This window comes from Lygodium microphyllum, chromosome 10 (assembly GCF_053477565.2).
Source record: "Lygodium microphyllum isolate KBCC chromosome 10, Lygodium_microphyllum_v1.1.10, whole genome shotgun sequence".
Lineage (NCBI taxonomy): Eukaryota > Viridiplantae > Streptophyta > Polypodiopsida > Schizaeales > Lygodiaceae > Lygodium > Lygodium microphyllum.
In genome coordinates this window covers 125384138-125528316 of record NC_141144.1, presented here as the reverse complement: position 1 = coordinate 125528316, position 144179 = coordinate 125384138, and the positions used below count along the sequence as shown (strand labels likewise).

The 144179-nt window shown below is 42.5% G+C and overlaps 1 protein-coding gene across 1 annotated transcript; it reads left to right on the top strand.

Annotated features, from left to right (window-relative positions):
* The first annotated feature begins 33419 nt into the window (after positions 1–33419).
* On the top strand, positions 33420–97211 carry LOC148030538 (uncharacterized). Its single transcript, XM_087686893.1, has 6 exons — positions 33420–33934; positions 81772–81958; positions 89408–89527; positions 90166–90276; positions 96484–96612; positions 96711–97211. The coding sequence occupies exons 1-6, from the start codon at positions 33651–33653 to the stop codon at positions 96891–96893; spliced, it is 1014 nt and encodes a 337-aa protein (XP_087543019.1). The 5' UTR covers positions 33420–33650; the 3' UTR covers positions 96894–97211.
* The last annotated feature ends 46968 nt before the right edge of the window (positions 97212–144179 follow it).

Here is a 144179-nt window from a genome sequence, read left to right as displayed (position 1 = left end):
TCAAAAATGCATTTCTAAATGGAGATTTTGCAATTTGTGATGAGAGAGGTATTAAGCGTCAATTGACCGCTTCATATACCCCTCCCTAGAATGGTGTTGCCTAATGCATGAACAAGACGATTTAGAAGAGGTATTAAGCGCCAATTTGTGATGAGAGAGGTATTAAGCGTCAATTGACCGCTCCTTATACCCCTCCCTAGAATGGTGTTGCCTAATGCATGAACAAGACGATTTAGAAGAGAGGTCGTAATATACTAACTAGGCAGGTTTACCATAGCACTTTTAGGGTGGGTAGTTACTACTGCCATACATTTGATTAATGTGTTCCCTTGTATTATATTGATTGTCAATTTTGTAGAGGAGGTATGGACTAGGAAACCTCCATCATATGCTCATTTGTGTATCTTTGCTTGTGAGACCTTCTACCATGTTGCTAAGTATAAGTGTAATAAGATGAATCCTAAGTTCGTGAAATGCAGCTTTCTTGGTTATGGGAATGTAGGTAAGATGGGCTATCACCTATGGGATCTACATGCTCACAAGATTATCTATAACCATGATATCATTTTTCATGAAAAAAAGATGCATAAGCAGGCAGAGTAGGTAGTTGAGGTATGTCAGGTGATCTTTCAAGAGGAGCCTCCTGCTCCCGTACAACTAGCTAGACCACCTGCAATGGTCGATGCTCTCCCATGGCCCAAGATCCACATGTTGTGCAAGATCAACCTGTATTGAGATGCTCTAGTAGAGCTCGACATTAGATCTGAGCACTTTATGCCCTCCATGTACTATGTTATGGTGACTAATGCAAGTGAGCCTCTATCTTATGATTTGGCCATGCACCGAGATGACAGTCACTCATGGGACAGGGCAAACTTTAACTCCTTATAGACAAACCATATGTGGGATTTTTTCCCTTTGCCTAGTGGCAAGAAGGCATTGCCATGCAAGTGGGTATACGAGTTGAAAAGTATTCCTAGATGCCCGAAGCCAACTTATAAGGCTAGATTGGTAGCTAATGGTTTTAAGTAAGAACATGGTGTTGACTTCGATGAATTCTTTTCTCCTATGGTCAAAATGATGATCCTATGATTAGCACTAGCATTGGTTACTCAGCTAGATTTGGGACTTTATCAAATGGATGTAAAGACAGATTTTCTTCATGGGGACTTACATGATGAGATTTATATGGAGCAGCCTAAGGGCTTTAAGGAAAAAGGCAGGGAACACCTAGTGTGCAAGTTGAGAAAGAATCTTTATGGCCTTAAGCAAGTACCTAGGGAATGATACCACAAGTTTGATGCTTTTATGCATTCATAGGGATAGAGTTGTAGTGCTATGGATCCATGTTTATACACGAAGAAGGCTCCTATTATGGCAGCCTTATGATTTTGGTGCTCTATGTGGATTATATTATTATTGCTAGGAGAGCTCATGTGATGAGCTGGATATTTTAAAAGCTTAGCTCAAGAAGAGCTTTGAGATGAAGGACATGGAATAATATTTGTATATTATGGGATGTGCAAAACACACAATCACTCTAAGGGGCTCCTTTACCTTTCACAAAAGGAGTATATTCAAAAATTCCTTGAGCAGTTTCATATCCAACATGGTAAGCCTACCACTATAGCTCTTGCTTTTGCTCATGTGCTTCCACTCTGAACTTATTCCCTTCACTTTTTCTTGCATGCTTCCACTTGGGCTCTACCTTTCAATAATGAAGAAACCCCTTATTTTTGTAATTGTGCCACTCCATGAAGTCCATGATTAAAAACCTAATATATCTAATCTATTTTTTCAATAATAAATACTACATTAATTTTCTATTACAAAGTGTGTAAGAGAGAAAAATTTTTAAACCCTTAAGAAATTGAATCCTAATATTTGACTTGTGTGTCAATTAGAACTATGAAGTAATGTGGGTTGATGCTTGCCAAGTAATACATATTGATGACACTTACACAAAACTATAAGAGAAGAAATTCCTTCTAAAGTAAGGACCACTACCTAAGCTTAATGAAGAAGGATCTGATGTGGACCAAGACATCCTAGATTGAAGCTATGGATGCTTACTTTCTAGCTATTAAAACTACCGTTACTAATCAATCCATGACTATTCTCTTTGTCTTACCAACACATCTAAACTTTTTTGAAAACAATGGTGTCGAGATAAGGGAGTGACTAAGGGTTCAGAAATTTGGGAGCAAGTTAAAGAAGAAGTGAAAGGGTGATATCTACCCCCATCTTTCGAATCCATCAAGATTAATTAATTCTATAGGCTTGGTTAACTTAACTTGAACTTAGAAGGATATTACTCAAAGTTTGTGAGTCTTTGTAAGTATGCATCACTATTGATGACAACTCAACAACTTGCTATAAGGGATGGAAAATAGTATAGGAAATAGTAAAAGATAAGGGGGATAATACTTCTCACATGGGAAGGTATAAAAGGTATCAAGACTTGTTATTTTACACCATGGAATTTATTTACAAGCCACTTTCCTCCTTCATCTCTCTCCTCCAACTTTCATGGCTGCTCCTCCTTTCTTTTCCTATCTTTTTATCTCTTCTCCTAATGTTCTCTCTTCTTATAGTCTTTCTCTCTCCTTCTACAGTATTTCTCTCTCTTTTACAATCTTCTCTCTCCACTTTTTCTCTCCTCTCATGCCCCTTCATTACAAGTGTTATCAGAGCATTGGTCTTTGAACCATTTCCTCCCCTTTTTTCTACATATCTAGCTTCAATTTTCATCATAAAATCGTATCTCAAAAAAGTACTACATGTATAGGATATGGATTTTGATGTGCAATCAGTGGCAGGTCTGCTACAATTAGAAGACACCATAGCTCGAGGCATTATAGGAGCTTGTGGTAAAATGATGGTCTCTAAGTTATTTTAGCAGGTTGCTCAATTTTTCAAGTAAATTTGATGGTGGCTTGACAAAATAGGGTTACAAACCTTAGAGGAGGTTAAAGCTACTAATTTTTTAGAAAATAGCTTTCCCTTATTTTTTTGGTCTCTTATCTACTTCCATGGATGATGTTGAGCTCAAATTTCTCTCTTGTGGCCATATCCTTCTCCAAACCCTTGAGAGTCTAACTTAAAAGGAGCACAAAGAATACCATATCAGTTGCCACGATCCACGCTACTTGTGCCATGGCTAGATTCAAGTCCTGAATAGTCTCAAAATGGTCAACTCTATTTTTGTAGTCAAGGACATGTCTTGAAGACTCAAGGCCAAAATAAGCATCTGCATTGAGCACATAGAACTTGGCGATAGGCTCTGACATCCAATGTTGGTCGAGAAGCTAGTTAAGAATAGAGCTCCCATCCATGGTGTCCATGCCATTCAAGAAGCATTCTTTGTTACCACCACAAGCTTGAACAACAAGAAGTTACATGAAAGGGTCGTTTGCAAAAGGGAGTAGAGCATCATCACAATCACTACTTGCCTAAGCATCCAATTGGAACATACTCATTGGATCAAAGGACGAGCATGTTGCGCTAGCACATATGTTGATGCATCTTCTTAGTTTTCAAAGAAGCAGTTGATGTCTAGTAACTGGACATCTTCTTTGATACAACTCTTTGCCTCTTCATCTTGCAAATGTGTAGTGTAAAGATGTCATGTATTATTGGCAAGAGCCAAATGTAGCAGAGCATTCAAACTCTTATTCAACCATGGCAATGCTACTACTTGTATGTGAGCATTCAACTTCTTATGCCACCGAAGCAACATGCCTTTTAGAGCAAAAAGATTCATTCTTTGAAGAAGTAGTCAAGGCATACTCCCCTCATTTGTGAGACCATTCAGCATCTTTTGAGTTCTTATGTGGAGCATAGCTTCACTATGCTGAATGTTGAGCATACCTTCAATGTGGTGAAGAAAGTTATTGATCCTTAATTTTGAAGGGAGCAACAACATAGTTTTATGATTTGAAAATGTTCAATTTTAGCACATCATCTTAAACATGTGATTGCAACTAAAGCACAAATATCTCCCTTGCAAATACCACCATTTGAGCAAGGTGCTATTGGAATTTGGGGGAATAATAATGCCAGCAATTTTTCATTGTCCATTATCCTTGGAGTTGGTTTCTGATTTCCTTGAGCAAGGTGCTATTGGAATTTGCTATGGGAATACCAATGCCAGCAATTTTTTAAAAAACATTATCCTTGGAGTTGGTGTCTGATTTCCTTGAGCAAGGTACTATTGGAATTTGGGGGAATACCAATGCCAGCAATTTTTTGTTGTCCATCATCCTTGGAGTTGGTGTCTGATTTCCTACATCCTTCAACCATACAAAGATTTAGAAGCACCATGATACTCTCTTTCATCTATTGGGATAGGCAAAGTCTTCAAGATTATCCAATGACAACATAAGAAATGTTATATAGACCTTTGTTTGTAGGCCAAACTTGTATCATTGTTGAAAAGATATGAATGGATGTTGAAAATCGTGTAGTGATTTAAGGGAACAAAATAGAGATGGATCAATAACCTTTTGTAGTTGTTTGGATACCATTCATGTTGTACGCATGATCGGAGTCATGCATTGATTACATCAAGTGGAAAGAAGAGAGCAGGATTGTCAATATGGAGTCAATACCAAGTTGCTTGGTTGCCATGGACACCTTGCTGATGGCAAAGTGGGTGCTACATCCAAAAGCATCTCCAAGCCCTCTATATTGCCTCTAGGCCTCCTTTTTCCATAGATCATCAAACACAAGGCCACAAACATAGATCTTAAAATAGGATGGTGTGTTGTACAAAGAAAGGCTAAATGCTTGAGTTGATTGTTGTTGTCGTCCAATTCTAATCACCTCTTGCATTAGCAGGCAAATCTAAAGTAGAAGTCATTGCTACTAGATTTGAGAGAGACAATGAAAAAACTTCAAACTCTCTTGCATCAAAAATATTGTAGATATAATCTCCAAGTATGGGATCCATTATTACAGTCATAAACTACTTTATGATCAGCTCTTGGCCTTTTGACTTATCTGCAAACATCTCCATCAATTCCAAGTATTTTTGTTCACATACCTTAAAAGTTTTGCAAAAGATGTCCATGAAGCATACTGCCTCTGTTGCAATGCTACTAGATATGAGTTCATTGTATACCATAGATCCATTAGACTTATGATTCACCTTATACATCCATTTGCAATTAATAGCTTTCATACCTTCACCTAAAGGCAGTAAATCCCATGTGTCATTTGCCTTAAGTGCTACAATCATTCATAGAATGATTCTAATACTCATTGCCCATACATACTCAAAAGCTAGTGGACTCCACATCCTATATAACCTCAGCAATGTATGCATAATGGTGAGCTACATAGATATCATACATCAATCATTGCATTAGCTTTCTTACTCTAATTGACTTAAGTGGACATAGATCACTACAAACAAGTGCCTTAGTATCCTCTTGTGCCTTCTTCACACCAGATGTCTTAATAGTTGGAATCCCAAACTCATCATCTAAGTTATGCTCATAACCATGTGATACCACATCAATATGAGAGAAACCTGGTGACACATCAATCATAATGGGTGAGTCCCTAGCCTTCTCTTTGCTCTTTCTTAACATTTGTGATGTACTTGGTGAAGTGAATTGTGACTTTAATTTTTAAATCTAAGTTCTATTAATAGACCTATGACTAGGAGACTCTTGTGGCCCACTCAATATTTGTGATTGCTAACTTGTTTTTTGCATAGCTATACTTTTATGCACATCAATCCCAATCTATGCTCTGCATGTTACTATACTAGCCACTCATTTCATCAAAGATAATATCTCTACTAACTCTTAACTCTATAAAAAATCAAAAAACTCACTAGCAAAGTATGTCTCGCCCACCATTTGACTAAGGGAAGGAGCAAAAAAGTATGAAGATCTACATGAACAATATGAAGTGGAGAGATGGAATTGAGTGTGTCTAGAGACCAAATTTGCAATTGCCAACAAGGAGAAGGTCAAATTGGAAGTAGAGCTAAATATAATGACACAACTACAAGATTAATTAAGGAACTCTTGGAAGCAAGGAAAACAAAGGATGAGGTAGAACATGGAAATAAAAAAGTGGTGGAGTTGGCCAATGACGTTGCAAGTGTATCACACAATTAAGAGCAACTCCAAAAGCAATTAGCTTATGAATTGAGGCAAAGGACATGGTTGGAAGGAGCAACACTCCACACTAGAAATCCTAGCAACTTGGTAGAACAAAGGACTAGAGTAGGCTAAGTAGAAAATGGACTAGTGGGAAGAGAAGAATGTAGCCCCTATGCTTGACTTGGCCGTGAAGCTCGCACAATGAGTGTGAGAGGAATTGGGTAAAAGAAAGGGTAAGGGTGATGGAAAAAATGTAGGTAAAACAACAAAGATTTGCCAATATCTTGCTAGAAATTACAGAACGAGGTGAAGGGGACATGGTTGAGAACCTCATGGAAAAAATGATGTAGGTAAAACATCAAAGCTTTGCCAATATCCTTATGGAAATTACAGAACAAGGTGAAGGGGACACAATTGAGAACATGAGAAGGAAGCTACAACTTACAAGGAGCATGCTCAAGCAAAGTATGGCAGTAACCTTAGCCCAACCAAAGTATAGGATAACAAAGGAGGATTATGTGATGTGTCTAAGGGAAATTGGACTCGCCACAAAAAAGTAACTGGTGTACTTGCAATCGATGGACCATTCCTAGTCATAGAAGAACAACCAACTTCCCCTCCAATGTTTGAGGTAGAAGAATGGGACCCAATGGAGCTTAGGGGGTTGATGTCACAAGAGCTTGAATGCATGGAAGCACCCATCTTCTTGAAAGTGATGACATAAGCCAAGCAAAGAAGAAATAAAAGAGTGGAGAAAATAAAAAATAAGTTCTTTTCATCACCCCAACAAATGCCAAATATACATTTTCCAAAAAGATGAGACCCTGTTCCTACTAGTTGGAATAGAGAATTTTCTGTGCTAGAACAATGGGGGTCCTAAGAGTCTCCCATGTAATTTACTTTCTATCTTCTAAAGGGACTCTAGAAAATACTTCCTATTGGGATAGTATAGAAAATCATTAACATGGGGGCACAATTAAAGACTATTCAACCAAATAAAAATGATAGAGAAAAGAAAAAAAATGATATAACAAAAAAGAGAATGGAGCTAATGTAGCACCCATGTACATAGTCACATCACCTAGGGGCCCTCAAGTTGGACATGCCTTATAGCATTGGCCAGTAGGCTCTATTCCTAAACCCCTATCCTATTCCCCACCACACACAATCTCAAGGTCCATCAAGGGTAGAACAACCATGGTCATTGGCAGTCACACTACCTAAGGGCCCTCAAGTTGGACATGCCTTGTAGCCTCATCAATAGGCTCTATTCCTAAACCCCTACCTTGTTCACCACAACACACAATCTCACGGTCCATCATGGGTAGGATAACCCATGCTCACTTGGCAGACCTATCACCGTGAGCAATGTTCAAGATTCAGAGGGAGAGAGAGACAAAGACATGGAGCTATAACATAGAGTTGTGAACTCTCGTTGTTCTCTTCTTCTCATTATTCCATAATGCTTATGAAAGTCTAATCACACATCATTGAAAACACACTAGGTCATTAACTGACTGTACCACTAAGCGTGGTGTTGAGTCTGACCGACTCAGTTATTACAACACACATGTAGAGTGACAACTAAGATGATAGCTGTCTAGATAAGGTCGGTCATGTTGGTGATACTGATCATGAGCTTGATTCTCAACACTCCCCCTCAAGCTCAATATTGATCATGTTGGTGATATTGATCATGAGCTTGATTCTCAACACTCCCCCTCAAGCTCAAGCTAATTGTTGTACTCCAAGTAGCTCCCCAAAATGCACAAACTTCTCTTTACCAAGTGATTTAATAAAGATATCTGCTACCTGGTCTTCTGTCTTCACATGCAATAGATCAATCTTTCCAACAAAGTACCATCTCCCTGATAAAATGGTAATGAACTTTTATGTGTTTGGATCTAGCATGATAGATGAGGTTACTAGCTAGCATCACACTACTGAGATTGTCACAATGCAATGTGACTTTGTTGTCCAACTGTATACCCAAGTCATGTAGCAGTTTCACAAGCCAATCTGCTTCACATGCCGCTAAGGCTGCACCCCCTGTATTCTGCCTCTATATTAGATAAAGCAATGATTGGCTACTTCTTACTACTCCAGCTGATCATACTACTATCTAGGCTGAAGGCATAACCACTAGTTGACCTCCTGTCATAGACATAACTAACCCAATCAGCATCTGTATAACCTATCAAGTCAAATGATTTTCCATGCTCATAAAAGAGCCCATAATCAACAATATCCTTCACATATCGCATAATCCTCCCAACTGCATCTAAGTGTGGCTTATGGGCTTTTTGCATAAACTAGCTAATCAGTCCCATTGCATAACTCAAGTATAACTCAAGTCAAGAGTAAGGTAAATCAGGCTACCCACCATCTATTTGTACATAGTAACATTCTCGATCTCGGTGCCAACATCAACTGTAAGTTTGACATTCTGATCCAATGGTGTTTCCATGGCTTTACACTCCATCATGCCATATTTCAACAACATATCATGAGCATATTGTCTTTGCAACATCCATATACTTTGAGGTGTAGACACAATCTCAATCTCAAGAAAGTACTTTAGCTCACCAAGATCCTTGACTTTGAATTCAGTCTATAACATTGCTTTAATTTCAACAATGCCATGATCATCATCTCTTGTAATAATCAAATCATCGACTCAAACCACCAAAAAAACATAACCATGCTCTGTCTTCTTTGTAAACAGGCTGTGATCTGCATGACCTATCTAAAAACCAAGCTGTTGCAAATAAGTGCTTATGCAAGGATTCCATGCTCTCGGCGCCTATTTCAGCCCATACAATGCCTTTTTCAACTTACACACATATGTAGTCAGGGTGTACATATCCCTCAGGGCTACTCCATATACACCTCTTCAAGCAAGTCACCATTCAAGAATGCATTTTTGACATCCATCTACCATAATTTCTAGCCCTTAGAAGCCGCTAATGCAATGATTGTTCTCACCGTTGCCATCTTGGCAATCAGGCTGAAAGTCTCCTCATAATCTAGGCCGTACTATTGTGCATATCCCTTTGCAACTAGCCGAGTTTTATACTTTTCCAACGAACCATCTAACTTGCATTTCACTTTATAAACCATTTGCAGTCAATGAGTACTTTGCCTTCAACCAATTTCCATGTCTCATTTTCAGCCAATGTTGTGTATTCCTCATCCATGGCAGCACACCAATTCTCATCTGTAAACTGCCTCACTGAACTTCGTAGGCTCTTTGTAGCCTAACACTTTATTCATATATGTATAATGTCTAGTTGAATACCCATTGTATGTTAGCATATCAATTGGTTTTCTGACCCTTTCAGACCTCCTCAACTGCGGTGCACTCTGGGCTTGTCTCTCATGAGGTAGCACATACCTACTTTGCCTTGCACCAGGCATCATAATTGATGGTATGCCCAATTCATTGTCAAGACTATCACTACCAAGTGACTCATATCCAGATGTAAGCCGGCTAGTCACATTGTCAAACATCTTTTCTTTATCTTTATCCAATCTCCCCCTCGCTAGCATAGTCGTGTCAGTGGATGCAGTAGCATGACTGCAGAGTCATCCTGTCCAAGGACTAACAGTAGATGAACTATCACATGTCGGTCCACTAATAGATGTGCTAGCTGAAGGATACTTTTCAACATAAGTAGGGCTAGCTAGTCCATCAGAGACCACTACATTCAAATTACCATACCATGAGGCCAACTCATCAAAAACTACATCCCTGCTGATCAAGGTTTCCCAATGGACAGAGCATAGCATTTGTATGCCTTTATCTCTTGTGCATAGCCAAGAAAAACACTTTTGATAGCTTTCGGGTCTACTCACTTCTTCCTCTTTTCATCAAGAACATGTACGTAGGCAATGCAACCAAATACTTTTAGGTGCCTAATGTGTGCCCATACAGTTTCTCATGCAGAGTTAAATCATAAACCCCAACTGTAGGTGTTCAATGCAGCACATAAACTGCAGTAGCCATTGCTTCAATCCAATAAGCATTTGGCAAATTATTTTCATTAAGCATTGCCCTGGCAGCTTCCATAAGCACTCGATTTTTTCCCTCTACCACACCATTCTGCTAAGGTATGTAATTGCATGTGAGCTATCTTTTTATGCCATATTTAGCAAGGTACTTGTCAAACTCTCTAGATACATATTCTCCACCTCCATAGATCTCAAACATGAGATATAATAGCCAAGTTCATTTTCAGCATGCTTCTTAAAGTCCTTAAAGACATCGAGCACCTCATCCTTGTGCTTCAAAATGTACAGCCATGTATATTAGCTGAAATCACCGATGAAGGATACGTAGTTCCTGGCACTAGCAAAAGACGCATTATGGGCAGGACCCCATACATCCGAATGTATCAACTACAAAGGCCAAGAATTGTTTCTAACATGTCTCATGAACGGGAATCTCACTTGCTTCCCAAACCAAAAAAGCAGAGCATACATGTCCAAGATTAGTATACTTGAACTTCGACAAGCAAAGTACAACCTCTTTCTGTTGCATATTTTTCACCTTCTGTACATCAACATAATCGATGCATTTGTGCCAAATTTCTACATCCTGAACTACTCCATTATCATAGGCAAACATGGCTGCCTTCAATTCTAGGTTAGATGCATCCAAGATAAACATTATGTCATCTCTCTTAACTTTGGTAATCGATTTACAACCATTGCCATATTCTTTAATAAAACAACCATCCCTGTTGAATCTAACTTGTAGATTATGTTCTGTTTGCCATCTGTCCAACCAACAGTAAATTCTTGGTAATAGAAGGTACATGTAGTACATCATGTATGCTCTTCTTTTTGCCATTAGGCATGAGCAACGGAACCACAGCTGTATGCTAAATATCATACTGTGTATCATCACCACTACATACAAATCCAAGAGACCCTGCTACTAACTCATCAAACCATTCACCATGAGGAGTCATATGATTAGATGCTCTTGAGTCTATGTACCATTTCTCATCTTTGCCTTGCTTAGGCATATTCTTTGATACATGCTGCACAGTAAGCAATCTATCTCCCTGGTCATCCTAAGTATCACTAGAAGATGCATAATGTCCATGTTGCTTGCATTTTACCTTTATATCAACTTGCTTTTTATGGCAATCCTTTGAGATATGCCCATATCTTCTGCAATAATGACAGTCTTTATCCCTGTTAGACTACTCATGCGACTACCAAGAGCCACCTTTGTCCCTAGGTGATCTTCCCCTGCCTCTAAAGGCTCCAGATCATCATTTTCATTGCATATTTGAGTTGTGCCAAGCATTTTGCTGCTGTTGTCTATGTGTGTTTTGAGTGTCTCCTAGACCTTGAAAAGCTCCATAAGCTCTACCACCTCTAGCTCGCTGACTAGAGTAAAAGACAATGTCTTTATCCTAAGATGTGCTTGAACTTGTATTTAGGCCAAGCTTTACTTCTTCTTGTCATAGCAGTGCAAGTAACTCATCCCAATCGAGGGGTTCTGCTCTCATAGAAATGGACGTATCAAATGCCTTGTACTCCTTGCCTAACTCATTCAATGTCACTGCAATCATATCATCCTCTAAAACACGAGATGCAATAGAAGCCAGCTAGTCAGCTATAGTCTTTATTTCCATCGCATATGCTTGAATGCTCCTGTTAGTCCTAGACATGTTGTTGAATTGCTGCTTCAGCTGTATCTTCCTTGCATGCATGACATTACCATAATTCTTCATGAGTTATCCCAAGCATCCTTCGAGGAACGGCAACTGGTAATCTGCATAGCCATCGCATTAGAAATGCACAAAGAAAACCAATGCGGTACTATACTAGCTCTTTCCAACCACTGTTGTTGAGCTCTCCATTGTTCCTATGTCATCGGATTCCGTTCAAACAATTCGCATTCAGCGTCAACCCCCGTACACAAATACCAAGAGCCTCTACCAATCAAGAAAAATTGCATCCTAAACTTCCATAGAGCAAAGTTTTTGTTATCAAGCTTCTCACCAACAATTTGAGTGATGTTATAAATGCCTTGAGCATTTGCCATATTTGCAACTAAGGCATTTAATGCTACATGCAATCTGTAAGTGCTTGACTCCGTACAGTTCAGGAATAGACTTTTTGTAGTTCAGGAAACAGTTTTCTTGCAATTCAGGAATAGACTTTTTGCAGTTTAGAAACAGTCTTTCTACAGTTCATGAAGAGTTTCCTGCAATTCAGCAACAGTTTCCTAGAGTTCAAGATCAATTTCCTATAGTTCTTTAGGTACAGCTTCCTGACAACCTACTTGTTGTAAATTGTATTCTAGAAATGAAAAAAACATAGTCAACTGAGCATAAACCGAGCTCAAATTAATTCAAAACATTCTATGGTAGTGGAAAAACATCCTAGCAACAAACTATGTCTATACAAGCATCAATAGATGCATAGAACTGATGCTGACATTTACTAGACTTTCCCTTTGTTTATGATAGGCAAGCAGCCTGTTATGACCAGTAGCATAAACTCTACAATAATCAAGTTATCCTCAATTCAAAAATATCCTCAAACCACCATAAATATGTCCTAGTACATTGGGGATTCAATATGTGACCCAAACAAGAATCAATGTTTGTATTGTATGCAAGTAGCAGTGCCAAATACTATTCCCACATGTTGTTTATAGCCTATCTGTAGCTATAACCAGCAATATTTCTGCCCATATTTAAGCATTTAATGCTCATTTACATCCACAAAAAATATTATATTCATGGACCAACATGCAAGCATTTACAGGTATCAAATAGATGTCAAGATACTCTAGAACTTCATGTGTAAGCTATCATATATTTTGGACAGCAACCAGTTCACTATTTCTAGCCTACAAACAAGCTCCAAAACTAAGCATTTAACACTCCAATATCATGCCCATGTATACATAAGTGCAGATACAACAGTTGCCAAGCATCCATGATGATTTTCTGCATCATTCTCAAGCCTTTCTTGATCAAATAATGCCGTGTTTTAGTGCTAAAATTTCCAAGGCAGATTTCAGCCTGCTATTACCATTTAAATCTAAGTGTTGAACACTTCAAACCCATGCCAAAATGCATGAGAGTAAAGACATATACATTTCCAAGCATCAATAGACATCAGTAGAGGTCCATATAGTTCCCAATGAGCTAAAACCAAGTAGATGTATGTTGTCCTATATGATTAACAATAGACATGCTCTATTTTCCAATCAATGGTTGATATAAATATCCCACAAACAAGTTGAGAACCAAGATACCAATGCTATAAAGCTTTCTTCAATCCTTGACAAGTTGTTTATGGCTGTCAATGCCTGAGTTGGAGTAGGAGAAAATGACTAGCAAACTAGCACAATCTATGCAGGTCACGTTGTTTACCTTGTTGCTATTTTTTCCTCAATGCTCATGCAATAGAGCTCATTCAAGTGGCAGAGAACCCCTCTAGGAAGCCTCAATAGGTTGTGAATTGATAAACCACAAGAAACATACCTTCCAACTAATCCAATGGCTGCCAACACATGAACTTCTGTAGGTCATAGTGTAGCTCCTAATTTCAGGCTCCAGCTCTTGCAAAGTCGATGCCAATCCAAGCCTTCAAGCTTCAAGCTCTAATACCATGTTCAAGATTCAGAGGGAGAGAGAGACAAAGACATGGAGTTGTTATAGAGAGTTGTGAACTCGTATTGTTCTCTTCTTCTCATTGCTCCATAATGCTTACTAAAGTCCAATCACACATAACTGAAAACACACTAGGTCACTAATTGACCGTACCACTAAACAAGCATAGGAGAGCCATTGGCTTGTGGTTTCTTCTCTTCCACCCTATCTTTACCTGGATAGTCCTTTGCAAAGTGGCGGAGGTCTTTGTAGATGAAGTATGTATATGGAAATGAGATATTGACCACCAATTCTAGCCCATTGGGGTCATACACTTTCAAAATGTCAAAGATTTGCCTATCCCACAAAATGTAAGCACACTTTTCAACCTTGATAGCTCCATTCTTAGAGGCCATTGATGGGACATATAACATCCTACCAAGAGTACTCACCAAAACAGTGATTTTACCATCAAGCAAGGCTAGAAGGCCTAGAAAGCTAGCCCACACCAGGCATTCGATGTGGACGACCTCCTCAGGCTTAAAGTTTGCATTCCAAGTCATTGAGTACACAAGGTTTCCTTTAAAGCCAAATGCAAAGCCTAGAATAAAGTCCCTCTCAGCCTTGGCTAGAACAATGCCAAGGAAGAACCCATGACCAAAGGAATCTATATTGTATGAGTGTGTTAACCTCAACACAAGAAGAAAGCAAAAAAAGTGAAAAAATGCAAGTTGGGTCACCTAAAAGAATAGCGGCCTCTAAAAATCAACTCAAAGGCAAAAGCACATTTTTAAACGCAATGCATCCCTAAAATTGTTGTAAAAGAGCGCCAGGCTCCTTCATGTGCAAATTGTAAAAGGTAGGTGGGCTTTAGTAAGAAAGAAGGCAAATAGAAGGCACATAGAGGAAAAGGGAAAAAGAACCTTACCACAATGGCTAGTCATGTAAAAAAGGGGATAAGGGAATAACAAGCCAAAAGGAATTTAGGGTTTTGTATATAAAGTTGAAAAGTGAAGGAAGAGCTCATTCTTTGGTGTGTGGCAAAGTGAACTCTTCTTCTTCTCTCCCTCTCTTCTCTTGCTTGCTTGCTTGTGAGTGCTTGAGGGAGGGAGTGTGAGTGAGTGAGAGAGTAAGTGCGTGAGGGTGAGGGATCTTGGAGATGAAGCCCTCCACCATCTCCTCTCTTCTTCTCTTCTTTTCTCTTCTCTTCTCTAGTCTCGCACGTGGCTATGGAGGATGGAGCTTGGAGGAAGAGACTTGAGGATGCTTGAGCTTGCATCACAAATTGTGGAGCTATCAAAGTGCTTGAGAGAGGAAGCAACTCAATCGGGCATCAAGGAAAGCTCACTACACTCGTAGAGAGGGATAGCGCATCGACTATGTGAGAGGTAGCCATTAGTGCTTGCTTGAAATTCTTGAAGGAATAAGTGGTCCATGGGTCTTAGTAGTTGAGCGAGAGCTCCCTTTACATTTTGGTTCCATTGCTCCAACAAACGGATTCAAGCTTGAGCGCTTGCATGCTTCAAATCGAGCATCGAAGTAAGGGTTTCATCCCCAAACCGGAGCTTGAGATAGATAGGAGGTTTTGGGTTTTTAATCTGTGCTACAAGTAAGTATTTTTGGTTTTTGATGATTGGTTGAGTAGGAGAAATCATTTCAGTACTTTGCTTTTGATTTTTGTTGCATTTAGAGTAGATTAGGATCAAGAAATCAAAGCAAAAAGCTTAGGGTTTGATGTTGTAAAGCAAACCCAAACAAGGCATAAACAGGGAAAAAATGAGTGATAAGATGTGTCAGAATAGCAAGGGGAGTGATCAATGAGATTAAAGTTGTGTCCAGCAAGGATTTAAGACCCTGAGAGGCAAGGGAAAGCCTAATTTATGACCTAACATTGAGAGAGAGAGAGAGAGAGAGACCTCGTGAGGTAAGGGAAAGCCTCATTTGTGACCTGACATTGAGAGAGAGAGAGAGAGAGAGAGAGCTTGGAGGTCCCTACTTGGCAACATATCGATCGAATTGTTGGATCAGAGGTTTTTGTGACATCCAGGTATATGAGACCCTTCCTCCACTTCCCTAGTTGTGTTCTGGAAAGTCTAGAGGATTAGCATTGTTCGTACCAGTGGTGTTTGATCGAATCATGCTTAAGTTGTCGTTTCGGCCTGCATCGGAATTAGACAGCCATAACAGTTTCTAATTTCTAAAATCGAATGATCAAACCACCTTGTCCAATTTTCAAAATCAAACACTTAAGATCGGACTTGCCACATCACCACTCAGACAACCCACCCCTGTCCGATTTTGAGAATTAGACAATAGAAAATTAGACACACCTTGTCCAATCACACAACAATCGGACCTTACAATCGGACCCAGTGACCTATCCGATCAGACACCTATCCGAATCGAAACGAGTGCCCTTATCTGATTCCTACAATTGGACATATTAAAATCGAACCATCCCATGCTGTCCGATCGAACACACCCTGTCCGATCATGACAATCGAACCTAACCCTGTCCAGTTCCTAGAATCGAACACACCCTAAATCGAACACTAGTAAATCGAACATCCAATTCTCAGAATCAAACTCTGTTAAATCAGACATAGCCTGAGAAACAAAATCTAGAATTTTGACAAACCACCCCAACTAACGAAGAGTATGGCCTGCATTGGGAGAACTCACCGAACACTTACAGGTAGTTACAGACCTAGAAATCGTAGCCGAACGACCAAGAATCGAGCAACATCACATTTTGACAAACTTGACGTGCTTGGTGCCATAGGCTGATTGTAAGACCCTAAATTGATCTTGAACAAGCTGGAACGACACAACGAAGACCCTAACAAGTGGGAAGGAAGGCCATGAACCGAGCTTAGTGCCCCATCAGGCCACGAGCACAAGCGAGAGTGCGGAAGCTAAATAGTTGTCTTCTCTTTGCACTTGTACTATTTTCAGCACTTGAAGTCCACTTGGTAAGAGCTGAAAGCTTGACTATACATAGTGCATAGAAAAGAGTACACCCACTCACTGAGTGACTGTAAGTTGAGAAGTGCTTGAAAATAACAAGGAACTCACCCATACATAACCCAAGAATGAACTCACCAGTAGGAGGGATATGGAGGCATAATTGGGTGATCGAAACCCCAAGCATAGGACTGAGCAGAAGACATAGCAAGGAATCTAGGAGGAACGGTCACCATTGGAGGAGTGGACCTATCCGATCTAATCAACCGCATCGACAACTTGGTGAAGAGAGCGACCGCCGGCATGGTAGAGACAAGCACTAACCATGGATGAGATGAGGAGCTCGATCAGGTGACTAAAATCCAATAGCTGGTCTCGCTAATTACGACCTACATGCCTAGACAGACCACCACGGCAGGACGTCCGAGCTTGTCCATGGAAGTGCATGAAATTCAACGGGTGCTACCGCTAGGAAGCAAAAATAGGATGGATCCGGATGTCGAGAGGGAAAGAGTGCTAGAGGGAGATCTTATGTTGAGTAAGCTTCTCATGAAGCGATTGTTAGACAATGCTTCCGCTGAGCGAAGTGCCATTGCAATGGCAACCTCGTTGCTTGCAGGATTGGGAGTTACTCAGAGCTCTAAGAGCCAATCTAAAATCTCGATAGTTGCGAAGCAACTAGACAAGTACTAGCCTAACGATGACCCATATAGCTTCATAGAGCAGTTTAAGAAAGTCTGCGAGGCCAATAGCCTCATCATCTTACTTTGCGCTCACAAGTTTTTGGTCTGTGCTTAGGAGATAAGGGTAGGACTTTGTACACGAGTCTAGACACTACAAAGCAAACAGAATTTAACAACCTCAAGAGTCTGGTGGCCTACTAGTGTGGCTGATGAATGTCAAGCAGAGGAATAAAGAGGATATCCAGGATTATGTGACCTATGTGAGGAGTCTCTTCAAGAGAATCCCCATTGGCCGAGAGAGTAGTGTCCATAGTATTCATCAATGGAATACGAAGCGAAGAGCTCTACAAGACCCTGTCCGGTACCTCGAGTTTGCAGTGAGACACACTGGCGAGGGTCTTTGAAGAGGCCATTAGAGTGGATGACCAACTCAAGGAGAGAAATTCCAGTAGCTTGAATCAAGAGGAGACTACCTCCAGGAACTCTGAGAGAGCTTTGTGACAACAAGCGAAAGAGCAGGCCCAAGTGCTTAGGATAAAGGCAAGAGCACTGACTCAAGCCAAGAGCTAGCTAAGATGAAGATGGAGATAGCTAGGTTATAAGAAGTAATGAGATGACCGACATGCCCTCACGTCCAATGCATGTATTGCAGCAGAAACCACTTGTTGCCAACTGAGTGTCAGGACCCTAGGTCCCGACCATGAGCAAATTGTGGTAGGTTCGGGCATGATGCCATGCTTTGTAGACTGCCGAGGAGACTTCCATACTCACAACCGTACAATCAGCCTTACCTAGTGAATAGACCACCAAACTTCTTCAGAAGAAGAGCCCCATTGGCTCTCCCAGCACCTAATGACGCCAAGCCAACCATTCCTAGGACAAAGATAAACCCTACAGACATATCTAGACCACCTGGACCCTACATGGCTCATGCACCAAGTGATGCTTCAATCCACTATGTGGAAGAGCCGAATGACAAAAAGCCTTACGTACACCCTTACATCTTGTATGATGAAGAGGGCAATGCAGTCCTTATGGACTACCGACACCAGTACCAGTGATGGCATTAGGTAGAGGGAGAAGTAGAGGCTTAGGAGAGCAAACCCAAGAACCAATCACATGCTTCACCCAGGACATATCTCTTCGTGCTACCCTAAATGGGAGCAAGCAAATCGAGACAAGGCCGATCAGAGATGCACTAAATGCGGATCACACACCTCTTTTTTGATTGCCTAGATGAAATCCCTCCTCTAACTCAGCAAACAAGCCATCATCCCCATTAGGGTTGTTTGGTGTCGAGACACTTGATGTGGAGACCATGCCTATCCCGTTGCATGTCATGACCTGCGCACAAACAAACAAACTGGCATATCATTGTGAGGGCCTAGTAACTTAGATGCAACCTCGATCGAAAAAAAGAGCCATAGGAGAAGGAGGAAGAAATTAGACGCAAAGGTCACATTGAAAACAGAGAGTGCCACAATCCTGCCCATGAGAAAGAAAGTGATGGACACAGAAGCAGAAATGTCAACCCCAAGGACGACTGAGAAAGGAAGTGCGAGGGTCAGGGAGTACCCCAACCCAAAGTGCCAACTCGAAGACATCGAAAAGGTGAAGGAGTGGGTGAAAGAAGCCCACGAATACCTAAGAGACACGAGCCCATATTGGAGGATGAGATCAATGATCTCTCAAGCATAAGCATGTTGGTGTCACCTCCACAACCAAAATTGAGAGATATGGCGGCACCACAAATCGCGTGTGCATAAACAAAGCCTAAACACTACGGGCCAGCGAATCAACCAAGGCCATTGGCCAGGAAGCGCAGAGACAGGAGTGCCGCAAGCACCTAGCAATCTCCTCACCTCATTGGTAACCACCCTTGTGATGCTAAGCCTAGGAGATCTACTTAGATAGCATCGACTACTGTGGCAAAAGCCAAAGAAGTGGGTTGAAGGACCAATGGGATGAGGTGCCACTAGCTTGAATGAACACAATGCAGAAACACAGATACCGAGTCTAATGCTGCACTCAATGCCAAAATCCTTACACATAAATGCTTTGTGGGAGGGCATTGAAATACATGCTCTCTTACCGGCCTTAGCTCTAGGTGACACCACAAGGAAAGGAATCATAGACACACAGGAGTGGGAGTCAGTGTGTTGAGCCATGCAATGCTCTAGACCTGGGGTAACCCACTAGTCAAGACAATCAGGTTTCTGGCTAATGGAACGAAAGTGAAGCCATTTGGTGTGTTAAATAATTGGCTAGTAAAAATCGCAGGAGTCCAATTCTCGATTGATTTTATAGTCATGAAGGAAGTGGACTATGATATCTTGCTAAGTCGATCCTAGATGCACAATGCAAGAGTCATAGAAGACTGGGGCAATGGGCTAATCTTCCTAGGCAATCAAACGGAAGCCATAAGAGTAGAGATGGACACTTGGAAGACCACACCAGTCAACCTAGATGCCATCTCCACTATGCTGAAAGGTGACGGCCAAAATAGAAAATCTTATGGGCCACTAACTAAGTATATCCCTTGCCCTTAGGATGAGCGAGACTGGATGCATGTCCTTGCTATAATCGACCTACCGTTATCGAACAACAAGGAATACAAGCAAGCTATTAAAGTAGTTGGCAAGACCCGAGAAGAGACTTTAGTGAGGCAATCCACATGTTGGTTAGCAGCGCATAGAGAGGAACCACCCCAATCTCATTCCAAGTACCAAACAACAGATGAGAGCTCCATGAGATCCTGGAACACTTGACCAACAAGTTGGTTGGAAACCCGTCAGCAAACCTTAAACCACTCGAAGATTTCTTAAATGGACCTTAGTGGCGATGGACCAAAGTACACAACTTAACCTGATGTACAATTGGGCCTTAGTCACGAATGAGATGGACAAAGATGTGTTGAGACCTAGGAGATAACAAGCAGTCAGACAAAGATAGTTCTAATGACGAATATGAGGATTGTTGTTCCTTCAATGGACAAGAGTGGAGGGGAGATTGACATGATAGAATACGACACTGAAGGATGGGTGATAGAGCAAATACGAGCAGACTCCAAACCACGTAGGGAAAATGCCTTTAGAGTCAAAAAAGGAGTCATGTGCATGGATTGCGATCGCACTTAGTTAGAGCATGTAGGTGCAATCAACTAGGAGCAAGCAGGACTAGTCTAGCCAAGTGTTGCACCCATATATAGGACAGATTCACCTTTCGAGCTACTACCACCAGGGAAACCTCCCTCTTCTAGCAAAGACAGAGAGTTCGATTCCGAGTCGGAAGTGAGTTCAGATAGTAATCACAAGATTCCTCAATGTGCTAAGACTAGACACACCAAAGTAGACCTACCCATTCACCTGAGGTGCGGAAGGTTAAAGGAGGAAAGGAGGAAACAGTCTAGGGACATGCAAGCAAAAGAGCAAAGAAAACCACAAGACCTACCAAAGAGGTTCACTGAGTACCAAAAAGGTGATAGGGTAGTGGTATTGCTAGGAGACAAACGCCAGGGGCAAGCAAGCGAACCAATAGAAGGACCCACCAAGGTCAAGGAAGTCAATTTAGCCAGGGAAGGGGGGACACCTTGACCTATCTTTATAGCCGATGGCCTGACCAAGGAAGAAGAAGCAAGTCTCATTGCTCTCTTACAAGAGTACGTAGGCATCTTTGCTTGGTCCCTAGAAGAACTCAAAGGGGTAGATCCGAGTATAGTAACTCACAATATTCCCATGACACCTGATGCAATGCCAATCAAGCAGCGACAATATCGCATGAATCCAAAACATGCCCACACTATCAAGGAAGAATTTGATAAGCTAATGAGAGCAAGATTCGTCTACGAGATTGAGCACACGCACTGGGTTTCATCCATAAGTATCATACTAAAAAAGAATAGAAAAATCAAAGTATGCATCAACTACAAAAAAGGTAAACGTTGCCACGAAGAGAGACAATTATCCACTGTCATATACCGAACACATGCTTGAAAGAGTAGCTGGTAGAGAGACCTACAACTTCTTGGATGGCTTCTCGGGGTACAACCAAGTGCAAGTACACCTTGACAATAGGCACAAGACTGCCTTTGCCACTGAGTGGGGAATCTTTGCCTACATAGTTATGCCCTTCGGGTTGACTAACGCACCAGTACCTTCTAGAGGCTCATGTGTGCTATATTCAAAGACATGCTTGGGAAGGAGTTGGAGGTTTTCGTTGACAATCTCTGTGTTCACTCCACTTGGAAGGAGCACATAGACAAGCTTCGAGCTGTCTTTGAATGATGTCAATTATATCGTCTCTTGTTGAGCCCCGTAAAAAGTGCCAGTTCTGGGTGAAGCACTGATAGATCCTAGGGCATGTGGTATCAAAGAACGGCATCGCCACTGACTTCTTGAAAGTCAAGGTCATTGTCGATCTCCCACCACCAACTAATTATAGGGGAGTTCAATGCTTCCTAGGCCATACAGGGTATTATCGGTGGTTTGTGTTGAACTATGCACTGATCACTAGACCTCTATACAAGCTATTAATCGTATTCGAATGGACTGAGGAATGCCAGTGCACGTACAAGCAACTAAAAAAGGCTCTCACCACTACACCCATCCTATGCGCCCTAGATTGGACAATCACCTTTCATGTTCACATTGATGCTTCTAAATTCGCTATAGGATTGGTGTTCTGCCAACCTGGTGAACACAGCTTAGACTATCTAGTGAGTTTTGCTAGCAAACACCTCACAGATACAGAAATGAATTATTCGACAATAGAGAGAGAGGGGCTAGCCATGGTATTTGCTGTAAAGAAATTTCGACGCTATCTTTTGGCTTTGCCCTTTACCTTCTTTGTTGACCATCAAGCCTTGCTATATCTCATTAACAAACCTTGTGTTATAGGATGCATCGCTTGATGGCTACTTCTGCTTTTGGAGTTTGACTTCTCCGTGGTTGTACACAAGGGGAAACATCATTACATGGCTAACCATATGTTTCGCATTCCCACAGGAGAAGCCGCTAGACAAGGCATTACGGACGAACTACCTGATGCCTATCTCTTTAACCTATCTAGCGAAAGAGATCTATGTAAAGTTGATTTGATGCCATATTGGGTAGATGACATAGTCCAAGTACTTGAGCATGGACTCCCTGAAGGACCAATAGAAAAGGCGTGACTTAGGCAGCTCACCTTGAAAATCCAAACCTATCAACTAATAGTATGACAACTTTACCGGCTAGGGCGAGACAAATTGTTGTGTAGATGTGTGTGTGAGCATGAAATGCACACGCACTTGCAATGGTGGCCTACTCTTTTCCGAGAGGTAGCACGATTCTTAAAGCACTATGATGAGTGCCAAAGGACCAAGGTGCTAGTTCACAAGAACAAAATGGAGTAAGTTCGATCATTGCAAGGCAACCATTCAAGAAATGGGAAATCGACTTCATTGGGCCAATCAGTTCTGCAACACAATAATCACAAGCAAAATACATCATCGTTGCCATAGACTATCTCACAGTGGACGGAAGCACGAGCTACAAGAAAAAATGATGCTAGGACCACTGCCAAGTTCCTTTGGGAACATGTGTTCTCATGACTCAGCTAGACCAAAAAACTCATTAGTGACCAAGGCACACCCTTCATCAATGAAGTGATCGCTCATCTCCTATCCACCTTTCTAATCATCCATCCAAAATGCTCACCGTACTACCCTCACACCAATGGCCTGAGTCTATGAATAAAATTCTAGTAAACATCCTGACCAAGGTAGTCTCTACTTTGCACATCGACTAGGATAACAAGCTTATGGCCGCTTTATGGGCTACTGCACAACTTATAAAATGGTTGTGGGATAGGTTTCCTTCAGGTTGTGACCTACAGAATTGAAGCAATTCTACCTATAGAGTTCTTTATTCCTATCTTGAGAATTGCTCATCAAGAGAGATGGGATGGAAAGGAGGCATGGACAGAGTGCCTAGTTGAGTTAGAACACTTATCAAAAACTTGACTTCTAGCCACCCATGCAATAATATGCGAGAAGGCAAGACACAAAAGCTGGTTTGACAAGCACGTCAAATAGCGAGATTTTGAACAGGGGGACTTGGTACTCTTGTATTTTGTCAAGGGTCATAAACGGAAGATGAAGTTTAGAGGGCTAGGGCCTTTCAGGGTCCACACTAATTTACAGAATCAATAATGTGGAACTTGAAACCCTCGAAGGAGAGGACATAGGCTTCTTTAATGGCACTCTTATCAAGAAGTATTACCCTCCCACGCCCCCATTATATGAGCCTCCAATGCTGGAGCCCCCTATCAACGTAGAAGTTGCCACAATTACGGAGATTGAAGATGAGGACGAGGAAATGATAGAACCAACTTACCTAAGCATGGCGGTCACTACCAAGCAAACGACCACCCTCAATGCACTGATCGATGAGGGGGTTGACTTTAATATCCTATCTCACAGGCATTGGACCCAAATTGGCAAACCACAATTACAACCCACTAACGCCAAACTCACCCCATTTGGGGGCCAATCATATTCCCTCTTGGGAAAGTACAGAATTGCAATCTCTATTGAGTCTAAGAGCATACCAATGATCTTTTATGTGCTGCCAAACACTAAAGATGCATACATGGACTCATTGTTAGGACTCCCGTTTAAAAAGCAAGCTCATTGCAATGTTGACTATGAGTCCCAGTGCATTCACCTCACCACAGGCAACGTGTGTATAGTCACCGCTTTTAATAAGGGTTGCGCGACTCCTTCAATGTCTGCCAAGCCACCGGTAGAGAAACCCACTATCAAGTCTAGGGAGAGGGGTCATGACTTGTTACAATCTGCCAAGTCTCAATGCCAACAACCCGCTAAGCCTAAAGCTGAAGCCCATGAACCCCTGTTCAAATGGGTACCTACAAACATCAAGGACCATCGCCTAGGAGCAAACATCCATGCCCTCATAAGGCTAAGGATCCACACTTGAAACCTAGGAGGCATAGAAGAAGTCACCGATATCAACGAACGGTCAAGCCGCGACGGGTCCCAAAGACCTTATTGCAAGTGTAAGGTACTATGAGGGTAACACCTGTATCTAGGTACCTAAAGCCACGACGACCAAAGACACTCCTCAAAAGCCACCCTCACACTTGACCACACAAAACATCCAAACGAGTCAGGCACTAATGCCATAAGAGAATCCGACTACTACATCCACAAAACCTCCAAAGCCTAGACCGGCAAGGCCTAAACCAATCTATCGCCCAAAATTGTAGCCTGCTACTAACAAACTGCCCAAATCTAGTCCCGTTATGCCTCTCAGACCTGAAAAGCACCTAGTGGCACGACACCCATAGCTCCAACCACACCCACCAACATGAGGCCAAGCCACAACCTCAGAAGCAAACTAAGAAGCAACCATCAGCTCTGTTGAACTCTCTAGTTCCGTCAAACCTCAACCACCTCTTCCGGTCTTAGACCCTCTTATGAGTGGTGATCAATTCTAACCTTGGCCGCAGACTTAGTTGAAAATACAGGGGATGACTTAGTTGCTTGCCTTAGACGCTTGGACGCTACTTTCATGATACTAACTAAAAGCTACAATCAACTAGACTTAGGTTTGTTGGAAGAGCCTATAGCAACAGAAATGCGTACACTCTCTTGCTCTTGGAAGGAGTCGGAATTTGTATTCGTTAAGGCTTTTGGAGCAACAGAGGAGTTAATTGCCACTGAGATATCCAAAGAACATGCAATCAAACATCGTCTCACTACGTCGTATAACAAGAACACAATCATGGCCACAAACCAATAAATCACGGAGTTGAAACAACTTGTTGACAATGACTCCTCTTTCTTACGAAAATGGTACGCTCTTCAATTGCAATGGGAGCTAGTGGGATGCCAAATAATGACCAACGCTGAGCCGCGACGTGCAATCAAGGCATTGAAATACGACCCAACCTATGTAGCTCCCACTTCCTATAGGGTGTTAACTACCATCCGTAATCGACCCCTAGAAGAACTTTCTTCTGCTTGTAATTATTTTGAAAAATACTAATGGTAAATGTGGCTTCATGACAAGCACCCATCATGGCAGGCCAAGAAAAGGTAGACAAATTTCCTTTTTCAAAAGAAGAGCACACGCAAAATACGGCCTTTCGGTGGAAACATGGGCCTTTAACTAGTTTAAGTTCTGACATGTCTTCAACCTAGAAGACGTGGCCCCATTGAAGAATGGGCTGTGAGGTAGATCATTGAGCAATGAAGCCTATAGAAATACATGGAGGTAGTGGGCCAGGCCAAGGGGTAGACTACATCCAATGTGCAAAGTTCTTATGAACTTTTCACAGGGACTGTGGCACCGTTACCATGTGAGAGGGAGAAGAGACTCGCCAAGCACAGATTGTGCTAACCTCAAACCTAGTAGAAAGGGCCCTAGGATTGGGCAATAAGGTGGAACAGAGGCCAAAGAGAGATGTGTACGCCATGCTAGGAGTGGACAAGGTGAAGATCCATACCAACGATGGCATCAACTTGGTAGATATCCCCGACCCTGAGTTTCAACTCCAAGCAAAAATGGTGCACGTGTTGTTCTCTAGTCAAAGGTACAACACCATCATGAGCCACATTAATGTCCCTTTGCTAGAGAGCATCGCAGCACGATCACTGGATGAGGTGAATCTCAATGGGTTTGTGAGAAATACCATCAAGACCTTGGCTAAGGCCCTGGCAACAGGAGGAGGGCTAACAGGATGAGAGTCCCCAACTACCAAGGCCAAAAGGAAAGCGTCATCTTCTAATGCCTCAACCATCGGATTTGGTGGGTTCCTTACGGCCATCATTAGAGAAGCCTTGGGGCAAGGGTAGAGAGAAGGAGAAGAAGAAGGAGTTGGAGAGACACCACTAAGATCACCTCCTCAATAAGAGCATCAGATGTAAACAAGTGAAGAGACAGAGACTGATGATGATGAAGGGGAAGGAGAGCTGCAGACTAGCCGACAGAGGCGCAAGGAGCAAAGGAGGAAGGCTTCACAGGAAATGATGGAAGAAAAAAGGAGGAAAAAAGAAAAAGCGGATTTGCAGAGGGCTTGCAAGGAGTCCAAAAAGATCGAAGAAGAGAGAAAAAAGAAAGCAGAAAAAGAGGTAGAAATTCTGAGAGAAGAATCGAGAAGGTCCAAGGAGGAGAGAAAAAGGAACGCAGTTGAAGAAGAGGCAGAGATGAAAAGAAAGGAGGATGAAGATATGGCTCTAGCTATGCGCTGATCAATAGAGCAGTAGAGTAGGAGAGATGAGCTAAACACCATGAGCCCACCAAGAGAGGAAGGGCCAAGCTCGAGCACACCCATGTGTCGGAAATCACACCGCCTCCTCCAAAAGAAGGCAAGGGAAAGGAACCAATCATGCCCATTCCTACCCCCTAGTGCCAACCACACCCACTGTCACAACCACCTAGGGTTCCACACTAAAGCTAGACCCCAGCAATGTCTTGGCCTGGGTGCAGTATCTTGTAAATAAGGAGATAACCCAAGGGACCGGAGAGGGTACCCCAGACAGGGACCAAGAGACTGGCTGCAGAGTTGATGCCGAGTCCAGGCAAGATCCGAAGAGGCAGAAGGGAAAAGCCTCTACCACTTCCGTACCCATGACAAATTTATGAGCTAAGGAATACAATGAATACGTAAAACAGCTACTGTTGTAGTTGGAAAAAGCCAAGGAAGGAAAAAAAATGGCAATAGCAAAGCTCAAAGCCAAAAAGGAGGCCATGGCTGCATTCCAGTTGGAGAAAACACACCAAATAGCCATGGCCCAAAGGGAAATTAATGAGTTGAAGGAGCAGCTACAGGCTAAAGACGAGACGAAAGCTGAATGGCAAGCAAGACTAGATGAAGAAACCGAGGCCACATGGCTCCTGCGAAGACACAACGAAGAGATAATCGGGCTTTATGAAGATCTACAAGCTGAAATGGGGAAGATCACTAAAGCCACAGAAGAACTGGAAGCGCTAAGGGAGCAAAAAGCGTGTAGATACTAAAAAGAGGTGGAAATTTTGACACAAGAGGCAGTCTCAACATAGGAAGAGCAGTAGAAATAGAGAGGAGAAATGGAAGATCAAGAACGAAGGATGACAGTGCTCACTCAGAGGCAAAGGGAAAGCCTTGAGGACATGAAGAGGAGAGTAGAAGAATGGGCCAATCAAAATCAAAGAAGAGTTAAAACCTTGGCGCACCGTCTAGCTCAAGTGGTGAAAGACAAAATATTGGTTGAAAGCAGAGAAGTGGCTATCCACATGAGTTTTGAGGCCCAGCAATGCGCCTTCCTTAATACGCTACTTGACGTCACTTAGTCAGAGGAAAGGGAGGCCATTGAGACAATTAAGAAGAAGCTTGGAATTGCACACAGGGCCCTGAAGGTAGGCCTACAAGATGCCAGTGCAACCAATGGGAGTCTGCCTAAGCTCCAAAGAACAAAGAAAGTATCTGTTGCAAGCAAGCCTGACCCCACAAGTGGTGGACGCATTAGGGTTCAACGAGGGGGTGCAACAAGAAGTCTGACAAGAGAAAGAAGCTAGACTGAACTTCGAGATGGGACCTCATGAAGAGAAACTACTCCCACCACCTTCTTCTACATCCCTAGAAGACTAGCAACCAATGGACACCTCCGCTAAGAGGAGAGCAGTGCTAAAAAAAAAGAGGAAACAAATGGTGGAGGAAGACCAGGACTGCACCCGTTCCACCAACCTCAAATGAACTCCCAGCCAGTTTTCACACAGATCTCATCGTCTAGGAGCAACAGGAAAGTGCACGACAGCCTTTTGATCTTAACTTCCACTTCCCCACCAACTTGTGCCGAGTCCTCCCCATTAAGGTGGTGGAAGAGGTGATTGCCATTGGAAGCAAGCTAGGAGACATATGGCCGAAGAAGAGAGGGAAAAACCCTACCCTTTGGGGCACGAAGGGTGTAGAATTTTGGCAAGACAAGGTTTTTGAGGTCCCGAGATCAGTGCCGGGCTACGAGTGCCAACCTACATGGAGAAGGCATCTTTGTGACATAAACATAAACATGGACACTTGGGTGGCATTCTGCAACACCCTCCCATTCAAACACAACAACCTGATATTCATGCCATACCCCCGAAGAATGGGAGTGGATTTTGACCCCAATGTCCACCATTGGTACACTTCCCCATAATCTACAACGCAAATTGTACCACGCTAGAGGAAGCCCTTATCTTTACCCTAGAAAATCTGGGTGACTCTATTATCCATTTTGTGGATGAATTCTCCTTGTGCCCCAAGCCTGCATTCATTACTACCTGCGATTACCTTAGGCTACTTAGGATACTACTTAGGCAAAACCCCAACCCACAATAACGCAACCTTCCACCCCTTTTCTTTGATCCCAATGCCATAGACAGCTGCGCCATGGCCTGACTAATAATGCACACCGCTTTTCTCCCCTCGTTTTGTTTATCCCTTCTAGAGGATATGAATGATAGTCATTTTATGTGTTGCAATCATCAATTTCTCTCTACCACCACTCTGCAAGTCCGCCTAAACCTCAAAGGGTACTTGTAGAGTTGGCAATTCCAAAATAAGTCTCTTAGGCCCCCTTCTCCACCCCACTCGAACAATGAAGCTTAGCTCTTGTCCTACATATGTAATTTATTTATTTTTTTAAAGAAGAAAATGAAGAAGAAAATAAAAGAAAATGAACAAGAAAGAGAAGGAAAGAAGGAACGAAAGACGAAGAAGAAAAGACAAGAAATCACAAAACAAACCACGGCTTATCCCACATAAGCCACACTCACTGCACCTAGGGGTTCTCAAGTTGGGTGCATCTGGTGGCTTTGGTTGGCTAACCCCCTAGCCTCATTTGATTCCCCACTTCACACTTAGGGCACATCAAGGGCATGACATACCTAGGGAGGTAACACTCGCCTATGGTTAGACCCGTCACTGTAAGCTACACGCACCGCACCTCCCTTATGCACAAACTGGGCCCTCAAGTGAGGGACAACACCCATGCTTTTTGCCTGTAGTTAACCCAACTCCCAGTCCCATTAGCATGAGCACAATGCACCACACGACAAACCAAGCACACCCCTAGGTAGTGCACATTCTTTTCTTTTCAGGTACAAACAAATGCTCCAACCCCCAGCCTTGGAGGCCCCATCATCCATGCAATGCAAACCTTCATTAGCTCAAAACCACAAGTGTCCTGTAACTAGCACCCGCCTAACAGAGGGGTCGTTTTATGCAACAAAGTCACCATGCAGGCGAAACAAGGCAGAGGCAGATCGAGGCAGTCCTAGTTAAAAAGTGAATGAAGAAGCTCGTTTGGAACAATGCAAGAGAAGGCAACCACGGAGAGCCAAAAGACGGATCCGTCTAACACCATCGTCAATTTCAAAGATGGATCTGCCCATTAGTCTCTCTCCAAGCAAGGATCCATCCAACACGATATTCAATTTCAAATGACAAATTCCCTCAAGGCCAGCAACAAAGAGGGACCTACCCCAACTACATCTTCAATTTCAAGGGCTGGTCCACCCAACACCAACCCCCACAAGGGCTTGTATACCAACTTAAAAAAGCCATCGGGCTACACCCATCCCTCCTTCCAACCCCTCCACATCAATGCCATGGGACTAGCACTAAACTAGGAGGGGGTTAATGTTAACCTTAGCATAAGAAGAAAGTAGAAAAAGTCGAAAAGCGCAAGTTGGGTCACCTAAAAGAAGGGCGGTCTCTAAAAATCAAGCCAAAGGCAAAAGCACATTTTTAAATGCAAGGTGCCCCTAAAATTGTTGTAAAAGAGCACTAGGCTCCCTCTTGTGCAAATTGTAAAAGATAGGTAGGCATTAGTAAGAAAGAAGGCACATAGAGAAAAAGGGAAAAATGACCTTGCCACAATGGCCAGTCATGTAAAAAAGGGGATATGGCGATAACCGCCCAAAAGGAATTTAGGGTTTTGTATATAAAGTTGAAAAGTGAAGGTAGAGCTCATTCTTTGGTGTGTGGCAAAGTGGACTCTTTTTCTTCTCTCCTTCTCTTCTCTTGCTTGCTTGCTTGTGAGTGCTTGAGGGAGGGAGTGTGAGTGAGTGAGGGAGTGAGTGTGTGTGTGAGGGTGAGGGATCTTGGAGGTGAAGCCCTCCACCATCTCCTCTCTTCTTATTCTCTTCTCTTCTCTCATCTCGTGTGTGGCTATGGAGGATGGAGCTTGGAGGAAGAGGCTTGAGGATGCTTGAGCTTGCATCACGAATCGTGGAGCTATCAGAGTGCTTGAGAGAGGAAGCAACTCAATCGAGCATCAATGAAAGCTCATTACACTCGTAGAGAGGGATGGCACGTCGGCTATGTGAGAGATAGCCATTAGTGCTCGCTTGAAATGCTTGAAGGAATAAGCGGTCTGTGGGTCTTGGCAATTGAGCGAGAGCTCTCTTTATAGAGTGCCTCACTTTCACACAAAGCACATATACACCATTAACCATATTGTGTGTGTGTGTGTGTGTGTGTGTGTGTGTGTGTGTTAATGTATTTTATAATTGTTGCATACATACATACATTCATTATATGCATAAATATTATCAACAAATGCGTATGTGTGCGTGTGCGCGTGCGCATGCTTGGATGAACTTCAATATCATAGATAGCAAGATAAGTAGTGCTACGATCGATGAAAGAGAATTGGATAATGATTAGCATACTTGTTCAAAAGGAGAGATAACTAAACAATCTTAATACGATGCTTGATAAAAGAACTCAAAATGGAAAAGCCTAGATACCAATTATGATCATATATGTTACAAAGAAGAAGTAGATAGCTATAAACAAATGAGTACTAGCTACATGCTCAAGATGAGTTCATATTGAGGCATAGTATTACCAAAATAGATTGTTGGATATGCTTTAAAGAGTAGAGATAGACGTAAGGACTTACTCTACGTATGAGCTCCTACGTAGAGACGAGCAAGCAGGATAAAGGTTGAGTTGAGACTCTCTCTCTCTCTCTCTCTCTCTCTCTCTCTCTCTCTCTCTCTCTCTCTCTCTCTCTCTCTCTCTCGACTCACTTACTCGGAACTTGATGATTAGAATGAGAGAGCGAGCCTACTTTTATAGATATAAGGAGAAAGGGATTGTGGAGGATACATCTCTATGAGATGCATGAAAAGGAGAAGGTCATGTCTTCTTTATTATGTGGTAGAGAAGAAAAGGAGTTAGGACACATCTCTATTATCAAGAAGGAGAGAAAGACATGTCTCTACTATTTATGCGGTAGAGAAGAAAATGAGATAGGACATGTCTCTATTATTTATAAGAAGGATAAAAAGGCACATCTTCTTTATTCTTTTGGGGGATGATGGGAAAGGTAATCCACAAGTATATTCTCCAAGGTATTTAGAAATGCTTTTAAGGCTTTCAAAACATGATCTTGTAGCACAAATGTGCAAGTCTAAAGAATTCGCGCACGCGTGTGTGTAGATATACACTTAGCTCATGTTCCACTTTACACCAATTGTGATCGAGGGCTCATGTTGTTACATTTCACTTTATTATGGTTGTATTTAGAGCTCATCAGAGTGATGGCATTTAAAAAGAATTTGGTGCAACCTTTCTTTTATACTCTCCTCTCTTAGTTGCTTTGCTTTGCACTCTATCTACGGGAAAAATGTGAAAGCACGGCCTTCTTCCTATCTAGACACTTTGTGACATGGCCACATGCGCCCAAAACCAAAAAAAAAGCTTCTAATTATAATAGTAAAATATAAGGGGGTGCTACCTTCATCTTAAGAGAGCTAGCAAATTAGATTCTTCAATTATTTAAAGAGTGTTTTAGTAGCTAAGTAATGCTCATGCCTTTCATCATGTGCTAAAGATTCTATCTTTAAACCCAAATGATAGAGCTCTTCTGACTATTAGTAGACCTTACACACAAGGTCCTTGCCTACATATTATAATGATGTGGAGACTATGTTTTAAGAGCATGTTTTAACAACCAAATTGGTGCAAAAGGCCTTGTTACAAATGAGTGCACACACGTCCATTTGAATTTAGGTTCATAAAATCTATCAATGATAATACACCATAGATTTGGCACATAAGTACATAAATACATCAATGCAATAGTAGCACCCATAATAATAATAATAATCCTCTGCACCAAAATGCACTTCACATATAATGCGACTAATTTTACATGCAGTGGATAACAAGTCACTATTATGTGGTGAATAGACAAATGAAATTCCACAAAATGAATGAATAAATAATATCATATTTCAATAGCAATAAAATAGTAAATTATCATAATAGTAATGCTCATGCCTTTCATCTTGTGCTAAAGATTCTCTCTTTAAACCCAAAGCATAGAGCTCTTGTGATTACTAGTAGCCCTTGCACATGAGCTCCTCACCTACATAATGTGTGATGTGGTGATCACTTTTTAAAAATATGTGTTAACAACCAAACTTGTGCAAAATGATGTGTCACACCTACCACTTTCTAAGAACATGTGTTAACAACCAAATTGGTGCAAAAGGCCTTGTTATACCCTTATTAATGAGTAGCAAATCACATGTGAGCGAAGGATTAGGGGAATTTATATGAGCGAGACCTCTGTTGTCTATCGATAGATCAACGATATGAGGGTAGCCTATGCATCATGTGCATGCAAGGGGGAATAGGTTTTGATAGAATGACATGGCAATGACTATCGACATATCAACGATATGAGGGTAGCCTATGCATCATGTGCATGCAAGGGGGAACATGTTTTGATAGAATGACATGGCAATGATAAGATCTCCACAACACATACATCATGTGCACGTGTGGATAGGCCAACGGCCTCCCCTCTTTCTTGTTATTTCTACAGCTTGCCAATGTGCGACTCGGTCCTTAAAATCGTGTGGCCTCCTTAGCCCTTAACATTGGAAAGTCCTCCATGTTTGGAGTAGCTTAGGTGGGCCATTGTCTTTGGGAGGGTCATTAGAAGGATAATGTACTATATAATATGACGAGAGAGAGAGAGAGAGAGACAGAGACTCTTCTGCATGTTTGGTGTTCGGGATTCTCTCTAGCCACGAACACATTCACACACACACACGCACACACACATACACAGTCAGTCTGTCTGTCTCTCAAACACGCGCGCGCGCGCGCGCGCACACACACACACACACACACACGAAGTCTTAAGGAAAGACCCGAGTCCTGAAGCACTGACGCCATGACAGGGGACGTCCAACTGATGTGCTGATTGAGCACACTTCACCATGGGAACAGCAATCAGGTGCCTATTTTCTTCTCGGCACCTTTCTTTGGTCAGCAGGAGGGTGCAGTGCAGTAATGGTAGCCACAGTTTCTTCTCGGCTCCTCTCAGCTCCTCCTCTTCCACTTCCTCTTGCTCCTCCTCCTCCTCCTCCTCCTCCTCCTCGGCAGGGGATGGCCAAAATGCAGGAGATCGTGGTAGCAACCCTTCTTACATGGCAGGCCTCCACTCCCATTACGGCCCCGGGAAATTACTTGGCAAGACTGCACTTATAACTGGAGCTGGCAGGCAGGTCTCTCTCTCTCTCTCTCTCCGTTCCGGTGTTATATCACTATTGCTCGTTTATCGTGCGCCACTTTTGATGAAACCATATTCTATTAAGTTAATGTTACAAGTGTGATTTGACACACACTTTTTTTTTTGGTGTGTGTGTGTGTGTGATTTCACACACACACACACACACACACACACACACACACACACAGTCTTTCTTTAGGGGGGAAATCAGTGTTCTGATTATGTTAATGCGCGGACGTGCTTGCCCTTCTTTTGCGAAACAGTGTTCTAGTACCAGGGTGATTTCAAGCCCCTGCATGCGTGCACAAAGACAGAGATCCAGCGGTGGTGACCAGAAGGTCTTCAGCCAAATTCCTGCATCCTTAAGGGCATCTGGAATTGGGGAATAAATTGAGAGATTTGGATTTGCAGGTTGATAGCTCTGCAATGTCTCGATGTAGTTGGCAAGTAGAAGCTCTTAGGCAACCTGTTGGCGAGACCTCAGCTCCGAAGTCTCCTTGGGAACACACACACAAACACGCATGCACCCTGTGCACATGTGCGCAGACACAGAGAGAGAGAGAGAGAGAGAGAGAGAGAGAGAGAGAGAGAGAGAGAGAGAGAGAGAGAGAGAGAGAGAGAGCACAAAAAGCTCTTTTGGATCTTGCATCCTATAGGAAATGGGGTCTGCTGATTGCTCATCCTAGAAAAGGAAATTGGGGCCTATTGATTGTTTTCTTGCAGGTCATCTGGGTTGTGGAGCATTAGCTCATTTTATTGGTCTTAATCTACCCAATTTAGTAGAAAACCTGAAGTCAACCTTGTCTCAGATTGAATACGTATCCTTATTTAATAATCTACCCAATTAAGTATGTTCACCTTCTTTACCCTATTTCTGCAGACCACAGCACTAGATCAGTACATCCTCTTTTATCAGTTTTAATTTGCATAAATTGTGGTGGTAGTATGCATTGTTGTCAGGGCCCCTCCGTTTGAATCTAGTAGTCAAGAACAATTAAGAGGAGACCAAGAAGTTTGTTCTGTTCCCCCAAACAGGGTTTTCATGTGATAATAAAAGACTCCATTTCCAAGAGGGAGGAACTACAACCACTTTTTCCTGATGATGAAAAAACAGGTCCCAAGACAGTTGGTGCTTGGTCCACGAGGTACAACTGCTTTTTCCTGATTTCATGGGCTGTCACTGTTCAGACATTTCAACAGGGATTTGTCATACTGGTCCTTGGGATGTCCATGTTGAGAGGTTGTAGGAGCTGTGACTCTGATGCAGCTTACGGTGTGTGAACCTAGTTTTTATACATAGATGCAGGAAAAATCTGCTGGTATTAAGACTAAATATGACACAGAGTAAGTAAACCATGTCTGGGACCATAGATCCGTGCGATGTTGTAGTGAAGTACCTTGCGAATGTTATAAGGAGACCATCTTGTTCATGAAATTAATCATGTGAAGACAAATAAAGTGCACAAAGAGTACAAAATACTGAGGTGATGACATATCTCCAGTCTCCCTCCCTCCCAAGTGCACGTGATGTGATATAAAAGAGTGGAGGAGTGGAGCATGTATAACCTATAGAGTGAGACTTGAGACAAATAAGCTAGCCTGAAATGAGTTGTCCATCTGCCCAAAAAAGTGCCCAAAAACAAGCCTAATAATGTGCTTAATAGGGGATAGTTTGTTTGTTTTGTGAAGGTCTTGGATCTAACCATACCTTTTATTCTCCCCTAGGGACACAGATTTCTTAGTAGGATGACCAGCGATTAAAAACCTACACTTAATGCTAAATCAAATAAAAAATCAAAAGCCCTTAAAATCCATTGTGGTTTTATCCGCCTTTGCAGGCCTTGGTAGGCTACTAGGCAGCCAACGAGCACCCTTTGTCCAGTGCCTTGGTCTCTTTGGGCTGATTACTTGGGCTCCGTGTCGAGCTAAAAATTCATTAGCCCTTAATCAAACAGCCCTAAAATCCAAATTAATTAATGAATTGAAACCTTCTATTAAAATGAAACAAGGTCCTAGAGAGTTTCAGTGTTTCATATACAATGCAAACCCTGATTTGGGAGGCCCCAAAATTTCTATAAATAGACAAGCTGCTTTCCCATTCCGTCATTCTCGTTTTTGTAGATTGTAGGTGCTAGAGCTTTGCTACCCACATCCCATTCGCAGAGGACATCTCAGCCGAAGGTCCCTCACATTGTCTACTAGCTATTGGTGCTTGCTTGCAGCCATTCTTCTTGTTGATCTCACCGCCTACAACTTGTCGCTAGCTGATCAACGAGGTCCGTACCCTACGTTTGCTGCTTGGCGACCCTCTACTACTTGCATTTGCTGATATGGAGGCTTCCTCTACACCGACCAACCTTCTCCAAGCTATGTTTGGCTTGTCCAGCTACTGCATGGCACTCCACCACTCTTTTGAGGCTGCATTTGATCTCTCAAGCTGTCACCTTGCTCTAGACACAGTGTTTGCACACTTTCTCTCAGCCTTGTTTGACACAGATTCAGCCCACATTGCTTCGTTTGCTGTTGCCAGATGTCTTCAAAGGCTATTGTGCTGTTTTTGGGATCCATTAGAGTATGACACACTCTCTAGCTCATTATCTTTGTCTTAGTCTTTGAGACACGAGAGTTTGAGGTTCAATATTCATTCATTGCGCAGTGTGTTTGCTGCATTAAGCATTATATATTCAACAGTCATTCATATAAAATTATTCACCGTATTCATTGTCTTTAAGTTACTTATCCTAACCGTGTTCTATTATTAATTTGTGCTTTGTTGTACGATTGTATTTGTATTTTTATGTTAGGGCATTTCTTTACATGGTATCAAAGCTAGGTACTCTCTGAAGAAACCTAGGCCTTTGATTTGAAAGCTCTTCGTAGAAGCAAGAACAACACGAGGGACATATAACTTCAAACACTTCATCACCGCTTCGCACTTGTGAGCCAAATCCATTGAGAAATGAGTTGGAGTGGGTCTCATAGCTCGGTCCATAAGGTTCCAACTGTTGAGAGTCATTTCCTAGACGCATGCGGCCATGTCAGTAGTGCCAAATGCGAGGTTGCCACGTGGCAACAGTCAGACAGTCCGACTGCATTAGTCGTCTGTATTTAATGCAGTCGACCTGATCATTTATTGACATTATTTACAGCTTATAAATAGGCTGAGTTTCCAATAGTCTACTCATTGTCTCTGACAGATTTTAGTATGTTGATTGCGGAGATTGCTCTCGGGACTGGCGGAGATCGAGATTCTCGAGGTGGAGACATACGTAGATATTTTCTATGTACCCATGTATAGTTTTGCATCCTTATATAGCATTCTTTACTGCAGATTTTCTACGTTTCACTCTCTTTCTCTCTCTCTCTTCTCTCTCTGTTCACTTTTTGTCACTGTCATTCGCTTTCGCATTGCTTCACTCTAACATGTTATCAGAGCATTGAAGGATTGACCTAGGGTGGATCTATTTGAAGAGTTTTCAGCGTGACACAAGGCTATGTTTTTAGTGTTTAAGTGCGAGCAGGTGGACTGCGCATTAAAACAAGGCTGAGGCGATCATGGGCGTGTGAGGAAAGAGAAGATTTGCTGAAGCTGCTGCTGTTTTTCGTGTTAGAGAAGAAAAAAGGCAGTGTTTTTGGCCTTTAAGTGCATATTTTACTTTTTTATCACCTCTAGCGAGTGAAGAAGGAAGGAGACGAGCAAACCTCAGCCCAGCAGGCTGTATTTTCACAGTCAGAGGGGGACTGCTTTTTGTGTTTTGTGCAGGCATAGTAGGTGAAGATGTCTTTTGAGGCCGAGATAGAGTTCCAGGCGATCATGGATCAGAAGGTGCCTGTCCTATCGGCTCTTCCTTTAGATCAAAAGCTCGATGGTGAGACCTACCGCATTTGGCGGGTCATGATGCTTGCTATACTGGAGTCCTATGATTTGGGGGAGCTTGTTACGAAGGATATCAATCGTCCTTCGCGAAACGAGTCTAGACTCTCTTTCAGTGAGAAGGTGGAGTTGGCAAAGACTCAGGCACATTGGGATAAACTTAGTGCTTGCATTCACTCGTTTTATTTCTCCCCTGTACTACAGCTGTTATTTCTCATATAGAGCATTTGACGATGCTAGGGAGATATGGCTGGAGTTGGATCAGATGTATAATCGGATGACCGTCATGAAGAAAGTTTCTCTAGAAGTACAAATGAGGACTATGAGTGTCAACAAGTCATCAACCATGCGAGAGCATATCAACAAGCTAAGGCAGCTTCAGATGCAGTTTCAAAACACAGGGAAGATGATCATTCTAAAGATATGGCAATAACTCTTCTTTCACAGTTATCGTCTCATTTCAGTGGTTTTTATTCCGCCTTGATTGCTTCAGGGCGGTCTGAGACTCTTCAGTGGGAAGAGTTGATTCCTATGGTCTTGGACCAAGAGAAGCAACTGAAAGGAAATTTGAAGCTTTGATTGGTCAATCCTCTCAGAAAAAGAAGAAGGACCAAAAGAAAAAAAGGGAGACAAATCTAAGAAGGACAAAGACAAGGAGTCTACTTGTGTCGCTGAAAGAAGGATTGCCCCGAGAAGGAGAAGAAGGAGAAATCTTCAAAGGATTCTGGAGCGGTGGTTGCTCCCTCATCAGCTGCTTTCCTCCATTTGGAGGTGGCTGAGGATTCGATCTTGCCGGCTTCTGATGTTGTGTTGACCGTCCCATTTACTCGGAAGTGGATTGTTGACAGTGGTGCCTCTAGGCATATGACTTCGTCTTTAGCACGTGTTACTCATTTGTGACCTTCTCATGGCTAGATTCTTATTGGAGATAGTTCGTCTATTCCTATTCAAGGATGGGGCAACATGCATCTTATTCCAGATGGGCGTGGTGGTGTACATGTACCTGAGGTACTGTATGTGCCGGTGTGGGGTATCATCTTCTCTCGGTGCACAAGATTTGTGCCCTCAGTCTCTTGGTCGAATTTAATGTGGATTCTTTTCTGATTCTTGATGGAGGGTCGAGAGCGGTTCTTTCTTCAAGTTATGAGGAGAATGGAGTCTACAAGTTGCGGTCTTCTTCTGCCTTGACTTCTCTTCTTCTTACCTCCCAAACTCTGTCCGAGCTTTGGCATGCTCGATTTGGTCACCTCAATTATGAATATCTTCGAAAGGCGTATAAGGACCAGTTTGCTGGAGGTTTGCAAGTTATTGTGGTGAGTCAACAGCCTTGTGTATCCTGCATCCATGGGAAGCAGACTCCTGATGTTGTTCCTAGCCAGGCTTTGAGGTGGTCTTCAGCATCCTTGGAGCTCTTTTCCACCGATCTTTCTGGACCGATGAGGACGGAATCCCTTTGAGGGAGTTTGTATTTCATGCTCATTGTAGATGATTACATCAGGGTGACATGGGTCTATTTCTTGAAGCTGAAGTCGTAGGCTTTCTCCAACTTCAAGGATTGGTTGCTTTGTGAGGAGAATCAATCGAGGCAGAAGTTGAAGACCTTGCGATTGGATAAGGACAGAGAATTTGTTTCTAATGAGTTTGCTCGGTTTTGTGCAGATCGTGACATAGACCAGGAGTTTGCTAATACAAACACCCCTCAGGAGAATGGCATTTTGGAGCGGAAGAATCGCAGTGTGATCGAGATGGCCTGTACTATGATGGAGCATCATGAGACACATCAGTGTCTGTGGACTAAAGCTGTGGCTACTTCAGTTCACATCCTTAATCGTTCCCCTACTTCCTCTGTTATTGATATGTCTCCTTTTGGGGCGTACTTTGGATCAAAGCCCGATGTCTCTTATTTCAGGGTTTTGGGTGTGATGCTTATGTTCACATCCCGAAGACATAGCATGTCCAATTTGAAGCGGCTTCCAAAAGACAGGTGTTTGTGGGCTCTAGCTCACAATCTCAAGGCCACCAATTGTATAATCCTGCTAAGCAGGATGTCTACACGAGCCGCGACGTTCGGTTCGTGGAGGTTCTACCCCCAGAGGGGGGTGAGGATCACCCTGTACTTGGAGATCTTGGTGGTGATAGCTGGGTCCCAGCGACTGTTTCTCTCGAGCTTGTGTCTCTTGAGGACTCCTTTTCGGATGAGAAGCCTACTACCCAGCCACTGGATTCACCGATTGGTCCTCCATTGATGGTGAACCTTTCAGAAACTTTAGCAGATGGAGAGCGCCGAGGCAAGATTTGCGGTGGCCTCCCTCTCATTGGGCCCGTGACATGCTCCAAGATTCAGGGATCGAGGAGGTCCTTGAGGAGTGGCAACTGCAGGTTGGACCGCGGAGGTCACGACAGCACCAGGGACATACACATACTATGGAGCTTGTTTGGTCTAACTATTGTTTGATGTCCCTTGTTATGCAGGATAGAGAGCCTACATCAGTGAAGGAGGCTTTACAGTTTAATCATTGGCAAAAGGCAATGGAAGTTGAGTTGGAGGCTATTGAGTGGAATGGCACTTCGTACCTTGTGCCTCGTCCCTCTCATAAGAAGGTGATTGGTGTCAAATGGGTCTTTAAGACCAAGTACCATAGTGATGGCTCTTTGGACAAGCATAAGGCTCGCCTTGTTGCTAAAGGTTTTGCACAGCACCTAGGTGTTGATATTCATGATACTTTTGCCGCTACTGCTTGCATGGCGACTATTCATGCTGTTCTTGCCTTGGTTGGCCATAGGAGATGGCTTGTCTTTTAGTTGGATGTGAAGTCAGCCTTCTTGAATGGTGATTTGAAGGAGGAGATCTATGTAGAGCAGCCTCTTGGCTTTGGTTCCTTAGATGGGAAGGTTTATAAGTTGAAGAAGGCCTTGTATGGCCTAAAGCAGGCTCCGCATGCTTGGAACGAGAAGATTGATTTGTTTCTCCAGGCCAAGTTGGGATATCGGCGCTCCAGGGCCAATCTGCAGCTTTATGTGCACACTTTCGAGGATTGTCCTCACTACTTTACTTTGTATTACTTTGAAATAGTAATTGATATTGACAATGCTGTTGATTGAACTAATTTTGATTGTTTAGTAATGGCCATGGATTGTTGCATTGATGAAGCCAAGGTTCACGTTGAGCTAGCATTGTTTTTCTAACTGGTTACCATAGAGTTTGTATTTTTTATTGATTGGGTCATGTGTTGTTTGTTTTGTATGTTGATGACTTGATTGTTACAGGTGATCATGCCCAGAAGGTTGAAGAGACGAAGGCAGCCCTACATTAGAAGTTCGAGATGACGGATTTAGGATTTCTCCATTTCTTTTTGGGTCATGGGATTTATCAGTCTCAGAGGGGGATTTTCATCTCTCAGCAGAGATATGTATAGGAGCTCTTGGTGACTTTTGAGATGGAGGATTGTCGGTCCATTTCTACTCCTATGGATCTGAACTGGAAGGCCACTTCACATGCATATTCTCCTTTGGCGGATGCTACCCGCTACCGTCAGCTGATTGGATCATTGATTTGGCTCCTCAACACATGAGTTAATTTTTGTCTTGCTGTAGGTCTTTTGGTTGGGTTCATGAGTGCACCTCAGCAAGTGCATTGGCAGGTTGCTCAAAGGATACTTCGGTTTTTGAGGGGGACCTCCATCCTCGGGATTTCCTATTCAGCAAGTATAGGTGCTTCTGATCTTGTTCTTGCAGGTTGGAGTGATTCAGATTGGGCTTGCGATGTGGATCAAAGGCAGTCTACTACAGGTTATTGTTTTACCTTGGGTGCTGGTGCTATCTCTTGGAGTAGCAAGAAACAGCCCGCAGTAGCCCTATCTTCGACTGAGGCAGAGTATCGGGCTGCGTCTTCTACCACATGTGAGATTGTGTGGCTTTGGCGGTGGTTGGAGAAGCTTGGCTGCCCCCAGACTTGTCCTACTATCTTGCGTCGCGACAATGAGAGTTGCATTGCCTTGGCACGGAATCCCGTATTCCATGCTCGGACAAAGCACATAGAGATTTAGTATCACTTCATTAGGGAGAAGCTTCTGGATGAGACCGTTGATGTGGAATATTGTAAGACCGAAGACAATCTTGCAGATTTGTTTACGAAGGTACTTCCCTAGGCTTTACTTCACCAACACTCTAGATTCCTCCGTCTGTTGCCTTGTTCAAGATCTGAGAGGGGGTGTTGAGAGTCATTTCTTGGACGCACGCGGCCATGTCAACAGTGCCACGTGGCAGGCTGCCATGTGGCAGCATTCAGACAGTCCAATTGCATCAGTCAGCTGCATTTAATGCATCCGACCTGATCATTTATTGACATTATTTACAGCCTATAAATAGGTTGAGTTTCCAGCAGTCTACAAGTTGTCTCTGACAGATTTCAGTCTGCTAGTTGCAGAGATTGCTCTCGTGACTGACGGAGATTGAGACCCTTGAGGTGGAGACATACGCAGATATTTTCTCTGCACCCGTGTATAATTCTGCATCCTTATATAGCATTCTTCACTGCAGATTTTCTGCGTTTCACTCTCTCTCGCTCTCTCTCTCTCTCTCTCTCTCCTCTCTGTTCACTCTTTGTCACGGTCATTCGCTTTTGCATTGCTTCACTCTGACACCAACATGGCGGAGAGACACCGGACTACCTTGGAGTCCACAAACCCTATGAGATCTCATGAGTTGAGTATGTCCTCATCCTTATGTATTGGGCTCAACAACAATTTGAAGGTAAATTTGAGTTTTTCCGTTTAGATTCGGTGCACTGGTCTAATGATTTTGCAAGAAGGATGGAAGCTCCATAAGGGATTGGCCATCTTGTTGTGGAAACAGGTATGGAGTACAAACCATTCACTTCTCTCTCTCTCTCTCTCTCACATCTATTCCCACATCATTCACTTCTCTATCTCTCTGTCATTTATGCCATTCACATCTCTATCCTCATTTTCTCCCATGCCAGGTATGCAGCTTCATATGTCTCCATCTTTTGATTCCACATCCTCTTTTCTGCAAGTTTTTGGTGATTCTCATGAAAAAGGGACCATTCAATCAAGATATTGGTTCATTAGTCCCGAAGAAGATAGATTTTTATTTATGAACTCTAAGAAAGGTCAATAATATAAAATGTTAATTACTCCACGAGTAAGTTTTTCCATTTCTTTTTCTTTATTATCTTCATCTCAAGGTAATTTTGAATTAGGTGATGTGAAGATATGCTAGGGTTTGCACTGAGGAAACACAGCATGTACGACCAAGATTGAAACACAAAGACTCAGATAGAGATAAGCAAAACTCAAACCCTAAACACAGCATGTACGACCAAGATTGAAACACAAAGACTCAGATAGAGATAAGCAAAACTCAAACCCTAAACCCTAAACACAAAACACAAAACACAAAAACTCAAAACCCAAACATAGAGACAAACACAGAGAGAAGAAACTCTGAAGTGAATGAATGCTGTAAATGAATGTAAGAGTATACAGAATGCCCAACAGTAGAGCAATGTAGTGTTGGAGAGTGACGTCCACCGGAGACGGATCCCAAGTGCGGTAACCAACAGTCAAAATGTCGGAGTGCAGGAAATATCGAACGCTGATCACCAAAGTCGGGTAACTGAGGTGAGAATGGGAAAGGTGTTTGAAGATGTAGATGACTTGCTAGATAGCATAAACACACATATTGCAGCAGTCGCGTTGTGTGCGAGATGGCAATAGCTTGTCGCTTGGCACTAGATGTTGAAAACGTAGGTTGATTAGGTGCTATGATCATGCAGCAGATCGAGACATCCAAACAACAAGGCAATGGTTGAAAACAGGCTGCCTAGGGCTGGATAGTGATGGGCTGTAGTTGGTGATGGCCGGACAGCAGATGGTAGGTGGCTGATGGCTGAAATCTGCACGGTAGAGTGAGAAACCTGCACAAAAGGATGAGGCTGAATGGTGGGCAGCCTGTTTATTTATAGATGTTGAAGGGTGCCCCAAGAAATTAGGGTTTTGGGGGACCACTAAAACTCTCTCGAACTGCACACCAAATTTGTGTAGCGTGTTTTGAGGTTGTTTAAAAATGCTAATTAGCTGCAAAGCATGGTTTCACTCAACATATGCATCAGCTAATTCTTTATTTCAATTCAATGCATTTAATGGACAAAAGGAACCTAAAATGTTTCCCATAACCACACCCACAAATTCATTCAATCTCCCATCCATCTCTCCCTCTTCTTCTGCTACACCTTTATTTACATATCCATTAAGTGCATCTCACATGCCTTCACACACCACACCAGGGGGTTCTTCACACTTAGGCATAGCCTTTAGGACCTCTTCTTTTCGTTAGCTGGGTGGTGTATCCATGGTGGAGGCTTGTCTTGCATTTCACACACTTTTGGGCTTCTCACAGCTTGGGATACCCTCTTGGCCATTCTAGAGTGTGGATTAGTTGGTACTGTAGTTTGCCTCCAAGGCATTACCTAGTGGGCCTTCTGGTCATTTTGTTGTACCCGAGTTGACATTTAGACACGATTAAGTATCTTGATGCCTCCATCATCACTGGTACCTTACGGAAATATTCGTGTTTTAGTGCCTTTGTATCAATTGGTACCCTTTGGACACTCTCAACCTATTTTTGCCTATCCGTAATCTTAACCATGAACCTCAAAACTTTAAAAAGTCATTGATTAGGATAAGTTAAAAGTCAAGTTGTTGGGTATTGGCGACTTCTCACCAAGTTCTCTACCACAGGGGCTCCTAAGTCCTTTGATGATCAAGTCACAATTCCTTAACAAGCTGTCGTAGAAATACGTCCATTTAGTTGTTGGGTGTAAAGGCCCTTTTGCTACTCCCGTGTATATATTTACTTGTACATGTGAACACACCCTTACGGGTGTAAGTGTACCGAACCCCAAGTATAAATACAGTCTTTTATTCTTTGTGTGTACCACACTGGTACACACCTATCTCGAGTCTCCACTCTCTTTGCACTCTCTATTGCTGAATACACCTCCTTTGTCGTTCACACTACTTGGGCACTTCGCTCTCCCTTCAAATTGGTATCAGAGCTGCGGCAAGAGTGTACGCACTTCCTGAGTCTCTGCGTGCGTGCGTGAGGAGATAGGCAAGTCGTCGCTTTTGTGTGTAGGCGTCAGGTAGTTGGCGATCAGATTGACCAGTGTTTCAGCAGGCGCAGGTCATGAGCAGCAGGTGTAGGTCAAGTCACGACCAAGCATGCGAAAGTGTTTTAGGCAGTCGACAGGTCACGTTTGACCAGGCGGCATCAGCGTATGACATGCGTGACTGCAGGTGGTGACCCATTGGCAGGCAGGTGCAGGTCACGGGGGGACTGTCGCCAAAACTGCGACAGCATTTTTGACACGATTCAGGCAGTAGTTGTCATTTTTTTACACATTATTTTATTTCCTGCAAGCAGCCCCCTGCTCATTGATGGAGGTTCCCGCGTGCAAGCACAGCTTGCAGATTTGTGCCAGAAGATTTGGGGCTTTTCCCAGATTTGATGCTGTTCATGTGAAACAATGACATCTGACCCAGAAATTGCAGATATTGTGCGCGCTTGCTCCGGAAATATTTGGGGCTCCTCAAGTGAAATTTTGCTAAGCTGAGCCAATTTCACTATAATTTGTGCACATTTGGACCCCAAAATTTGGGGGTTTTGCAGGATTTGTTAAATTTCTGTAACATTTACCAGTATTTGACACTCGGGATGATGTATTAATGCAATTGGGGCAGATTTATTGCAAAATTTTGGGGGTTTTTGCATCTGTGATGCATTCCGAGCTGATTTGTGCTTTGATAGTGAAATTACAGCAAATTCACTGTTGAGTGGGAGAAATTTGGACTTGGGATGTATCAAATGTTGTAAAAGGGTAGCTTCTCTTGGTACATGTATTGCTAAATGCTCATTGTGTAGTGAAATAGTGGTACATACAACACTTGGGTTATTGCATTTGGGCATTATGGTGATGTATTATTGAAGTGGGATATCAGATTTGGTTCATGTACATGCTATAATCAGCTCTTGGGACTGAAATTGCAGCAAAATATCTACTTCTTGGACAGCTAAATATCTACTTCTTGGACACCTTTGAAAGTACAAGTGTGTGTACTTGCTGTTGTATTCAGCAACGTTGCTATTGGCTGAAAGTATCCAGCATTTTATTGCTGAAGATGGTTGGTAGTGCATCTACATCTGACACAAAGAATCTTTTTGAGATTCGTGAATTTGACGGCAATGGCTTTGATCTTTGGAAAGATCGTATGCAAGGTATACTTTTTCTTAAGGATTGTGATGGTGCCTTGGCAGAACATAAACTTGTCACTTCCCTGTCAAATAGGTCTATCTTGTGCGAAAGTTGGCTAACTTGAAGCTTGATGAGTCTAAGTCTGCCTCCAAGCATTTAAATGCTTTCACTGGTATTTTGAGTTAGTTACAGGATGCAGACTTGCCGACTTTTGATCCTAAGTTGAGGGCTATCTTCTTGCTCATGACTTTACCAAATTCATGGGAAGCATTGGTTGTGTCATTGAGCAACAACCCCAACTTGACATTTGATGGTGAGTGTGGTTCCATTCTCAATGAGGAGATTAGACGTAAGGCAAGTGGGGAAAATAGTGGATCGGCCTACAATGTAAGAGGACGGATTGCAAAGAGGTCAAATGTTGCAAATAAGCACAAAAATCACAGCAAAAGCAAGGAAAAACATCAAGATGTTACTTGCTATCAGCATGGACGCAAGGGGCACAAAAAGCCCTATTGTAGGTACTATAAAAAGGAGCTAGAATGTAAGAAGCAGGCTAATGCAAAAGGCAAAAAGAATGAGAAGGATGGCAGCTCTATCCCTAAATAAACAGAGAAGGCAAAGTGGTTTCTAATGTTGTTATTGAGGAGATAGAAGAAAATGAAGATGTTGATTTGCTTGTTGTATCTTTAGATCCACATGCTATGACAGCGGAAGACTTGTATATCACTAAAAGGGACGTGATAGATGCCTTGTTGTCTACTCATGATGGTTTGTCACAATCGAGGATTGTTGACAGTGGTGTTTCATTTCATGTAACTCTATCTTTGGAGTGTTTTTTTTCTTATGCAACAGGTAACCTTGGAAAAGTTTACCTAGGGAATAACCATGCATGTGATATTGAAGGAGTAGGCACCATACACTTGGCTCTTGAAAATAGCTAGGATTTGATTTTTCATGATGTTAGGTATGTACTTGGCATTAAGAAGAGCTTGCTTTCTTTTGGGCAGTTAGACAACAGGGGTTACTTTACTACCTTTGGTGGTGGAATGTGGAAGATACATAAAGGATACATGCTAGTCACTAGAGGTGGTAAAAAGGGAACTCTATATTATCTTCCTTGCAAGGCACTTTGTTGAAAGCTTATTGCAGTTGCAAAAGTGCAGTCGCACATGGAGTTATGGCACAAGCGTCTTGGACACATGAGCCAAAAGGGTTTACATGCACATTCTTCACTTGGAAGAGTTGATGCGAAAAACTCAAAGCTTGACTTTTGTGATGATAACATTTTTGAAAAACATGTAAAGAGTTCATACTCTCATGGAGCCTCTAGGAAGGCATGTATTTTGGATTTAGTCCATTCTGATGTATGTACCATGCCAATAAAAACTCATATTGGTTTTCGTTATTTTGTGTCTTTTATTGATGACCATTCTAGAAAGCTATGGGTTTACTTGCTCAAGCAGAAAAGTGAGGCATTGGACGTTTTTAAAAGGTTTTATGTATTTGTTAGTACTCAAAAGGGTTTAAAATTAAAATGCATAAGAACAGACAATGGGGAAGAGTATATATCCAAAGAATTCAATAAGTTTTGTGATGTCAATGGGATTAAACGGGAGCTTATAGCTCCTTATAATCTGTCATCTAATGGTGTGATTGAGCAAATGAATCGCACCTTATGTGAGAAGATTCGGTGCATGCTGTCCACAGCTAATAGCTTCTTATAATCCATTATCTAATGGTGTGACTGAGCGAATGAATCGTACCTTATGTGAGAAGATTCGGTGCATGCTGTCCACAACTAATCTCTTGTAATCGTTTTGGGGAGAAGCACTTAAAATCGCGGTGCATATTTGCAAGTGGTCTCCACATCGTACACTTGAAAGTGGCATCCTTGAAGAGGTTTGGTTTGGCAAACTTGCTTCATATGACCACTTAATGTTGAGAAACCCTTCACCCGTAGTTTTGCGTTCTGCGTTTTGCGTTTAGGGTTTCACAGTGGACAGTCCTAAAAAGGGGTTGGGGGCGCGCACAATGGGGCACCACCCTAGATTGTCGGCGCCCTCCCTCCGGGCACCACCCTAGACAGTCTCTTGACTATTTATAGGCTGCCTTTGTCACTCATTTGACACGGTTGATTCATTCAGTTCGTCACCTCTTCTCTTCAGCCTCTCCACTACCCTCACACCCCTTCAGGAGGACATTGGGGTTCGTGGTTCGTGGCTTTCTTCATCATCTTCCTTGTGCTACGGCACCCTTGTTCCCTTGTATCACATTCATTCCATTCATCAAAGTTTCTTCTCTCTTCTCTTCTCTTCTCAGTGTTTGTCGACCTCACTTTGTGTTCCTCCCCACAAACCCTACTGTCTCACTGGTACGTCGTCTTTTGACACTTAGGGGTCTTTGGTTGCGAATGCTATGCACATGTACCTGTTGATAGTAAAACCAAACTTGACATGAAATCCCACAGAGGCATCTTCATGGGTTATGGAGATGAAGGTGAAGTGGGTTATAGAGTTTGGGTTTCAAGCATAAAAAGGGTACTACATAGCCGAGGTGTGGTATTTAATGAGTCAAAGCTGCTAAAAAATGCCACATCTAGTGACTTACACAAAAAGAAAGTAAAATTTCAGCATGATTAACCACTTGGATTGCCATCAACCACTGAAAATTCAGCTCCATTTGATACTGGTTTTGATAATCAGCATATCATTATTGAGCCAGATGACAATGGGCAGCAAAGGGATGCTGAAAATCAGCTTGGGCAACAAATCAGCATGCTGAAAATGAATTACAGCAGCCTGAAAGTATATTACAGCAACCTGAAAATGCAGTTAAGCAGCCAAATAATGAGGTCATTGACATTTCTTTAAATGAAAATTAGCTTGGGCAACAAAATCAGCATTCTGAAAATGAATTACAACAGTCTGAAAGTGTATTACAGCAACCTGAAAATGCAGTTTGGGAGCCAAATAATGAGGTCATTGACATTCTTTTAAATGCGGATCCATTACTTGATAACACAGATCATTGGGTGAGAAGGTCTACACATGTCAAAAGACCTATACAGAGGTTTGATCCCTCTTTGGATTGCATTTTAGACACAGACGAGGGTTAGACTCTCACATATGAAGAGGCATTATCATGTGAGTTAAACAAAAGTTGGGAGCTAGCAATGCAGGAAGAAATGAGATCTTTGTATTAGAATGATACTTGGGATTTGGTTTCATTGCCCAAAGATAGGAAAGCTATTCCTAACAAATGGGTCTATAAAATCAAGTGTGTGGATGGCAAACCCAAATACAAAGCTAGGCTTGTGGCTAAGGATTATATACGGAAAGAGGGGATTGACTTTCAGGAAGTCTTCTCACCTTCTGTCAAAATGACCACTCTTCGGGTATTGTTTGCTATTGTAGCATCTATGGATCTTGAACTTGATCAGATAGATGTTAGAATTGTATTCTTGCATGGTGATTTAGAAGAAGAGCTGTCTATGAAAGAGCTAGAGGGCTTTGTTTTGCTAGGAAAGGAGCATTTGGTGTGTAGGCTTAAGAGAAGCTTGTATGGTTTAAAACAGGCTCCTAGACAGTGGTATAAAAAATTTTAGGCCTTCATGCTCTCACATGGATTTAAAAGAAGCAATGCAAATCACTGCTTATATATAAAGAAGTGTTGATGGAAGCCTTATAATACTTGTGCTTTATGTGGATGATATGCTTATTGCTGGTAAGGATAAAAACTAGGTTAATGCACTAAAAAGACAGTTGAATTTAGCCTTATCCATGAAGGGCTTAGGTGCAACTGAACGCATTTTGGGCATGCGTGTGACGAAAGATAGAGAGCAGCAGCTCTTGTTTCGCTTACAAGAAAAGTACATTAGGAAAGTACTTGATGGTTTTTCTATGGCAGATGCGAAGCCACTTGGTGTTCCTTTACCACCATACCTTAAGCTTAGAAAAGCAGATTGCCCAAAAGATGATAAGGCAACCAGCTCTATGAAGGGTGTCCCTTATGCTTCAACTTGTGGGTCACTCATGTATGCTATGGTTGCCACTAGACCTGACATTGCTCATGTAGTGGGAGTTGTGAGCAGGTTTATGTCAAACCCTATCAAAGCACATTGGGAAGCAGTGAAATGCATCTTCCGGCACCTTAAAGGTACCCAAAGGAAATATATTTTCGTATGGAAATGGTACGTTAGATCTGCAAGGATATTGTGATGTAGACATGGCAGGTGACTTGGATACTCGCAAGTCTACTAGCGGGTACATATTTACCTTAACTGGTGGGGCCATTTCTTGGTGCTCTAGATTACAAAAAATAGTAGCACTTTCTACCATTGAGGCTGAATATATTTCAGCCGTTGAAGCTTTAAAAGAAGCTGTTTGGCTTGGTCGTTTGGTCAAGGATTTTGGGCTGCTCGCCAAAACACCTGTACTTGGATGTGATAGCTAGAGTGTCGTATGCTTGGCTAAGAATGCCATGTTTCATGTACGCACTAAACATATTGATGTGCGGTATCACTTTATCAGACAAGTTTTGGATGATGTTCTAGTCACATTGACTAAGATCAGAACACAAGATAACCCTGTAGATGTTCTTACTATAAGTCTTGCAAAGGCTCAACACAAGCATTGTATTCGGCTAGTGGGAGTTGGTTAAAGGTTTGCTTAAGACCTTTGAGTTGGAGGTGGTTGGGTGTAAAGGCTCTTTCGCTACTCCTGTGTATATATTTACTTGTACATGTGAATACACCCTTGCAGGTTTAAGTGTAACATAACCTAAATATAAATACATTATTTTATTCTTTGTGTATATCTCACTGTTACATATCTCATACTGGAGACATGACGATGACACAAAGGAGGAGGTGAAGAATTAGGTGGCAGATCACATCTCCCAGTGGATGGGAGAAAGAGGACCAGCACTCTTCTCCCAGCAGTGGCCATGTTGCATGATGGACATAAATTGGTGGGTTGGGGCTGAGGTTCCACATTTGAGCATTATCTTTCGAGCCCCTCCGCAGTGGAGAGCTCTGATGGATGTGATCGAGTGGCCCCTAGCACAGGCGGTCCGTTTCTACCAGTGTATAAAGTCACGCCTCTCAGCTTGGCTAATAGATGCTCTGGTGGTACCACCTGGTGCATCTATCACCCCCATGGTCCGGTCGAGAGCTACCATGGGGGAATGGAGTTTCCCGTCTAGGCTTGCAACAAAGTGTATTGTATGCCCCATAGCTCTCAAAGGGGACTCTCATTGCTCCTTCTTAGAAGGGGTAGCAAGGGAAGGGCAAGCAAAACCAAACCTCAAATCAAAAATAAAAAAATAAAAAAAAATCAAAATCAAAACCAAGCTAGTGAGAACCAAGGGAACTCCCGATCTTCTCTCAAACTTGGGTAATAGAATGTATATAAGAGAATTAGGTATTGTCAACATTATTAAAAGGCTAGCCATTTTGATGAGAAGTGTTGATTAAATACAAGAGATATCACCAAAACCCAAGACTTAGACCCCTACCTCTTATCGAGCAACCCCCATGAGGAGAGAGAGTGTGGTAGCAATCTCCAGCAGGGGCAATGGCTAGGCGAGACCCACACTACCACCGGTCAACCACTAGAATCAACATTGTTGTCAATGTGAGAGGACATGTTTGACTAGTTTGCAGAGGTCCACATCATCTCCTTAGAGACATTTAAGGATGTGAGTCTCGTCCATATTTGCAATTTTCCTCTCGGCAAGGTTGCTATAGAGGTCAACTCATCACAATTGAGTACTTCAGCTCCTTCGATTGTGGACAGTGGAGCTACTCATCATATGACCCCCATGAAGGACATTTTCATCTCTTGAGTCCTTGTAGTTGGAAAAGTTTGCGTTAGGAACAACTCTTTGGTTAAGATTCAAGCTCACGGTCGTGTCAGCTTTGCCATTCACCAGGGACAGGATTTGGCTACACTAGATGATGTATACTGTCTCCCTAGCTTGGGGTGAATTTGTTATCTATTCAACAACTTTGTCGGTTGGGGTGAGTAGTTTTCTTTAAAGTGACCATGGTCGAGGTCCTCAACTCTCAGTTTGATTCGCTCATGGTGAGACACAACCCAGTGCTTGCACCAGATGATCTAGGTTTTTTTCGAGGTGATAGCTAAGGGTTATTGAGTTCCGAGGGAGTGCAAGAATCGAGACATGCAGTGCTTGCTAGCAGCAGAGAGAGTGAGAGAGAGTATAGAGTAGCGAGGAGAGTGAGTACGACTTGTGGGTACAATGATGAGGGTACCTCTTTAGGTTTTTAGATAGATATACCTGAGCATATATAAAAGGTACGAGGGCCCTTTATTCCCAACAAACAACCTTCCACCTAAAGGTAATGTGCCTTGAGAGGATAAAAAAATCAGCTTGGCATAGGTATATACAAAGCTGAAATACATATATCTATCCAACTCCCATCATCTATCAGTAATGAGCAAACTGCTTTGCTGGAAGACCCTTCGTAAGAAGGTCTGCAGGATTATCATCTATATGCACTTTGACAAGCTCAATGCTCTTGCTGTCAAGTACATCTCTAATGAAGTGGTACTTCACTTGTATGTGCTTTATCTTTGCATGAAAAATGGGATTCCGTGCTAGCATGATAGCACTCTGACTATCACAATGGAAAATAGGTAACTTTGTAATGGCAAGCTCTCCCACTAGATGTGAAAGCCATAAAGCCTCCTTGCATGTCTCAGTGGTAGCCACATACTCTGCCTCTGTAGTAGACAATACAACACACTTTTGTAGCCTTGGGATCCAAGAGATTGCTCCCCATGTGAAGGTAAACACATATCCAGAAGTGGACTTTCTACATCATAGTCTGCATCCGTAAAGCCAACAACAAATGCCTTCTGCTTTCCAAAGTAGATGCATAAATCCTTCATGCCTTCGAAGTATCTCATAATACCTTTCACTGCTTCCCAATGCTTTTTACCAGGGTTTGCCATGTATTTGCTAACCACTCCCACTGCAGAGGCAATGTCAGGACGTGTATCAACTATAGCATACATCAAACTGCCAACTGTTGAAGCATATGGTATCTTAGACATTTCAGCCTTCTCATCATTAGATGTAGGGCTGTCCTCTACACTGAGTTTCACATATGGAGGCAATGGAACCCCAATTGTTTCCCCCTCCTCCATATTGAAATGCTACAAAACCTTAGAGATATACTCTTGCTGACATACATAGAGTAATCCTTTTGACCTATCTTTGAGTATTCGCATGCCAAGAATGTGATTTGCATCACCAAGATTCTTCATGTCAAAGCTGCCACGAAGACTTTGCTTCAGTGAGTCCTAGGCATGAGTATCCTTGCCAGCAATTAGTATGTCATCAACATACAGAACCAAGATAATTAGGCTGCCGTCTACTGCCTTCTTGGTGTACAAGCAGCGATCCACTTGACTTTTGTGAAAACCTTGAGATTGCATAAATGCATCAAACTAATGATACCATTCTCTTGGTGCTTGTTTCAGCCCATACAAACTCTTTTTGAGTTTACATACCATCTTCTCTTTCCCTTTTTCCACAAACCCTTCAGGTTGCTGCATATATATGTTTTCATGCAGATCATCATGTAAGAATGTAGTCTTTACATCCATCTATATGAGCTCCATATCTTCAGCTGCAACCAAGTCCAAAATGGTTCTCAATGTAGTCATCTTGACTACAAGAGAGAAGATCTCATGGAAGTCAACTCCATGTTCCTACTTGTACCCCTTTGCAACCAATCTTGCTTTGTACTTTGGTGAGGAACCAGAAGTGACCTTCATCTTGTAAACCCATTTGCATGGAAGGGTTTTCTGCCCTTTAGGCAAGTGCACCAAGCCTCAAGTGTCATTTTTTTCAAGAGATTCCATCTCTGACAACATGGCTTTATACCGTTTCTTGCTGTCCTGTCTGTCCATTGCTTCCTTGAAGCAAGACGGTTCACCACAGTCTGTCAACATGACATAATCAGTCACATTGTTTGCACCAGGAACAAATCTATCAGGCTGTCTAGTAGCCCTAGACAATTTCCTAACCCAATGATCATTGTTTGCTGGCTGTTGAGCATTTTCAGCTTGCTGTCCTGGCATTTCAGCCTGCAAATCAGCATTAATAGCTTGCTGTCCTGACTGTTCTTACGCATCTAGCGGCTCATTATTATGGGCAATACTGGCTGATCATTTTCAGCATTATTTTCTGCATTTGCAGGTTCATTTACAGCAGGTATTCGCTGCTGTGCAACGGGCACATTTTGCTGTCCAAAATGCATTTTTTCTTGGAATACAACCCTACGGACCTCCTCAGTCTTTTCACGCTGTTTATGCATGCAATCTTTCTGGAAGATAACGTCATTGCTGCGTACTACTTTCCTTTTCTCAGGATCCCATAATCTATACCCCATTTCACCCTCGTCACCATATCCTAGGAAAATGCATTTATAGGACTTTGGCTCAAGTTTGTTGCGTTTTTCTTTACAAATGTGCACAAATGCTTCACAGTTAAACACTTTCAGTGTGCATACGAAGGTGGCTTTCCCGACCACGCTTCTTGGGGAACTCCCTTTCCCCAAAGACCTGTTTGGTGACCGATTAATCAAGTGTACGACTGTCATAATAGCCTCTGCCCAAAAACCATGGGGTAATGCAGCATGAGACAGCATCGTACGGACCTTATCCTGTATGGTTCGATTCATATGCTCTGCAACTCCATTTTGGGGTGGATTATGAGGGACAGTGAGCTCCCGCTTTATCCCTTTGCTATCACAAAATGCCTGAAAGGCCTTGGACACATATTTCCCACCATTGTCAGAGTGAGGATACTTAAGTGTCTTATTAGTCTGATTTTCAACCAATGCTAAGGATTTTTTAAACTTGTCAAGCACTTCGTCCTTGCTACGAATAGGGTAAACCCATACCTTCCGTGTAGCATCATTGACAAAGTTGACAAAATATTTCTTTCCCCCTAAAGATAACCCTGGCATTTCACATACATTGGAATGTACAAACTCTAGAGGAGAAGATTTCAGCAAAAGAGACTTCTTATGAGAAATCTGTGCATCTTTACCATAAACACAATGATCACAATGCTCAAAATCAGCATAACGAAGACAAGGCGAGTAACTAAACGAGAAAGTACTTTCATTCTAGTTTGACTCATGTGTCCCAACCAGCCATGCCACAAAGAAACACTTGGCTGCTTGGTCACGACAAAAACATGATTACTCACACTAGATACATGGAGGGGATACAAGATATCACTTTTACAACCTCTGGCAATCACTCTAGATCCCTTATAGATCTTCCATTTCCTAGCTCCAAAGGTGGTATGTAATCCATTGTCATCTAGTTGCCCTGCGCTAATCAAGCTCTTCTTGAGCTGAGGTACATGCCGTACATGATGAAGTGTGAAGACAGAACCATGCTAAAACTGCAACTGCACATTGCGAATACTTGCAATGTCACATGCATAGTTGTCCCCAAGATGGACAACACCATGTCGACCCCTTGTATAGTCAGAAAACCACTTACGCTGAGGGGTGACATGAAAAGAAGCACCTGAATCTAGAATCCAAGTATGCATGTCATCATCCGTATTTGCAAGTAAAGCATGTGTACTAAAGTGTGAAGAGACCAAGAGTACGTCATTCCCACTGTCACTGTCATGAGTGACTACATTTACCTCTTCAATTTTGACACTGCTCTTCTTAGGCTGACTCTCTTTCTTCTCTTCCTTGCTATCATCTGTCTTCTTGCCCTTATCAGATTTGCCTTTTTGCTATGATCTGCCCCTAGTATGCAAAGCATTGGAAGACTGATGCATTGTTTTGCCGATTCATTTCTTCCATGAGTAGAGCACTCTCTACATCAGCATACAAAAGGATTGCATTAGAGAGTCGGACGGCGGAGTTAGAGTTGCAGGTTGAGCTACAGGCGTCAGAAGATTGGACAAGCGGTCAGTTGGTAAGTTGAACTATAGGCGAGGACCAAGCCCAAGAGACACGCAACCAGGTTGCAGGCGTGGGTGATAGGACTGACGGAGGCATGCAGTCACGATGGACTATTGGACGGTTGTTTTGATGGCGGGACTAGTGCGGTGATTGCACAGTGACCAACGGGGCGCTGACGGATGGGCACAACGGGCTGGAGACGCCAGCGTGACCCAGACCTGCAGGTCAACACACCCTTTCCCGTCACATTATTTCAAAAGTCAGTTTTTTTCAAAATCTCTTTTATCCCCTTTTCCCTCTGACGGGGTTTCACGCATGGAAGCACAGAGTGCAGGTCTTGGTCCGGAAATTTGGGGCTTTTCCTGGATTTGGGGATTGTGATGCAAAGCAAGACCATGTCTCAGAAATTGCAGGAATTTGTGACATTTTGCCTCTGACATTTGGGGTTTTACATGTACATGCAAGAATTGGGCTGAAATTTACCCAATTTCTTGACATTGATGCACATTGGACCCCGTGCAATTTGGGGCTTTTGCTATTTGGGTAAAATTTGTGCGCCATTGGGTCATTTTAAATACATGCGGGTTTAATTCCATGCAATTTGGACGTCTAGCACTTGAAAAATTTGGGGGTTTTGCTGAAATTGCTCTACTTTGGCAAAATTAGCCTATTCTATGCATGTCAGAATCAGTGCAGATGTATGGTTTTAGCTTTGAGCACAAAAATTTTGGGGCTTTTGACCATGCGTATTAAATTTTGTGCCCGTGGGTGCATGCACAACAGAAATTGCAGCTAAAATTTGGGACTTCTCATGCAATGTGATGTATTTCTCCCTGAAAGAGCTGTAATCAATTGTGGAGTGCTATAGCACAAGGTTTAGTGCTTTAAAATTTTTTTCTGCAAATCTGAAATTTCTGCTTCTATGTGTTTATTTATTGTTGGTTGGTACTTGTTTGTACCTTGGTCACTTGTGTGACAGTTTGGGCCTGCATTTGCTGAATTTTTTGGTCACATTTGGGCTGAAAATCATGGCTGGCAACAATGACAACAGTAATCTCATGCACATTAAGAAGCTTGAAGGAGCACATAACTTTGCAGACTGGTAAAAACAATGCTACAATATCCTGTTGCAGAAGAAGCAGGCAAAGCCGATTAAGACCAAAGGGGCAAAGCCTGCAGATATGGAACAAGAGGATTGGGATGAGTTAAATAAGCTTGCATGCTCAACCATCGAGCTATCAATTTTTGATGCCTTGCTGTTTAACATTGAAGATGTGGATTCTGTATATGCTATTTGGACTTGATTGGAAGAACTGTATGCATAGAAGAGTGCTGCAAGCAAAGTGCATTGACTGAAAAAGCTTATGGATTTGCGTATGAAAGAGGGTACAACAATGCCTACTCATTTGAGTGAGTTTAACTTCATTTTCAATCAGCTGGCTGCCTTGAAGTTCTTGATTGATGAAGAATTTAAGTCTACATTCTTGCTTTGCACTTTGCCAGAGAGTTGCATGAGTGTTGGAGCTTTCAACACCTGCGCTCTGGTACCAGTTTGTTGAGCTCTGAGGGAGCGCGAGGATCGAGACACGTAGTGCTTACTAGTAGCACAGAGAGTGAGAGAGAGTATAGAGTAGTAGGAGAGTGAGCACGACTTGTGGGTACAATGACTTTTTATCTTTTTCATCCTTGCCTTTCAAAATGTAACAATACATAATCACCCTCTGCAAATTGCAAAGTATATATATGATGATCAATTGCTTGCTTTTGCTTTTCTTGCGATCTCTATACTGCATGCTTAATCTTCTCATAGGTTGCATCCATGTTTTCTATATAACGATTAGCCTCAAAGATCTTATCCTTGGTATGCAAATTAGGATGCACTTTCTTGCTACCCTCTTGTACAACTTCAAATGGAGCCTTACTAGTACTCTACCAAATGCAAGTACTACTTTCATACTGTCTTATGCTTAGACACATAGCATCTCAAGGCATCTAAAACTATGGAGTTTTCCTCTTCAAACAATGTGGATGGAAGGACAAAGAAAATTTCCATGTTGTATCCATGTTTTCAAATAGTCCCTTCTGAAATAGATTGATCGTCTGAGAATCTTGATCACTAATGATCGACTCTGGTATGCCATGATACTAAACACATGTTGTAAAAATAATCATGCCATATGATCAACCTTTATCTTCTTTCTCATTGGAATGAAATGGGATTGGTTATTGAACTTGCAAATGATAGTCCATATCCTATCATTCCTTGTAGCTGTATCTATTGCAATTGTTAACCTCAAGTCGAGATGGTGGAAAAATGAAGGAAAAAGCAAAAGAAAGATGGAAAAAGAGCAAAGATACGCAGGCGGCCTCTAAAGATGAATCCGGGCAAAAAGCGCAACTTTAAAGGAAAAGGCGCCTCAAAAAACTTGGAAAACTCTTGTAAAAGAGTGCCAGGCTCCCTCCTGTGCCAATTGTAAAATACTAGACGGATGTAGGCTAGAGGCATAAGGCTAGAAGAGGGAAATGGAAAAAAGGACCTTGCCACAATGGTCGGTCATGTAAAAAAGGGATGGGTATCCATGGGATTTTAGGGCTTGTATATAAAGTTCAAAAAGTGAATGAAAGCTCATTCTTTTGGTGTGTGGCAACAAGAGTCTTCTTCTTCTTCTCTCCTTCCCATCTTCTTGCTTGTGTGTGCTCTTGAGAGAGGGAGTGTGAGGGTGAGGGTGTAAGTGTGTGAGAGTGAGGGATCAAGAGGGTGAAGCTCTTCACCATCTTCTCTTCTCTCTTCTTGCGCGCGCGGCTATGGAGGATGGAGCTTGGAGGTGGAGGAGGCTTGAGGATGCTTGAGCTTGCATCTAGGATCGTGGAGCTACCGGCGTGTGTGAGAGAGGAGGCAACTCATATCGGCATTATGGTAAGCTCACTACACTCGTAGGATCGACGACGCGTCGGCTAGGTGAGAGATAGCCATTAGAGCTTGCTTGAAACGCTTAAAACAATAAGCGGTCCGTGGGTCTTGGCGGTAGAACGAAAGCTCCCACTACATTTTGGTTCCGTTGCCGGGACAAACGGATTCAAGCTTGAGCACTTGGCGCCTCATATCAAGCATCAAAGTAAGGGATTCATCCTCGAAATGGAGCTTGAGATAGGTAGGAAGTTGGGTGTTTTGATCTTCGAAACAAGTAAGTATTTTGAGATATTTTGTTTGTATGAGGATTGGAAAACATGGAGAAATCATTTCAGTTTTATGCTTTCGATTCTTGTTGCATTTAGTGTAGGTTAGGATTAGGAAAGGCCCTCGGTCCCTTACCATTCGGCCCACTCGGCCTCGAAACCCTAATCGAGCCTCGGCCGTCCGAGTCTATTATTCGGCCCAAACCATTCGGCCTATCCGAGTCAAACCGTCCGAGCCTATTGATTCGGCCCGTCCGAGCCAACAATTCGGCCCTTGGTCCGTTCAGGCTCAACATTCGGCCATCGGCCACGTGTCACATTCTGCCCTCGGCCCAAGTGCCTCGGCCCGTCCGAGTAACTGCGTCCGAGTCTGCTCTGTTCGAGTTAGGGATTTAGCCCTCGGCCCTGTGCCTCGGCCCGTCCGAGTAATCCACTCGGACCTTGCAATTCGGACCAGTTGGACCGAGTGTAGATTTTTATCAAATTTTCAGAAATTTGACGTGACCCGGCTAGAACTCAGCAACGCAAACTGTCGAAAGCCCTTAGGACGCTCAGAACTTGATTCTGGCACACGGAATAGGCAAAATCGTAGGGCGCAGCCGCTTAGCAGCTAGAAGTAGGCAGTTGCGAGACCTAGAGGCTTAGATGCAAACCGCTGAGTTGTGAAGCCTGATTGGACAAAAAACGAACGAGGCAACATATTAGAGAAACCCTAAACCCTGCCAAGACGGCCAGAAAATTGACCAACAAGCCTATCAAGCTCGAAACAACGCGAGAGTGTATAAGACGTCTAGAAATTGGTCGCTGCACTCACCCTGGATTTCCGCACATGAAGTACACTTAAAAAAACTGAAAGCCTGATTGAGTACAATTGTACAGGAAGAAACACACACATTGAGTGGCTATAAATTGAGGATTGTATTAAATAATTGAAGGAACTCACCCAGATAAACCACTCAAGGAACCCACCAGTAGGAGAGGATCCAAGGCATAGACAAACCATCAACGCGCGAAGTAGGACCAAGCAAGGGGCGCCGACGAAGTGGATTTGACAAGTCTACTGAACATGATCGATAGCTTGGTGGAGCACGAGAACTCGACAATGGCAGAAGAAAGTTCAGACCGCAGATCTAACGAGAAATTCGACTTAGGAGTCCTTCCAGATGCTATTCAGCAGCTGGTCAGCAGTTACGACGCTCATGCCCGGTATGAGCACCGCGGCAGGACAGCAGACGCTATCATCACAGATCTAGAAGAGGAGAGAAAGCTAGCCCGCAAAGCATTGCAAAGCATGGCTGAATACAATAGGGATCAGTAGGCTAGGAGCCAAAGGCAAAGCATGGAGTTGCAAGAGGTGTAGTGGGTGCTGAACCTGGCTAGCAGAAATCGAACAGACCATGAGAGAGCACTAGAAGGAGACTTAACGCTGAGTGAGCTTCTCATGAAGCAGCTGCTCGATAATACGGCTGCAGAGCAAAGTGCCACAGCTCTAACGACATCGCTGCTCGCAGGATTAGGAGCAAACCAGGGCTTAAAGAGCCAGTCTAAAATCCCTATTGTTGCCAAGCAACTCGATAAGTACCAACCCCATGACGATCCATACAGCTTTGTTGAGCAGTTCGAGCAAGTCTGCGAAGCCAACGGCGTCAATGACCTAACTTAACGCTCTCAAGCGTTCGGGCTTTGCTTGGGCGACAAACCGCAGAGCGAGCCAACTTCGATGGCCTCAAGGATCTCTTCATTAAGAGATTTGCCGAGCCCGGATACTCCGATAATCTACTAGTATACTTGATGAACGCCAAGCAGAAAGAGAAGGACATTCGCGATTACGTGACCCACGTGAGGAGTCTCTTCAAGAGAATCCCTACTGGAGAGCGGCTGATTGAAAGGGCAGTATCAACTGTATTCATTAGGGGATTCGGAACGAGGAACTATATAAGACTTTGGCAGGCAACTTAAGCTTGTAGCGAGACGCGCTAGCTAGGGTCTTTGAGGAAGCTATCCGAGTTGACGATCAACTGAAGGAACGAAGCTCTAGGATCTTGAACTCTGAGCAAACCAACTTGCGAAATTCAAAGAGAGCGTCAGCCTCGAGTGAGCGACCAGCCCCATCATCCCAGGATAAGGGGAAAACCACCGAGATGAACCAAGACTTGGCTGACGTAAAGATGGAATTAGCCAAGTTGCAAGACATGTTGAGACGACCAACGCGCCCATACGTCCAATGCGTGTACTGTGGCGGAAACCACTTACCAGCTGAGTGTCAAGACCCTAGGTTAAGACCTTGCGCTAATTGCAGATTTCCAAGAAGAATTCCATACTCACAACCATACGGCGAGCCTTACCTAGCGAACAGGCCGCAGCCATTTTTCGGAAGGGGAGCCCCATTGGCCCTCCCTCCGCCTAATGACATTAAGCCGGCTGTTCCTAGGATGGAAATAGATCCTACAGGCATTCCTAGACCGCGTGGTTTTTACGTAACCCATCCACCGAGTGACGCTCCTGTCCACTACGTGGAAGAACCAACTGAAAAAGAGACTTACGTATACCCTTACGTCTCACATGACGACGAGGGCAATGCAGTCCTTATGGATTATCGACCAGTGTCGGTGATGGCGTTGGGAAGAGGGCGACGTAGAGGCCTAGGAGGGCAGACGCAGGATCCAATCATTTGTTGGACTTGTGGTCACCCAAGACATGTCTTGTCACACTGCCCTAAAAGGGAGCAACAAAATAGAGACAAGGCTGACCAAATATATGTAGAGTGCGGAATCACTCATCTCTTCGTCGTTTGTCCAAAGCGGAAGCCATCTTCTAGTTCAGCCAACGTGCCATCTGTCCCATCGGGGCCGTTTGGTGTCGAGAACCTCGATGGGGAGGCCACGCCTATCCCATTGCGGGTCATGACCCGTGCCCAAACGAAGCAGGCCGGCATCTCTCTGCCATGACCTAGCAATCTCGATGCAGCCTCGATAGGAAAGAAGAGCCGTAGACGGAGGAGGAAGAGGTTGGAAGCTGAAATCGCACTAAAAACGGAGAGTGCTACAACTCTGCCTGTTGGAAAGAAGGTCTCTGATACAGAGGCAGAGACTTCAGCCCCTAAGACGGCCGCAAAGGGAAGTGCTACGGTAGGGGAATACCCACATCCGAAGCGACAGTTAGAGGCCATAGAAAAGGTGAAGGAATGGGTGAAGGAAGCTCAAGAGCATCTAAAAGACGCGGAGCCCATCATAGAGGACGAGATCGATGATCTCTCCAGCATAAGCACGCCGGTCTCACCTGCTCAACCAAAGTCGGGAGAAGCAACTGCACAACAAGCAGTGCTGCTAAGGCCAAGCCTTGATGTTGCAGGGCCGCAGATCAGTCACGGCCATTGGCCAGGACAATCCAGGTTAGGAGAGAGACGAGCACCCAACGATCTCCTGACCATGTTGGTGACTACCCTTGTAACACTTAGCCTGGGAGATTTGCTTAGGCAGCATCCCACCCTATGGCAAGATCTTAAGCTTTGGGTTGAAGGGTCACGAGAGTAGGTCACGGCAGACTCTCATGACCATGACATAGAGACGGAAATACTGAGTTTGACGCTGTACTCTATGCCTAAATCCTTACACGTCAATGCCTTTTGGGAAGGTTCCGAGATGCATGCGGTCTTACCGGTTGTAGCCCTAGGTGACACAATGAGAAAGGGAATCGTAGACACGGGAGCTGGGGTTAGTGTGCTTAGCCACGCAGTGCTTCAGACTTGGGGAAACCCACCTGTTGAGACAACTAGGTTTAATGTCACACTAGCAAACGGTATGAGAGTCAAGCCATTCAGGGTGCTTAAGAATTGGCCAGTGAAGATCGCAAGTGTCTAGTTCTGTGTTGACTTTATAGTCATAAAGGGAGTGGACTACGACATCCTATTAGGCCGACCCTGGATGCGCAACGCTAGAGTCATTGAAGATTGGGGTAACGGCTTGATCTTCCTTGGCAATAGGACGAATGCCGTGAGAGTAGTGATGGACACCTGGAAGACCTCACCAGTCGACTTAGATGCCATCTCCGCTATGCTCAAGGGTAATGCTCAGGTCAAGAAGTCCTATGGGCCCTTGACCAAGTATATCCCATGCCCAGAGGATGAGCGGGATTGGATGCACGTCCTCGCTACAATCGACTTGCCGTTCTCAGATCATGAGGCGTATGAGCAAGCCATCAAAACAATCGGCAAGGCTAACGACACACCCTCCGTACCAGTCTGCATGATGGTAGGAAGCCTTCATGGGAAACCGAAGCTCGTCAACTTCCAAGTCCCAACCAACAAAAGGGAACTCCAGGAGATACTGGAATACCTAACAGGCAAGCTAGCTGGCAATCCAGCTGCAAATTTCAAACCACTTCAAGATCTCTTAGATGAATCCAAGTGGCAATGGACCAGAGTGCATGACTTAAACCTCATGTATAACTGGGCCCTAGTTCCTGACCAACGACAAGAGATATACCAAGCCCTAGGAGACGACGAGCAGTCTGATAAAGGGGATTCTAACGACGAATACGAAGACTGCCAATCCTTCAGTGATGAAAGTGAGGGTGAGGTAGATATCGTGGAATATGACACTGAAGGACAAGAAATAGAGCAAATACACGCAGACTCCAAGCCGCAGAAAAAGAGTATCTTCAGGATAGAGCAAGGAGTCATGCGCATGGAATGTGATCGCGCCTGGTTGGAACACGTAGGAGCCATAGACCTTGAGCAAGCAGGCATAGCCCAGCCAGGAACGACATCAATACTTAGGACTGAATCACTATCTGAACTGCGCCCACCAGGGGAGACTACCTCTTCTAGCGAAGACGGAGGGTTCGACTTTGAATCGGAGGTTAGTTCGGATAGTGATCCAGAAATCCCTAGGCCGCCCACAACCAGACGCACCAAGGGGGACCTACCCGTCCACCTGAGGCGCAAACGATTAAGGTAGGAAAAGGTAAAACAACCCAGGGATACACGAACGGAAGAACAACAAAAACCGCAGAACCTCCCTAAACGATTTACGAAATTCAAAAAAGGGGATAGGGTAGTAGTTCTGTTAGGTGCCAAACGTCAAGCGCAGACGAGCGAATCAATCGAGGGACCAGCCAAGGTCAAGGAGGTGGACCTAGCCCAGGAAGGGGAAACACCCCGACCAGTCTTCATTGCCGATGACTTGATTGATGAAGAAGAAACGAGTCTTGTCGCTCTCTTGTGAGAGTACATAGAGGTGTTCGCCTGGTCCTTAGAAGAGCTTAAGGGGGTAGATCTGAGTGTCGTGACTCACACAACATACCCATGACGCCAGACGCAACGCCGGTCAAGCAACGACCGTACCCTATGAATCCAAAATACGCTCATGTTGTCAAAGAAGAGATTGATAAGCTGATGAGAGCGGGATTCATCTACGAAATTGAGCACACAGACTGGGTATCGCCCATAGTCATCATGATGAAGAAGAATGGAAAAATCCGAGTGTGCGTCAATTACAAGAAGGTGAACGCTGCTACCAAGAGGGACAACTATCCGTTGCCGTACATCGAGCACATGCTTGAGAGAGTGGCAGGCAAGGAAGCCTACAGTTTTCGGACGGCTTCTCAGGGTATAACCAGGTGCAAGTGCATCCTGCGGACAGGCATAGATTGCCTTCACCACTGAGTGGGGCATCTTTGCTTACATAGTCATGCCCTTCGGGTTGACTAATGCCCCTGCCACTTTCCAACGCCTCATGTGCACCATCTTTAAGGACATGCTTCGCAAGGAGTTAGAAGTCTTTGTCGACGACCTCTGTGTCCACTCGACTTGGATCGAGAACACCTAGACAAACTCCGAGCAGTCTTCGAGCGGTGTCGCTTATATCATCTCTCCTTGAACCCCTTAAAGTGCTAGTTTTGGGTGAAGCATGGATGCATCCTAGGGCATGTGGTGTCGAAGAATGGCATTGCCACTGACTTCTCGAAGGTCAGGGTTATTGTTGACCTTCCATCCCCAAACAACTATAAGGGAGTTCAATGCTTCCTAGGCCATACTAGATACTATCGGCGGTTTGTACTGAATTACGCGTTGATCGCCAGACCCTTGTACAAGCTACTTATTGTCTTCGAATGGACCGAAGCATGCCAACGAGCATACGAAGAGTTGAAGGCTCTAACCACATCACCAATCCTACGAGCTCCAGATTGGACCATTACTTTCCACGTGCATATCGATGCTTTTAAGTTTGCCGTGGGAGCAGTGTTGTGCCAACCTTGCGAACACAATTTAGACTATCCAGTGAGCTTTGCTAGCAGACAACTCACTGAGACGGAAATGAACTACTCGACGACGGAAAGAGAGGGATTAGCCATGGTATTCGCTCTGAAGAAATTCTGGCATTATCTTTTGGCCACGTCCTTTATCTTCTTCGTGGACCATCAAGCCTTACTCTATCTAGTAAACAAACCTTGCCCTACAGGAGGCATAGCTCGATGGCTCCTTCTGCTTTTAGAGTTCGACTTCTCCGTGGTGGTACGGAAGGGAAAACAACATTACATGGCTGATCACATGTCACGCATTCCCACCAGAGAAGCCGCTAGACAAGGTATTGTTGATGAATTACCCGATGCCCATTTGTTTAACCTTTCCAGCGAGAGAGATCTATTTAGGGTTGATCTAACGTCATATTGGGCAGATGACATAGTACAAGTGCTTGAGCACGGACTGTCCGACCGACCGATAGAAAAAGCCCGACTTAGGCGATTAATCCTTAAAATCCAGCACTATTAGCTGATTGCAGGCCAACTCTATAGGCTGGGGCAAGATGGATTGCTGCGTAGATGTGTTTGCGAGCATGAGATGCACGATGTGCTCTCAGAGGCACACAGTGGCATTGCTGGAGGGCACTTTAGCGAGGATACGATAGCACGAAAGGTGCTGCAGTCTCAACTGTGGTGGCCCACGCTTTTCCGCGACGCAGTACGATTTGTCAAGCACTGTGACGAGTGCCAGCGGACGAAGGTTCCAATTCGCAAGGATCAAATGGAATTAACCCCAGTTATTGCTCGACAATCCTTCGAAAAATGGGGAATTGACTTCATTGGACCCATCAGTCCTGCGGCACAGTATTCGCAGGCCAAGTACATCATTGTGGCCACGGACTACCTCACGAAATGGGCAGAAGCGAGAGCAACACGAAAAAACGACGCTAGAACGACTGCTAAGTTCTTATGGGAGCAAGTGATTTCACGATTCGGCTGCCCCATCGAACTGGTCAGTGACCAAGGCACACACTTCATCAATGAAGTGATTGCGCATCTCTTGTCCACCTTCCTCATTATCCATCGCAAATCCTCGCCATACTACCCTCAGGCAAATGGCCAGGCCGAATCAACGAATAAGATTCTTGTCAATGTCCTGACCAAGGTTGTCTCTGCTTTACGCAGCGACTGGGACAACAAGCTGATGGCAGCTTTGTGGGCTTACCGCATAGCTTATAAAACGGCTGTCGGTCAAATCCCCTTTAGGCTGACATATGGAACTGAAGCGATTCTACCATTAGAATTCTTCGTTCCTAGCCTGAGAATAGCGCTTTAAGAACGATGAGAAGGGAAAGAGGCATGGACACAACGCTTGGTTGAACTCGAATGCCTCTCGGAGACTCGTCTTCTAGCCACCCATGCGTTGATCTGTGAGAAAGCCCGACGCAAGAGCTGGTTTGACCAGCATGTCAAGCAGCGCGAGTTCGAACAGGGTGACTTAGTGCTCCTCTACTCAGTTAAGGGGCATAAGCAAAAAATGAAATTTAGAGGTCTTGGACCCTTCAAAGTTCGTGCAATCAGCCGAACAAGCAATGTCGAACTTAAGACCCTAGACGGTGAAGGAATAGGCTTCTTCAATGGCAGTCGTGTCAAGAAGTACTACCCTCCTACACATCCTTTGCATGAGCCACCGATGTTAGAACCGCCTGTCAAAGTACGAGTAGCCACAGTCACTGAAATCGACGATGAGGATGAGGAAGCCGTAGAGCCCGCATACCTCCATATCACGGTCACTGCCAACCAAACATGCGCTTTTAATGCCCTGATCGACGAGGGAGCAGACTACAATGTCTTAACTCACGATCATTGGATCCAACTTGGCAAACGAAGACTTCAATCCATCACTGCTAAATTAAGCCCATATGGGGCCCACTCATACGCACTTCTGGGCAAGTGCAGAGCCGCCGTCTCTATCGAGTCTGCGACTGTACCACTAATTTTTTACGTGTTGCTAGACACTAAAGACGCGGGTACGGAGTCATTGTGGGGCGAACTTTCAAAAAGCAGGCTCACTGCAATGTTGATTACGAGTCGCAGCGCATTCACCTCGCAATAGGCAACGTTCGCATGTTACAGCTTTCAGCAAGGGCTACGCGACCTCATCCCGGGCCACAAAGACACCGATAGAAACATATGTAGTCAAGTCTAAGGAGGGGGGGTAGTGCGCGGCCGGCACTCCCCGAATTTCATAAACCGCAACCCATAGCAACCAAAGCTAAGGCCCAATAGCCTCGCCTTCAATGGATGCCTAAACAGCCGCAACAGCCGCCTAGGAGTCGACGCTTCTATCCTCATAAGATCAGAAACTCTAACCTAGGAGGCCCAGACGTAGTTACAGCAATAGACGCGTAATCAGTCGAAGATGGGTCCCCAAAGCTCTCTTGCACGCACAAGGCTACTATGAGGGCAATGCTTGGATATGGATACCTAAGGCCCACACGGCCAAAGGCAACACTCGTATGCCAGCCTCAAGCTTGATCATCCCAAAAACCGTAAAACCTCAAAACCACAAGCCGCAGAGCTTCCCTGACCCGCAACCATCAAGTTCATCCACGCGTGAATCCAAGAGAGTCGCCCAAGCCTATCTACCTAAGCGACAGCCAATGTCACAAGAGTCATCACCTGCCAAAGTCGATCCGACTTCCCAAATCCATCTTGAAAGCAGCAGGCCGTCACTCGAGGCTGCTGCTAACCCAGCCATAGTCCCAGCGACCCAATCGCAAGCTCAAGAACACTCATAACCGCAACTTTTCGTTGCCAAAGGCTCAAGTCCTACCAAACCCCAATCACCCGCAGGCCTTAGACCCTCTTACGAGAGGAAATCCTTTTTCACACTAGCAGCTGATTTAGTTGAAGAAATAGGGGACGACGTGGTGGATTGCATTAAGCGACTGGACGCCACTTTTGTGTCGCTAGCTCGGAGCTACGATCGCCTGGACTTAGGTCTATTGGACGAATCCTTTGCAATTGAAGTTCAAACGATGCCTTGTTCTTGGGAAACGTTTGAATTTGCGTTTGCAAAAGTGGCTACCTCCGCTGCTGAATTGCTCAGTAGTGAGATCTCCAAAGAGCAAGCAATCAAACGCTGCCTCATCACGTTGTATGATCAGCGAACCACTTCTGCCATCACTGACCAAGAAGTTGCAGAGCTGTCAAAACTTGCTGAGACGGAATCCCAGTTCTTAAAGCATTGGTACACTCTTAGGTTGCAATGGGAAGTTGAAGGATGCCGAATAATGACCAACGCTGAGCAGCGCCGCGCTATCAAAACAGCAGAGTACGACCCCACATATGTCGCGCCAACCTCATATCGAGTGTTAACCACTCTTCGGGGCCGTCCTATAGAAGAACACATCAAAGGACACCCCTACCTCGACCGCTTGTTGACCGAGGAAGAGTTACACATTGCTAGCCAAGTCAACTGTGGTGACTTCCTAACAGATGTTCTTACATACATCACCCAAGTGGGGATTAAACCCTTTGATCTGGACCGTGAAGCTCATTTGGAATACAATCCCCATTTCTATACTTGGCTCCTTCACAAGTAACCCCTACACCTCCATGCCGAAAGCCCTTAACCTTTTGACCCTAAATCCTAGGAAGGATTCTTCTCATGTCGGAAGGGGAGGGGGTAAGGTGAATCAAATCAGAATCAGTAAATCAAATCAAAGTCAGTGAAACACATAGACATATATTATGAAAAACGGATGGGGTAGGAAAAGGGCATGAAAATTTTGAAGTAAAGGGCAAAAAGTCAAAGTCTGAAAAGGAGAATCTACATTGGATCTTAATGAATTCATTCAAAAGTATAGAGTATTTCTTTTTCAGCAAATTATCATGTCGCAAGCACTAATGAAAATTACGGTTTATGACAGGAACAAAAGATGTCGCAGCAAGACCGCGCCCATCGACTCCCATTCACAGACGAGGAAAGAGAGCAATGTCGCATCTACCTAGAAAACCGCGCCTTCAGCCAGCTTAAGTTTCAAACCGTCCGCAACATAGAAGTTATGGTGGCTAGGGAGGAAGCAGCTAGGAGGGTGGTCGAGCAATGTAACCTGAGCAAGTACCTTGAAAAATTCTCACACAGGAGCCAGACCACCTGAAGTGTGTGGAGTTCCTCAGATCATACGACCCAGACCAAGAACGCGGCACAGTGACGGTGGGTAGAGGAGAAAGTGCCAAGCAGGTGCAGGTCCGTCTAGATCCAGCCTTGGTGGAGAAGGCGTTGGGATTGGAGCCAAAGACGGAGAGAAAACAGAAGAGGGATGTCTATGCTATGCTGAAAATGAAAAAGGAGGAGGTGCTCACCAATGACGGCACTAGCATCCAAGACATTCCCGACGCAGAAGCTAGGCTGCAAGCAAAGCTAGTATATGTGCTCTTCTTCAGCCAGCGCTACAATTCCCTGATGCATCGAATCAGTGTGCCTGTGTTGGAGAACATAGCGGCCCACACTCTGGATGAAGTTGACTGGAACGGGTATGTACGAAAAACTATCAACCAGGCAGCTAAAGCATTGGCTTTAGGAAGTGTGCCAATAGGTGGAGGGTCTCCAGCCTCCAAGGCTATAGAAAAGAAGAAAGCTTCATCTAAGGCCTCTTACATCGAGTATGGAGGTGTCTTGACTGCGCTCATCCGAGAGGCAGTAAGAGAGACGTAGAATGCAAAGGAGGGAGAAGGAGAAATGCCCGATAGGACGCCCCCTCACCAGGACAGAGAAGAATCTACCGATAGAACTGAAACAGATGAAGAAGGGGAAGAATAGGAAAGCAGGAAGGCAACCAAGAAACCCAAAAAGAAGACAACTCAAAGGAAGAAAAAGGATGACGAGGGCCGCAGGAAAGAGAAAGAGGACTTAGAGAAGGCCAAGAGAGAGTCCCTTAGGGAGGCCAGGGAGAGGGAGAAGAAGAAAAAACATTAAGAAGAAAAGGAAAAGGAGGAATTACAGAAGGCTAAGAAGGCATCAAAACAGGAGGCAGAGGAGAGAAAAAGAAAGGAAAAGGAAGAAAAAGAGAAAAAGAAGGAAGAGCAGAGAAAATCAGAAGAGGAAAGGCGAAGAAAGGCGGACGAAGAAGAGGAAGAACTAAGAAGGAAGGAGGAAGAGGACCTGGCTGAAGCTACACGCCGGTCCATCGAACAACAAAGCAGAGCAGATGAACTGGGGAGTTTGAGCCCACATAGAGAAGAAAGGCCTGGGTCAAGCACACAGGTGCCGGATATTGTGCCGCACGCTGTCATTGAGGGCAAGGGCAAAGCCCCGATTCACCCAATTCCTACTCTATTGGTGCCTCCCACCGAGCCAACCACCATCACCCCCAGCATCCCCACCAGTGCAGACGTATCAAATTTGGTGGCATGGATGCAGTACTTCATTAACAAGGAGATAGCCCAGGGGAAGAGCACTGAAACTATGGCTACAGGGCAAAAGTGGCCGGCCACAGACGCAGAGTCTAGGCAAGATCCTAAACGACAGAAGGTGGAGGCCTCAACAACACCCATCCAAACAACGATGACGCCCCCAGCTAATTACGACGAATATGTCGCCAAGCTACTCTCTCAGTTGGAGAAAGCTGAGGAGGAACGAAAGATAGCTGTGGCTGAGTTGGCAGTGGAGAAGGAATCAATAGCCACCTTCCAGCTTGACAAAGCAAGGATGATAGCCATGTAGCAAAGGGAGATCGCGGATCTCAAGCAGGAAATAAAGGCTAAGGATGACAGAGAAGAGCACTGGAGGCAGCAGCTCGAGAATGAAACACAGGAGCTGGTGAAGATGCAAAGAGAACATAAGCTCCTGATAATGCAATATCAGGAGCTCATTGCAAAAACTGCTAAAGTTGAAGAGCTCATGGTTGAGCTCAATGCCAGGGATGAGAAAAGAAAGCAAGACATGGAGGAGCAGCAAGAAGAGATTGAGCGCCTAACCGATCAATTGAACTCTGAAAAAGAAGAACAGGAAAGGCTGATCAGGGAATTGGAGGACCAAGAGCAAAGGCTCATGATATTGACCCTGAAGTAAGGGGAGAGCATGGGAAAATGAACAAGAGAGCAGAGGAGTGGGCGGTGCATAATGAAAAGAGGGTGAAGACACTGGCACGGCACCTTGCTCTAGTAGAAAAGGAAAAGATCATTGCAGAAAGCAAGGCAGAAGCCGCCCAAGTGGCCTTCGATGCCCAACAAAAAGCCTTCCTCGACACCATCATGGACACTACCCACCCAGAGGAGGGAGAGTCGTTGGAGGTGGCACAAAGGAAGCTCAGCATTGCACGCAGAGCCCTACATGCAAGACTGCAAATGCCACCCCAACCTGTGGAGGCTAGGTTGAGTCTAGACGAGCAACGGAAATACCTATTGCTGGCCGGCCTAACCTCCCAGGAAGTGGATGCCCTAGGATTAGAAGAGAGAGCATCACAGGGAAATCGGCAAGGGGAGGAAGCCGAACTCGAATTTGACATGGGCAGATTCAAAGAAGATGTTATTCCACAGCTCCCCTCGCCGCACATTCAGGAACAACAACTACTTAACCCGCCCTTGGACAGACAAGCCACGCTCAAGGAGCAACGGAAAAAATTGGTGGAAGAAGCTAGAAGGCGGTTGCAAGCCAAGCCAGTCGTGCGGCCATCCGCATCCCTTCCACCATGCCCCGATGACCTCTGAACGCAATTCCACGCGGAGCTAGTGGTCTGGGAACGGCAGGAAATCGAAAAGGACCCTTTCTCTTTTAGCTTCCTTATGCCTAACAGCCTGATAAGGGTCCTGTCGATCAAAGTAATGGAGGAGGTGATCGCGGCTGGCAGCCGACTGGGCCAAAAATGGCTGGACGACAGGGCAAAGATTCCCACTTTGTGGGGCACGGAGGAAGCAGAATTTTGGCAAGACAAAGTGTTCGAAGTGCTACACACCGTAAGAGGCTACAACTGCCAACCCCTTTGGAGAAGGCGAATCTGCGATATTAACATGCTCGCCTGGATGGCATTTTGCAACACCCCTACCCTACGAGAGGAACGACCCCACATTCATGGCGTATCCTCATAGGGTAGGCGTGGATTTTGTTGCCACCCTCCATGGGCGGCATTACTTCCCCATCATCTACAATTCCAACGCCACCTCCTTCGAGGATGCCCTCCTTTTTGATTTAGGAAGCCTAAGCGACTCCATGGCGCACTTCCTCGCAGAATTCTCCTCCTGTCCTGATCCCACTTTTATAACTACGTGTAATTACCTTAGGCTTCTTAAGCTCCTACTCAAGCAAGATCCGGCATCGCAGGAGAATGGCTTGTCTCCCCTCTTTTTTGATCCCAATGCTATTGATAGCTGCGCTATGGCACGCTTAATGATGAGAGCTAGCCTACTACCTTCCTTTTGCCTAGCTCTCCTAGAGAACATGAGTGACAGCCAATTCACCAGGTGTAATCACCCCTTCCTTTCCACCACCTCTCTCCACGTCTGCATGAACCTGAAAGGGTACATGCAAAGCCACCAATTTTTGCGCAAATCCATCCGCCCTCCTTCCCCCCCTCGTTCAGACGAAGAGGATTAGGCCTAGCTGTCATTTATTCCAAAAAAAAAAAAAAAAAAAACTGACTGGTCAACATCACCCACTTGTAGAAGCACTTATTACCACAAAAAGCACGATCACTATACCTAGGGGTCCTTAAGTTAGGCGTGTCCGGTGGCTTCGGTCGGTCGGCTCCACTTCCAATTCCCTAGTCCTTTTTGCTCCCCCACTTCACGCTTAGGGCACATCAAGGGCAGAACATACCTAGGGAGGTAACACTCACCTCTGGTTAGACCTGTCACCCTAAGCCACTGGCACTGGTCCCCCCCCCCCCCCTCCCCCCCCGACACAAATGGGGTCCTCAAGTGTGAGACATCACCCAGGCTCGCCTGCGGTTAGACCCACCTTCCCATTCCACTAGCACGAGCACAATGCACCAACACGTTGAGGAAAGCACTCCCCTTAGGTAGAGTACCGCACCTTCTCCTTCAGGCACCCCAAAAGTGCCAAACTACCAACTTCGGAGGCTCTCTTTAACCCATGACACCCGTTTGGCTTCTCCGACAAACAATGCCACAGCTCCTACAAGCACCTAAGTCTCCAAGTGGCCCTCACCCTTATACCACCCCAACACCGAATTGCCATGGGACTGGCATCCGTCTAGGAGGGGGGTAATGTTAACCCCAAGTCGAGATGGCGGAAAAATGAAGGAAAAAGCAAAAGGAAGATGGAAAAAGAGTAAAGACATGCATGCGGTCTCTAAAGATGAACCGGGGCAAAAAGCGCAAATTTAAAGGAAAAGGCGCCTCAAAAAACTTGGAAAACTCTTGTAAAAGAGCGCCAGGCTTCCTCCTGTGCCAATTGTAAAATACTAGACGGGTGTAGGCTAGAGGCATAAGGCTAGAAGAGGGAAATGGAAAAAAGGACCTTGCCACAATGGCCGGTCATGTAAAAAAGGGATGGGTGCCCATGGGATTTTAGGGCTTGTATATAAAGTTTAAAAAGTGATTGAAAGCTCATTCTTTTGGTGTGTGGCAACAAGAGTCTTCTTCTTCTTCTTTCCTTCCCATCTTCTTACTTGTGTGTGCTCTTCAGAGAGGGAGTGTGAGAGTGTGAGGGTGTGAGTATGAGAGTGAGGGATCAAGAGGGTGAAGCTCTTCACCATCTCCTCTTCTCTTCTTCTCTTCTCTTCTCTCTTCTTGCGCGCTCGGCTATGGAGGATGGAGCTTGGAGGTGAAGGAGGCTCAAGGATGCTTGAGCTTGCATCTAGGATCGTGGAGCTACCGGCATGTGTGAGAGAGGAGACAACTCATATTGGCATTAAGGTAAGCTCACTACACTCGTAGGATCAACGGCGCGTCGGCTAGGTGAGAGATAGCCATTAGAGCTTGCTCGAAACGCTTGAAACAATAAGCGGTCCGTGGGTCTTGGCGGTAGAGCGAAAGTTCCACTACAGCAATACTCTATCGAGGCCTAGAACTTGGCATCTTCTACCTATCATACTTAACCTTCTGACATACAATGCATGTGTGAACAAATTGCTTAATATCTTATCTAAAAGTAGGCCAATAGAAAAGGTGCTTCTCTGTCTTAATTGTAGCATGTATATCCCTATGCCGTGCATAAGGAGTATGACTCTCAGTCATCATCACCTTTGTCCTTAACTACTTAGTTACACACAATTGTCCATATATCATTAGAAAGCTATCTCTAAGTATGTAGTACTCATGCCTCTGGCCACTGCTAAGCTAATAAAAAAACATTAGCAAAATCCAAATCAATAGTGTATTGATCCTTCATGGCATCCAACTCAGTGAGAGAAACAATATTGATAGTCGATATCCGAGGCTTATGAGATAGTGTATCAACCACTACATTCTTGTTTCCATCTATGGTTACAATCCGAAAGTGAAATATAGAGAGAAAATTCCCCCATCTCATATGTTTCTCAGACAACTTAGTTTGCGTGAGAACGTGGCACAATGTCTAATGACCTGTTTGCACTGTAAATTCAGCCTCTAAAAGAGAGTGTGCCATTTGGAAAGTGCATGAATCATAGCTAGTAGTTCCTTCTCATAGACCTGCAAATCTCTCTCTCCACCATGGAGAACATGACTCTCATATGCCACCACTCGATCGTCTTGCACTAAAACAACTCCAATGCTATTTCCACATGCATCACATTGAACGAAAAATAACTTCTTTAGATTAGGCAATACAAGCACATGATCTGAAGTCATCTTTTCCTTTAACTTATCAAAAGCTAAAATTTTCACAACTGTCTACTTAAATGGCACGGCCTTCATTTGCAAAGCATATAGATGTATATCTAGAATGCTTGGTAGAAGAGTTGGAGACACTTTGGAGAGATGTTGAGGTGCATGACTTATCTTATCCTCCGTCTATGCAAGCCTTTACATTGAGAGCCATCTTGATATAGACCATGCATGACTTTCGAGGGTATGCTAAATGTTCAGGTATGAAACACCTAAGCCTATACATATACATATATGTATGTATGCATGTATGTATGCTTGCTTCGACAATAAGCTCAAAGTAAACATCTCTATTTTTGACAAATGAAATAATGGATCCACTTGATAATGGACAAACCTCCACCAAGTCCTATTTGATCACCATAACAGCCTCTTTGTCTCCCTAATGCAAGAGCAAGGTGTGAACACCGAGGAGGAAAGACAAACCAAAGTGGGAAGAAATAATTGTATAAATTGATCAAATTCATTTATCCACCAAAACATAAACTAGAAAAGTATGTTGTTAATTCTATACCATCAGATGATGGATCACATCTTTAGGCCACATAGAGGATTTGTGGGCACTTAAAAAAAATCCCAAAAACATATGCCTAAATAAACTGTGATACATATACATACATATATATGTACTCTGGACATATGCCTACATGTACACATGCATACGCCTAGGCCCAATACAATTACATACGAGAGAGAGAGAGAGAGAGACAGAGAGCCGATTTCCATTCCTCTGGAGTTTGCAGTCCTCTGCTGCCCACCCACTTGATCTTTTGTGGTTCTCTGCTGATTCCCCCCTATTGGAGATAATTTCTAGTGGAGTTTCGAAATCTCTCTCTGTCTCGGCAGTGGCCATAAGAAGGCGGTGGTGCTTGGGAGGGTGGTAGCGTAGGTGTAGGAGGTAGTGTAGTAGCGGCCTTGTGACTGGGCGGTGGTGGTTCATGCAACGTAGTTGTGGTTGGCGTTGGATGGTGATAGGGATTGGCGCAGACAGGTAGAGCTGGAGTTGGCGGGGTTGTTGCTGGGTGGCACTAGATAGTGGCAGCCTGCTGAAAACAGCAACTAGACAGTCTTGGAGAATTATCTCCTTGTTCCTCGTGTGACCAAAGTTGGTGGCGGCAGGGACTCTGGCAAAGCGGCACTAGTTGAGGGTAATTGAGCGAGACCCATACGGAAGCTGATTTGATACCAAATGCGAGAAATGCACCAGCAATGGAGGAGAGAGAAATGAGTGATAGTGATGATGATTGAGCTGAAGCAAGAGAGTACAGTGTATGCCGAACTGAAAATATATAGTGAAAGTGCAACACTAGTTTATGTCATAGGTTGACGTAACTAGCCTTCCACCAACTAACTAGAGTTAGGTCAACTCACTCTAGTCGCTAGTGTCACTATGTTGACACTTTAATAAGTGTCCACACCACAAATTACATGGGCATCGCCCGAAATTGGCAAATTCTAACAACCATTGCTATGCATTCCCTTTCAGAAAAGTAGTTGTCTTTTAGATTTTTGAAGACTTTGTGAAGTTTCCTTGTGAATAGGCAATGTCAAATTGTTGAATGAAAGTCAACACTTTTAGTCTATCTTGTGTCCCACCAAAGACTTCAAATTTCACTCCTTTTCCATCCTCATTGTAATCCTTTGCTATGCCCATTAGTGCCAAATTGTCATAGGCATGTGGCTGCAAAAAGGATGCACTTGCTGTTCTAACATTTTGGTTAGCATTAAATGGTACATTTAGATAACCAGCCACTATCCCATGTGTCCCAAACATACCAAGCTGCATAGATGCATTATCAAGCATGGTAATTTGTGCCCCAAGCATCATATGCCAACATTACTATACATGGGATTTCACATTCCACTTGCCATTCCCGAATACATTTGGCCTTGCATTCCTTGCATTGGTGGCTATGTATGAACATTCGGTCCATGTATTCCCACGCCTTAAGTATTCCTAGCCATTGATTGGAAAATTGAACTACCACCAAAGTATCTTGGATGGCCTACCTTGGCATATATACCTTGCTGTCCATACCCCATTGGATTGGCACTTCCAAGTTGGCCTTTTACCCCATTGGAACCAATTGCTTTTTCTCATTAACAACATTGGGTTCATCATGACATGGTCTTGGCATTTTCTTTGATACATCTTGCCATCTTGAAGTTCTTGAGGATTACTTTTTCTTTTTGCCCTTGTGGTTCTTCAATGAGTTAAAAAACCATGCAAAATGATGATCCTTTGCCAACTGAGCAAATATATCAGATGCTGTGCTCATCGATTTTTAGATTTTTCATTATATTCTTCACTTTCTTGCTAATCCTTAGCATCAAGAGGCCTAGAAGGCCCCACATTTTGGTCAACGTCAACTTTTTGAGCTTGTTGCCCTTGCTGTAAGCCTTGTCCAAGATCAACCAATGCATTTTTTCCATCATTTATTGAATTTTCAAACTGAGAAGCATCTTCGCTACTCAATTCCCTCTCACTACATGAAGAAATTTCGTGCTGTAATGCTTAGCTGAAAACAATTTTATGTCTTGCTACATTTATTGCAAGTAGTGTTTTTCTTCTTCTTGGTCTTATCATCCTTTTTCTTCTCCTTTGACTTATTTTTGTCTTTTGTGTTTTTGACGTGTAAGAGCCTCCAAATTTACTTTTTCAGGATTGTGGACCTTCAACCGATTGTCTTGGTCTAAAATCGTGAAAACTAGCTCTTTCCACTTGATGATGTAGGTACATCTTGAGGTGATCAAAGAAGTGTAGAAACCATTGTATTGGGGTGGTAGTTGTGACAAAGAGTCACTGTCATGTCCTTGGAGGAGGTCATTTTTCTAGTGTTCTAGATCTTCATATGTAGTTGCTGAAGTATGCTAATATGATTCCTCATAGACGTAGATTTTTTTGGAGCCAAGGTTTGCATTTAGACCTCCAAGGAGACCCTCTTCATAGGTATTGTCATGAGGACATGTATTTTTGAAACCTCACTTAACATGTGGATTAATTTTTAATCACATGATTAGGTAAATGTTACACATGTGAGATGCAACTGGGGTTAAAGTAAATTTACGAGCTCGGGATTCGAAGAAATCACAGGATGTCAAAGGCAAAAGTTGCTATAAGTTATGCGGCACAGATACTTGGTGGTATCTGGTGCCAATTGTTGGCCTAGGTCATCCATTTGGCCGTAAGTGTCAGTTGGTGATACTAGAGAAGTGGCGTTTAATGGTACCTAACGTCAATCTGATGGTCAAAGATGACACAGAGACACTCGGGAATGAAAGTTGCCTAGCCAATTTAATTATTGGCCAGTCAGATTATTTTTCAAGGCAGCAAAATAATTATTAGATTAATTTTAAGTATTTAAAGACTGAAAATTAATATTTAATTATGAAAAATGCTAGAAAAACCATTTGGAAAGGCTGCCACTTTGTCAAAAATGCCCATGCAAGGCTGAAAAACGTCTTTAGAGGTTGAAGAGAGACATTTTTATAAATTCAGCATGCAAGAGAGAGGGAGGAGAGGTTGCTAGTCTGATTTGCAGCCATTGGAGGATTTTTTGAGGGTGCCAAGGGTAGAAGAAGACCAATCAACAGCAGGAGACAACATCTATAGGTTGTTGAGACAGGGCAGCAACAGTGAATGACTGATTTTCTTCAGTTCTTTGCATCTACAAGCTGTTGTGGCAGGGCAGCAGCTGCATTTGACCGATTTTCAGTCATTCTTCGTAACAAAACTCTGAATTTTCTCTCTATACAGCTTTCCCTCTCATCTCCTAGCCATTTCTCAGCCTTGCTTTGAAGATCTCAGCATTTGGACCCCTGGAGGCTGAGAAATTTCAGATTTCTCTGCTATAAATCCTAATATGTGCAGTAGAAATTAGGGTTTAGCAGCAACCTTGGGAAGCGTGCCAGAAATTGGAACCTCCAAAACTTGGATTCAATAGGGCTGAAGCTGATTTTAGCCTATTCAAGTAGAGGGACCAACAAATAATTGAATTTGGGGCATTTTCCATCTCTATCAAAGCGGGTGAAGGCCAATTGATTGCCCGATTCAAGGGGCAAATCGGATTAAAGACTTGCTGGTGATTTTAAACAGCAAGGGGAGTTGGAATACCAAAAGGCATTGGGAGAATCCCATTGTAAAGCAACTTCTTTTTCAATAAAGTTAAAGAAATATTGAAAGGGGCGCCAATTTTGGTGCCAATCGGGTGTGCATTGTTCAAGATGAGTGGGTAAATTTGTATTTTCAGATTTGCATTAATTGTTTGCTGCCCTAATTAAGTTATAATTAGGGATTTACCACACATCTACGGAAGGAAGGCTGGTTACATGCATCGTCTTATTGTATAGCTGATGAAGGTGCAACCATATCTATTGGGCACCTATCATATGCTTAACATGAGCAATGACACTTGTTGTACATGAAAGGCATGTGAATGAGCGAATGTGAGCATTCAACTTGTCCCAATGTGCTCGGGCCTTCTCCAATTGCGATTTCTCTACTTGAGAAAGGGTTGAAGTCTCCTTGACTATCGGACAATCAATGGCTTTTTTCACGAGCTTTGCTGGATCATACAACTCTAGGATGGACTTCATCACTTGCTAGATGCGCAGTTTTCTCCATTGAGTTTTTGATCGTGGGAAAGGGCCTGTAGGACAAGGATCTTGCTGTGCATGACGACATGGAATCCCATGTCCGCCTCACAAGACATTATATTCTGCCTTGAATGACTGCACATGTGCTTGATAGACCCCCTTTGGCTCCTAAAATCTAGATGGTAAGGACTTTCTTAGCATGTACAATGAGATATCTTTACTTGCCGGAGGTGATTAAAAGTCAAATCTGCTCCAAAAAAGACTAAAACTTCAGCCTTCTTCATGCTTTGATATCTTTATGACACACACAAACGGTAAAAGGTCTTTGCACGTGTCTTCGCTCGCTCCAGTCATTTGTTGATGCTCAACCCTCCTGCTTGCACCTATATGCTGAAAACGAAGCCTTTGGTCATGCTGAATCCTCCTCTTCAAGTTTGTACACGCTTGATCAGCCTTAACATTGCTCTAATATCATGTTAGAGTGCAACATGTGTGAAATGCTCACCTAGGATCCAATGTGCATAGGAGACACAACCCAAGTTATATCCATGAATATGAAGAGACCGGATATCAGACATACCTCCCAGTCAGAGATCCAAATGGGCTCACTCTTGAGCTTGGGAGCTAGTAGCACTTTGGGTCACGACCATGTCCCAAGGACTGGCGTCCCATATCACCAGTCCACACCATCTCATGGTATGGATGTGTTGGACTACAGGCCAGTCCAAGAGTGGTGATCACATAATGATGATGCAAAATACAGCCTTGAATAATGCCCTAACCCTGTGGTGTTCTTAGTGCATTTGCACTAAGTCACTTCATGACCATCAAGACCAATGCTACTAGCACCAATCCGGATGTCCAAGGATGTCTGCCCGCACTGTCCTGCCTGTCCTGCCCATCCAGGAGGTGACTGCTAACAGTTTACAGCCTAATGACTTGTCTCCAAATTTTTATGGATGGATTTTGTTTGCGTTAGAAACTGCTTTGTCACCCTGCCCATCCAGGAGGTGACTGCCAACAGTTTACAGCCTAATGCATTGTCTCCAAATTTTTATGGATGGATTTTGTTTGTGTTAGAAACCCTGATCCATCAAGTTCATCACAGTTCAGCTACATTGTCCTCAATACAATTTTATAGACTTGCTTATCTCTTTACCCCAGCACTGTTCTAAATCAGGGTTATACTCCAACACATTTTAGGGTTTATTTTTTATTCAGAGATGATGTACAATATCAGTTTGCCAAAATCAATCTGGCATGTGACACTCAGTGTGTGTCTCTGCTCCTTCCACAACATAAATTTCTCTTGATATCACAACTCTGCTAGTGATTTAGTATGTTGGCAGCAAATGGAGTGTTGGAAATTGTCTAGGCACGAGTCTTGTCTAATGGTCTATTAGTCACAGTAGCTTTGTTGGAATAATTTTCTCTATTTCTTCAAAGTTTGAGCAAGAATAATTTGATGGACATTGCTCAATTTGCATGGAGTTCACTTGTGACATTCTTTGAAATCACCATTTCTTGAACTTAAGTCTAGCGCATGCTACATACTCGTTGGGTACATGCCTCATCTTGTATGTCCACGATCTTTATCCTAAGCCTGTGTGGCAGAGTTTAGCTATCTGATGCCAATCCTGATTGCATGGGACATGTTTATCTTTTGTAGGACTTTCATGAACATTTATTTCAGATCTTGAGGAAGTAGGTCTGGCAACAATAATCCTGATTGCATGGGACATGTTTATTTTTTGTAGGACTTTCATGAACATTTATTTCAGATATTGAGGAAGTAGGTCTGGCAACAATAAGTTTGTTAAGGGAGAAGTATGGCTAATTTTTTTGTAGTGTTTTTCTCTTTGCAGTGGTATTGGAACACATACTGCCTTTCTCTTTGCACAAGAAGGGGCTTCTGTTGTTGTTGCTGATAATAGTGTTTCAGCTGTTGCTCGGGCAGCTGATGCTGTTAAAGAATTTGGTGGGAAGTGTGTAGGAGTTTGTGGTGATGTATCAGCTCCAAAAGATGTTGAGGCGATGGTTGCAAAGGCTGAGGTATTTGAGATTCTAAACAGTGATCAACTGATAAAATTAGCAAAATCCTGCTAAGTCAACTTCATCCTGCTTTACAATGTATAAGATAGCTGGCCTATGCATCAAGCCAAATAGCTCGGTTGTTTCTTGTGATGGCATATATCAAAGAAAATAGTAAGAAAAATGTCCTGTTGCTCTAGGGTACTTCGAATATATGTGTGTAGGTGTCTGTTAAAAAAGTTCCTGTAGCTTATTACTAGTAGTCAATTGTACATTTGTAGGATGTTTGCCTTTGTGAAAGAATTTAATGTGAGCCTTTTGTAATTGGCTGCTGCTGTCTTCTCTTTGTGCCTTCTAGTCGGTGGCTTACTGCTAGAGCAAGCATTCATCTTTCTGCTAATATATTGGCTGCCCTATCCCTGTCTAATGCCTTTTGGATGCTTTTGATTGTATATATTCCTTTCCTGCTTAACTTGTAACTCTATCATTGTGCTTTTCCTCCCAACTACTTTCCTTCCCAGCTTCCCTGATTTGTGCGCCTTGCATACTAACCATTTTGTTATGCTACCTAGGCTTACACCTTCTTACCATTATGTGCACACCCCTAATGTAGGTGCATCAAACATTTAGTACCTCATTTAGGCTATTTTATTTTTTTGACAAATAGCGTTGAACTGTATTGTGAGTAAAGTAAAGAAAAAGTTTGATGGGCATCACAGATACATTTCTGGATTGCCCAAGTCTTGGGCTGTTTTGCAAGAAGCTGTTTGAGGGGGTTGTCTTTTTTGCGTAGTCAATGGCCAGATACAGTCTATCAAATGATACATCTCTTGGCAGGCTGAATCATAGCTGAATTGCAATAGCTGTGTGGGAGGTGATCTTCTTTGCATAGACAGTGGCTTGATAAATTTTTTGCAAGAAAGATACAAGGTCAAAGGGCTTTATAGACAAGTTGAGATGTGGCTCATCAAGTAAGAATTTGAGAGCTAGCAGGATTTGAACCACCTCAGCTTCCTTGATGTAAAGAAGCGCTTTCTTCTCCTTTTTGGATAGGTAGACCTTCCGAGTGTGGATGGAGCTCCTAGCTTCTTCCCTGATGATCACTTCCTCATGGTCAAGTACTAAAGCATAAAGTCATTCCTCAATCTAGAGAACCCATTATAGTTAATATCAATAGGCTGTTGGATGCTTGGTTTGTTATGTGACACTAGGCCAGACCTTCAATTTGCTATCTCCTACTTGAGTAGGTTCATGCACAACCCTTCAACACCTCGTTGGCAGATGCTAGGTAGTGAAAGCGTGTCTTTTGATATCTTAAAGGCACCCAGGATCTAGGCCTTTGCTACAAGGCCGATTCTTCACTTTCTTTGCATGGATATTCAACTAGTGATTGGGTTGGATGTTGAGATACTCATGTCTCTCATAGTGGCAAATGCTTCTTCTTGGGTATATATCTTGTTTCTTGTTTAGCAAGAATTAAACTATAGTTGCTACTTCTAGTTGTGAGGGTGAGTATAGAGCAGTGTTTAAAGCCACAATTGAGTGTGTTTGGCTCCTTAACCTACTTAACAGATCTCCATGTGCATTGGACAACTCCGAGATTTGTCTACATTGATAGCCAAAGTGCCTTGGCTGACGTGAGGAATTAAGTGTTCCATGCCAGAACAATGTATATAGAAGTTCATCACCTTTATTTTCATGAGTAGATGTTAGCGTGAGATATATAGTTGTCTTATGTATCTACATTGAAGACAACTTGGTAGATCTCTTCACGAAGGCTCTTTCTTGACCAAAGTTCTAGGATTTTCGGCAAGCCTTGAATTTGATACCCTTTGTCCGATGATCGTCATTGTATTGTCATAGGTTACTATGTCCACTTGGATGCATTTGTACCACCATGACCTTGTATGTATTTTCTATTAGTTTGGGATTTTGTTATCTTTTCTCGATTAGTTCACCTATACCTATGTCTAACTAAGCATGCCAAAGCTCACACTGAGTTTGAGAGGTAAGAAGAAGAGAAGTCAAGGTAGAAGAAGACCGCAACTTGTAGACTCCATTCTCCTCATATCTTGAAGAAAGAACCTGTCTCGATCCTTGATCAAGAACGCGAAAAGTATCCACATCAAATTCGACCAAAAGGCCAAGGGCACAAATCTTGTGCATCGAGAGAAGATGATACTTGAAAGCCGGCACATAAAGTACCTTAGATTTATAGGCACTACCACATCCATTTGGAATAAGATGCATGTTGCCCCGTCCTTGAATAGGAATAGACGAACTATCTCCAATGAGAATCTGACCATGAAAGGCTACAAATGAGTAATACGTGCAGAGGAAGGAGTCATGTGCCGAGAGGCACCACTGTCAACAATCCACTCCTGAGTGAATGGGACCGTCGACGCAACATCAAAAGCCGTCAGGGTCGAATCCTCAACCACCTCCAAATGGAGGAAAGCAATTGATGAGGGAGTAGCCACGGCTCCAGAATCCTTTGAAGATACTTTGTAGGTCGTTTCATAAGCTTTGTGTTGATGCCCTTTATTCCATTTTTCGAGCTCACTAGTATATTAAAACTCACTTACGATAGTTGTTACCCCGAGTGGTGCAAGACTCAAGTGTTGCTAGGGTTGGGCTTTCTTATAATGGTTAAGCCATTTGAGGATTAGGTTTTTCTATATAAGGACACTTTGTGCAACCCTAGCACATTAAGTGTGACATTATTCATTGTGGTCTTTCAAGTGTTGTACTTTCCATGATTCATTAGTACATTGGCTATCATTTGTGATTGAGTATTATTGTGCATGATGTCAAGAGATCATTTTGTACGTAATGGTAGCCTATACTTATGCCAAGAGGAGAAAAATGGGTTGCTGTCCACACTCCATCTATGCTGTAAGCTCATCTCATGGCTGAAATTTGTAATTTTCTGCAACAAGACAGAGGAACGGTTGTCTCCAAACTTGAGTTGCTTCAAATGAGAGAGAAGCAGCCCCCAAATAGTCAAGATAAGCTGTCCAAATGAGTAACTAGCTGCTCCTTAATCAAATCACGTTTTTGATTAAGGGCTAGTTAATGATACATTAGTCATAAGTGAGTTGATCACTGGGCGAAACTTTAGCTGAGGGCTTGCTTAATAACTTAAGTGCCCTAAGTGAGCTGCTTATTGGGCAAAATTTTCAATGTAACTTAATTCTTAGGTGCAAACTTTCAATTTAATCAAAGTTGCATATTGCAATATGTTCCTTTAGCTTTGGTTATATATCACATGACATGCACACTTGTTCACTTCATGCCCCCGTGTCAAATCCTTCATTGCTAGTGTAATGGTCACCATGCCAAGAGCTAGGGACGCCATAATTAAAGTTCATTTTAATTAAAAATCTTAATGAATTTTAATTATATCATTAAGTTCATTCCTCATTTTGGTGATATAAATACTTCTTTCTTTCTTTCTTTTTTCCTTTTTTATCACACACACATCTATTGTGCACAATTTCTTCACACTTGGGCCAATAGAAATGACTCTTGGTATCATGGGGGTTCGGGAATGTGTAGCATGGTCACAAGTGATGGCCATATTTGGACTTGAGGATTGTGGGCATGGTAGCTTCTTTCTGTCCCACGTCCCATCCTGTCCCATGTGACTATATAGTCAAAACTGATGGCAATTTCTCCTTGTCCCCCATCCTCGTCATATTTTGCATCACTTGTGACAATGATGTGTAGAATCTCCCCTAAGAGAGATGGGTCTTTTGTCCAAGGGCATTGCCGGACTCTGATTTCAAGTGATGGTTGCAGAGAACAGGCTGCCTCACCTTCTATTCAACAATGGTCAGTTTTCACTGATGAAGGTCAGATAATGTAAACGTCTAGATCATATGATGGCAGCTGGGAATTTGACCTTGAAAATCCTCCATAGATCTCTGGCACTGGTCTCCTAAAAAATCCGGTGAATTCTAGGTTGCCATGGTCCTCAAAGTGTTGATGTAACGGGCTAGCTTCTTCCAAGGCTCCTTGCTTGGAAGAAGAACCCAAAAAATGAGCTTAACTAACAAGGCTCTGCTTTAGCAGTCCAGATCAATGATTCCAAAACCACTTTTGGATCTAGGTGTGGATGATTGCATCCCAACATACTTTTTCCCTTGTTGGGCTATTTTCTACTCCCGACCAAATGAAATTCTTAATGAGAAGAGAGAGTATTATAATATTAATGAATTTATAATGTGAAATTTGAGAAAGTGCAATAACTATAACTCTCTTCGGCACAATAGATAGTGACATCTATTGCACTCCATGGCCTACCATTGTCATTTGTCTCATCCAATCTCATTGCCTGGTTGGCTCCATGGTTTGTTTTTTCATTTTGCTGCTGCTGCCATCTTGGTCTTTGAGCTGCCTGTCATTGCCTTTCCAACTTCACCAGTCCTTTTTTGACATGCCCCCTCACTTGATGATAATGTTAGCATTACATCCCTCAGCAACAATCCTGTTTTACCTTGCCCTCTTCCTCCTTTTCTTTTGCATGATATTCTGTTGTTTTCTTAAATACAGTGGCTTTCTTGTTTTTTTTTGTTTGGGCAGCACCTTCTTGGTCATGTTTCCATCCTTGATGCACAGAATGATATCTTGAAAGGTGTCATAGGCAGAGCTAATGGTAACGAATCACATTGTTTGGATCTTAGATGGTAGTATATGGCAGGGTATATCTATAAGGTGATTTGTGGCGCAGCAATGCCCTGCCCTACGGGATTTGCCAGACTAGGTCCAATGGGGTGAATATTATTTATGTTGTAGGTTCAAATATAGTTCTAGTACTTAAGAAGGGAGCAACATGCTTAGCAACTGAGGTGTTTTTAGAGGGCTCAAATGTTTATCACTTTTCAGTCAAAATGAAATGCTCAAAAGTTGGTGTGCTGTGTTTGGGGTGCAAGTTACTATGGAGTGTAGGGCTTGTTTGCAGCATTTGCAGACTTTATTCTCAGTCTTATAGAATTTGCTGCAGGCTAGTCTTTCAATGGAGTGGAAGCATTGGAGATCAAATTCCTCATATAGGATTTACCTTGGGTTGGATCTTGACTCGTGGGCTTCTTGCATGAAGCAAGTTTCTAAATTCCCTTGAACAACATTCGGATCTTAATAGAGTTTGTATATGAATATGGTTGTTTTAACCAATGACAAGTGCATTGACAATGTACATCGATCTCATGACATGGCATGGTGGTTACATCAATAATTAAGCCTCCCATTACATAAATTTGATTTGCTTGACTTTGCAATATGCTGATAGCTGTGTGCTGCTCCAAAAGGTCGTACAACCAGGTACCAGTCTTGTTCAGCACGTGACTACATTTTCACTGGATGTTGCTGTAGGGAAACGTAGGAAGTGATTATTAGACTTGTGCAGAAGCTTGCTTTTGAGGGTTGATGGAGATAAGAGAAAAGGAGACATACAGGGTAGTGATAGATATGGAGGAGAAGCTTGAGGATCTTGTGAGGCTTTGATACCAATTGTAAGTTTACAAGGAGAGATAGATATGGAGGAGAAGCTTGAGGATCTTGTGAGGACTTGATACCGATTGTAAGTTTATAAGGAGAAGCTTGAGGATCTTGTGAGGCTTTGATACTGATTGTAAGTTTATAAGGAGACATACAGGGTTGTGATAGATATGGAGGAGAAGCTTGAGGATCTTGTGAGGCTGATACCAATTGTAAGTTTATAAGGAGAGGTAGATTGGGAAGAAAGGGGATAAGAATCAGCACAGCCATGAATGGAAAAAAATAGACTCTGAGCATATGGAAGAAAGGGTGGCATTTATAGACACAAATAATGGACCCAATGTGCAAAGATTTCATTATAGATAGAGCCTCATAAGCTTACATCCAAGTACCTTTTATCTGGCCATCTTTGATTGCCAACTCATCAAGTCCAGTTGTACACTATTCTGTTAGCTTATCCATCCATCTTCTAGAATCTAAATGCTTGTTCCCATGCTTACATGCTATGCCCGATCCACTTTTAGTTGAACTGGTTGGGCCTTTGCGACCTCCTTGACTGAAGCTGGTTGAAGAGGCCAAGGCAATGTTGACCTAGAGAGTTAAACAAGTGGGACAAAGGCTGTCCAAAAAGGGCAAAGGATTCTCTCCCAAATCTCATAATATGCTCGACATCTGCAAAGATAGTGCACTGGTATCTGAACCTCTAAGTGACATTAATGCACAGATCCTCTACTTCTCTGTCTCCTGATCAGTGCGCCATCACCACTACTTGCTCTTGCCTATTCATCTCTTTTCTCAGTCGCTGTGACGACACCCAGAAGCAATCTGGATAGCATGACACGTGGATGCTTAGTTAGTATGGTTGTGTAGGAACCAGTTTCCACTGAATCAGATGAAGTAGAATTGGTTCTTTAATGGTAGCTGTGGAGACGGCCTCAATGTGTTGTGGCATGAAGTTGTAGTCTGGGTTCCACATCCTGTGTTTGTCAACTTGAGAACTCTGAAGCTAAGGTAAGGGACCCTTCTGTCTAGATGTTGAAACTAGGTGTTTGTCTGGAAGAGAGAATTGAACTGCCATCAGGGCTGCTGCAACCTCTGCAAATGATGCATGTGGGATCAATGGCTTTCCCCGTATCAGGATAACTACAGGATGGGATGGTTATTGCTGCTACTCATCCATAGGCCATATTGTCCAAAAGCTACAGGTTGACCGTGAACTGTTTGGTCCGTGCTTCATGGGACATACTGTTGAAGTGTCCACTATGTCCCCAAATAACGTAAGACATACAAGTTTCATTGTGTTCTTCCTGTACATGTGCTGCTGCATAGTCTATAAAGCCAATTGAAGCTTGTAACCTTGGTTTTTCTAATAACCTGAAGCTTGTCTGCAGAATTCCTATGTTGCGTCTAGGTGCCTCTACAGTCCCTTGCTGAATCTTATGTACAGACAATGTATTCTGCATTTAGTAGGATATGGATCAAGGAATCCAGCCAATGGGACCCCATGATTCGTAATAGGGTGGCCAATGGCTGAAATTTCATCAGGATGACAGAGAGCATGAGTGGAAGTTGAAGACTGTTGAAGACCTCTTAGAGGGATTTGTAACTGATGGTTAGCTTTAGAAAGGAACTATCTGGAAAAGCTGAGTGGATAGGATGAATCATGATAATTAAGCAAGGGACACCTGAAGGTCAGGGATTCTGATTCACTCTGAGCTAGAGTTCCAACTCCACAACAGTTTCTTGCATTCAAAGTCTTACTGTACGGCATGTATGATGTGGCCCTGGCAAATGCCCCTCAGTAAGGCTGATTAGGATTGGGTTTAGCCAACCAATACTAATATAGGACACTGCAGTCCCTAGAATGATGTCAAATTTGTTGAAGATATTAAAATTGCTTTATTATGATTATTATATTTGTTGCTTGGATCTTTTAGTTCTTTCATTGCTCAGCAAGTTCTTTCTTGCCAGGAAACATTTGGTGCACTTCATATACTGTTCAACAATGCTGGAATATTGCAGAAGATGGATCACGATGCAGTCAGTACACCAGATGAAGTTATTGACAAGACGTTATCAGTCAATCTGAAGGTTTCTTGAGGCTCTTATATTTATGTGTTTACCCTTCTGGAAAATGCATGAAATCCTTTAGAAGTTTTGGAAATTTACTTGCTTCATATATTTTGTTAAACTAGAAATTTCTCCTCACCAGAAATGTTGTTCAAGGATCTGGTGTATTTGATGTTCAAGTTATTCCAATGCCAACAACGAAGGTCAATAAATCTAGGGCGTAATGCAATTTTAGATTTAAATTGGCTAGAATGATTAATGACAATGTTTTTATGTCTAGTGTGAACCAACTTCTTTGTGGCTCATGCAAAGGTTCTGTTCATTCCATGGCTACACTTGAAGAAGGTTGAATGAAATATCTCTGTTCCAAGATTACCGTGTTATTAATATGGTGAACAGTTGGAATATGAATTCTGTAAAAAATATGCTTTTCTAGTTTTTATAACCTGTACTGTCTCTGAAATGGACGAACCTTTTTTCTGTTTCTTTGGAAATCACAAATTCAGTCTAGTCATTCAATCTAATATGAAATGAATAGCTGAATTATAGGATGTTGGCATGTTTGATTCTTGCTTCCTGATTTCTCTTTTTGCAGGGAACCATCAATGGATTGTAAGATGTTGGTACGCTCGATGTGTGTCTTCCTTCTTCTTTTGCAGGGAACAATTTACGGATGCAGATATGGCATTCCTGCCATCAAACGTGCAGGAGGAGGTTCAGTAATCAATGTGTCATCAATCGTTGCATTAGTTGGATCTTCTTCACCCAAGGTGTTAACCATATGACTTTTACCCTGATTTCCTTTCAGCACTTTTGTTAGCTAGTGCATGTATGTATGTGTGTCCATGGGTGTGTTTGAAGATTAAAAATTAAGGCCTTTCATGAGCATAGAGAAGAGTCAAGCCAGCAATTTTAGGATTCAATTCTAGACTAGGAGATCACACACACACACACAACCCCCCCCCCCCCCCCCGTCCACACACAACTCTGTCGTGACTCTTGTACTTCTCATTTGATAAATACAATTGTTCATTATGGAAAAAAGAGAGACTCTTGTAAGATGGATTTGGAACTTATTTCCTGTGTGTGGACATCGGTGGAACAACAGCGAATGGCCATCCGTTCTTGAGTCATAGGCAAGTTGCCTTCTTTGGCCACTTTGTAGCCAAATCATCCTTGCCTTTTCCATTTTTTGAGATGGATCGCTCTCTGACACATTTGGTGCACACATAATACCTTTATTTTTGGTATATGTGGTCATGTGGCCCGTGTTCGGAGATTACTGTTATGGCATATTTCTTCCAGGTTTTTGGCTGACCTGGTCCTTGCTGAAGTGGCTGCTCTATGGTTGCATATTGTTTGCTCTCCTCTTGGTGCACCTCCCAACATGATATTTGTGTGCTATGTTTTGGTAGCCTTTTGGGTTCACTTATGATTGCTGTGATTTTGTTTGGCTGGCCAGAACGCCTGATGTAAATATTCTCATTTAATTTAAGCTGCTTCTTCTTCTTCTTCTTCTTCTTCTTCTTCTTCTTCTTCTTGTGTGTGTGTGTGTGTGACAGACACCCTTCCTGGCCTGTATAAGCCCAATGCGGCACCTCCCTGATAGGCGTGCTGCCCTGCATACAGATACATTCCAGATTTTAGTGCAGAACCCATGCACCCTTCTGCAGGCAGCCAGACACACGTTTTATCAAACACACAGTCCCAGTTCAGTTCAACACACGCCTGTCTAAGTTCCTGCAGCATACTAACACAGACGGTCACAGGTCCCCAGACCTAGTGGCATGGACCTGCAGTGATACAGCCCTGCAGTCAAGTGGGCTGCAGACATGGATCTGCACACACATAGCGGATGACTCACCTAAACAGGCCTGGACAGTGAAACCTCGTTGCAAGGACAGGTCATGACAGGTGAAGTTCATCTGAAAGCAACTCACAGGCAGCAGGCGGAGGGAGAGAGAGAGAGTCCCTGCCAGGGTCCTCTGTCCCACCTGCCTCGCCCCTTTCACCCTACCTGTCACCTGTGGCTTCAGTGAACAGGTTAGGTGCACAGAGAGAGAGAGAGAGAGAGAGAGAGAGAGAGAGAGATGTGTTTGGAGAGAATACCAGGAGGAGAATCACTGGTCTGAACTGTGTGCAGTCTGTGTGCTCCCTTTCCTGTGTCCACCTCTTTGCCAGCCTGCTGTGTCACATCTGTGTTGCCCTGTGCCTGCGCCGTGCAGGAGTTGCCTGTCACTACGACTGGTGTCAGACAGAGCTGGGCATCGACCTTCAAGCTGCTGCAGGATTTGGTGCCGTCTGCACAGGGTGCCACCCTGCAATCCTGCGACCTGGAAGCAGAGAAAGAACAGACCTGCGCAGCGCTAAACAGCTCTGCTGTTCCTTTGGTTCTGGCTACTGACACAATGATCTGTGGTTCAACTGATATGTGACCTCAGCAGCAAGAGAGACAGGTGAGTTTTGATATGGCAAATATGCAGGAATCAAATGGCATTGATGTGGCTTTTCTTGATCAGCATATAGGACATGGGGATGATAAAGATTTGGCGGAGTCAGATGGTGACTCTTTGGCTGAGGATTTAGGGCAGTTGATAGAAGGGGATGGGATGGGAAAACGCCGTAAGATGTCGGTTGATGAACAGGTTTTATGTGCTCCGAATTTGCTTTAGCAAGATGTTCATGTTCCTCGCTCATAGACTGATGGGTCTCTTCAGTTTATGCTTGTCACTGCTAGCAATCTTATGGTAGATTATGTTCATGCCAATGAGGGTAAAGCGAGCTCTTTACCGGAAGGGGATCACGTGGTTGTTGTCATGGGAATTGACTTGGTTTTACAGCAGATTGCTGCTTTCCATTAGAGAGCAGCCATCTTTTATTTTATGGGAAGGATTCCTTTGATTACTAAGATCCATGTTTGGTTGTAGTCCATGCTTGTCAGTGTTGATGTGTGTCAAGATGATGCTTCAGGGCAAGTGCAGGTCCCTCTAGTTGAAGAGATTTATGATGGACTGAGAGGGGTTTTTGAAGTTCTTTTTCGTACCCCAGATGCATGTGCGAGCATTATGCAACGTATTCCTTTGTTCATGGATGGTCAGATGGTACATATGGTCCCATGAAGCCTATGGCTGAGTTTTAGGAGGTGCTTAGGCAGGCATGTCCTATCTAGGTGGAGATGGTTGATTTCTTGCACATCTTTAGTGGCTTCTTCCTTTGGTTTTGAGAAACCTTGGTGAGGTGTTGGTTGAGCCTCGATTGGCCTTCCACAATAGGAATAAGGCTTGAATGCTTTGGGACACAGGGAAACCTTGGCCAACCAAAATTAGTTTTGAGGTCCCTGGGATGCAAACGTTGGTTTATGAGCTGTGTCAGTTAGGGGATACCACTAATGACTTGCTCACATGCATTGAATGGTTGAAATGTAGAGTTCAATCTCTTCAGGAGGAGGAATATGCTATATACAAATTGTTGGCCTGAGCGGAAGCCTTGTATACTGTCAATCTCATCAGTTTTTTGCTTGCTCATGCCAAAAATACGCTCGGGAAAATATTGTGCATTTGTTGGATGAGCAGGGTGTTATGGTGACTGATCTTGCTTCCATTATCCAAATGTGTGTTGCTTATTATAAATCTCTGTTGGGACCATAGGAGATTCTTTCAGATGCTATTCACTCTGCTGTCGATACATTTGCGATTTGGTTAGTAATCAAGTTAAATTTGAATGGGTTGATTTGATGGAAGCTGATATCACAGAGGCTGAAGTGGAGGATGCGCTGTCCCATTTACCACAAAGGAAAAGCCTTGGTTGGGATGGGTTTCCTAATGAGCTTTTTTGTCTCAGTCTCTTTGGTAAGGCTGTCCTCTCAGTCCTTTGCTATTCGCTTTGGTCACTCACCCGATGCTTTCATTGTAAGATACGATGGTTTATCAAGGCGAGATTATTGGTTTGTCTCTTCCTTGTGGTGCCCAACTTTTGGTTCAATCTTTGCCGGATGTTTCCTTTATGTTTCTTAAGGCTGATTGTACTAATGTTAATCGGGCAATGGCTATGTGGAATCTCTTTGCTTTAGCATTGGGACTTTATATCAATACTCGAAAGTCTACACTACTTTCTTGTACGGAGAGAGATTTGCAAGTTTTGGGTTGGCAAGGAGTTGTGATTTCTTAAGGAGATATTACACGATACTTGGGTTATCCTATTGGTGTGGATGTACCCCCCGTGCCTTGCTTGATTGGATGTCATCTTGTATACATGATTGGTTCATGTATTGGAAATCTCAAGGCTGGCCTCTTCATGTGAGACTTAAAGTTTCTCAATGCATCATGGTTAGTATGGTCTCGTTATTGGTTCATGTACTGGAAATCTCAAGGCTGGCCTCTTCATGTGAGACTAAAATTTTCTCAATGCATCATGGTTAGTATGGTCTCGTTTTTCTTGCTAGTACTTTCTTGGACTAAGAAGTTTCTTTTGGAATTGATTCAACCTATTCGCTTTATGTTGTGGAAAAAGAAAGGGAATCGTTTGGGCCAAGTGTGGATTTCGTGGCAGCATGTGACTACTCCTAGAAGGATGGAGGGAGCAACATTATTGGATGTTAATTTGCGTATGGTTGCTTTGAGATTCACACTTTTGCAGGCACTGCGTGTACAGAGACATCCGTAAGATATTACAAAACTTTTCATAGAAAAGACTGGCATCTCTCATGGTAGCACAGTTATTCAAGTTTCTTGGTGGCATGTGCTTAACTCTACGAGGCCTATTAAGGTCTCCCAATCTTTTCTCCTTTCTCATTTGATTGCATCTTGGCAGGAGATGTTACGTTTTGCAGATTGGCACCCTCCTGATCTTCGTAAGTAGGAGAATTCAGCTGCTGGTTTTTCATAGGTTTGCCAGGCAGTTTTGAGTTTGTGCAGCCTTTGCATGTCAATTTCCAGCCCTTGCCACCTGTTGACTTCCCCAAGATTGCCCTGTCATTATCTGCGTAGTTTTCTGAAGCAGTCAGACTCCATTTATTGCTGTTGGCCCAGTCAGGGCTGGTCGGTTAGCATCAGGTTCTGAGTTTTCAGCTATATATAGCTGACATTCGGGCTGGGTAGATCATGTCATCCTTTTGCTTCACAAGTGCTCTGTTGGTGGCAGCAGTCTCCTCCATCTCTGGCGTGGACAGCAGGCTGCAAACTCTTCGTCTCTTTCACTGTCACCGTCACCGTCGCTGTTGGTGTTGCTGTCATCATTTCACCTTGATCCGGTGCCCTCATTGACACCTTGGGCTACTTGTAGAGACTGAACCATGGCCAACCATTGCATGGAATATGGAATCTCCATCAGAGTATCCTAGATACCCAACATTGGGATGCATACTTTGCAGTCCAAAACTCATTGGATTGGCATTTCCAAGATTTCCATGCAACTCTTGTGCTTGCCCCATAGCGAATATTCACTACTACTCATTGTTAGCGTTTGGTATTTCTTGAGGTTGAATTGCCTCACTTTTTGGGAACTTGTTATGTCCCAAAGGTTTGGATGACAATTTCTTCTTTTTGCCCTTCCTCTCCTTTTTTGGAGCATGAAAAATTCCACAAATTGAGGATCCTTTGCAAGTTGTGTAAAGATGTTATCTACTATCCTCAATAGTGCTTTGCTGCACAAGGTTGCCCAAGCTGAATTGGCAGTCAAGCCAGGTCTGAGCAGTAGCAGAGAGATGAAAATGCAGACATGCAGCAAAAGAAATTAATACTATGGGACCTAACAGGAACGTCTGACACCATACGTTAGAAGTGGATGCAACAATGGACAAGTAGAAAGCCACTAATATAGATTGTAACACAAGAAGGAAGAGAAAAGAGAAACACCACAAAAGAAGAACATTGCTCAAAGAACTAAGAAGAAAAGAGATGTTCAAGAAATGAAATCCATATACCAAGTCAGGAGACACTGACTATGTGGGCATTGGTATTGGCTCCCTCTCTCCAATGGAACTTGTTGTAGGACTATGTAGAGGCACTAGAGGAGTAAGAACCTAGAGAAGGCAGATGACAGCCCAAATTGCAAAATGCAAGTGTGGAGGGGTCGCTAGATGATGAACGCTTGTCGCTTGGGCAGAGCACACCTATAAGTTAGCTGAAGGGAAACTTCTTTGGTTGATTCACACTAGGTCAGAGCTATAGTCATCAGTTGCTATGTGGATTGTAGTATGCATTTTGCTGATCAGACCTGCCGTACAACTTCTATGTCATCCACAACTGCTGTGTTTGCTGTTTTCTGGCACTATCCGAGCTCATCTGTCATTAATCTAGCTCCTACTGCTATGTTTGCTACTACTAGACATTGTTGGAGGTTGCATGCTATATTTCGGGATCTTTTGGTGTACGACACACTCTTTTGCTCATACTCTTTGCTCCGGTCCTAGAGAGACAGGAGTTGGGGGGTCATTGTTTCTCAGATTTCTTTCATCGTAGGTGTTCATCATCTTTGTGTTAACCCTAACCCTAAGAGTGTTTCTTTATTAATTTGTACGTTTGTCATACGAGTTGTGTTTGAATTCTATAGTGGAGCATTTCTTTATACATCTAACAGCCCTCTTGGGAGCTCCATGGGTCCCCCCCATCTTTTTCTTTCACATGGAATATTGGTAGGAGTATTATCCATTTGGGCCAATGCTGTTGACCCTTAATGAGTGAAACCTTCTTGGGCCGTTTTTCTCCACCTATCCGTATTTCGTAGATGTTCCATTCAGTATGCATTCCAAAGAATGGTTAGTTGGCTGGACTAATGATCATATACAATAAGTTTTCTTCGTTAGTTTTGTTTTGGGTTTTCTTCTTTCCAAGTAGTTGGCAAAGCATGGAGCAGAATAAGAGATCTTTTTACAGATGTACCACCATCCTATAGACAGCCCAATTTAGTTTTCAGACTTTTCATTAGCTGCTAATCTGCTGCTTGAAGCATTTTATGACAATGAATCATCATGGTTGCAGATTGCTTACAGTGCAAGCAAAGGAGCTATCCTTTCATTAACACGAGAATTAGCAGTCTATCATGCACGTGAGGGTGTCCGGGTAAATGCACTTTGTCCTGGGCCATTGCAAACAAATCTTCTGATGCAGGTTGGACTTCTCACTGTTGCAATATACACGTTCTTTTCCACAAAAAGACCTTGAATTTTAAGAATACGTTGAAATATCTTGTGACTTCTTGACTGCAGCATCTGGATGCGAAGGAAAAAATGCAAAAGCTGTTGGCATACATTCCAATGGGGAGATTTGGCAAAGCAGCAGAGGTAGCTAAAGCTGCCCTATTTCTTGCTTCATCTGACAGCTCTTTTATGACAGGCGCAAGTCTTGTCATTGACGGTGGAATTACATCTGCTTTTGATTCTCAGCTATGAGATTGAAGAAACTTGTCAATGTCAGCAATATAAAAGAATAGGGAGATAGACACTAGTCCTTTACAAAAATAAGGGCTATATTTACAGTTAGATAAGATGCAAGTAGTCTGAGAAATGCAAAATAAAATGATTGAATCGCCTGCTTGTTGATGCACTACAGGATATCTTTTTCACAAAACAACATTTCTGTACGGTTTCGTGGAATTGATATAACTCAATAGAACTCCAGCTATGTACTGGAAATACGTTCTCACTAAATTGTACATTTATAGCTCCATTTCTTGTATTACATTGAATGTTAGAAGTTCAGTTTCTCTCTTTCTCCTTTCATTTGTTGTCATATCTATCTGGCTTCCCCTAATCAGCAAACGATATCTGCTGTATATGCTTAACTCTGATTAAAATAGAATATGCTCAGATTTAGTTCTTGCACAAAATAAACATGGTCCTCTGCAGTAAGTTGTATAGCTTGTTCTATGATATTGGTGGTCAATTGCTTATAAACATTCAAGAATGATTGCTGATAGTGTTCCTAATCAACCTTCTGATAGAATGATTACTGATACACTGACCCTAATGAAGCTTCTACTGATTTTACAAACAGTAATTGGAGCTCTTCCAACTTAAGGGTGGATAGGAAACATTAAAGAGGCAATTACTGCTGACATGATACAGATACGTGGTTCAGCCATTACATGTTAGTGAGTTATTGGATTTCTTACAACGAAACAAGCTGTACAAAAGCTATGAATCGAGATGGGATTCCAAAAATAATGAAGGTAGGAGAACTTGTGTACGAAATCTATGAAAGTGGGTTTGAATTTATTCTAAATGGGCTGGTGACACTTGGTTCCCTTAAGGTCTGTCCAAGCCATTATGAGTACCCTGGCACTAAAGTGAACCCAGAAGAATTAAAGCACATGCTGAGCTCTACCATTATTGGATCTCTTTGAATATGCTTAATGCTGGATGTATATAATGACGAATGGTGCTGATGGCTGGATACTAGTTTTTGATGGCTTTTGGACTTTGCTCGTCTCATGGAATGCATCCTCACGTTAGATGTATGCTGTGATCTTAGAACCCAATTGGTCTCTCAGCCTTGGTAATTACTTGCATTTACTATGAATCTTCCTACTTGAGACCAAAAAGGAAAGATACATGTGGGATTTAACAGAAAGATAATTACTCCCTTTCACTAAGTGCTAGCATGCAAAGCCAGAGGAGAGGAATCTAGAGAGCTCAATGAGGTGAGTGAAGGTGGTATCTTGCCCCTTTAAAATACAATTCGAAGAAAAAAACATATCTCAATAAGTACCCTTGTAAGGATATGCAAGAACAAAAGGAGGCAATTCAACAAGAGCTTGTAGCACAAGAGAAGCAGATCGAAGCACAAGAAGTGCTTGCACTTCAAGAGGCAAGGATTATAGCTTGAGATAAGTGGATTGAAGCAAAAGAAAGGGTCATAATTCAAGTGGCAAGAGTTATAACCTTGACCTTGATGAGGATGAAAAGATCCATAGATAAAACAAGCCATGTAGGCCATATTGAAAGTGAGTCTATGATGTGAATGCGTTAAAGGAGGTGCCAAATGGCTGAGAAAGCTTGTTGTATTTGACATGAGAAAGTTTTTTTAAAGGTTATGGGGGAGAAGCACACAAAGATTTGAGCTCTACATGTCAGATTGATTGGGATACTAGAAGCGGAACTAAAGGTGCCACTTTAATTTTCACCATGCTTGGATTGATGAATACACTCTTCATAGATGCATCCTTGGTACTAGAAAGGTCACACTATCAAAATTGCCTCTTTTGCTACAATATTGTTTGGCATTTCTAGACAAGAGAAGTGCATTGTGAGGAAATAGAATATACTCATGTGATTATCTCATATAAGCCTGATCTATGCAAAGTTTTATAATATGGGAGATATATTGCTTATAGGAGTATTTGAATGCTTGTAGTCGATGCAAGGACTAATTGTTTGACAGATCAGAGTGTATATATGAGGAATAGGACAAAGAAGAGGCGGTCTACTAAGATCATAGTCAGGCAATCTTTCTTCACATAGAGAGAGATTGGGGACATAGGGATTATGCCATAGAGGTGGTGGTACACACCTCATAAGCTCTTTTCCATCAAGAGATTGAAACTAGGCAACTCATCGCTATCATAAGAGACGTGGGCCCATTGAGTGAATTGAGTTCCACAATTTCTTATGGGCTGCGACTAAGGAGGCTTAAAGAAGATTGAAAGAGCACTACCATGTGATCACATTACCACACTAGATGTTTAGTGTATACATGCTCATCCCTTTACCATATAAATGATTAGCCCCCCCTAAATTCCTTACACCTATCCCTCTCATCTTCCCCCTCCCCCTTGAGACTTATCCCTAAAAAGTCTCAACACGATTTCATTCATTTTCCACTTTTGAATGGTGAAGGATTTTATCATGGTAGAGCCTTAAATACTATGGATTGATTGCTGAGTATTTTTCACAAGTAAAAATAAAGATTGTATGGATTGATAAAGCCCCACGTAAGGGCGAGCCACCAACACCATTATATTGGAAGGCTTTTCTTTTCTTATGACAAAGTTTTAGGAAGTGTGTAACAAGAGAGTATAACCACAAGCTCCCCATAAATAGTGATCCAATGGCAAAAAACCTTATTAATTTAGAGGCTTGGATATTTGTAAAGAAGTTGTAACACATAGATATAAATGCACAAAAGATTAGGCTAAAGCAAGAGCCAAATAATTGATAGAAAGGAAACTTGACGTTGGGTATCTACCAGCTACTCGGAGGATAATCACCTTGAATGGCTTTTGAGGGACAAGGTGTGGATGCCTTTCTTTGCACTTTTCTTGGTGAATAATACAAATTTTTATTTCCAAGACCTCATCTAATTGATGGTCATAGAGGGGATGAGAATGTTGAGGGCTCTTCAAAAGCAACCATATGCTTTTTCTAATATTTTCTAATCAACTTCAAGTAATGGGGACGACGGACCTTCATCATGTAGAAGTTGTGATGCATGAGGTTATTTGTTTGAAACTAATAAATTGTAATCACAAGGAAAAATAAGAGGAAACAACGAGGCAAGGAAGCCAAAGAGATTGAGGTGGATGACATTAATGACACTAATCGAGACAAGGGTACTTTGCAAAGGATTGTCAAAATAGACATGTGACCTAAAATGTGGAAGATTGTAACACGGACATTTGTGTAGTAAATAGTGTGTTTTTAGAGAAGTGATCATATCATATTTGCCATGCAACATATCGTGAATGCACATCTTTGCATAACTTTTATCTTCCACCTTGAATTCTTTAACCATACTATTCCATCTTCTTCCTCCACTGTTGCCCCTCTTTTGGTCTATTTCTCAACCCCAAATTTAGCCCCATAGATTTCCATAATCAACTCACATCTCAGCCCAAAAAAATTTAGCATGAGTGGCTCATTTCTCACTATAACCAGATCACTTATCCTTTGCTCTCCCATGTAGATATACATGTACACCACAATAGGCAAGTAAAGTAATGCCCCCACTCCATCCAACATGGCATCTGCTAATCCATCTACAAGTAATATATATAGTACGTTTTCCTCTTGATGGACTGAGTATCTATAGCAAGTAGTCTAAAGCTTAAGATGCTTGCATACGAATATGGACATAGCTTGTAAATTATAGGTTAATGCATCAAGCATGGGTCGCAAAAAGCCATTTATTTAAGTTGTTATGGACGCAAGGGTACTAGAGAGGGGTTACTAATTTAGTGAATTAAAACGACGACAAAATGAACAACCATTGCAATGGCTTTTGATGGGTTAACAATGTTTACCTCATGTGTTGTAGATCAACAATTATCTGCCATTAGGAACAAGCCTAGCTTCTCCATTTGGCATTGCTTACACAGCTTGTCCTGGATCTAGTGGATGACTGTGGGTTAAGTGCTCCCATAATAGTGTTAGATCAATCAAAGGGCTATCAACAGGGATCAATTTGAAGGTTCTTCTATTGGTGCATTGAAAGTGCTTCATACTTGAATGATTTTTGACATTGATTAAGTTGAGGTGATAATAGGGCCGAGGTGACAATCCTACAAGGAATGGATGTGTTAGGTAATCTACTATCTATGATATTTTTGTCAACTCCTTTCACTCAATTATCAAATGTAACAATTCATTGCAATTAGTTGGATGGCAACAAGTGATAATTAGATGCTTTAGTAATATCAACCTCTATTACTGTTGAGCAAATTCAATTGCTATTACAGATGTGTTAGTATGGATACTTGCTTTCCTAAATACTTGACATTGTAGCACTAGCTATCTTTGCTGCTATTCATGGATGACTTTTATTTGATAGTGTATGTAGCACTAATTAGTAGCCTATGGATGACTTTGATTTGATAGTGTGTATGTAGCACTAATTAGTAGCCTGCCTATACCAATGGGTATTATATTTCAAAGTCTTCCTTGGATCATATTTGCATAACTCAACTTATAGGCTTAGTAAAGACTAAGAAAAATCTACAAGGATCATGTGTTAAGGCACATGATGTTAGTCTTCTATTGTTTTGAACTAGCCAAAAGTCCTTAAAATATTTCCCTACAATAAATCCTAGTACAACAATATTATTTTGCTTCACTAACAAAAGGCTTGGTGTTGTGTAGTCTCTCTCTTACTTGTATACACAATAGCATCTAACATTGGTTGTAGGCCATTCCTACATACATTGTGCCTTCTTCATGCTGGTTTCTCTATTCTATGCCTTGTGCCATAGATGAGCATTTTTTAAAAAAGTCTTTATTCATAAAAAATATTGTATATCATTGTTCTAATTTTGCTTTGTGCTTATTGGCTAACAAATGCATGTAAAGAAGACTCTTACCAAGGTTCAAAGTCTTTAAGTTTGGTTTTGAGTACACAATACTTTTTCATATGATAGTTTTTTTTGCATCTAGGTTTGTTTTGACTTACTATTTGTCTTGGAACCATAGATATGGTAAATAAGACATTTCTTAGATGCAAGTCATGGTAAGAAAGGTTAGAGATTAATGGAAAGGAGCATCAACCTTAAGGAGCCAACTATAATGAATTCCCAATTGGAGCACATCGAGACACTTCCATTCCCAAAGAGAGAATTTATAGAAGATCATGAGGCTGATACTTTCAATATTGTGGAGAAGAAAGAGAAAGAGAGTTGGATATTGAATACATTATTCCTCAATTAGTAGCAAAATCATACAGTATTCCACAATCAATAGCATCAAAACCATACGTTGCATAAATACTTAAAGCTTTCACAATCAACAAGGGAATTCCAGATAGAATGGCTAGATATCTCCATTGCATTGTGGCTAGATATGGAGTTCTCTTCTTCCTCCAAGAAAACAATATATGGACACTACTTTAGCAGTGCATGCGCATATGCAAAATTCCTCACATTGTTTGGTTTATAAGTTGATTTTTGTGTTGGTTGAATCCTCTTAGTTTTAATCACCATGTAAATAAATATTTGAGCAACTAATTGGCATTAATGGACAATACTTTCTCCTTCCACATACTATGTGTACACCTAATCAATTTTCAAGGAAGATAACAATCTTGATGGCACTTCATGCTATTCTATTGAGAATGCAAATATTTCTTGTGGTAGTGATATGAAAGCTTTTGATGATACCCTTGATGGAATAGACTGTCAAATGAGCATATCAAGAAATAATTGATAGTGGCTAGTGTAGTGATAGATGATGTGGGTTGGACACTCCTTGTTTTTCTCCCATCATGTTTGGGAGCCATAAAGAAAATTGTATCACCTCATGTTCGAGCATAGATCTTCAATGGTCATTGAAGTATTTGGAGCCTTATTCCACCATTGGAAAATATGAAGGCTCTTTTCAGATAATACATATTCTCAATGTTACTCTTTTGATTGCCAAGTCTTCTTTCCCTTCATGCAGTAAACTATTTCTTGTGTTGCATAGAGTTGAGTCTTGAATGTGCTAGTTTTTCATCAGGTTGGGAAAAATTCAATGTATGGCATAACATCTAGTTTAAAGGTAGAATACTTCAAATGATATAAAAATATAGTAACATGACTTGTTTATGTGTTTTGAAGATAGTTGAGAGTAGTAATTAAGTGATTAAATGTATTTCTTATAAAGGTTGGGGAGATAATGCACCAAGATGTTACACAAGAAGTTATACACCATGAGTACTTATCTTCATCCCAAAAAGAATGACACAATGGAAAAAGTGATGGTTGGTGTGGCCCACTAGAAAAAAGTGCTTTACATATTGTTTATGTAGGTCTTGTGCCTTCCAAAGGTTTGTGTCCAAAGCACACATCATATTCTCTACTCTCTTCATTTTTCCATATGCATGTTACTCTTACATTTCTTTGTGAATAACATTTAATGACTTTCTTAATGAATTTATATTTATTCATTATTTCAAAAAAGAAATAAGTGACTCACTTGATGCTTTTTGCTCATAAAGTTGAAGCATTCAAAAATAATATTAGACATAGAGGAGTGGGTTAAATCCATATATTAGGATATAATAGCTATCACAATAGATAGAGACCTCATGCAAATACTAGGAGAGTTGAAAGGACCTTCAAGGGAGGTGATAAAGTTTATCTTTGATTTTGGCCAAAGAAGAGATCATTAACCCTTGGAAAGTTTAAAAAGCTAAGATCAATGTATTATGGTTCCTAAAAATTGGTAGAAACTTAGAAAAGTAAGATTACAAGTTAGAATTACATTAGAATCTCAAAATTTATGATGTATCCATGTAAGCCTCTTTAATTCCAATTCCAATCATGTATTGGACGATGAGAGAATTGGGAAGAACATTGTAATCCTTAATGAAGGTATCCTAGAGATGTAACCTAAGAGGATGACTAGATATCAAATGGAAGTGTCTTAAGAATATATTTTTTGAGGAGTATTTAATCCAATGGAAGGACTGTCTCAATGGGGATGCCACTCGGCTAGAGGAAATTGACTTACAAAAGGAATACCCCCAATTTCTCTCGAGAGGAAGACATCTCAACTTTCCTAAGCGTGAGACGATGTAAGGTGCTCAACAAACTAAATTGCATCTTGTAAAAATTGGGATGCCAAGAATTTGTATTTGTGACTAATAATCTCCACATTACCCCAATCAAGACATACCCCCTACCAACCCCCCCCCCCCCCCCCCCCTCCCCCCAACAACCACCCTGCCAAAACAAAATAAAGCATATGAGCATATACCTCTCACCACCACCCTTTTCTTCTCGTCTAAGAAGACATGGAGGAGAATTGAGCACCTTCTTCTCCCTTTACTCCTACATTGGCTCAGTAGGGAAAATGCAAAGCTTAGGTTAATAGATTGTTAATCCCATAGGAAAATTCAATTGTGAAACCATGCATGTAGAATTGCATTAAGGAAAGGAAAGATTGATTGAAGTCAAACCATGGGAAAATTGAGTGCATGCATGGGCATATTATAGATAAGCATGGGTTATGTTAGAATATGATGAAAACAAGAACATGTTGGTCTACTAAAGTATGAATTTGAACTGGTTATAATCAAATATTTTTCTTCTTATAAGTTGAGCAATGTTTGATCAATCTAACATACATGAAATGGATTAACCTACTAATAGATTCAGAGAGAAGTTGACTTGTTCATTCCAATATAAATTCAATTTTCCAAGTTGGGTCAAATTTTTCCTTTAAAAAACTATTGATTAAAAGTGATATTGGTCAGCTTTATAGTCCAATAAGGATTATTAGATAGATGTAGATGAATCACATTGTTAGCCATGGCTTTGGACATCATATCTAGTTATGAGATTGGTATTTTGTATTAGCTTTAGTCTTTTCCTTAGTCTATGTAGTTTTTGATGTGAGTGGGCTTTAAGATTAATGTGATTAGTGATTTTATGCAAATAGATGAGGCGTGGCATGAAGGGGCATTATGATTCTTCTATCTTGATGATCACATTGTAGCAAATGATGAGATTTGATGGTGGAATACAATCCTAATGCAATATGCATGTCTCTTCTTGTTTCTATTTTTCATTTCAGCTACTATCATAATCATCATGTCATATTCATTCATAGTGTTGTTTTTAATTTCTATGCTAAATTCTTGAAGTAGTAGGGTAGTCTGCTGCAATGCCTCAATAGTTTGTTGCAATTCCTTATATAGCAATGTAGTTGTGTTATGTGCATTCTGCATAGACTTAGGGTTGTAACACTTTGACGACCTTGCTATTGTTGCCTAGAACCTTTGGTTTAAAACTCAATTAGAAACGAATTTGTTTAATGGAAAAAATTTGAATTTCCTATAAATCCCTAAAATAGGATGATGCAATTCAATTTTGCATTTCTACTTGTATGCCTGAGTATTTGTCAAATTTCATCTTGACAAGGAGCAAATCTAGAGAATTAGCATCAAATCAAAAGTCGGAGTCACTACAAGATGAAGGAGAATAAGCAAGAGCATCCACAACCTTGGATGAGGAAGGAGATACAATCTATATGGAGGATTACCAAGATGTGGGTATCTCTACAATATATCACTCTGCTACCAGTTCTACAAAAGAAGAGGAACCAACTCCTCTTATCCAAACCCACATTACTCCTCCTCATCGAGTGATTGAGAGATTGCAACATTTAGTGTTGGGTACATCCATCTTGTGGTGGCAGATTTCTATAGTGGCAGTAAAGAGATTTCAGACTTTCAATCCCTTACCTCTATTGAGAAGGCCAAGGAGAAGTCTATAATGAACCCAAATCAACTAGTTAACCCTAAGGTTAGGGATTCCAAGTATTCTCATAAGAAGAAGAAGAAAGATTTGGATTGACATCTGGCTTAGCTCAAGACAAGATGGCTTGTGACTGGCTTCAATAACATACATAGGGATTGAGTTAAACTTTAGTAATTTGTTGCAATCTTTAATGGTAAGCTACGGATTGGTGTATCACATATGCATAGGTCATTTTGCTACTTATGAAGCACTCAACAATGCATTTTAAAGTAGATTCAAAAAAGATAAAATAGCCATAGATGTGTTAAAGAAGTTAAAACAAATCAAGCAGAAATCTATGCTTGTGCAAGACTATGCACAAAAGTTCAAGAACTCATTGAATAAATTGGATTTTGTGGATAGACTGTCAATGGAATTGTAGAGTTCCTATTTTGTGAAGGGTCTAGATAAGAACATTTCAAGTGCCATTGCTAATATTGAGTTGGAGGCAAATGCCATGATAGACATTCTAGCCAATGTTACCTAGAGGGTAGAGAAGAGACTTGGAAACAACAGGTCCAAAAAGAAGGCCATCAAGTAGTCTTTTGACTCCAAATCTGATGAGTCTAATATGAATGATAGGATGATGAGGATTCTTCCTCCAAATTAGACTATGACAATGAGTCTAGTGAGTTAGATGATGAAAGAGGGAAAATAAGATAGAGGAGAAATAAAAGAAGTCAAAAATTGATAATGAGTCCTTTAGGGATTGGAGGCAAAGTAAAGATAAAGAGGGGAAGACATCCTTGGATAAGTGACTAGAAAAGAAGATCAAGAAGCAATTGATTGATATGGGAGTAATGAATGCTCAACAAAATGTCAAGTCTTGCACTATTTATAAAAAAATTGGGCACGAAGCCAAAGAATATTGGTATAATCCAATTGTGAGGAATGCAAAAATGTAATGAGTACCAATAGTAGCACCTATAAATCAAACAATTCCTGAGATGGCAGTAGAAAGGGAATTCAAAGGGTTTGGGAGGAAGGGTTAGCCACAAAAATGAGTGGGACAATGACAAGCAAAGAACATGAAATAATGTATAGCAAAGGCCAAGAGGTCTGTGGTACTAATGTGGATTTTAAGGATATTTTTGAGACCAAACCATGAATTACAGCAAGAAATGCGATTGGTAGGAGTACCTCAAGGAAAGCCAACCACTAGTACCCACAGTAGTGGTCATAGTCAAAATCCTAAGGAAATCATAGAGAGACTTCCTATTGTAGTACTTCATGAAAGGTAGAGCTTGAGTGGAAGCACACAAATGGAAGCAAGATCAAAGCAAGAGCTACGGAAGATGAAGCAAGATAGCGAGAGAGACACCGTATGTGGGAACTCTAATAATAACAATTTGTGACATTCCTTCCCTTATTCAAATGTCACTAAAAGAATAAAGAACGAAGTGATAGTGATAGGAATCTACCACTTGCAATGTATAGGTGTGCAGGTATTATCTTAGTGTAATGAATACATTGATGGTATTGGGTGGTTAGGCACATATAGCTTTACCCCCAACAACATCCCACTTAAAGGAAAATGTGCCCCGAGTGAGGAGAGAACGAGAAAAAGGTGACAAAGTATAAATGCACATAAAGTACAACAAGATGAGATATAGATATCATCTCATTTTATGTCCATCATCTTCTTAAGGAAGACAAAACATTTTGCTGAGAGACTTTTAGTGAGTAGATTTGCAAGATTCCCATCAGTCGAGATCTTGATAAGCTCAATGGAATTTTCTTAAACCACCTCTTTGATGAAGTGATAGTGCACCTCAATGAGCTTTTTTTTTGCATGGAAGACCGGATTATTGGCCAACTGAATGGCACTCATAGAATCCAAATGCAGTGTAGGGACCACATTAGTAATACTAAGGTTTGCGAGACTAAATAGCCTAACCAGAGAGCCTCCTTGCAAGTCTTAGTGGTGGTTGCAACATACTTGGCCTTTGTAGTGGAAAGGGCTGTGCATTTCTGCACCATGGACATCCAAGAAACAACATCTAAGAATGGAGATCTATACACTTTTACACATTGTCAATGTATGATTAGGGTTTCATTTCAGAGTTAAACAATCTCGACATCTTTCCACATGTGACTAGGCTCCTTCATTTGCATTCCACTTTGGGCCTTATAGGCATGGTGCATGCAAAAAGGAATAGGCTTGCTTGCAACATCCACAATCCTTTTGGGTCTTCTAATCTAACCTTGGGTGATTTCAACTTTCTTGCGAGTGAGCTTAGCTCTCACTTATACATAGCTAGAAAATAATAGTCTCTTGTAAATGTAATTAATGAATTTATAGTGGGAAATTAAGTAAGCAAATCATTCTAGGGGTTGCAAATGGAACGTGGATCATCTTCTCTATCTTCTCTAATCTATACGATTCTCTATGAGTAGTCAATCAATGTGGAGGAGACCATCATCTCATGGAGCCTTTACAAGAAGGAGAAAACCTATCATCTATTGATTGCTTGCTTGTTCGTTAATTTCCCTACCACTATGATTGGCCTTTTTTCTTCTTCCTCTTTATTTTGAATGGAATTTTCTATCTTGTTAGGTACCTCTTAGGACAAACTTTTACCCCCCTTTTTATGTAAGTGCTAGTCCTATGACACATTGCATCAAGGAAATATCATGGAATGAAGGTCTAGATCATGGAGGTCTGTAGAACTCAATGGATGGGAAGGTAAAATGTGGGATGCTAGCTATCGATGAGGAACATAAGGGTTGATGTTGTTAATGGCTCCAAGGTTTTCTTCAAATGTACATGGTCTCTCCATGGTTCTCAAAACATAAGTGCAAGTAATTGCACTTAACACTGTTAGGATTAATGTGGCTAGTGATAGTTTGGCCTTCAAAACTTCCACATTGTTACTCTTGATGGCTTGGTGGTGGCTGTGAGGATGGCTTTCATGTAAATATCCTATTTCATGGCCACAATGTGTTTGTAGACTCTAGCTTTCTCACTTAGATCGTCCTTCTGAACTAGTGGTCCTACTAAATTTGATAGCATTTGAAAGGTTAGGCCCATCTTGCTCTTTTGTCTTCTCTGTGCTTCCTTTTCTACAATCTTAGCTCAAGATGTTGAACTTGGACTTCTCTTGTTCTAAGATTAGCATGAGCAAAAAAACTATTCTCTTTTCTATCGCCTTTAGTTCCTCAATCTCATTTTGTGTTGCCATTCTTGGATAGAGGTCTATTTCCAAGATTTCTTGGGTAGAGGTTTGCACGTCCTTCCGATATAGAATCTTATCTTCATTTAAATAGGATTGGAACTCCTATATCTCCTTTATTGTCCTAGTTTTATCTAGTTTTAGCTTATCACAAAGGCTTTGAAGTGTGGTTACACTTCCAAGAGTGTGACTTACTTTGGTAGTTGGTCCAATGAGTTGATGGGTTGACTTGACAAGCCATTTGACAATAGATCTTATTGTATCTTCTCACATCTTCCTCCTAAGTTGGATCATATCTTCCTTTAGCTCTCACATGGTTGGAAGTAGCTATACTAAGGCACACCATCAATACAACCTTATGTTAAATTCAAGCAATCAGTGCTTTTAATATCCTTTAATATTCAGTTTGGTAGATGACTACTATAACCATGCATAGTGCACATCCAGTGTTTGACTTGTGCTTGCAATCAAGGTGTCTTTTCGAGGTGCAACCATAAAGTACTTTTCAATTTATTCATTTAACCACAAAATCTAATTCCAAATAAATCAAACCAATTGCAATAGTCATGTGTAGTTAGAACTTAGATAGTGAGACAAGTTGTACTAGGTATTTGAGCAATGACATGGATAACTCTAGACTATACTCTTAGAGGTGAGTTTTATACTATGTATTTGAGCAATGACATGGGTAGCTATAGTCCATACTATTAGAGGTGAATTCTTTAGTAATTCTAGAAAGGTTCAAGAAAGTCATTGTGGTGGATTTGAAAGGTAAATTTAATCTTATACAAATCTTTTTGGATGTAGATTGGCGGGCCCCTAGTAAGGTCTAGGTGTGTCTGTCACATGTTAGAGGGATGATCTATAGTTATGGTGATCAATTAGTTAGTAACTCTAGATTAGCAAGTTGAGTCTCATGAAAAGTTGGATAACCATAGGTAGTGTATGTAGATCCTATTGGATGCAAGAAGTACTTGGAGTTGAAGACTATCACCAACAAAAGAATTAGTTGTTTGTCACCTAGTAGTTATTGTCAGGGATGGATATAGATTCCTTCTTCTTTGTAGATTTTCTTTCAATCTACTTCTCTGTAACAAGCGGTCCATCAAGAGACAAGTCTAAGTGACATCGCTTGGCACTCCCATGGAATGTCATGGGGTTTGTCGCCTAGGGTTTCTTGAGTCTGCCTTGCAACATAATGTTCGCGGCCGAACCCACCAGGATCTACCTAAATTTGGGTTGCTAGTGGTCAAGGTCTCCTGACATCATTCTAGCGTCTTGGGTCTTGGACATCCTTCTTTACGTAGAGATACCCAAGCCGAAGCAGACCCATGCCACACTTGGCTCAAAGAGAATGGGAAACGAGAGGGATACGCCGCTCAACCTCTCTTCTCGTAGGGCATACTCCCATTCTGGTTCCCTAAAACAGCATGAATCGGGTTATAATTTAACAATTCCTAAGGGTCGGGCAACCTTGTGAGAAGCCTCCTAGTTTTCTAGGACCACCCTACCGTAGGACAAACCCGTCAGGGGTTCCGCCCACCCGCTTCCCTCAATAGGAATTCTTTAGTTATCTAATTAGATCCTACCACAATTATGTCGAACATTTAAAATCAGCTTCCTTAATTAATTATTTTAGGGAACAAGGTTTGTTTGCATAATTTACGGCACAGAATGAAAACAGAGCAAGCAATCCTTTTGGCAAATAGGTTCCTTAACTTATCTTCAAGTTAATCTTTGTCTCCTGCCCATACAAGAGAAATTATATATCCCTTCTGCCCTGCGGAAGTACCTAGTCCAAATCACATGGCATCATAATTTCCATTCTTTATCTAGAATAGGATCTTCTAACGCTAGAGACGTTGGGACCATGACAGAATTCAACTCTGTTCTAGACTTAGGAAAGGGGTGTCCAGAGCTCTACCTGACCCATAAGTGGCCTAGGAGTGAGACACCATTTCCGTGGTTAGCCTTTTCACCACTCAACCTTCGGCCCATAAATTGAGCAGTGCCCTTTTTGGGTTGAAGCTCGGTGTGATCTTGGAGATGATCCATCCAGGCAAAATATCATTTCCTTAATTAATTTGGTTAAGAATCAAGCACAAAAAAGGCATTCGGCCCTAATATCATCTTTCAAGAAAATATTTTTTTATTCCCATGGAAACTTGTCATCACAGACCCCTGCCATGCATTTACCATCAAATATAAGCACATGGAATAATCATCCAAACCACAACCTAGCAATCAGTTGAATGCAAAAGCATTTAGGATGTTGTTTGATCAACCAACAAAAGCAATGGTATTCTTTTCCAAACATTGCAAGAATAGTCACGATAAACTTTTCATCACATATTTACTCTCCCCCTTGGAATCAAAGAGCGACACTATGCAAAATTTTAATCGACTTTATCTTCCTTTCCCCTAAATAATGCAAGACAAATTTATAATGATGCAAGACTATATTCCAATGTAAAATAATCCCTGAATTATTGTGTGGGTTGTAATCAACTCATGGTTTGGCAGCACAAGATAACTCCTTGATCATTATTTTATGTGAAACCTTCATAGGATGGATGCAAGAATTTTAAGGCAATATCAATTCATGTACCACCGATGTAAGTTTCATATAATCTTTCCCATGATTGTATCGTCTATGTGCATAACCCTTAGGGTAACCTTGCAAACCTTAAACAATATTGTCCTAGGCGAAGACTAATCAAAGACTTATCGATGCTTAATAATTTATAATCTTATATACTACTTATGCTATGCATGGATTCGTCGCATAGCAACTAGATGCATGTAGAGGCGATCAACCGCCAAGACCCACGGACCGCTTATTGCTTCAAGTGTTCCAAGCTGAGCACTAATGGCTACCTCTCACATAGCTGACACACTATCCATTCCTATGAGTGTAGTGAGCTTACCTCCATGCCCAATCGAGTTGCCTCCTCTCCCGGGCTCTCCGGTAGCTCCACGATCTAAGTGCAAGCTTCAAGAGAGACCCATCCTTAAGCTCCACGCTCCAAGCTCCATTGTTGCGAGCAAGAGAAGAGAAGAGAAGAGAAGAGAATAAGAGAAGAGAAGATGGAGAGCTTCTCCACCACTGTCCCTCACCCTCACACACTCACTCCCTCACACTCTCACACTCCCTCTCTCAAGCACAAGCTCAAGTAAGCAAGAAGAAGAAGAAGAAGAAGAAGAAGAGAGCTACTTTTGGCCACACACAAGAATGAGCTCTCATTCATCTTTTGAACTTTATATACATTTCCCTAAATCCCATTTGGGTGGTCATCCCCTTTTTACATGGTCGGCTACCCTTTTTTCCATTGTTCCCCTATCTTCCTAACTTCCTTCCTACCGTCCATCTACCTTTACAATTTTCACGGGTGAGAGCCCATCACTCTTAAAATTAATCGTGGTGCGCCTTCCATTCTTTTACAAAAGCATTGATTTGCGCTTTTTCTTGTGTGCCTTTCTCCTTGATTCAGGACTTTTCTGCACTTCTTGTGTTTCCATATTTCTCCCGGTGCACCTTTGTCTCCCGTTTCACTTTTGCCTTGGCTTTATCTTCTGCTTTAGATTTTTTCGATTTTCCACCTAATTCATCTGAGGGTTAATAGTGCAATTAACTTCTCTTGATACAAGCACTTTGAAAACTTCATCTTTGAATATTTGAGATGAGATTTATCATTTTCAATGACCTATTCTAGTGCGGCATAGTATAGAGTCTAAGGTATCTCATATGGGAATCAAAGCAAGCATCTTATTAATTTGGAAATTCATTACTTACGACCGGTATCGCAGTTGGATTGGTAGTAGCGCCCCCGCTCGAGGCTTCGTTGCTCATTGTGGGGTTGCCATCCGTGCGCGACATTTTTTGCTTGGGGGCCATTCTCAATCTTCGTCTCCCTTAGATGCGGATCGTACAAGACTTCTTGCCTTGTACTTGTTTAGTGGGGGCCAATTGGGGAGAGAACTAAGCTACGCGGGAGAATAATTTCGCGGTAAAGATAAGTACATGTGGCCACCCTCTAAGGAGGGGAAGAGAAGGAGATCCTTCAAAGAGTCTCTCTCCCTCTCTCTCTCTCCCTCTTCTTCTTCTTCTTCTTCTCTCTCTTCTCACCTCCCTTTCTTCTTCTTCTTCTTCTTCTTCTTCTTCTTCTTTCTCTCTCTCTCTCTCTTTTTGCCCGTGCCAGGGTATCAAGGTGCCCCCCTTGATTCCATTGGGGAGGGGGACATGGGGAGAAGGTGGAGTGGTGGTGGCGGTGACCACCACCTGTTTTGCATGGCAGTGGGGGCTTGCAGCCTCCTAGTTGGCCGCGATTGGTTGATGGAGCCAGGGGGTGATAGGCTCGTGGCCTTCCCCTCATTATCATCGATTTTCTCGTCGTCCTCTTTCTCCTCGTCGACATCATCATGCCACTCCCTCTTCCTGTCGGCGACGAAAGGGGGGGCAATAAAAAAAATTTGAACCAATTTTATTTATTGGGGGGGGGGGAAGGGGTTCCTATGCAAAGCGGGCGGGGGGAATATTACATTCTCTATACATGTTTTTTCAGCCTCTCTCTCTTGCTCTCTCTTTCTCTTAACTATCACAATGCCCTAAGTTATACATGTGAGTATATATACATATGTGTATCTCCCAATAGTGATAGTTTGCACAAAAGGTGCTAGTTTTCTTTTACATGATGGAGCAATTGTGTGATATAAGTCCTAGTGGTCATGGTCAAGTCGAAGTATGAAAAATAGTAGTCTTAACTATGGCAAATATTTTTGTCTGTGAAAACTCAAAATAGGGCACTTAAACTAAAAAGAAAGTCATGTCAAGCAATGGTTCTCCATGGTTATGGCATGCCCTCAAAGTGTAGACCATGAGAAAGCAAGGTACTTATTGACTATGGGATGACAAAGCAACAATGGTGTTTGTAGTCTTAGTGACCTTGCAATCCTAGTGATCATGTACTTTTAGTGGTAACTTGCTCTACAAGCTTGACGTTGGGACCATTGGAACGCTCTTATTATTTCAAGAGATTTGATGTACACAACCTATGACTAGCCCTCACCTATCTTACTCACACTACAGATCCATACGAGTTGCACTTATCTATCTTTACCTTCTTTGTTGTAGCCCACATATTGGCTCGCCTCATTCTTGATCCAAGTGCACACTCGTTTACCTTTGATCTTGCTTCCTTATTGCTAAAATTGAGAGGAGATGCCTACAATGAGCTCAAGGAGATGAAGAACATGGTCTCTTATTTTGCGTCCCTCATCCTCTTACACTCTTGACTCACGCGTTCTTGTTCATGCACTCTTTCACTCTTGACTCATGTGCTCTTGCTCACAAATATGGTTTCTCATTTTGCATCCATCACCCTCTTGCACTCTTGCACTCTTTCACTCTTGACTCACATGGTCTTGCTCACAAAGGCACTCATCATGATGGGATGGAGAAGAGAAAATGCCATGCAAGAAGCTCACACACCATGTCCTCACTCTGTCAGAAGATCTCAACTCACTCTCCTTCACACTTACTCTCAAGGCAATAGGTTGCAAAAAATTAAGAAAGCAAAGTTTTCAAACATGCAAATAGCCTTTTCCATTAGTTATTGTTGAGAAATATACAAATGATCTATGCTCCAGGAAGAGTTGTCTTGAATCCCATATGCACGGTGAGGAGAGTAGAGAAGCTGAAAAGTTATAAAGACATGTACTTGGTTCACTTTTCATGGAATGCTATTTTGTACTTTGTACTTCACTGTGAGTCTCTATCATGTCCTACTCGGGATTGTGTTTATGAGTCCAAGTATTCTATCTTGGAACCTAATTCAACTGAGTAACAGTTAGTGCCAGTTACCTACATTGTCATGGTTCTAGTCAATACATTCAAACCTCCATAGCTATAGCCATGCTCAAGTTCCATGTTTTGTCACATGGTATCAGAGCCATGATGGACATGGTCTAGCTTTTCTCACTACTCTCTCAGTCCATTAAAATCTATGGTCAACTCAGTTTAAGCATTTGAGTCATCTCTTACTTCATCTTCACAATCTCTACTTCTGTCTACCATAGCCAATTAGACCTTGTCACCTTTGAGCTTCAGGATCTCACACTATAGGCCATATCTTCACAAGCTTTCTTTTGTGGCTAACTTTTCTAACTCTGGGCGCTTCTCCCCGGCATGTTGAACCTTGACATTGGTCCTCCCAGAAGGCAACATTGCGTGATCTTCAGAAACAGCACAACCTGCAACAATGTGATGATTCGTACAACTGTGCTCACGGTACACAACACAATTCTTGTAGTCACCATAGGGCTTTCAAAGCGCACTAACCAAGCTACCTTCCATTGAAGTTTCATGCCAAATGATTCACTCCTCCATTTGCTGTAAGCAAAAAACCAAGTTGTTGTAGAAACCCTAGAACTGGAAGCCATAGCCATTTTCATCAAGCTCAAAAATCTCTTCCCTCTCAATTCACTCAAGTGTTTGATAGTTTGATCTAAGTCTTCAAGCGGTTTCAAGCACTTCAAATCAGTAAGAAGGGGAGAAATCAAGCAAAACAAGCTACAAACAAAGTACAAGCACAACAACCTACGAACAAAGTATCTCTTGATACTATTTTGCACTGCCAATGCTTATGTATGTTGACACATCAAATCAGCTCAATTTGGCTATTTCTGAAAGTCCTTGGTACTAATTTAGTGTTATATCTTCAGAGCAGTCCTTGCTGAACGTCAAGGCAATACTCTTGAATTTTAGGATAACATCTTGAAATTGATTCCATTGCTCAGTGGTTCATATGCAAAATCCTTGTCAATCAAATTTCCTATAAGCATCTTTACAAAAGGATAGACACTACCCGAGTATTCTCATGGTAAGACCTCCTTAAAAAATGGCTGAACTTGAGCAAATAGAGAAATTTAATGGGGAAGGCTTTCATGCCTGGAAAGAGAAGACCATGTATCATCTTATGTGAAAGGACTTGTGGGACTTGTTTGAAGATGATGCAGATAGCAAGAAGGAAGATGATGAAGACGTGTTCATTGAAGAAGACCAGCTCAAAACCAAAGAATGGAAGAAGATGAATAACAAATCACTAGGCATCATTGTCTGGGGGCTAAGTGATGATGTGCTACATCATATCTCTGGCGTTAGAAATGCTAGAGCCGCTTGGGAGGAGCTTGATAGGATGTTTGGCACCCAAGCAAAGAACTCAAAGGTAAAATTACTCATGTAGTTTTATAAGCTAGATATCAAAGACAATGCCTCTATGACCACACACATTAACAAGTTCAAGAGCCTAAAAACCCAACTTGCAACTCTTAAGAAGAATATTGATGAAGATTAAGCAATAGTCGTATTGCTTGCAAGTGTAAACAAGGATCCATATGAGAACCTTGTGTCCACCCTAAGTAATGTTCCGAGTCTCTCACTCAAAGGTATTGAGCACTCACTACTTGATGGAGAAAGAAAATTTAAAAGCAAATATGTAAAAGAGACCAGCTTAAGGGAAAATATCCTATACACCAAAGGAGCTACTGGACCCAAAGGAGGAGGTCGTGGATTCAACATTGACAACAAAAGTCAGATGCAACGTCATTATTGTGGTAAGACTAGCCATATTGCCAGTGAATGTTTTCACAAGAAAAGAGCACATCAGATGCAGAATGGCCATCACCAAGGTCAATTCATGAATGAAGAAGAAGAAGAAGATACTTCCACTACCATCAATAACTTTGACAGATTGTTTTAAGGAATGTGTTCCCAGAGTGGATTTGCTTTGTAAAAACCCTAACCAAAGATGTAAAGTTTCAAGCTTTAACTTGACTAGGCTGCCTATGAGCTAGTCTCTCGGGCCATGTTATCTGTAGGGGGGGCAAAAGCCAACAAGTGTAGGGACTCATCATTTGAGGGGAGGTGTTGAGAATTATAAAAATGATGTATGCTCTAGGAACAGCTGTCCTAAATCCCATATGCATAGTGAGGAGAGTGGAGAAGTTGAAAAGCTATAAAGACATGTACTTGGTCACTTTTCATGGAATGCTATTTTGAACTTTGTACTTCACTGTGAGTCTCTGTCATGTCCTACTCAGGATTGTGTTTATGAGTCCAAGTATTCTATCTTGAAACCTAATTAACCGAGTAACAGTTAGTGCCAGTTACCTACATTGTCATGGTTCTAGTCAATACATTCAAACCTCCATAGCTATAGCCATGCTCAAGATCCATGTTTTGTCATAGTTATCATTCTTTTTGTATATGAAATTTAGAGTTAAGATTTCCCTATGACCCTTGGGCATATTTTCCCCTTTTATGGCCTTTTTGACTGGTCATGGTTCCTAATCATGCTTTTTAGACCTTAGTCTTAACCAAAAATTGACTAATGATAACTTCAAAGTTCATGTTGATTATTAAAATTTGCATCGACTCTCCACAAAATAATAGAATAAATTCTACAAACAAGTTTTTTTCTCAAAGAATTTTGTAGACCTACTTCTCTTTATAGTTTAAACATTATCCCCCCTACTAGATGAGTGTTAGTCCCATGGCACCTATACCAAAGGTATGATGCTAATATTGGTGAGAGGCACTTGGACATCTCATGAGGGATCCTGATAGGGAAGGATGGTTTTTTGTTGCAAAGGAATTGAAGGATTAGGGTTAGAGTGGTGATGCCAAAGAACATGATGTTGAGTAAGTTATCTTGAAGAGGGAAGGAATAGTGGTGAGTTGATACTTGTGAGATGATGATGGTTGTAGGCCACCGATGTTGATGGGCCTTGAGGAGCTCTATTGTACTTATTAAGTCACTTGTGCTCTACTTAAAGGTTGTTTCTACCTTACTTGTGTAGTGGTTTGTGTACATGCAAGTGCAATTGGGAGTTGGGCCAATTTCCAAGTAAACTTGGAATGTTGTTCCACACTTGAGGATCTACTTGGTGAAAAGTTGTGGTGTTATGGTATTCTCATGGTGACAAGTTGTCCAAGCATAGCTGGGATATCTTGCTCTCGATGTGCCCTAAGGTTGTCACATGGGAAATTGGGCTAAGGTATTGCCCTAGGTGAATAGCTAGAAGTAGGAATAGATTGATATATCCTTATGGTGAATTTTTAGAAAATAAGAGTTTAAATGTATCGATAGTGGCCAATGGAGATAGAATTTTATAGAAAATAGTGAAAATTTAGAGTTCAGGAATGAATTGAAGTGTTTGTAGGATGAGTTTAGATATGAACATGAAATTTGGGCAAAAAATGTTGGGGGTAAAGGCACTTGTGTGTTAGTTGCCTTGTATTCACTACACACAATGTACCCACACACCTGCACACTATAGGTTTTAGATGCCCATCACTATCACTTCATTCTTTATTCTTTCAGTGACCATTTAAATAAGGGAAGGCCGGTCACACATTGTGACTATTGGAGTTCCCACATATGGTATCTCTCTCATTCTCTCTTTCTCCATCTGCCATAGCTCTTGCTCCCCTAGTTGCTCCACTCTTGCTTTCACTTTTGTGCTTGCACTTGGGCTCTACCTTTCAATTAGTATCAAAGCTTTGACTTAAGGAGCTTCTCCATCATTTTCTTTAGCCCGCGACAAAGCTTCAGCTCAAGGTTTCATGGCAGCCATAGCTTCTTCTTCCTGAGATATACCTTAAGTCTCTATCTACTCTAGGGCTCCTATGGCTTATTCTAGGACATCAAAGAGATTATTTGCACATTTTTTGAGGCGCTAAAATGGTTGGTAGCACCCAGGGAAGAAAGCATGGAATAATCCACAATTTTCGGTGCATTTTAAGGGTTGCTCCCTCTACCTGTCACACTTGTCTCAACTCATCCATTTTTTGCTCTTGGAACTTGACACATTAACAATCATTTTGGCATTGTTTGGCTTGTTCTTGAGCATCATTTGCAATGTTTTTAATCAGCCATTAGTTCATTATTTGGTACAGACCTACTGTATACCTTGTGACCAACCAACAAATAGTGAGCACCATTATGCATGTGTAATGCTCCCCTCTATACCGTTTTTGGTGCCCAAATATTATAATAATTCTTTGAGATGGTACTTGGATTGTCTAGATCTTGATTAGCTTAATTTTATGGAGGTTTATTGCTATCATGACACTTTGGACAGCAAGCATACAATACTGAGCTCTATAATTTAAATACCTCTTGTGTCTACAACATACGATAATAAGACCATAAGTCTGGGGGAAAAAACCTCTCCTACCGAGAGTAAAAAGTGCCCCAGTGTCCTATTGATCACTGACACTCCCATATGAGCATAGGCGTAAGTAAGGCGTGAGTAAAATACCCAAAAAACCCCCCTGGAGTGAAGAGTGATCAAGAGTATAAGGATCATCCGCCACCAAAGGATATCAAATTTAAAGCATCGCGAAATGCTTCAAATTTGTCATGAGGAAGAGCTTTGGTGAAGATGTCTGCCACATTACTGGTGGTAGGACAATAGACAAGGCTGATATCACCTGCATGTAGCCTTTCTCTGACAAAGTGATAGTAGTGAATCTCAATGTGTTTCGTGCGAGCATGAAACACTGGGTTCCGTGCCACTGCAATGGCACTCTGACTGTCAGTGAACAAAGAAGTAGGCTCAGTAACAGATACATCCAAATCAGCTAGCAAGCGTCTAAGCCATATGCATTCAACTGTGGTGGTGAAAGCTGCCTTGTATTCAACTTCACATGACGATGTGGCAACAGTGGATTGTTTCTTTCTAAGCCAAGAAATGCAAGAAGTGCCAAGAAAGAAACAATTGCCACTAGTAGAGTGACGTGTATCATAATCACCAGCCCAATCAGAATCACTGTAAGCATGTAAATGCAGTGGTCCCCCCTTGGCATAAAGCAACCCAAGAGAACGAGTACCCTGCAAGTAGCGGAAAACACGCTTGACAGCTTGCCAATGTGACATACGTGGCTGATGCATATACCTGCTCAAGGCTGAAACTGCAAACTGTATGTCCGGCCTAGTATTGCATAGATAGATAAGGCATCCAACTGCAGGAGCATATGTATGTATATCAAACAAATCACTGTCATCATGTAATGACAGTTTTAGTCCAGGTTTCATGGGAGTAGTAACTGGCTTGCAATCCTGTAAGCCAAATTTCTCAAGAAGCTGCCCAATATACCGTGACTGTGATAACCCAATACCTCGAGCATTATGTATGAACTGGATGCCCAAGTAGTAATGCAAAACTCCCAAGTCAGACATGTCAAAAGTTTGCTGCAAATTTTGTTTGAATGCTGAAATCTGATCAGCATGTGTTCCAGTGAGCAAAAGGTCATCAACATAAAGACATAAAATCAGCATAGATCCCCCTTCTTTACATACGTAAAGGGTAGACTCAGATGAACTGTTTAGAAACCCCTGACCAAGCAAGAAAGCATCTATCTTTTCATATCAAGCTCTAGGAGCTTGTTTTAAACCATATAGTGCCTTTTTGAGCTTGCATACCAAATGTTCTGAGCCTTCAACTGCAAAACCAATGGGCTGCTGTACATAAACTTCCTCCTGAAGTTCCCCATGCAAAAATACAGTCATGATATCTAGCTGATGAACTGTCCAACCATAATGTGCAGCCAATGCAATCATAGACATGATGGTCGTCATACGGGAAGTAGGAGCAAATGTCTCCTCATAATCAATGCCCTTTTTCTGTGCGTAGCCTTTAGCTACCAGCCGTGCCTTGTATTTATCAATGGATCCATCTGCTTTTCTTTTCAATTTGTAGACCCATTTTGTTCCAATGGCTTTCTTCCCAAATGGCAAGGACACCAAATCCCAAGTTTGATTCTTAGTAATAGAATCTAATTCAGCTTGCATGGTTGCCTTCCAATGCACACTGTGTTGTGCATCCTCATAACATTCAGGCTCTTCATTATCAAAAGTACTTGCTACCATCATAAACTCCATAGTATGTGCTGAATCATGCAAACGAGTTTGCCTTCTAATACGACCAGCCATGGGTGCATCCAAAGGACTATCTTGCATAGTTTGCAAATACCATCTAGGTAGCTGTCTAGCATCCTGGCTGTGTGCAAGCTCTTGCTGAATTTCTGTTTCAGCACGATGCTGAATATTCCGATCAGCCAATGGCTGAATTTCTGCACTATCCATAGGAGCAGCTGGCTGAACATTAGGTTCATTTTGTGAACCTCCAGCTGAATCACCAAAAGTAATGGGCAGCAGCCCTTCAAAAACATCACGGGCAGCCTGATATGTGTCCAAACCAGCCAAGGATAATTCTGATTTTTCATCAAAAACAACATCCCTGCTGACTTCTTAGTAACGGGATCATAGAGTCTGTAGCCTTTGCTCTCATTGCTATATCCCATAAAAATGCACTTAACAGCCTTGTTGTCCAATTTTCTTCTAAGTACCTGTGGAATATGGGCATAGGCAAGACACCCAAAGGTACGAAAGTGACCAAGAGAAGGTTTACGGCTGTTCCAAGCCTCAAATGGTGTGATGGTCTTCAAGGCTTTGGTAGGGCATCTGTTCAAAATATGGCAAGCACACATGACTGCTTCCATCCAAAAACTATGAGGCAAGCTCTTTGCCTTCAGCATACATCTGGCCATCTCCATGAGTGACCGATTTTTCCTCTCTGCTACCCCATTCTACTGTGGAGCATAAGCTATAGTATACTGATGTACTATGCCCTTCTGCTGCAAAAAAGAATTCAGCATAGAGGACATGTATTCCCCCCCTCGGTCCGAACGGAGAGTCTTAATGTGGCATCCAGTTTGGTTTTCAACAAGTGCACTGAAAGCCAAAAATGCATCATACACTTCTGACTTCTTTTTCAAACAATAGACCCAGAAAAAACGTGTGAAGTCATCAATGAATGTCACAAAATAATAACAACCACCCAATGACATGGTCTGCATAGGTCCACAAACATCTGAATGCACCAACTCCAATCTGGTTGTTGCCCTGAAAGCAACATCACGAGGAAATGAGAAACGATGCATTTTCCCCAAAATGCATCCCTCGCATAAGTGCTCAGGAGGTCTCTCCAAGAGAGGTAAGCCATCTAGCATCTGAGTACGCTGTAAAAGCATCAAGCTGCCAAAGTTTACATGCCCTAAATGAGCATGCCATAACTCCGCCTGTATCATAGCAGGAGTAAGAGTGGATGTCAAGTATGCTGACTGATCTATTGAAAGAGCATCCAACTCATATAAACCATGACACAAAGATCCTGTCAAGACCAATGTCATGTATTCTTTTTCTCGAACCATGCAACGATCATCATCAAAAGTGACCTGCATACCATAACGTGCCAAAGAAGAAATAGAAAGCAAATTCTTCTTTATTCCAGGCACAAACAAAGCATCCTGCAAGCGGAGAATAGAGCCATCAATGGCTGTGAGCTGAATCTCCCCAATACCACGAACAGGGTATGATGCATTATTGGCACACTGTACCGATTTCCCAACGGGAGGTGCACTAACTGAAGCAAACAAATCTCTGCGAGATGTGATATGTCTTGAAGCACCACTGTCAAAGAACCAAGTGTCAGCATCCTCTGTAGAGCTAAGTGCTCTATCGGCCCAAGAGATATCATAACTGCAAGTGTAAAAACAATAGTCCCTGTCCACAACAAAGGACGCGGACTCACTAGTAGTGAAAGGAGTAGTAGAAACAGACATTCCTGACTCCTTTTTCTTCTCTTTGGCAATGCGCTTTCTGCACTCAGTGATATAGTGGCCGGGCTTCTTACAATAATGACATTTTCCTTTCTTTGCTTGCGTCCCCCCTTGTGACTAATTCTGCGATGTGCCCGAAGTGCCAGAACTCTGTGGAGCATTTTTCACCTTGCTATTCTTGCCTTTCTGTATTGCCACAAAAGCCTGCTCAGAGACTATAGCATCCACACCACTATTTTTCCGTGTTTGCTCCTCCTCTAGAAGCAAGCTAACCAGCTGAATAAAAGTGAGTCGGTGCTCAGCAATCCTCATAGTGAGGTTCAATGCAGTATGAAAAGACAAGTACAAAGGAGGTAGGGAATTCAAGGTGGTGGATATCAACTGTGCATCCGAAAAATACTCATCTACATTCATGAGCTGCTCCCTCAAGTCCTGAATTTTGTTTAAGTGATCCTGTATAGAATCACCTTCATGCATCTTCAGAGTTTCCAACTCTTTCTTTAAGAAAGAGATCCGTGTCTCATTTTTTCCTGCAAACATATGCTCCAAAGTCAACCATGCATCTCGTGAAGAAGATGCCGAACGGATATGAGGTATGATGGACCGCTGAACTGCCAGAGCAATCAGCGACAAGGCCTGTGCATCACGGGTATCCCAAGCTTTTTGAGTTGCAGTTCTTGGAGGAAGTGGCTGAGGTGGAGCGGGCTGAGGTCCCCGTTGTGCCATGGGGAGGAGGAGTAGCGGGAGCTACAATTCCCGGCCGAGTTTCCTCTCCACTGACATAATCCCATAAATTCTTGGCCACTAATACATTTTTCATCATAAATGACCAAAGGGAATAGTTGTTTCCGTCCAGTCTGTCCTCCTTGGATACATACGTAAAAACATCACCTCCCTGATTTGCCATGATGACAAATCTCCAAAGACAAAATGAGCAATGTCAAAGCAGTACGAACTGGAAATCTGCAAATTTCCAGAAATTGCAGCAAATATGATTCTGCAATTAATGTGCAAGGGCGTACTCTGTCAGAAAACTGTCTTTTATTGCATGTTTCCCAAGGTGCAAATAGTGCAATGCAACACTGTTATGAATAAATCCCCAAAATTTTTGCCAAAATTTCTGTCAAAAATAGTCGTTCTGTGACTGTATCAGCAGTTTAAATGCATCTGTCCTCCAAATACACAAAAGCCCCAAAATTTCTGACGATTCAGTCCAGAAATTTGCATAAAATTTATTTCTCCAGTAGTTCTGTGCCAACCGCGTGTGAACCTCCGCTTCCAGAATTTTATTCTGGGCTGAAATAATAATTTTTTTTGAAAATTTTACCTAGGCATGTGGAAAAAAACGGTGGTCTGACGGGCAGGCAACGTGGACAGGGCAGGCGACGTGGACAGGGCAGGCGGGCTGTCGATTGGCGGGCTGACGATTCTGACGCGGGCAGGCGGGTCGCGAGTCTGACGCGGGTAGGCGGTTAGCGACTCTGACGCAGGTAGGCGGGCAGTTCGTGGTCACGAGCAGAGTTGACTCCGTTTGCAGGAAACGAGGCCCTGGCGAACTGGTGGAGCTGCTCGCGAGCTGACGTGGAGTTTCGTGACGTGAGGAGACTGTGTCAGGCGGATTGACGAATCTGACGACGCTGACGTCTGACGTGGACGACTGCAGGCGACGACGAAATGTGAGAAGGCTGCGCTGACAAACGTCAGCGCCTGCAGCTGACGTGACGCGTCTGGGATGTTGACGGCTCCTGCTGGTGGCACGCTGGGACAGGGCAGTGTTGCGCGTTGATTGTGAGCTGCACGCAGGGTAGAACTGGGCAGGTCTTGAGCTGGCGACTCAGGGGCAAGACTGGTGGGGACTCCTGGCTGCTGCCTGAGGACAGCTCTGATACCAAATGTGAGAATGTGAGAACAGAGGATCGAGATACAGCCAGATTCAGTAGACAGTGTGAGAGTGAGAGAGACAGAGTTGAAGCATGACACCCAAGAGAATAGACTGAATGAGTGTAATCTGAAAGTACAAAGTACAACCCTTAAACCTTAGGGTTGTAGGGGGTGTTCACACCCGACACACACTAAGTGCCTAAATGTGTGTAACATAAGCACATAAGTACATACGATAATAAGACCATAAGTCTGGGGGAAAAAACCTCTTCTACCGAGAGTAAAAAGTGCCCCAGTGTCCTACTGATCACCGACACTCCCATATGAGCGTAGGCGTAAGTAAGGCGTGAGTAAAATACCCAACAGGGACTAGGTATACACCGTCACACTTGGCTTGTCCCACTAGTAGCTAATCACATTGGAGCTCAACAAGTTCTTGTGGTGGCATGGGATTTTTTTTTTGAAGGATGTGATTAATAGATGGCTTAAGGCCTACTCTCGTGAGATTTCATTGGCAATTATCTCTTCTACAATGGTGGAGGCCTTATGAAGATGAATTTGCATTCTTCCCAAGAACACAACAATGAATGTATCTTATTTGCTATGTGTTCATCAAGTAGGCCTAGGTCCAAGCATTCGTTAACTTCTAGCTAAAAATTGGAAAGTTGAGTCCAATAGTTGGATGCATATTACTAATTTATCTCTTGTGTCCATGGCCATGTTGGAAGCCACTTCAAAAATGGTTCATCGTTGTTGCGACATCTTAAGGCACCTACTGGTGGCTTTGGTTTAGTTGGATTGGACAAGTTGGTAATAGTGTTTCCACTTTGGGATTCTCACTAGGTTTGGTGAGTATGGTTTGAGAAGGTGATTGGGTTTGGAGTTTGGTTGATACTTTGTTGTTGGTTTTTATAGTGGTGATCACATCACAGTTATTAGGTGGGAGCTCATTAATGATTGGTTATGCATCGATGCTTGGTTGAGCTTTTGGTCACTGTAGACCATTTGAGCACTCATGGCTTGAGCACCCTTCCTCTTGGTCTTTTTCCTACTCTATTTTGATTTACATTTTTGGGTCTTATTTTTTGGAGCATGAGACTGAGGGTCATACATGCCACTTGTGAGTTTAGGTAGCCATGCCAAGGTCTTACCTTCATAGTAACCTTGGGCACACAATAGGGCTTTTGGGACCCACTGGAAAGATAAACCAAAACTAGTTGTTGCGGATCCTACGAACAAGAACCATATCTATGGGCTTAATAGTGATACGTTGGGCATGAATGGCTAAAACTTGAGAATCACCCATTAGATCAATCAAGTAACTTTCAGCCGCTTCTTGGAGAGCAAGTAAGGCTTGGCTTGACCATCGCCCCACATTCCTTTCTTGGTTCCTTGAAAAGAACTTGTGATGATGTCCTAACTACAGATCTTGCAGTATTTCTCACACCTACCTAGAGAATGGTGCCTTAGGAATAATCAAGTTGGCACTCTTCTAGAATTTCCTTATCTCACGTAGCATAGCTGTGCCTGGTCTCCACCTTCTCTTCTTATGTATTGGAGGACGTGTATTACCAGGTGGAGCAGTAGTGGGAGGTGGAGCAATTGGAGTACGCGAACCACCATTTCTGGACAATGGCGAACCATCATTATTGACCACACTAGGGCCACCATTGTTGGACATAGTAGCACCACCATTATTAGCTGAAGTAGGGCCACTATTGTTGGCCACCAAACGGACCTTTGTCACTCATAGTACACTCACTAGATTCAGAAGAGTGTTAAGCTCTTGCTCTTGTAAGTTCCTTCTTGATAGGAAGCTTGGGACGTGCCATGGTTGTGATAATGAAGGATAGAAAGCGGAGGGTAGACTGAAGAGTAATGGAAAAAATGAAAGGAGAGACTTGACTTAAGTATGAAACTTTTAAACTTACTGTGGTGTAAATGAACTTCAAAATTAAAAAACATAGTTTTTTTGAAAAACATAGTGACAAACCTTCAAAACTTTAAACAAAATTTGCAGGTATCTCATGTTAAAGATAGGAGTATTTATGTGTCATATCCTGGGTACCTATGCTCTCTCGTGGACTCTAAATGTATCAAAATCATTATCTTTATCTAGGTCTCCATTTCTTGCCATCTCTCTCTTGGGTTGCCAACTATTCTACGTGGCGTTTTCTAGCTATGCTGTTTTCATATCTTGCTTTTCTCACTTCATATATTGCCCTACTTATAAATTATGCTTGAGAGGTTTTGAACTTCTTTTTCTTTTCCTCGTATCATATTTATAATCTCCTATAACACCATTGTAATAATTGCCTCTTAGAATTGGAATCATTGATGCCACCTCCATGATTAGTTACCTTTTGAAAAGCACATCGAGCTTGCCAATGAGATCATTCCATGCCTTGAGTTGACCATATTACCAAACTTCCTTGATGTGCAAAGTATGGACCATGTGCTTCAAGTATATGCTGCACAAGAAGAGAGATTAGAAACACAAACTAATTGGAAATGATGATATTTTTTTATAATGGTGACAATACTGACCATGTAGTGTGTTATACTGTTTGTATTCCATGCCTCCACCATGGACTTATAAAATTTAACAACTATCTCTTTAAATGTATTGGCATCACCATCCCTAAATCTCAACTTTTGTAAGAGAGCTGCTAATCTATCTAGGTGTATCCACACTTCTGCATTTGCAATCCTTGTTCATCCCCCATGATTGCTCCAATCCAGAATATCAAGGTGCAACTTTTTCCATGCTTCATACTTCTCTGGTTCTTTTATAAGTATATTGCATTCCTCATTTAGAGATGGAGATAACTTCCTAGCCTTGGGTCCACCAAAGCATGGTTTACAAGGGATATTTCCACTCTTTCTTGATTTTTTCTCGTCCTTTTTTATTTCTACTTGGCCCCTGTGCAATCCAACTTCAGAGAGGACTTGTTCTACCTTCTTGCATGTAGCATCAACTTCTGACATAGGCTGCATCTTGTATGCAAAGCATATATATTCATGTACTAGCTTCTCAATTATTCTAACCAAACAATGCAATGTGCAAAAGTGAACCATTGTTAGTGGTATTTCCAAAATAGGACACCAGTTTGGATCCACTGGAACTAGCATTCCATTTCTCATGACTTTTTAATCACATGTTGGAGCACCTTGTTGTCTTGCCTTGGCAAGCCATTCTTTCTTTCCATCTTTTCCTTTCTTCCTAGTTTGCATGCAGTATATGCACGAAAATTTTGCATTCATTGCATTTGATAAACCAAACATACACTTCAATGTTTTTAAATCACCTGCAAGATGCCATTCAATTTGATAGTCCCCAAACCTCTCGATGTGTAAAATTGCTCCATTATTTTGCTATTGAATAACAATGGGTATATTAGTGAGGCTAAAAAACTGTTAAGTACTTCATGGTCCTCCTTTGGTACTTCAAATGCTGCAAGCCACCATATTTCACTCTCTGATTATTGTACACTAAAGTATAAAGGATGGTTTTCATCGATGTTGGGATCCAATGCTCGATTCATAAGTGTTATACTCACATGTTCAAGTTTTTTCCCCTTAATAATATCACTCTCATCAAGTTTGAGGACAAAACTTAAGCTTGCCTCTACATTCTTCCATAGACATATTGTAGAACTTGACCATAGCAATATGAACCCTACATATATCCAATACAAAGTTGTTGGATGCATTCCATACAAATCAACTTCTTTGGAACCATATTTCAATATGTGTATATTTTCCAAATGCGTTGGCTCACCAATTAGTTCTAAAACTTTCTCATTTAGTTGTTTTCGAGCGTTCTTCATGTGAAATGGTTTTGGCAGAGGCATTACTCACTTAGTTTTGAAGACTTGCTTAAATCCTGTATCCAATTGTTGATAGAGCATACTATATGACTTAGAACTTATCTCCACCTTGTCACATAATCCTTGAGCATTTGTAGCAGTAAACAAGTTGCTCACATCCCTAAGATGTTCACTTGCAACACCATCTACAATGTCCCTGAATTTACGATTTTCCAATGCATTTTTGACCATATTCTTGCTTAGGACTTTGGCAATAGTATCATTCTCTACATGAGGGAGCATATTTCTCATTGCAGTAGATTGAGAATATATCCGTCTATGATCTTGTCCACTTGCTTTGGTTAATTGGTGAATTGCTTTAACTAATTGGATACATCGATGTGATTCTTTGGTTTTTAAAGTGGGTCCAATCTCCAAAGTTTTTGTGAGCTTCCTCTTTATATTTTGATTCTTTTTCTCCAAATCTATACTTTTAGACCGTAACTCCATATTTTGCACGTGTGTAGCCTGCATAGCATCTTCAATGACAAACATTGCTTGCTGTAGAATCTGGTTCTCCCTATCCTTCTCAGCCAATGATCTATCCTTTTCCATCAAAGATTGCATATTCCCTTGTAATCTTGTCTGCATATTTGTTAAGGCTTGATGAACCCTTGCTAATTCTTGTGTGACAAGTGTGCATGTATCCATACAATCCTTCATTGCCTTCATAAACGAACTTTACAAATGATGTAAGCCCTTCAAATTGTAGTGGCCTTTGAGTGACTATATTGGGTGGATAAATGCAACCATTAACCCGAAGGTCCACGTTTTTTTCCCTGCATTTCTTTCTTGTTGCATCCTGTATCTTATTGCATCATCTCTTTCTACAGTTCTTTTAAACATTGGTGCATATTCATCCTCCAATTGAAAGTGAATATCTCTCTTTCTCTTGGTACGTCCTGCACTTGCATCCTGTAAAGAAAAATATATGCCAATTTTAACATTACACAATTACACCCCTTTGATTAATAGTAAGCTAAGGAGTCGATGCTAGTTTTTTTATCAATAGCAAGAACGTCTAAATATCTAGGAGCTGCAGGTTAGCATCAATCTAGCAGCATGTAGCTAATTCTGGATTGGCTCAAATCACACAATTACATCCCTTTGATTCACTATATTTATGTTATGTTTTACCCATTTGGATCTTGTCTCTTTCTCTTGATTTCTATCATGATAGACCCTAATCAACCCCTAATCTTCATGTAATCTTATCTTTTAATCTACCTCTAATCAACATCCAATCTTATCTTCTGTTCTATCCAAAATATTCTTTCTCTCTCTCTCTCTCAAGAAGAATTGATCAAATATATTTAAACACATTTGTACAGAAGCTTGGCTAGTGGAGAATAATAACATCATCTTATCTTCTACCCTAATTTATTCTCTATCACTCTATCACTTATTTTCTTAGTTTATCTCACACAGTCCTCTCTCTTTCCCCCCTCCCCCCTCCCTTCTCCCTCTTCCCCCCTCTCTCTCTCTCTCTCTCTCTCTCTATGAATTGATACTTAAGGATTAAACAACAACTATTAAGAATAATAACATCACAAAGATTAAAAAAATAAAGATACCTCCATTATCACTTGATTGTTTGTAGTATAGAGTGTTGAAGAGGAAGATATCTTATAGCATAGTACTGAAGAGGGAGATTGCTTATAGCAAGGTAGAGAGTATTGTAGATCGAGATTATTCGATTTCAACAAATGCTATCAAAACCACTCCTGAGATTGCTTGTAGCAAGGTAGAGAGTGTTGTAGATAGTACTGAGTATTGCTTCAGAAGAATTCATATGCAAGAAACCATATTCTGGAGGGAGGGATAAGAGTACACAAAATTTCAGACAAAACTAGATATTTGATAGGGAATGAAGAAATGCCTAGAAATAGGCATATACTTATCCAAAAATGATAAAAATTTACAAGGAAACTCTCCAATCAAAAAGGTGTCTTTGGGTAAAAAATAATCTTAAAATATGGTGTACATCATTTTATATCGTTTTTTAACTTCCTCCCTTTTAAGAAGCAAGAATGAGAATGATTCTAATATATTTTCATGTTGAAAAGTCATGAGGGAATTAAAGAGTCATATATTAATGATTGGCTCCATTTGTATAGAAAATAGAATTGTATTTTTTTAGTTATGAGGATTTTGAGAAAAAGTGACATTATTCTACAGTTTGAGAATAAAATAATAGGTGAAACCTATTGAAAATACAAATACGAGATTTTCTTGATTGTAAAAGATTTCTTATTCTAATATTATTTTGAAATCTCTTTTTAGAGAGAGAGGTGAGAGAAACCCCTTAAGGGGCAAAAAAGGGAGTCCATATTTCTCGTAATGCAACTATTAGTTGTTAAGTTGCAGAGGAGGTACCCTCTACCACCTCCCTCATATGCATATCTTAGAGTCTATGGATGTGAGACTTTCTACCATGTACCCAAGGACAAACACAATAAGCTGGATCCCAAATCAATGAAATGCATCTTTCTTGGTTATGGGGATGCAAGTAAGATGGGCTATCGCCTATAATGGGATCTGCAAGCTAGGAAGGTCATCTGTAGCCATGATGTTGCTTTCCATGAGGAGAAGATATATATAAAGCTTGAGCAAGGAGTTGAGGTACACATGGTGATATTTCAGGAGGAGCCTCCTATTATTATACAATCAATTAGATAGTCTATAACTGATGTTCCGGTGGCCCATGACCATGATATTGGATAGGATGTACAAGCCTCACAATATGTTTTGAGATGATCTACTAGAGATAGACATCACCCTGATCGGTTTGAGCCCACCATGGACAATGTTATGGTGATAGATTCTAGTGAGTCTCTTACTTATGAGGAGGCCATGAATAGAGGTAATAGTCACCTTAGGAGAGGACCATGCAATCAAAGTATGACTCGTGGAAAAACCATACATGGGATTTGGTTCTTTCGCCCAATGGGAAACATCCATTGCCATGCAAGTGGGTATACAAGTTGAAGAGTATCCCTATATATCCCAAGCTGGCATATAATGCTAGATTCGCTATTAAGGGTTTTAAATAGGAGCATGGTGTTGACTTTGATGAGGGCTTTTCTGTTCTAGTCAAGATGGCTACCCTACACTTGGTGTTGGCCTTGGTTGTTGCTCAATTAGATCTCGGATGGATATTAAGATGAGTTTCTTACATGGGAACTTGCACGATGAGATTTATATGTAGTAGCCTAAGGCCTTTCAAGACAAAGGGTAAGGAACACCTAATGTGCAAGTTGAGAAAGATCCTTTATGATCTTAAGCAAGCACCTAGGGAATGGTTGTATAAGTTTGATGCATTTATGTGATTGTAGTCTTACTCCCATAGTGATATGGATTTGTGTCTCTACACGAACAAAACTCATGATGGTAGTCTTATTATCTCGGTATTTTATGTGGATGGTTTGCTAAAAAAGCTCATGATGAGCTGGATGCTTTGAAAACTTAGCTCAAGAAAAGCCTTAAGATGAAGGACATGGGGCAGGTTTCACATATTCTTGGGATGTGCATTACACACAATCGCTCTCAAGGATTCCTTTACTTATCATAAAAGGAGTACATATAGAAGGCCCTTGAGTAACCTGATTGCCATGCCCCACTGAGCACTCTTGGACTTACCTCATCTCTACCTACATCAACTGCGGCTGGCCACGCCATGCCTTCCACCTCTAACACCAGATGCCCCTGCATTGTGCACATCATAATTGATTCACATATGTGGTCATGCTCAATGCCTGCTCTCGGCTCCGGGATGCTGACGTGGATAGGAAAACACACACTGATATTGTTCAGCATGGATTGGATAAAGAAAGTAATGTGTATGACACCTTTGTGGACACGTATGGGAAATGCTACTCCCTCACTGAAGCACACCAAGTTTTCAAGAGCCTACCAGTTCAAAATGTGGTTTCCTAGACTGCGCTCATTGCAGGGCCTGCTGAACGTGGTCTCAATCAGGAAATACTGGATTCTTACAAACAGATGCAGCTCGAAGGATTGCATGCAAATGATGTCACCTATATGTTTACTGCTTGTGTGACAGATTGTGCAACCATAGGGATTGTGGAAATAGGCTGAGAGCTACACATAGAAATCATTCAAAAAGGCTTGGAGCAAGAGTTTCATGTCAACACCACACTGGTGGATATGTATGCCATGATCGCCACTTTCCCTGATAAAATTTGCTATGGAAGTTGTGGCATGCTATATGGCTACACCTAGATTGTGACATTGGGACACTATGAAGGGTATCATGTGGTACCTCAAAGGTAATGTAGATATGAGTATTTGCTATGGTAGTTAGGATACTATAGTCGTGTGTTACACTGACTCTAACTATGCAAGACATGTAGATAATAGGAAGTTCACCTCTGGATATATCTTCACTTTTGCTAGAGGTTTTGTTTCTTAGATATCTAGGGTGCAAATATCTACTACTGAGGTAGATTATGTTGCAAGTACTGAGGCTTTTAGAGAGGCCCTATGGTTAGGACATCTAGTGTGGCAGACCTTAGTATTAATGTTACCCCTACATTGTATAGAGATTCCATAAGTACTATTCACTTGGCCAAGAACCCTGTCTTCCATACAAAGTCAAATAACATTGAGGTGCACTATCACTTCATCAGGGAGATGGTAGAGGACAAGTTTTTTTAAGCTTATCAAGATGTTGGGACTAATGAGAATCCTATAAATTTGCTCATTAAAAGTCTCTTAGCAGAGTGTTTTGCCTTCCTTAGGAAGATGATGGGCATATGATGAGATGATGTTGATTCCTCATCCTATTGTACTTATATACATTTGTACTTTGTCACTTTTTCTTGTTCTCTCCCACGTAGGGCACATTTGTCTTTAAGTGGGAGGTTGTTGGGGGTAAAAGCACTTGTGCATATAGCACCTTGTATTTACTACACACATCATGACTACACACCTATACATTGTAGGTAACAAGTGCCCATCATTGTCACTTTATTTTTTATTCTTTCAATGATTATTGAATAACGGAAAGGTCAGTCACACATTGTGACTATTGGAGTTCCCACATATTACAACCTTGGAAGATAGAAAAGCCAAAAAATCAGAAATGGGGGACAATCCTAAGGAAAACAGAAGAGAAAGGCACAAAAAGAAGAAGAAGACATGAAGTGTGGGAAAAAGCCTCAAATGCAAATGGAAGCACACAATAGTAAGTGTACCATGATATGCTGGCAAGAAAAGCATCGGGTGCATTGCAATTTATTTTGTAAAAGAGTGTTGGGCTCTCTCTCATGCAAATTGTAAATAATGGGCGGCATGGTGTCAGAGCGTGTAGGGTTGAAGGTCAACCACAGGGGTTTGAGGGAGAAAAATGTACGAGGGTTCAAGAGCTTAGACTCTGGAGATGGTAGAGATAAGAGAAGGGTTGAAGGTTTCAAGCTAAGTTCTCAAAGATGTTAATAGGGCTTCCAACTGCATGTACTTAGTGAAGGGGAGCTACGGAGCTCTACCCCGAGACCTACGGACCGCTTATTGATCAAGCATTTCAAGCCGAGCGGCCATGGCTAACTCTCACATAGCTGATGCACAATGCCTATCTGTAGTGAGCTTACCTTGATGCTCGATCGAGTTCCCTCCTCTCTCTTGCACTCCGGTAGCTCCATGATCCTTGCGGCAAGCACAAGCAACCTCAAGCCCTCTCCGTCAAGCTCCATCCTCCATAGCCGCGCAAGAAAAGAGAAGAGAAGAGAAGAAGAGAAGATGAAGAGAGAATATGGGGAGCTTCTTCTCCACGATCCCTCACTCTCACACACTCACTCCCTCACTCCCTCACACTCCCTCAATCCCTCACTTAAGCATAAGCAAGAAGGCAAGAAACAAGAGAAGAAGAAGAAGAATCTTTGGCCACACACAAGAATGATATTCTCATTCACTTTTGAACTTTATATACATGCCCTACTTTTTGGGCGGTCATCCCCACTTTTTACATGGCCGACCATGAGCCTAGGCCCTCTTTTCCTATTTCCCACTGTTCTAACTTATCCCATTCCCAATTAGTGTATACAATTTGCACAGAAGTGAGCCTGGCACTCTTTTACAATGATTCGGAAGCACTTTCACAATTAATGGTGCGCTTTTACTCTTTTCTTTTCTTGAGGCGACATTGTGGCCTTCTGGAGAGGTCGTCATTCAAATTTTTCAAGGTCTGACTTCCATCCGGGGCGCCTTTTCCTTCCTTTATCCTGTGCCCTTTTGGTTATCTCCTTTTTCCATTTTCCTGCTCCTCTACTCCATTTTTCTGCTCCTCTGTGCTGCGGTAAACATTACCCCCCTCCTAGCTGAGTGCCAATCCCATGGCACTGTGGTGGGGAGTAGTGGGGTAGTTAGGGTTGTTGCTAATTGGAACTGGTGGATAGATGACCACAATCAAAAGGTGTTGTTGTGAATGAGAGGTGATGGAGTTTGATTAACGATGATTGGAAGAGATTCCGACATGCTTTAGAATTCATGAAGATGCTCGGCATTTCTCACACAGTTTTAGCTCCCATTCTGCGACGGCTGATAAAGGTTTTGCATGGGCGTCTCTAATCCTGTTCATAGCAATCTGGCTGTTGAGAACCATGCAGCCATGCATCCCGTGTTGATCCGAAAGCACTTAATCAATAAGCAATCCGCAGGTCTAGGGGTTTGAACATACATTTGGAGAATATGAGGTTCCAAAATCTATGCCAATGGTGGGTCCATCACTGAGTTTTCCTTCTGCTTGATTTGGTTCAGTCATGGTAGCCATCAACAGGCACATAGTCGGCTACATCAAGCATGTTGGTCCATTCAACCATCGGAGTATGCAAAAGCTCCTGAAGCTGCTGTAGTGGTGTCCTGTCCGACTCAGGCAAAAATTCTTGGTCATTAGCGGATGTCGTGGATGATCTTCTTTAGCTGGGTAGCCATTCACTGAGTCACGATCATAGCCTGCAAGAGAAAGTTGTGCACTCCCTAAGAGGTATGTCTGTCTCACGGTGTGGTGTGAGTGCATGTGTAGTGGAACTGGGAGATGGATCTAACCTTGGGTAAGCCCTTGGTAATGTCCCACACTTGAGGACCCAGTTCGTGTGTTGTTGGAGGTGTAGTACAAAACTTAGGGTGATAGGTCTGGAAATCCTGCCCTTGATGTGCCCTAAGCGTGAAGTGGGGGAGGGGCTAGGTGTAAACCCTAGGTGTAGAGAGTGAAGTGAGCCCTTGTGCTTTTTTCTTTTATCTTTTTCTTTTTCTTCTCTCTCTTTTTTTTTTGAAGAATTGCATACAAGGAAGATGTCCTAATTAATGCCTATCACCTTCAGCTAGATTACGAGGCGGTCGCAAGCATTGGGATAGGAATGCACGACTTTGTAGATATTCTTTAATACCAGCCCGGGCCTTCAGAGGTATGGATGACAAGAAAGGATGATTGCACCTCGTGAAGCGGGTATCACTCATATCCTCTAAGATTTCTAGGCAAAAGGAGGGAAGCAGGGTTGCCCTCATCATTAGTCTAGTCATGGCTCTACTATCTATCCCTAGGTTGATGTCAAAAAAGAGTGGAGGGAGGTGGGCTTCCTCCGCTGTGGGTCTCTGTATTAGTAAGAACTTGATAAGCCTAAGATAATTACAGGTAGTTAAGAAAGATGGATTTGGGCAAGAAGAAAAATCTGCGTGGAAGCGGTTGATAGATGGGAGGAGATTCTCTAACCTAAAGACTAGGCATTCCTCGGGGCTTTTGGCATTAACATTATATATCTTAGGAAAGTCAAAATCCCCATGAATATTTTGATCATAGTTAACTCCATGCCTACGGGGTAGGGCATGTAGATGGGGTCATTGCGTTCTTTAGGGAGCGAGCTGTAGAAGGCAGTCCAGGCATCAAAATTGGTATCCCAAATCCTCCTCCGCCACTTCGATTGTGCCTCATAGCCTTGGACAGTTTTGGGGACCCTATTTACCTTGTCTTGCCAGTAGTCTTCAGGCTCTTGCCTCCATCTGGTTATTATGAGGCTTCTTTCCTCTATCCACCTGTTTGCAAGATCATTAGCTAGATCCTTGATCTTGGCTAGAATACCTAGAGGCAAAGCACGGTCCAGAGATCGTGGATAAGCAAATGAAAGTTCAAATGGCCTCATCTGGAACTCTTATTGACGCCATATGACCAATTCCTGAGGCCAATCGATAGGATGGGGATCCCCCCATAGTGATGCAGGCTCTTCAGGGAATTGCCTAGCAGTGATCGTGCTCTGCGTTGGGCTTCCTCTACTAGTTCTTGTCTTCTTCTTCTGGCTGCCACAATGCGCTCGGGCATATGGGCATCTTCGGGATCTTTAGGCGGGAGGTCTGGTAGGGAATTCTTTGTTGCTCTTCTTCAGCATCTTGCTCAAAGTCTGGACCCTCTTCGACATTTTGCTCGACAACTGATGGAACCGCTTGTGGTGGTGGTGGTGGCTGCTCATGCTCTTCAAACCCAAGTTCCTTAAGCTCAATAGTGGAGAGGCCGGCATGACATAGGTAGTGAAATTGCTGCTCTTTTGTGATTCCTGTGTCTGTTGGAAGCTCTTGTTCTTGAAGGCCATACTTTAGTGCTCGGGTGATCAGTTCTAGCTTCCTTCTTACCTTCTCTACTAAATCATTGCCCTCCACCTGGGTGACATGTAGTATTGTGTTGAGGAAGGCTTGCCTTTGTGTGTTGGCACATACATCAATAGCTTCTGCCCTGGACTCTGCAAGCACTCTCTCGCACAACCACCGCCAAGTGTTTGGTTAAATCCCTAACTCTTTCAAAATTGTTTCTTTCCCACTCACTGGCTCTCTTGTTCGTCTTCTTTCTTCTCTCCTCTAGCTCACTTGCCAAGGTTTTCACAACCTGCTTTGCTCATTTATTAAGAACCAGAGTTGGTTCCTTTCCCTAGATTTTTGAGCCAACTGTTCTTTAGCAATTTCTTTTGCCTGATTTGCAATGCTGAATCTTTTTTTTGCCTAAGCAAATAGCTCTAAATTTTCTTGCACAAGATGCTCGTGACTTTGCAAAGTGTAATCTTCTTTGGGTGAAGGCCATGGCCATGAGGGCCTCTATGTCTCCCTTGGTAATCTCCAATGCATCTTGCAGTCGTTGTGCCTCATTCTGCAGCCTTTGTGCTTCTGTTGCAGGAACTCATAGCCTTTCCTATTCTAGGAACTCTATTTCCCTCTCCAATCTGTCTTGTTCTTCAAGTTCATACCATAGCCGGAAAGCTATGGCATCTTCTTGTTGCTCACTTGGCTCGCCCTCCTGAGCTTCTATTTGTCTGTACCTTTCCAGTTCGGCAGTTCTCTGTTGCAAGTCAACATACTCCTGCACTAGGAACTTCAAGCTTCGTTGTTCTACCACCAGGTTTTGCTCTTCATCTTCTAGCCTTTGTCTTAGCGGCTCTCATTGTCTTGGGCTTCCTTAGTCTTTGTTTCCAGCTAATCTTGCAGAGTTTTCACTTCCCTTCTTTGGTCGGCTCCTTACTTTGAAACTTCTAGCCTTAGGGCTGCCGAAGTTTCCTTTTCTTTCTCTAACTCCACCAAGGCTATCTTCTTTTCTTCTTTTGCCTTGTCCAATTGTGCTAGAAGCTCAGCCACATAAGCGTCATATTTGGCACTAGATGGCATAGGAGTAGGGGCTGTAATGGTTGATGCCTCTAGCTTTTGTCGTTTTGGATCTTGCCTAGACTCGGCATTTGCGGCAGTGGGCCTTTTTGCTCCGGCTTCTGGTACAATTTCAGCCACTTTACTGACAAGTAGCTGCATCATGTTCATCAATTGGGCCATGTCTAGAGAGAGCGTGGGTTGCGGGGTGGTTGTGGTTGTGGTGTCGGTTGGTACTGGCACAAAGGAGGAAGGCAAGGGGTGCAATAGGGACTTGCCCTTGCATACAACTATTGGGGCCATTTCCACACTGCCACTTGCTTCAGCTTCGTGGCGGGGACTCAAAGGATCAATCTCTCCTCCCCATGGGTTTCTTTGACAGATCTATGAGTGGCCTCTGCCAACTCAGCAAGTTATTTCATTCTTAGTTCTTCGGCTTCCTCCTCTGCCCTTCTTTGCCTCTCTTCTTCTACCCTCTTTGATTCTTCTCTAATTTTTTCGAGTTCTTCCTCTTCTTTTTTTCTTCATTCCTCCTCCATCCTTCTTGATTCTCTTTCAGCCCTCTTCATCTCGGCTCACTCTTCTTTGCTCAGTCTTTATTTCTTCTCCTTCTAGCTCTTGTCACTCTTCTTTTGCTCCCGTGGTTTAGCCGCTTGAGTAGGTGGTACCTCTGGCTCTCCTTTGTCACTTATTGTCCTTTCACTCGAGCCTTCTTCCTCGCGGTGAGGTGAGCTTTGATGCACAGCTTGCTCTTCATCTACACCAGTATCCTTGATAGCCTCATGGATCAAGACACCGCCATATCAGATTGTGGAGGCTTTCGAGGCAGGCTTTTTCCTTGCGGATCGTGCAGTAGAAGGAGGAGACTCCCCACCCTGGTGCTGCGGCTGGAGCCAAGAGCGCGACTGAACTCTTGATAGTTTTCTGCACAAAACCATTCCAATCCACCTTCTCTGGAACTCCTGCAGTGATGCTCTCTAGTAATGGCAGCCCGATTCTGTTCATTAAAGTGTTGTATCTCTGTCTTGAGAAAAGGGCATGGACCATTTTAGCTTGCATCTTTGTTGCGGGGTCTGGAATATCAGCCAAACTAATTCCATCCACTGTGTGCACGTCATCTTTTTTGACTCCCATCATGGTATATACATCTCTTCTTGGGTGCCTCTCCTTCTTAGACACAAGCCCCAGGGCTTTCTTGACAATAGCTGCATTAAGGGGCACTTGCACCCTTCTTTCCTGGTCACCAGTCCTTATTGTGACCGTGCCACAGCTCCTACCTTCATCAAAGCTCCTTAAAAAGTCAGCGCACATGCTATAATCTATAGCCTGTTTGACCTTTTCCACATATTTTCGGAGGTTGCATTTATCCACCAACTCCACGGTCGGCTCTTCCAGGATGGCATCGTCTAAATTCAGGGTATGTTTGAACATGAATTGGCTAAATCCACGTGTCTTAACACTGATCCCATACTTTGTCAGCTCCTCTTCAGTGAATGGAAGTTTACCCCCCTTTTCTTGTCCTGCCATGGTAGGTGCCTGTCATTACACCATGACAATATTAGCATTATGAATTGACTCATCACTAACAAAAACCCAAGAAAGAATGCGTGTGACAATTTTTCATGCTACTTCAGAGGTATGAAGCTTGGAAATAATTCAAAAGCAGCATCTATTTCCTCCTTGCATTCTTTCCTATTTAAATTCAGTTGATCATTTTCATCCATCACTACACCTTGCTACATCACTTGGCTCTCACTTTGCTCCCCCCCTTCCTTAAGTTTTAAAGGAATCCTTCCTAGGATTAGCAAGGGAAGAAGGAGGACTCACATGGACTTTGTGGGGTGAGTTACTTGGCCAACAACCAAGTATACAGGTTAGGACTATATTCAAGATGGGCATGACGATCAAGTTCACATGGTCATATGGAAGCTTGGGTGATATAGGTCAAGACATCATGAAATATGTCCCCGGAGTTGAGGCGGCTAGCAACGTGCAGTTCCTCTTCCGTAAGGAATTGGTCAATGCAAGGGTGGGCTAACACATGGTCATCTAAGTGTATGTTGCGTGTAATGGAAAAAACCCTAAACAAAAGAGGTGCCACATAAGTAGGGTCGTGTTCAATTGTTTTGATTGCCGTTCTTTGCTCGGCATCGGTCATGATGCGGCAGCCTTTTTTCTCCCATTGGAGTCGCAAGGCATACCACAGTTGTAAGAATGAAGAATCAGAGCGCTGGCAAGCTACGTGAGCTCCTCCAGTTCTTGTTCGAGTGTAGAGCGAGTAGGCTTGTGGTACGAGGTAATTAGTCTTCTAAGAATGGCCTGCTCCTTTGAGATTTCTCCATTAGCGATTAATTTGGTGGAAATTTTGGGGAATTTGATGGTCATAAATTCGTAGTCTTCCCAAGTGCATGGCAGTGCACGAACATTAGAAGCAAGGGGTTCATCGAGAAGTCCTAGGTCAAGCCTCTCATAGCTCCTAGCAAATGTGGTGAAGGTGTTATCTAACACCTTGATGCATGTTACTACATCATCTCCTGAGGTCTCAACAAGATCCTTGGCCATTGAAAGGAAATATCGTCTTTCATACGAAGGCCTAAGACCTGTTGGTGGTGATGATGCAATTGGGCTGGACAGTGTGACTCCATTGATGGCGTCACAGATGGGACTTTGCACTCAGAAGCACTTTGAGATGCTGCAGGGGGCTCTAGTGGCATAGGAGGTGTGCTGCATTCTATCTGAGCCGGCATGAGGGTGCTCAATTCCTCTGACTTAGATAATTCTGGGGCATCTAGCTTTGGACGATAAATGTGTTGGGATTCATTAATCACAACTGGTGCTGGTCCAGCTTGATTTGCAGCTGGGCTCTGTATGTGCAAGCCTCTCTAGCTGGAGTGAGGTTGCTTAGAGTTGAGCCTCTTGAATGTCCACTCTTAGGCACCCATATCCAGGTGTTGCCCTCATAGTATCCTTGTGCTCGTAAGAGATCTTTGGGGATCCATCATGGCATGATCGTGCGCCTACGTCGATAGCATCTGAGCTGCCTCTTAGGCTATGACTGATAGTTTTTGAATTTAGAAGCACATTTTTGTGGTTTACAAGGAGGTGGCCCTTGTTGTTTTGGCACCCATATGAGAGTGGACTCCATGGCCTTGTGAATGGCCTTGGTGGGCTTGGTTCTAGCAGTTTGAGCGTGCAGTGAGATATCACAGCCCTTCTCCCTAGGCTTGGTCATAGGCGTGGTCGTAGGGGTCTGTATCGGTGGCTTTGCAATTGTAGAAGGATCAAGATAACCCTTGCTGAAAGTAGTCACTATGCGCACATTGCCTATAGTAAGATGGATGTGATCTAGGTTATAGTCCACATTGCAGTTCGTCTGCTTTTTAAAAGTGCGACCTAATAGTGACTTATTACCAGCCCCTTTAGTGTTTGGCAACACATAAAAGAAGACTGGTATACTTTCAGACTTGATAGAGATAGCCACTTTGAATTTTCCTAAGAGTGAGTAAGTATTGCCCCCAAATGGACTGAGTTTAGCATTTGTGGGCTGTAATTTAGGTTGACCAATGCATGTCCAATGGTCATGCGTCAAGATATTATAGTCGGCACCTTCGTCGATCAAGGCATCAAAAGAATACATCCATTTTGTAGTGACCGTGATTCCTAGGTAGGCGGGTGCCATTGCTTCTTCATCTTGATCTATCAGTTTGGTAATAGTGGCCACGCAGACGTTGACAGCGGCTTCAAGCATAGGTGGCTCGTGCAACGGATGGGAAGGAGGATAGTATTTTTTCATGTGACTGCCATTGAAAAAGCCTATTCCTTCACCTTCGAGCGTCTCCAATTCAACATTGCCTGTTCTACTAATTGTATGTACTCGGAAAGGTCCTAGTCCTCAAAATTTCATTTTCTGTTTGTGACCCTTCACAGAGTATAGTAGAACGAGGTCCCCCTAATCAAAGTTGCATTGTTTGACATGCTTGTCAAACCACATCTTTCTTCGTGCCCTCTCACAAATCAGAGTGTGGGTGGCTAAGAGTCGAGTCTCTGTGAGACACTCTAACTCCACTAAGCAATTGGTCCAAGCCTCTCTTCCCTCCCAACGCTCCTGGGCTGCTATCCTTAAGCTAGGGACAAAGAACTCTAAGGGTAGAATGGTCTCCGTTCCATAAGTCAGCCTAAAGGGTGTTTGTCCTACAGCCATCTTATAAGCTGTATGTTAGGCCTATAAGGTCGCCATTAATTTGTTATCCCAGTCACTTCGTGATGTGGATACCACCTTCGTAAGCATGTTGACTAGGATTTTCTTCGTGAATTCTGCTTGGCCATTTGCTTGAGGGTAGTAGTGTGAGGACCTTCTATGAAACAACCAAAACGTGGAAGGACCTGCTCCCACTTGTTCTAGTGTCGTTCTTCCTAGTGGCTCTTGCCTTTGCCCACTTCGTCAGGTAATCAGTTGCCACAATGATGTAGCATGCCTGGGAGTACTGTGCCATAGGACCAATGAAGTCAATGCCCCATTTTTTGAAGGGCTGTTGTGCTATTACGAGGGTCAACTCCATCTTATCCTTGCGCACAGGCACCTTAGTCCTTTGGCACTCATCACAGTGTTTTACAAATTTAGCAGCATCACGGAATAGGGTGGGCCACCATAGTTGGGATTGTAGCACCTTACGGGCTGTTGTATCCCCACTAAAGTGTCCTCCAGCTATTCCACCATGCGCTTCTCTTAATACATCGTGCATCTTGTACTCACACACACATCTACGCAACAAACTGTCTTGTCCTAGCCTATAGAGTTGGCCGACGATCAGTTGGTATGGCTGGATCTTTAATATAAGTCTCCTTAGCCTGGCTTTCTCAATAGGTCTCTTAGGTAGATAGTTCTCTAGCACTTGAGCTACATCATCAGCCCAATATGGCGTCAGATCGGCTCTAAACAAGTCTCTTTCGTTAGATAAGCCAAAGAGATGAGCGTCCGGTAGGTCGTTAGGTATGCCTTGTCCAAAAACTTCTCCTATGGGTATGCGGTGCTTTCCCTTACGTACAACCACAAAGAAATCGAATTTCAACAAGAGAAGTAACCATCTAGCTATGCGACCTGTAGTGCACGGCTTGTTCATGAGATAAAGCAAGGCTTGATGGTCAACGAAAAAGACAAAGGGGGTGGCCAACAGATAATGCCTAAATTTCTTTACAGCAAACACCATGGCTAACCCTTCCCTTTCTGTAGTGGAATAGTTTATCTCCGTTTTAGTGAGCTGCCTGCTAGCGAAACTCACGGGGTAATCTAGGTTATGCTCACCAGGTTGGCATAGAATAGCTCCAATAGCAAACTTAGAGGCATCTATGTGTACATGAAACCTTATGCTCCAGTCTAGGGCTTGTAAGATTGATGCAGTGGTGAGAGCCTTCTTCAACTCTTCATATGCACGTTGGCATTCCTTAGTCCACTCGAATACGATCAACAGCTTGTACAATGGTCTAGCAATCAATGCATAATTCAGTACAAAGCGTCGATAGTATCTCGTATGGCCTAAGAAACACTGAATACCCTTGTAGTTAATGGGTGGTGGTAGGTCAACAATGACCCTGACTTTTGAGAAGTCAGTGGCAATGCCGTTCCTTGACACTACATGCCCTAGGATACATCTGTGCTTCACCCAGAATTGGCACTTTAAGGGGTTCAACGAGAGGTTGTATAACCGACACCATTCAAGGACAGCTCTCAACTTTTGTAAGTGTTCGGCCCAACTAGAGTTGCGCATAAGTCGTCTACAAACACCTCTAGCTCGCGTCTAAGCATATCCTTGAAGATGGTGCACATTAATCGTTGAAAGGTCGCAGGCGCATTCATTAGCTCAAAGGGCATAACGATGTAGGCGAATACATCCCATTCCGTGGCGAAGGCAGTCTCGTGCCTGTCGTCAGGATGCACTTGCACTTGATTATAGCTAGAGAAGCCATCCAGGAAGCTGTAGGCTTCTTTGCCTGCTACCCTCTCCAGCATCTGCTTGGTATACGGTAAGGGGTAGTTGTCCCTCTTCGTAGCGGCATCAACTTTCTTGTAATTCATGCACACTCGAATTTTACCATTCTTTTTCATAACGATCACTATAGGTGATACCCAATCCGTGTGCTCAATCTTATATATAAATCCCGCCTTCAGGAGCTTATCGATTTCCTTGTTTAGTGCATAGGCGTGTTTGGGGTTCATAGGGTAAGGTTGTTGCTTT

Coding starts and splice junctions, on each gene's coding strand:
- LOC148030538 (XM_087686893.1), top strand. CDS start 33,651: ATGGGAACAGCAATCAGGTGCCTATTTTCTTCTCGGCACCTTTCTTTG. Junction 33,935..81,771: donor CTTATAACTGGAGCTGGCAG/GCAGGTCTCTCT, acceptor TTCTCTTTGCAG/TGGTATTGGAACACATACTG. Junction 96,613..96,710: donor AAACAAATCTTCTGATGCAG/GTTGGACTTCTC, acceptor TCTTGACTGCAG/CATCTGGATGCGAAGGAAAA.